Source organism: Solanum pennellii, chromosome 1 (assembly GCF_001406875.1).
Source record: "Solanum pennellii chromosome 1, SPENNV200".
Classification (NCBI taxonomy): Eukaryota; Viridiplantae; Streptophyta; class Magnoliopsida; order Solanales; family Solanaceae; genus Solanum; species Solanum pennellii.
This window is the reverse complement of record NC_028637.1, coordinates 101853851-101995133: the sequence shown is the minus strand read 5'-3', so window position 1 is coordinate 101995133 and position 141283 is coordinate 101853851. Positions and strand designations below refer to the sequence as shown.

The window sequence follows — 141283 nt, the reverse complement described above, 5'->3', positions numbered from 1 at the left end:
AAATTTTCACAATAAAGTGAAATATCAACTGTTAAATGTTGTCTCCTCAGACAACACCCATTTGCAAGGAAAAGTTTGACTTAGAGTCTTAACGATGACACTAAATAAAACGCACATTAAGTGAGTCGAAGCCCTCAACATGTTTGGAGCTTCTCTTTCAAGGCTTAAGCACAACTTTGACAACACTGTAAATGACATAAAATTCTAAGTAATGATCTCACTTTTACAATTCATATTCTGTTGTAAATGCAGAAGAATTGCTTTTTCAATTGAAGCGATAAACTACTTCACAAAAATACAATCTTTCCATTCCTTGCATAACACCCAAAGAAGAACATTGAATGACAAAATGATGCCAACAATCAGAAACCTCTAACCATAAGTTTTAGGCCACTCCCTGAAAGAACGAAATTGGAATTACAAAACCAACACAAAAACAGGATAAGAATTCTGAAATGTTAAAGGTCACAAAGTCTAATCAAGTGACTTATAATCATTTTAACCACATTTAACAATGAAATTCCAAGATACAGAAGGAACAGTCCCAGAAATTAAAAGCTTATAGCTTATAAGAAATATACTACATTTAGAAATACACCTCAAGCTCAATAAAACAGAACAACCAACTTCGCTAATATAGATGAACCACACAATCCAATGTAAAACCGAGCAACAGAAACTCACCAGGATCACACTGCTGATAAAACTTCTCAACATCTGCAATATTATTTTTATAAAAGAAACAAAAAAATTAGCAAAACCCAACAAAATTCAGCAACACCCAGAAAGTAATTAAGCTCAAAAACCCATAAAAGTTCATGAAAATTAAAAAACAAAACTACAAACCTGTGGTAAGTGCTTTAATTAAAGCAGCTCTACGACTTTTGAAATCGCTGAATACTTCTTCTACAGTCCTGGGTACCGAATTTTCCATACTAACCTTGTCTACACGCAATTTCTAACAAATCCACAAGAAAAAAAAATTGAGTCTTTGAAAAAAAAAACAAGAAGTGGGTTGAAATAAATTAGGGTTTCCCCCCAAGAACTAAACTTTCCACTTCATGTTGCCCAAAATTTGAAAATTAGTTTGCTATGTGCAGTGAAATGAAGATTTGATAAAGAAAAAGCTTAGAAATTGTAAGAAGTAAAGTGGCAGAGATTGTAGAGAGAGAAAGAGAACAAACAGCGGGAAGAGAAGGAAAGGGTTTTTGGTAAATAAATTACTTTCTTATCTGTCTTTATTTTATTTGTTTTTATTTATTTATTTATTTATTTGGTAAAAATAGATAACTATTGTGTAGCACTACTCTACTGGTTTAAAAAATAAAAATTGTTAGAAATCTGATGTATAAGTCTTTTTATTTCTAGTTAAAGTCATACCATACTCCTAACTTGAAAAAAAAAATTAATGAAAAGAATCACTTAAAGACACAACTTATATTATCATATTTTTAGAAAGAATTTATCATTTATAAATTTTATAAAGTCTCTATTATCTCCTATTTTTGGAAATATATTTTATAAATAGTGATATATCGATATGTTAAGTGATCTATTTAAAATTGAGATGTTGAGTGATGTATTAGAAATAGGAAAGTGTTGTATCGAGATATTGTGTGCTATAATCAGATTCTATCAAAATGAGACATAAGTGATATGTCGATACATTGAGTGATGTGTCTGAAATTGAGACGTAATATATCAAAATATTGAACAATATATTTAAAATCAGAACTCGATATATCGAAATGTTTTAGGATGTATCCGGTAATCCGGAAATATGAAAAAATTTAAGAGATTTTTGTACTTTGGTTAAAAAAAAAAGAATATGACCTGATTAGCTCTTAACATTATGAAATTTTGTATAAACTTTTCGTACTCTATTTTATTGATTAGGAGAAAAAATCTTATCTGTTTGTCCATTTATAATTTCAAACATTTTTAAAAAATAATAATTTATATGAATAATTTATTATAATATCTGTTCTAATCTATGTTTTGGTATTACATTTTTAAAAAATATTAAATAATTAATATTACAAATATAGATATTTTTTCGATTAATTTTTTAAAAACAAATAAATATATAAATAAAAGTAGACGATTAAAAAAACGTATGATTGCATTTGTAGGTTTTGATTTTGACATTTGTTGTTTTATAAAAGTTGTGGGGATATAAATAGCACGGATAACTACTTAGCTTTATTTATCGAAAGGTTTTCGTTTTTTTTCCCAAAGTCATAAGGTATATAAAGAGTTAAAAAAAAATAATTGTGCACTTTTGACTGCGTAAAATTATAAAATTTTAGCTTTAAATTATTATCAGAGACGAACTTCTGTAACATAACTTTTTTAATAAAAATTGTGGGGATATAAATAGCACGGATAACTACTTTGGCTTTAGTTATCGAAAGGTCTTCGCTTCTTTTTCTTTTTTCCCCAAAGTCATAAGGTATATAAAGGAATTAAAAAAATAATTGTAAACTTTCAAGCGCATAAAATTATTAAATTTTAGCTTTAAATTATTATCGGAGATGAATTTTTATAATATAATTTTTTGTGAATAAAGTTATTCGATATAGTAAATGATAAAGTAGATAGCATAAAATTAATGTAAATTTCACTAATATAGTTATATGTAATTGTAATTTCAAAGGCAAAATAAAATTATGGTACTTCACTAACTCACACAAAATCACAAATATCTTTCTACAAAATGGACTTGGAAAACGATTCCTCTATATCCATTCTGGCCCATTTGGATAATTTTTCTCTTTTATTTAGATTTGAGATAGAATAAAATTTACGATCTAATTTATTTTTGATAATAGTAATTTAGGTGTGAGTAAGTGAAAGTATAATAAGTTTATAGTTGAAATTATAGCTATATGACTATAGTGATTTTTTATTTTTATTTTTTAAAAGGAGTCAAAGTTATATACTCCCTCTCCCTCAATCTGTGCACTTTTCATGTTTCAAGAGTCAAACTGTTTAAGTCTGATCAGAAATTTGCGTATGAAATCTTAAAAAAAGTTAAATGAAATCTATATATTTTTAAATTACATAAAAGTACAATAAGTCACAACAATTGACATCAAACTATTTAAAAGCTATATGAAAAATTTACGGTCAAAGATAGACTTGTTTGAATCTCAAAACTCAAAAAGTGTCATATAAACTGGGACCAAGGGAGTAACTAAATGTGAAATTTATTTGTGCGATTACGTTATCTTGTCCTAATCTTAGGATAAATTTCACATTTAGTTACTCCCTTGGTAACAAAAAATAATGTTACAACTCACATTCATTATTTTGTTATTTCAAAACTTTTTCAACGGATGAATTTGTTTCAAAATTAATTGAAACACTAAACCTTACGTGAAGTACTACTACTACTGAGAATGAAAAATGCTCTCCAAAGTTGTGTTTTTTTCTCCAACTTATATGGCTTGTGGCATAATTGTTGATACCACTTATTAGGATTAAATGTTTATCATGATACCAAAAGTTATAGCTGATAGCAAAAACATAACTTTATTTTTAACAAAATATACCGAACAAGTATCATGCTCGATTGTAACTCCAAACCAAACTACTCTAACCCTTCGTGGGCCTTGCCCTAGACGGGATGTTGGCAATACCCAACACAATGTTAATGTAACTTTATCAGCAGGAGATTCCAATTTCATGTTCCAGAAACACATTTACTTTGTCATTTTTAGTGTAATACGACATTCTGCTTGATGTCTGTCTTGTAATTGTTGCTAACAATTGAGTTCAAAATTATTCTTAAAATGAGTTGTCATTTTTGTGTAATCACATGTCCCTGTAACTGATAATCATATCATGAATGAATATCTATAGTTTTTTTTTTATCAGCTCCAGTTCAACTCTAAATATAACTATTTCTGTATACATGTGTATACAAGTATATATTGTCAATTAATTTTAATCTATAGGACTTAAATATTGAAGATTAAAAGTATTTAATCCTTTTTAAAAAAGTTATAGCTTCTTATAACACTTCAAACATGCTTTCTTGATATGATATATATTTCTACTTTTTCTATTCTAAATGTATACATTCAAGTGCCTAATCTTCATTTTTTGGTCTAATAAGAAAAACTCTCAACAGCAGATTTTGCTTACAACTTTGAAGTGAGAGTTATAGCTACTGATTTGATAAAATTTAATAGTTTAAAAATTCAGTTGATTTGTACAAATAATTTTGTCATAGAGAAACTCTTCTTTAAACTTTAAAATTCTGAATCTGACTACTAAGACAACATTAAAATGATTGTATTTCTCGACTTGTCATAGAATGTCAAACGGTCATTGTTTCCAAATTTTAGTTGCAATGCCCCCCCCCCCCGACACTCCGGCAAATATCTGTATATATCGTTTCAATTTGTTTGTTATACTTATATTTTAAAGTCAGTTTATATTTACTTTTTTTATATAATTTTTTAATTTTAACTTTTCACACATTATGTTTAATATCAAGATTTAATTATTAAATTTCGTGTCAAATCAAAACGAGATAAATAATAATTGATTTTACAATGTTGACACCCAATTTTGGCCTAACATTTTAAAAATTCGTGATTTTGAAGCTTTATTTATTTAATAGCAAATTTTGGTCCGATGATTTTAAAATTCATACATTTTGAGTCAAATACAAAAAAAAATCTGCCTTTCCCACATTGTCTCTCAAACAATTTTCAATTTTGCAATAGTCCCACATCGGTATTTCATCCTTTTTGAGGATTTTTGGGTTTCTATATAAGCCTACTTCATTCACTATTTTTAGGGGAGGATTTGGAGGGGAAAATAAAAGAATATTCATAAAATTTTGAGAATTCTTGGTTCCCATAGTTCAAAAATTTTAAAGTGTTTTTGTGGTTTTCTCGAGTTGAGGAGGTGGAGTCGTCTTCTTCAAACTCGTAGTTCCGGTTCGTCGCCCAGTTTCAGGTAAATTTTTTTCTTAGTCTTGTTTTATTTATTTCCCAGCTCTTTTATGTTTCTGTTTATTATATGTAGCTTGTTTTGTTTTTTTTTAGTTTAATGTAGTTCTAAAAGTCAATTAATATTTGTGTTTATTGTAGTTTTAATATTAGCATTATTTTACGATTTGATATTTATTTATTTATTATTATTATTATTTTAAATTTGTTAGTCAGCTATTTGCTATCTTAACTTTTCAGGGTTTTGTTATTATTCTATTTTAATGTTATTTTTATTTTTATATATTACGTTATTGTTGTTTTCATTTCTAATTATGTTGTTTTAGTTTGGTTATTATTTTCCATATTCTCTTGGGATAAGTTTGTTATGTTTTGTTGATGTTCAAGTTATATTAAATATATTTGTTAAAAGGGCCGATGAAAAATCTATCCGTCGGGTTTAGAGGCCTTTCCATTTTGAAAGACGGAAATTTAATTAAAGTTAATATTTTTATTGTTAAATTTGGCCAATGAGAAAACTCTCCGTCGATTTTGGAGGCCTTTCCATTTTAAAAGACGGAAATCTAATTCAGTTTATATATAATTTTAGTTGTTGGAATTGGCCGATGAAGAAATTACCGTCGATTTCCAAGGCCTTCCATGTTAATAAGACAAATTTTTATTTTTAAGTCATTATTTGAGTTATTCATTTTTATTTATTTGACACTAATTCTTTTACTAAGTGTCTTTACAGGTACCCAAAACTTGCTTCCTTGAAGCCATTCGAATGAAGTTCGAATCATACGTTTAATTTCATTATCTTGTGAATATTGACGTTAGGCAAACTTTAGGCCGATCATTATTTTGTTTTATTTTGTATATTGCATGTTTATTATATCTGTATATTATTTTATATTCTTCCTCAATTTGAAAAAAAAAAAAAAATGAATTCAGTCGGGAACCACACTTGTGGATTCCGAAGGGTGCCTAACCCCTTCCCTTCGGAATAACTTGAACCCCTTACCTAGAATCAATTGGTTTCGTAGATTAATAATTGGTTTCCTAGTTTTCCTAAAAATTAGGTGGCGACTCTTTTTAAAACTCGTTTATTTTTAAAACTTTGTTAAAATTGAATCAATTAATTTATTTTCGAGTTGCCGCGACGTTTCGCCCTATTTTGACAGAGTAGGGATGTAAACATACAATATCATATAAAATATTTCTAAATAAACTTTAATCCCAGTACATGCATTATTGCTGCACAATCACGACGTATCTATCGTATAGTATATGAAAGTGTGATGGACCGCCAATTATTGGTGAATTTTGAAGATGCCTTAAAAATAAAATTTAACATTGCAAATATATTATATATATACACTCATATACAAATCATGTTTTTCCTTTTGGAACATGTGAAATTACAGTATATTTTTGCCGCCTAATCATTTTTTAATTATATTTCATTTTTGCAAACAAATATGAAGTCCTCCAACTAGGAATTTTTCTAATTTCTAATCTCTTTGACCCTTTTGTCAGGAAAAAATTGACAATCAAACAACAGTTTGTGAGAAACTATTCATGTTGAAAGTATTCCATCCGTCTATTTCTAATTTTAGTTGTCATAGTTTTTCTTTTTAGAATCAAATTATAAAAATTTTGATTAACTTTTCTGATATATTTTTTATCATATTCGTATATAAAAATTGTAATTTATTGTACTTTTCGTATAGTTTTGAATATCTAAATTTAACAATATCAAATTAATGTAATCTAATTTAATTTTAAAAATTAGTCAATTTAACTTTAAAAAACGCAACATGACAAATAAAAGTGAACCCTCTGGAGTTTGTTTTTAGTTGAGTTGGTCACACAATTCATTAAGAGTGACTTAGTGACCAAAGAATGATTTTCATCTAGGGGTTTACATTATGAAGAAGTAGGCACATAAAGAAGTTGACGGTGATTCAATATTTATTAACTATACATAAAATAATTTTATTCAAATATAAATAATATAAATTTCATCGAATTTTTTTTAAATAAATCCCTTAATCCTATCTAGCTCCGATGCATAAAGTAGCATTGGTAGAAACAAAGAAATGCACGAGCTATATTCACGCGGAATTGAATAGGGGCACAAAAAAATGACACAATATGCACGTTATGTTCTATGGACTTCTCTTTGAGATAATAAAATTAACCTATGAAAATGTAATTAATTGAAATTTGCCTAAAATGATCTGCCCAAAAGTTGGTTTAAATTTATAAGTGATAAATCTTGTAAAAATATTGAAATTAAAAAAAAAATCTTTTAGGTATGTTATATATAAGTATAACAAAAAATAAAAACATTAGTTTTGTTTATTAATTAAACAAATTATAAAAAAATAAAATAAAATTTGCTTAACCTAGTTTCACTTAGTTCATCTCAGCGTAAGCAATTTCACAAAATTAAAAGATTGGTCCCTAACTCATTTGTTATTTCAATTCATTCTGACAAGTTAAAATTCAGCTCGAAACGCTCATTTGTCTTTCGTACACATCTCAAATTAACATAGACAGCCTAAATTATATAATATGATTACTTTTTTCCTATCTCCTCCAGCTATTATATAGTAGGTGAAAGAGCATAGTTCATAAGGTATATAGTAGTAGTGTCAATACTAAATCTATATGTGAAGAACTTTTCAGGCTAACCAATAGGACAGATAATCCAAAGAATTAATGTAGCTATATATGGATACAACAAGGAAAATTAATTAATTAATTCTAGAACTAATTTTTTTTACTCAGCAATGAAATCTTTGTAATGGATTAGTTACTGCTAAAACTATATATTTAGGCAAATATGATACTAAGCATTTGTCTTCTATTTAGCTGTTGTCTTGTGAAAAATATATTTATGGATCCATAATTTCCAACATTTTGCATTCTAGCTTTGTCTCTTCATAAGTCTGTGAATCAATAATTGCTTAATCATTAATTCTTATGAATAACAGTGTGTATATTGAACCAGACTGACTGCATCAATTTTCATTCCTAAAGCTTCTATGTGCATGTAAGTCCAAAAGGTGTCAAATGAACGGGTTATGCTGAATTTGGGTGGATTAAATGAGATGTCCGTCTAAAAATTACTTGAATTGAAATTGACATGAGCATAAAGAGCTAAAATGTGGGTCAAAAACTTAATTTGCTATTTGTTCTTTTTTATATTTTCTTAATATGTATTAATAATCAACACGATCAGATGAATTATAATTTTATGGGCTAATTTTGTCACATGATTTAACTCTTTCCCAATTCATGTGCTATAAAATTTGATAAAATAATTAAAAAAAAGTACATCACATAAATAAATTAAGACTAGAGAAGAATCAGTAGTTTATCTATATATAGTCAACAACCTGAATAATCATCAAGCGACATCAAGACATGTATACTCCCCATAAAATTTAAAATCAAACCCTAAGAAGATGCATTGAACTGTAGAGCTAACTTAATTAGCACATATCTAATTTCATCAAGTACAGAAAAGTAATTAGAAAGATTACAATAGCTTAATAATAGTACCCTAACTAATTAGAACTAACCCTAAACCCTAACAATAAGATCCCACACACACATTATTTAATTTGATCATAGAGCTAGCTAGCTAGTAAAATTAAAAATATCAGTAGATATATATATTATATATTGATATGTATATGTGCAGTTTAGTGATGATGAAATTACTTGAAGGGATTATTGCCTTGATCATAGTGATCATCTTTGCAGCTTCCATCTGTTTGATTAATTGAATTCCACTCCCACAATCTGTCTGAAAAAGCCGCGGCCGCGGAAGATGGAAGTGATCCTTGATGAAGTAAAGATTGTGGTTGTTGCAGTAATAATGGAGGAGGATATTGTTGGGGCACAACACCAGGAGGAGGATGAAAATGGTGTTGATTATTATGAAAGGCGACGACTTGGTCTAAGTTTATTAGTCTATGGAGATCATCAGTGGTATTATTTGTTGTTGCTACTAATGATGTGAAAGGTGTTAAGGTTGATGTAGTGATATTAACCGCGCTCCCAATAGGGTCTAGCGCGATGTTAGTGTATGAATTTGAGAGGGAATTGAGCCCGAGTGATGTAGCAACATGATGCTGGTGTTGGTGTTGGTGATGGTGATCAGTACTAGTACTACTTGCACTTGTTTCAGTACTTAATTTTTCGTCGATTTGTTGTTGGGCTAGGTACAACGGAGAGATTAATGATGAATCTTGTTGTGCTACTTGTTGTTTTTTGATGGGAGTTGTTCCTCTAGAAGAAGAAGATGATGATGCTCTTGTTGTTAGTAGTGATCTTGGAAGAGATGGATGGTCTTCCACTCCAGCTCTTTTATAGACACGACAAAGTGAAATTTCTGCCTGAAAATACTACATATTATTAGTTGTAATCGGAATTTGACCTCATGTGCCTGTGAAACGAATACATTTGAATGAATAAATGAAAGTTAAGGTTGTGATATATATATATACACCTTTTGTAGGCGTTCAGTTTCATGATGTGGAAGACGATATTCATTCATAATCCAACTACTTCTTATGCCTTTAGGAGCCTTCCCTGAGTAGAAAACCAATGTCTTTTTCAGGCCAATGGACCGCGAATTCTCCGTTCTAATCATTCTATCAGCTCCAGTAGCCTTCCAATACCCTGATGTTGTAACCCTATTTGGCCTATCACCATTTCTATACTTCCTATCTCTTGGCACATAGAAATACCACTCCTTCTCTCCAATTGCTGCCAAAGCTATAAAAACAAACAAACTTATACATATAGAATCAACTTCAAAAAATAGAAACTCAATTGAATCCAAATTATGTGCTACCCAAAAGTAAAGCAGAGGCGGATCTAGGGTTCAAAATTAATATTTTTTATAACAATTATGATCTGCATCACAAGTATTGAGTACAGATGAATCCAGTGTTAACAATTTGTTCAACAAGTTCAATTAAAACCGACATTTTTAGTATAGAAATTGATATAGATTATAGTAATTATTGAATTATGAACTCACAATTACATAAATTCAATCTAAGAAAACCTTAAAAAATACNTGTTGGTACAAGACTTATGCATCTTGTAGATATGCAAGGATATTCTTTTCTATCTTTAAAGGCAACNACTGAAACTTTGTGTTAAAATTTAAATTCTGAATCTGCTTGTATTACGTAGAAAGGAAAGAAATTGAAAGAGAGTAAAAATGAATAGTAGTGTATACCAGGAAGCTCCCAAGGGTCATAACGATAAAGATCAAGAAAAGTGATGAGTTCAACATTAAAACGTTTTCCTTCAACCTTACGGCGAAGATAAAACTCTACAAGCTCTTCCTCAGTAGGATGAAATCGAAAACCAGGCATGACCATGTCATGTTCATGATCATCGTCATCATCATTATCACCTCCTTTAATAGTGTTGTTGATGTTGTTGTTATCATCATCATCTTGCTGTTGATGTTGTTGGGATTGACTCATGTTTGTAGTAATAAAAGGGACAATTGCCATAAAAAAAAAAAGATAGTATAACTTTAGTAATAGTAACTTGTCATGAAGGGAATTATATATATTTATTCAAATGATATATAGGCTAAAAGGGGTAGAGTTTCTTCCTCCATTTATATTAACTGGTGTTATTGTACTATAAATGAAAGTTGTGGACGAGAAAAGATTGTGTAAATTTGAGTAATAAACAAGCACACAATAAGTCAAAGTCTTTATTTTAATTAATTAAAATTATATATTATACTCTAGAGGGTACATATATAAAGTGGAGATTTTATTATTTATGAGATTAGGGGTGGAGTTAATAGAAAGATCTACATAGCTATCGATGAGACCCTACATGAGAAGATGTTGAGTTAAGATGAGAAAAGGACACTAGAAAATAATAGGACAGCTTGGCTAGCGGTGGGTTTGGAGCTTTCTTAATTCTCACATTAATTGATTAACTTTTTTTTTTACCAACAATTTTACTACTTTCACTTCATTTCTTTTTCATTTTTACACTAAACTAGTCATTTAAACAATTCCCATGATTATTTTGCATGTTTAGTTATTTGAGAGGAGTTAAATATTGAAGAAATTTTATTAGGCCATGATCATTATATATATATTTAAGCACTCATAAGAACGCGCATGCACATAGACTTTAAAATACTAGTATATTTTATTATAGAGAAGCAAAATTGACGCAAGATAAAAAGAGGTAGCTAGGCTGGGGATGGGTTGGAGTCCACTTATATATATGCATAGTTGTGTATGTGTATTGAGGGAGACTACTTCATATTGTCAAGAGAACCCCGTGACTCTCACTACAACTAATTACCATCTTTTGTCAATATTATTACACCACTTCAATCTAATTTAATTTCGTTCAGAAAGTCTTAGTAGCTCAGTTGGTTGGTTACTTGTACTTTTTACTCTGTTGTATGTTGGGTGAGGATTCAATTCCTTTAAAGTCGTTGGCTGCATATATATACATAAAAGATTTTTAATCAAACTCTAAGAAGGATGTTAGCTCTGTTGTCCTAAGTTGCATAACGAGGTAATTGTTAAAAAATGACAAAAATCTCACATTGATTGGATGGACTTCTTATAAGGGTAGGACAGTTCTTTTTTTTTTGAGCTAACTTATGGGGTGTAATTTAGATCTAGATGAATTTAGGAGTAAAACAGAAAACCATTACCTATTGCATATGCAAAATTGCTAGTGCCTCCTACAAGAACTATGCCTCTTCGAAGATATATATATTTTTATATATATATATAAAGTCAAGGTCAATAAAGCAATATACATTAGAAAAAAAGAAGAAATATTGTTGTATTGATATATAAGTGTATATCATAAAGATAGTAAAATTCAATATAACAATCTCTTGTATCATTACTTTATCTCAATTCCTTATGAGGTGTATCTGCACTTTTGAAGTGTAATTTAGATATCGAGAAATGTAGGTTTAAAAAGAAAACCATTACGTGCCACACATACATAATTTATCTTTAAGACAAAAGTTTAATTTTGTTGAATGTATATATACAATAAAACAAATTTTCTTTTTCATTTTATGAAGATATATAGATATCTCGACCCCTAAAAGAATACATACAAATTTGTTTTTTGGCAATATAGAAGTGTCAAAACGTGTCTTCTTTTATAGAAAAACAAGACATTTACACGGGTCTTTTGGAATTTTTATGAACAAAAAATTATAGTTTTATTAGTTTTTTCTAAAGTCACGAGTATGAGGTCACAATTCTCTCTTTTTTCGTTGAAAATAGAAGAAATGAAAAGCATATTAGAAAAATAAATTCCAGAATATTTATATAAAACTTGAATGTTCTAAACCTTTTTTTAATTATAATTTGGCATGCAAATTCAATATTATTTTATTAAAGTCTCTTTAATAGTTAAATCCATCCAATTAGAAAACAAATGGAGATTTGATTTGTTTTTTATTTCAATTAGGTATAAAACGTACGTGCTTTAGCAAATATGATGAAAGTTAAGCTAATTATTTTCACCAACTTCATATCATTTAAATTATTATAAAACTCTCTATATATCATATCCTCCGCCTCATAGTAATTTATCTTTTAATTTTACGCATATTAAGAAAATATGAATAAGAAGATAATTTTACTATTTTACCATTCAAAAAAAAAACTTTTCACAATTTTATAAATAAATGTAAACATTTAAAAAAAAAATAATTACTAAGGTAATACTAAAAAAAATTACTTCCTCATTCCCATATTAGATTATTTCTTTTCGTTTTTCACGGCAAATAAAAAATAACTAATAAATTAATTATTTTTTACTATTTTTCTCTTTGTTCAGATTAAATGGCCTCTTAAAAATGAAATTCTTAGACCTTTAAATTTGTTTAAACCTCCGAGTCCAAAGAACGAACTCTCTCCATTCCATATTTGAGGCATTTTCTATTTTTTAAGTTAACTTAATTATTAAGTTTTCGAGATCGAGTGTTATTTCTATTTTATTGATCATTAGTTAGTACTGAAATTAGTGATTAATTGATATTTAATTATTTTAATCATAAATTTTGACAATAATAATAAAGATAAAAATGAAAAATTAGTTTCAATCTATGTCTTATTCTAAAAAGAGTGTGAAATACCTCAAAAATTAAGTTAATATAGAATGAAGGGATTATTAGTTTGTTGGGGTAAAATTGAAAAAAAAAATTAATTCTATCAATAAAATATGGAATAACTATTTTTAGAGATGCCAGACTAGTATGAAACGGAGATAGTAATTAACGTTTGCTTGATTTAATAAAATAAATTATTAATAAAGTATAATTATTTTTAAGTAAGATAATCAACTAATATGGTATTCGGAGAGGGTGCACATAACTATTGAGTCTGTTAGTTTATTTTCTTGATTAGGAGAATTCAAGAAAACCCCATTGGAAAACAGAAATTTGCTACCCCCAATCATTTTCAATGGACCCCATTTATTGGACTGATCAGTTGGCCTCCTACTTAGAATTATTCAGATTTAATTTTTTTCTCTTTACATAAATATTCAGCCATGATATTTTATTTTGTCTTGTCTACTAGAAATTTAATTCTAGCCCCACACCAAAAATAAAAATAAAAATAGGTTTATACATGTTTTCTCTCTCGTGAAAGTAGCTTCCAATTTATATGGTTGACTTCATAGAGTACATTTTATTTCATTAAATATAATTTGTATTTATAAGTTTCCATATTATTATTTTGTTTTCTTCTTTAACCTTTCTGGTTTCTACTTATTCTATATATCTTGTCTTCATCTCATCTTTGATGTGTCATAAGTCAAAAGCTTAGGAGAAACAATATTTCATGCAACATATTTCGATAAACACGAATCACAATGTAGCTATCTATATTTTTAATTCTAAAATGAAAAAGTTTTAGCTTATTTGAAAATCAATTTATAAAATTTTAAATCTCGTGTTTTTAGATTTATAATTTTATTTTGATCGAACTTCTTAAATGTGGATTGGAAGGCAAAGTAAGACAACCGCTACCTCTAGCCTTTTTACGAAAAAGACTTTTAACATAAAAATCAATTATATTATAAGAAATGTCTTCTTTTCAATTAAATGAAAAATCAATATCGTTTAGAAAAAACTAGATAAATTATATTATAGAAATCAATCGTATTCAGATGAAACTTTAACAAATTAAATTAGACAATGTTGTATAGGTAACCATCTTACGCCATGCTTACCTAGCATGTTTAATTTGTTGATCAAATCTTAAACTAAATTTGTTTATTTCTTCCCTTTTCTAGCAAGGTAGTTGATTATAATTTATATCTATCACATAAAAATACTTTATCCGTCATAATTTATGTGGCATCGTACGACTTGATATATAAAGAAAAAAGTTATTTTTTTTTAATTTATGGTTTCAAACAAATCTTGAGTATTTGTATGATTGTAAATTATTAAATTTAGAATAAAAGAATTTTTTTAAAATTAAATTATTTTTAATCATAAAAAATGACTTATTTTCGAGACACATAAAAAATATATCACATGAATTAAACGGTCTGAAAAAAGTAATAAAATATAACATCCATATAGTATATATATGAATACGGAAAGAGTTTGGTTCCTATTTGGACTTGGGATTAATTTATTACTACTTTTATTTATTTTTGAGTGAATAACAATTGAATATACTTCTCCAATGTTCTTTTGGATGATCTCATTGCTCGTAAAATTGAGGCAAAACGATTCATAGTGTATAACTGTATATATAAATTTTATGCGAATGTGACCTATCAGGCTATCACAATGTAAATTATAAAATGCTTTTAAAAAGACATATTCACCCCAAAAAAATAAATAATACTTTTTTCATTTTAATTTATTTATCCTATTTTAATATAACACAAAATTTGAGAAAGCAAAAAAAAAAAAAAGATTGAAAAGTGAAACTAAGTTGTTATCAAACCAAGCACGAAATTCTTTTTTTTTCCAAATATATATATAAAACGATGTATAACAAAAAATCAAAACAGAGAAAATAATTATAAAATTTATTTAATTTATATTTAAGCACATCAACAGTATAGCGATATAAAATTATTGAAGTCCTCAAGATATTAACCAGTATGTACTAAGAAATTTTATCTAACTTGTGAATTTTAAAACTTCAGGACATTAATAATTACCTGATTTAAAAGTGTCGAATTTGTGAATTTTTCACTAGTAGAAAAAGGATCGTTTTGGTGGATTCCTAATTGTAGAACCCTTGTTCTTTTTAGACCTGAATTCATAATTTTAAAGTTCGAAAATGAAAAGTGTTTACTGCTCAAACAATCTATTCATAAAATAAAAAATATTTACCATCCAAATAATAACTTATAATTTTAAAATTTTAAAATGAAAATTGCTTATCAACCGAGCAATCACCTTGCCGGTTGGTTGTAATAGTGCGAAAAATGGGCCCATAAGGGAGATAGGGGCCCATCAATAATTTGTGTTATCCCACACGAAATTCCCGTGGCCTGGACCATTTTGGCGGTTGTCAACCCTTTTCTCTTGTATCATTTCAATATTAGCCATTTTACTATAGACAACAACTTTTATAATGTTTATTTTTACTGTTTAGGGATATAGTCACTAATTGCTACTCTAAAATATTTATTCCATTTCAAAAATCTTCATCTTTAATATTTAGTTTAAAAGACCCTTGGATAGATTTAAAATAAATTAAGTATTTATTTTTATCGTGATAATTTATAGTCTGAATACATTTTTTTCATTTTTTGTTTGTATAAAAAGTCTTTCTTAAAAGAATGATTTAGTTTATTAATCTACAATATAAGCTTGCAAACGCATAATTTATTTCGTAATTTGAAGTTAAGAAATCAAGATTGTTAAAAAGAAAATTTTAAATTTGAAAAAAGCAGACTTGAAAAGCATATATTATTTTTTACCTCTACATAGTCATATAACTATTTTTTACTATATTAGTGTTTATGCTAATGTACATAAATATCAGATAACACTGTTTATCAAAACTTTGCTAGATGAGAATATAGCTCTTAATATGTCTTGCATATACTGAAATTACAATTGAAATTTCTTGATCCTCCTCTCTCTAAATTGATAAAGCGAAATAAGGTCATTCTAGCCTTTTGAATGCTTTGTATAGGACCATCTTCTGAAATAGATTTCGCGAAAAAATAGATATATCCACTCTAGATTGTTCTCCGCCCCTAAGTCACAAGTCCTCCCTCATTTTGTTAAACTAGCTATACTAGACCATTTGACAATTAACATTAGCCTTTCTCTAAGAACAAAAAAATCCATAGGAATTGAAGTTTGTACATTCCTTATTAAATGCATGAGGTCCAAAATATAATATCTTTCGATTTAATCACCGACCTTTTTTTTGTTATAAGCCGTCCGACCAATCTTTTTATGTTTCTTTTAGGGCACACTTATTTGTCACTACGCATATGTCATTTTTAATCTCTTTCTACTTGGGGCATTACCAAACCACATATTTTTCTTTATTCACTTTTAACTTTTATTGCTTAGAATATGATTGATGTTTCATATTTTTTTCGTTTGCATTTACTTATTAGTAGGCCTAATTAATGTATTTTATCCTCACTTTTGTAAAAAGTCCTAATTTGTAGTTTTCTCTAGAGTGGCATGAATGGATCTTGATCTTGACAACTTTAGATCTTTTTTTTTTAGGCTCACATTTTCTCTTGTGAGATTTCAAGATTTTTGACAAAGTCTTAAGTGAAGTGTTTTAGATTTCATTAGTCTTGTGAGTGACACATAGTTGGTAGCTCGAGATATATTTTTAAAAAAAAAAACAAAATTTCAATTTCCAAGCTTTCGAGTGGATTAGGTTGACTTAACTAAATTAAAATTTTCCTCTAGATTACTACTGAAGAACAATATCTTCGAAGATTGTGGCAGGATGAATATATATATTCCTCTATCCTTAGTTGAAGGTCTTGAGTTTAAATCAATGATTTGAATAACAATATCATCAAGAATTGTGACGAGATGGATATATATGTTCCTTTACTGCTCTACCCTTAATCAAAGGTCTTGAGTTCAAACTTTTGATTAAAAAAAAATTCTAATAAAAAACACTTAATCTTTTATAACAGGTCTTACACGATACAAATTTAAGTTAATTTGGAGATTCAACGCAGGACTATTTAGTGGCATAGTGACAAAAACATAACATACATGCATCAAGAATTGAAACCAAATACCAAAAAAAAAAAATTGAAAAAAATTATTAGTTGCATGTAGGTAAATTAGTTGTTGTTGTACAATGAAGATACTAGAAAATTACAATGAGCAAATAGGGCAGCCAACTACCTGATTTACTAGATAATTCACTTATAACTAATTAATTAATATTAATTAGTTCCCATGTTTCCATGCCAAAATAAGATTTTGAATTTAATGAAATGATATCAAAGTCTTGGATCTAAATTGGCATTTTTCTTCAACTTGAAGCCTATCTCTTTCAATCAGTTAGATATAAATTAAAACCCCTTTATTAATTTATTCCAGTCAAATTTAATTTCAACAATATTGTTTATCGCATCGTCACACATTAATGTAAGGGTATTGTTAATATGCCTAGAGACAATGCAACCCTAATTTCCTTCTGTTTATTTTTTCTTCTCAAACTAGGGCTACCAAGGGTGACGTTTGAGAATAAATAAATAAATAAATAGGAGTATATCTTAAAAAATATGTATTTGCCAAATAATTTTTAATGCAACAAACTAAATAAATAGTAGTAGTAGTAAATAATACTTACGTTGCGGTTCATGTAATACTATTTGGAACATCCACCTTTATTTCATTTGGGGTAAATTACATCTACCCTTTCACGATGAAAAAAGTGATTAACTAACTCGAAAAAATTCATATCGTCCATCTGAATTGTCTCAATTACAACAGACTCCTCCTCTTCACTTCATTCAAGCTGAATTACATCCACCCTCTCACTTTATTTGAGCTGAATTACATTAACTCTTTCACTTTATTTAAACTGAATTACATCCAATCTCTCACTCCGTTCCACCATGAAGATATGAATCTGAATCTGAACTGTTCATATTTTAGGCCATTTAAGTGCATTTATTTAAATTAAAATTTTATGCACTTATTAGCTTGTATTGTTGAGATGTTCAAGATTTTCATATCATTAAAATATATATTTTTGTATGGATAACTTTTATCATCACGCTAGGCCACCAGCATAAGCAGTAAATTCACTTGGCTACAATAATTTGTTATGCTAATTATAAAGGGTGTTCAAAATATATTATTTAATCATTTCGTATATAATTTAACTTATATATACTTTTTTTTTTCTGATGAAGGATGTCAAATTGGACACCTTAACCACCATGTAGCTATGCGACTGAGCAAAAGCCACCACTAATAATCACCTGTGTTATTACGGCAACCATATCGCTGTCTCCAACAACCATCACCTATGTTATCACAAATGTCAGTAACAACTATCATCGTTGACAAGCTCTATTGTCAATCACTATCACACATACTATAATTATATTCATTATCATTATCTTCGTTGCCATCACCACTATGGCACCACCACCACTGTCAATCACTACAACACAACGGCTAATCCCTACTATGAACTACATCCATGACCGCATTAGCACTATCGTCAACCATCACATGACATTCTTTAGTCGCCACCACAAACCGGCACGGCCACCTAAGCAATCACAATCACCACCAGCACTCTACTAACTATCACCACCGTGACAATCACTATAATATTAACTTCCTCCACCATAATAACTATCACCGTCATCATTACTAGCCATTAGCCCCAACTATCTCCACTATCACTAGCAAACATAAATTTTATCCATTTAAAATTTAAAAATCAAATAGTATAAACCTAATTACTCAACGTTCAAATCTAAAAATAACATCTTAATCATTATATAATCATTTAGATTCAGATATCACAATCTTTATACAAACAACATTAAGCAAATAGACGTTAAACTTTTCGCTGTCACTTTTATAATTTCATTTCTTTGACAACCTCCAAATGATATAACATAAATTATAAAATTAATAACAATATATCTTCGTCGAAATACAAAGGCATGTTTTGCAATTTAATACAATACAATAGGCAAATATTATTATTATTATTTTTAAAAAAAATTAGATGATCCAAAAAGAAACTAGGCTATCAGAGTTACATGCATAATAAACCCAACTTGCAATAAAACTCACTATACGTATAACGGCACCAAGCGTGCAAAATAGGGCAAAAATATTATTGGCTGAAGAAAGAGAAATCAAATACATATTTGTACTTGTGAATTTAGTGCGTCCACAAATTGATACATAGTCGTGAATATTTTTCAACTATACGATTAAATATAATATTAGAGCAGACAAATAAATGTTATGTGTTTGAATCTCATCGTTATCCCTAATCGAAAAAGAACTTATCGTCCTTGACCCATAAAAAAGGGATTATCTAATCACCAATTGTTCCTCTCTCAATCATACATAGCCAAAAAAAAAAATTGTACAAGAGACCTAAGTAACAATTAAATAACGTGTTTTATATTGAACCACATGTACTTTTGTACGTGTTACTTCATATATAAATATAGAGAGAGGTTCTAAGATGTTAATTTTTTGTCCTAAATTGATATTTATTCCATATTATTTTCGAACGGGATAAGAAATATTTAGTCCTTGCGAGTGTAATTACTTTATATCTCCATTAACGTAACGAACTTATTAGTTATAGCTAAAATTGATTGATAACAATATTGAGATTTGAGAACAAAGTTATGGTTAAATATTTGCCAACCCCTTTAATGCCAAGTGGGCAATGCGGCTGCTATTATACACACAAATTGTTGATAATATATAGCGACTGCTCCAACACTTTATACTAATAATAATAATAACATATGACAAAAGATAACCCCCAAATAAAAAGAATTAATGTGACTTCATCGTCTGAGGTGATGTAGATTTTGAGTGTGGACCAAACTATTGCAGCTCAGAGGTGTGGTAGCTACGATCATCATTGTTCCTTAATTAAATATCTCAAGCTCGATAAAGAACATTTTTTAATATAAATTTTTTTTTACTTTTCTTGACAACACGAAATTAAATAATCTATTAGTAATCTTTGATATTATTAAAGCATTGGACACTGAATACAACTTAACTCCAAAAATTTGCTCAAAATGAGAGGATAGGTCAACACCATATAATGAAATCGTATATCCATTCCTTTTTCCATTCGATGTGTGACTTTAATATAGATGAATTACTTAAACCTAAAAAGAAAAATTCACATGATAATTGTACCAATGATCGAGATTCATTCGCCCTTAATTAATTAAATATCTTGAATTCAACCGTATTCTCCCCAATTGTCTCACCCTACACACATCTGCAAATCATCTCCGAGGACATGAAATATCTAAATGCATCCAGCAAAATATCTATAATATCGTCTCTATTAGAACTTCCGATCGAAATAAGTAAAAAGATCAATTTAACTTTTGATATTAAATGAAAATTTTCAAAATCTCCTTCAAATAAAATATCATTTCCGATATCTAAATTAATCAAACTTTAATATCAAATTAAAAAAAAAGAAAGAGGACTACTTAACCTAACCACCCTTAAATTAAACGTTTTTGGGGACCCAATAGACCCAAAACCACCGATGGGATTTAATTGCAGTGCGTGGCCCATTTGTTTCATTTATTGCATCACCGATGCTAATTAAAACTTAGGTCTTACATGTTTGTTTGACTCTCTGACTATACCATTTATTTCTCTTTTGACTGTCAGAATTTAATTCTTTATTTCTGCTCTGAATGTTCTTATCATATTATTAATATCCAATTCCCTCAACATTTCATTATCGATTCCTTATTTGTCTTGGATATATAAATATTATTTTCAGAACACCGTGTTAATACAAATTTAATATATGTTATTTATTTTTATATTAACATGATTTGAATAGTTTATTCGATTTTTAATAAGATTTTTAGGTATTTTTAGTTGCTACTTATTGTAATTGTTAGTACTATAGGCCATAGCTACCTATAATATTTTTATGCAACTTTCTAAATATTATATTTCCATTTTTATTTGTCATGGTTTCTTTTTTAGAATCAGACTATAAGAATTTTAACTAATTTTTTAGGATGTGTTCCTTTTAACATTTTGATATGAAAAAACCTGCAATTTATAGTAGCTTTCGATGTTTTTTGAATATCTTTTTTTTTTGTTTAAAATAATATGATTTGGCAAAAAAAAATTAGTCAAACTGACTATTGAAAAGCGAGTAACTAAAAGTGGAAGGAGTACGTAAAAGACTGAGAAGATAAGATAAACAATAAAAATGAAGAAACCACACAAAAATTACAAAACAAGTGCCAAAACAGGCATTTTGATTTGCTCCTGTAAGGCATGACGATGAAAAAGAAAGGTGAAGCATCTCAACTGGCTCTTCTTATATAAGAGAATTATGATAAATCGAGTTAATCTGAATTTAATATTTTTTATTAAAAATAATATTATATTTATTTTGAATTTAAAAATTTTAAAATTAAGTACGAAATTGATCTCCTTCGCAGACATAAGAAGGTAAAAAGTTAGTAGAATAGTGACGTGCAAAAAACGGGCTGGGGTAGGCAAGGAAGACACACATCTCGTGATTCCTTTTTTCTATCTCAGCTAAAAATTGACTCAACATTAATGTACAACTATACATCTTCTCTTATTTGTTTGCTTGTTTATTTATTTTGTCCATATTATAACCTGACTAATCAGAATTCGTATTATATAGAACTCATTTCATATCTAATGCTTAAGTTCGAAACATCTGATTAAAAAAAAAATAATCTCATTTACTGTATCACATTCTTTGGTGGTCTTTATCCCAGATGTATGTGTTATTTTAATTCCATGTGAGAATGTACAAAGTAGAAAACAACTTTACAAGTTATTTTGCTTGTCTTATATAATGTAGTATAGTAAGATTTTAATTTCTTTTGTCTAGATTGTCGATTTACTACCATATATTGAAATGGCGGTGAGGAAACTTATTTTGATTTCTTTTTGAATTAAAAAAGTTATTTTTTTTTGTGAGTTTAAGTTTTATATATTAATCGTAGTACAAAAAATATGTATATAATGATACTGTCTAGTAAAATATAATTACTGTTATTTTGTTTAATAACATTATCAATTGATGACCAAGAACAAAATTGCAAGTTAACCTACTAGCTATATCATCTCAAATTGCACTGCATAGTGTAAGAAAATCATTACATGAATATTAATTTTTAAAACTTAAATCCTACTATTAGTTTTTGAGAGAAACACCACTTTTTTAAAATCACATTTTATGAAATGCAACTTATTTGGACTTTCAGATGATAATAATAAATTAAATTAGTGAATATTCATAAATATTTGGTGATATATAATCCACATTTTAGAAGTGCAATTTATCATCTAAAACTGTGACTTAACCTTCAAATTTATATGTAGCCTCTAGAAATCAAATTTACAACTATGATTTATAATTTTCATCTCAATAACATGATTTATATGACGCGTCTCAAGCATATTTGTAAATTGCATCTCAGAAATAAGATGAAATATGATTATAATTGAATTTTACGAGTAAATTCAATTCAAAATCGAACTTAAATTTGTTTTTATTTAGATGGTTTGGGCTCTTTTTTTTTCAAGCCCAAAATACGGTTCATGCACAAGTGGGCTTTTCAGTTACATTTCTCTGTCTTTAGAAGAAAATAAAGAGACAATATGGAAAATGAAAGATATAGTGGTCAAGGCCAAGGCGGGAGTAGCCATAGGATACGAAAAATAAGGTTGAGATGATTTAGATTTATGGAAACAAGAAACACTTGTGCGCTCCAATGTGAAGGTGTGAGAGGTTGATAGCAATTGGGTTCGGGGGAGATCGAACAAAATTAAAGAGAGATGATAAGATAAGTAATGACTAGTCTTCAACTAACCGAAAATATGACTTTAGATGAGAGAGCACGAAGGCTTAGGACTATGCTAGCATTTTCTCATGCGTTGATTCTATTAATATTTGTATTATCGATATTTTCCTTTCTTTGAATCTTTTCACATAGCTACTACACTTGTATTTTCTAGAGCCAAGGGTCTACCGAAAAAATTATTTTATCCCACCAAGACAACGAAAAAATATGCGTTTACTCATGAAACACTATATGAAATATGTTATTGCAGTTGTTATGACTAACGGGCTAGCCCAAGTGCATACTCAAACGAAACGATCCATTGAATTTCGTAGCCCTCTCGGATCTCTTCTTCCAAACCTCAAACAACCAATCAGAAACGATTTCAATATTAATACATAGATGGGTTAATAATAATCTGTCCAAAAGTTATTTGAGCTAAAAATTGGTTAAAATGTGGATTATAACTCAATATGCTCAATTCTTATTAAATTTTAATTCTTTTTTTATAAAATTTTTAGTGTTTGTTAAAATTATTTTTGTCTTTGTTATCGTTATATTTAGCATATCAAATTTAAAAAAAATTAAAATATTTTGAAATTTTTTTAATGAGTAACTACATATCAATTTAGTAATTAATGAATTGAGCTGAAACAAATTGATATAATTAACGAATGAGTTATTTGAACGACTATTTTGCCATCCCTAAACTATGATTCTTTATCGTAGTTTTCAAATTTAAAAATTTAGTTTTGTCTGGTGATTTTATATTTATGTATTTGCATATTTACTTTGTTTACTTGACTATAGTTAATTAATGTTCATTATCACTTCATTAATTTTTTAATGATGATAAGTTAAATTTTAATTGCTACAAACACTAGTATGACTATATAGTTGTCATTGTGAAAATGATCACTTGTGCATATTACATTCCTTTTGCAATTAATATAAAATATCACTAAAATTATATTCTTTAATTTGCTTACAAAAATTTCCTTATCTATCAAATGAGTCAATTATAATCATGCTATCTAAATTTAAAAGATAAAAAGAGTATAAGTATTGTTATTTATCTAAATTATACTTTCTAAGTAAATATCGAAGCAAGGTATAATGAAAAATCATGACTCTAATAGATTATATCAAAGTGTAATTAAAAGATAAAATTTTATTTTATCTATAAGTATTGTTATTTATTTAAATCATACTTCCTAAGCAAATATCAAAGTACATACCTGAAAATTTAGGACTTTTGATGAATAATATCACAATGAAAATAAAGGATAAAATTAAAGTATTGTTATTTATCTAAATCATAACTGCTAAATAAATCACAACTCTAATGAATTATATCAAAGTGAGACTATTGGATAATTTTATATATATATATATATATATATATATATATTTCGCTAAATAATTTTAATTTTATTTAACCAAAAAAAAGCACATCACTATCATTATATCTTTTTGTGACGTTCAACAATTAATCGATTTGTTACGCAATTCCAGCAATGTCTACCGAAAAACCACCGATTTGCGTCACCGGAGCCAACGGATTCATTGGTTCATGGGTGGTTCAGACGCTCCTCAACCGCGGCTACACCACCATCCACGCCGCCATCTTCCCCGGTTCCGATCCTTCGCACCTCCACTCTCTCGCCGGTGCGTCTAACCCCGGCGTGCGAATATTGGTTCACGAAGTCAACATCCTTGACGCTGATGCGGTCTCTAGGGCAATTGAGGGATGCGGTGGCGGCGGCGTCTTCCACGTGGCGTCGCCGTGTACGCTAGAGGATCCGGTGGACCCGCAGAAGGAGCTGGTGGAGCCGGCCGTACAGGGTACAATCAATGTGCTCACGGCGGCGAAGAAGTATAATGTTCGGCGCGTGGTGCTCACTTCCTCTATTTCGGCCATGGTCCCCAATCCTGGTTGGCCGGAAAATAAGGTCTTCGATGAGTCGTCGTGGACTGATCTTGACTACTGCAAGTCTCGCCAGGTGTCATTCTCTCACCAATATACACGTGATATCTATATTAATTTATTTATCTTAAGCCCACCTAATTCATCTTATGATTACTTAGAAATTTAATAATTATCTCCGTTTCACACTTTATTTGTTACTTTTTGGATTTTAGGAGCAAAATAAGTTTATTTTTTATCGTAAATTCTTCATATATTTTATAATCATTTTCAATTGTCTGAATCATATTATTTTTAAAGTAGTTCATAAATATATAAATTTAATTTCAAAAAAATTGAAAATTTTATGCGTAAATTTTCGATCTAGAGGATATTGAGCCAAAGTAATTGACATTCCAATAGAGGAACATTACTATTTTCTTTTTGGTAGAAAAAGATAAGTTTCATTAATTAGATAAAATAGTAGAGGGAGTAGATGGCCCTATTCTAGAAGTACAAAAAGAGGTTAGTGGCATTGTAGGGTGAGATGCATTACATGCCTCACTAGTTAGACTATCAGTTGGTAAGTTACAAAAAGTTGTTTGTTGACAAAATGTGGTGCCTAGACTATCCGTTTCGACCATCGATTCTGTAAAAGGGGGTGGGCTATCAAAAAGTGTTATTGTAGCCAAAGCTCCAGTGTTTCATAGACTTGTCGAAGTGCGGACCTGCAATCAAGTAAAATATATTACTAGCATATTTTGCATTGGAAGATGATAGCAATGTGATTACCTCTTTTGCATCAATTTCCACTTGAACTGAAGATAGGTTCACAAGTATAGCTAAGCATAGGCCATGGAATAGACCCTTTAGTTCAGCTTCAGTGATAGTAGTATATGGAATATGCATACAGTAGCCTAGTATCCAATGACCATCTGTGTTCCTATAAAACTCCTCCTATGCCTCCCCAATCCAACATATTTATAAAGGCCCCATCAGTATTGAGTTTATAATAATTTGGTTTCGGGGGTATCCGCCTGAGTTGTAATTGGGTTCTAGGCACCTTGGCAGTGGATCCCCCAGCCAAAAAATGATATTATGTGGCTTGTTGAGTAGCCCGTGTACATGAAATAGAAAGTTTTTTATTATTAAAGAGATTATCGTTCCTTGTTAACCAAATATGCCACGCGTAGTAGGGAATTAAAGTTCCAGCTGGAGGTGAGGGATTAATTATAATAATTAAAAGAACACTACCTTAGCTTTAGGGGATTAGTACTCATTTGACTCGTACAATGAGAATTTGACTCCACGAGAGATTGAACAAAAAGTTTTTTAATTAGCCTATATCGTGCGTGTACCAATTGAACTATTTTGGGTAAGTGAGAATCAACATGTTAAAACTTCTTATTTCATAGCTTTAGGCTTATATTGAGATTACTGCTTGTATAGTCCACTACGCTAATAATGTTGTATAATCCAATATTGTTGAGTGATCTACTCAATTATTTACCTTGTATTTACCTTGTCTAAATATATGGACACTTTCTATTTGATTTCCTTGACTTCTAAATTTACTTTTATTTTAAACGAAGTTGCAAGGATTCAAAACTTACCGTTCCTGATTCCCCCATTGACATATAGTATGATATAATTACCTCTCCATGCATGACAAAGAGCTCTTAAACATTATAAATCATAATTGAGTTCAATGACAGAAATGGTACCCAGTCTCAAAGACACTTGCTGAGAAGGCTGCATGGGAATTTGTGGAGAAGAATGGATTGGATGTGGTAGCAATTAATCCAGCTACATGTCTTGGTGAACTTCTGCAACCTGGACTGAATGCAAGCTGCGCTGTTTTGCAACAACTGCTTCAGGGATCAACAGATACCCAAGAGTATCATTGGTTAGGGGCTGTGCACGTCAAAGATGTGGCAGTGGCACAGATTTTGTTATTTGAGAGCCCTCGTGCTTCTGGAAGATACTTATGTACCAATGGCATTTACCAGTTTGGTGATTTTGCTGACAGAGTCTCAAAACTTTCCCCTGAATTCTCTGTCCACAGGTTTGCTTCTCTCTCTATTGTAACTATCCTCAAGTTTAATCTTCTGTTATATGCAAAAATAGGAAATACATTGAAAAGGGATGTTTTTACATCTGTTAAACCAGTCCTGTCTTCGTCTCAGCGAATTGCATTTAATCTTTATCAACAATGGATTTGACATAGCCAACTAGTTATTTGTTCTCCTCTGTTACTCAAAGTCGTAGAATTCAGCTATGCTTTCTTTAACTGAATGATGATAAACTTAAATTTCGACGTTGTTTTACGATTCAACAGTAAGAAATGAGCAGGTCGAGTAATTAAGAACTGATCTCCACGTGAAGAACTTGGTAACGAAGTTTTGTTAACTAGATTTTCTTCAGGCATAAACATATAGACAGTCACTTCTTTTTCTTTTTTCTTTTTTATTTTCTTTTACCCTCCTCTAGGAGCTCCCACCCCTTTTGCACCTCGCAACCTTCGAGTTGGAAGTGAGGGGTGCTTACTATCCGAGAACTCCCTCTCGTCACTTCTATTACAACCTTATTAGTTGAATACTCCTCCCGTCTTGTTGGAGAACTCTTAATTTTGTTTGGCCTTCCCCAAATAAATGTTAACTAACTTTTTCTGCACACCAACTCCTCAACTGAAAAATTAGTTTATGTTATTTAAAAAAATGAAACAGCTTTTCTACTAATTGCTCCCTTTTTTGTCCTTTAAAGCTACCTCCAACATCCCCTCAATCAACCACCAAATATCAGTGAACTGTTTGATTGGGATTTTTATACTGAATATGGTTAAAATTGCTTACAGCATTAAGCTGAATCGTGAACATATGACGTTTAACTTGAATAGCTTAAAAGAAATATTAGTTTGTATTCACATAAAAATTGTTTGGGTACACTGGAAGTAGGTCAATAAGAAAAGGAGGGAGATTAATATACTATACTCTCATAGAAAAATCTTGTGCAGAATGAAGTGATTACTAAATACTGGCAATAGTATTTCATTTGATGTAAAATCAACTACTTCTATAGTAGTGGTGGTAGGGGCTTCCATTCTATTCTTCAGTATGAAGGGCAGCCCGGTGCAGTGAGCACAAAGCATCCCACGTTTGGAGGGTCGAGGGAAGGGCCGGATCCCAAGGGGTGTGATGTAGACAGCCTTCCACTTCTTCGGTATGAAAACTAACATGTGCAGTAGATACCTAACTTGCAGGAGTATAGATACAAATTGCTCTTACCTGACCCCACCTCAAGTATTAGCTTCAAAGGAATTTTAATTGCACAACACACATTCAGAAGTCACAACTGTCAAGAATCAAGATCACCTTTATATTATCCAGGCCTTTAACAACCCCACTTTAAAACTGTAAGGCTACCCAAAAGAAACCCCACTATGAAGTGCTAGCTACATCTATAGCATTCCAAGTCCCACTGGTCACCTTCCATGTTACCTATTCAGCTTATCCTTTCTTTTAGTGATTCTATTCTCGTTATCCTGAATAGTTTTACGACTGAGACTTATTGCTGAAGTTCGGCCTCAGCCTCAGCTTAATTTAGTCATGTAAATCTCGTTAATATGTTGTTATAAGTAATTTGTAATTCATGGTTGACGTTTCATAATTTTCAGCAGTGTCTCTGCATAATCAGCTTAACTTTATTTGATAACTGAATTTCAAATGTATACTGAGGTTGGTACAATTCAAATTTTATTTCAGTACACTCCACTTTGTCTGGTTGTGTGGAGTTATCAACCTTCCAATTTCTCCTAACTACCATGTGCCTCTATTGAAATGTTTCCTCAGTGCATTTATTTAGCTATGACTTATAACCAGGTTGACTCTAGGCTTCATTTTTTTAGCATTCAATGTGCTTTAATCAATTTGAAAGTTCCTCACTTCTGTTATTGCTTTGATAAACTTGTCCTTGAGCCGAGACTATCAGAAAAAACCTCTCAACCTCCCAAGGTAGGAAAGTCTACGTACACACTACCTCCCCAGACTCCACTTGTGAGATTACATTGGATATGTTTGATAAGTTTAATAATTGCCCCTTTGATAATTTCTTTCTTGTCTTAGTTCCCACTGTATAATATACAATTTTTTTTAGAAAAAAAAGGTTTCTTTTCTTGCATGATTGGTCTAGTCTTGTCTCCAATAATAGTGGATAAAATTGAATACAGGTTCACAGGGGAGACCCAGCCAGGCTTGGTGGCTTGCAAAGATGCTGCTAAAAAATTGATTGATTTGGGACTAATTTTCACCCCAGTTGAAGATGCAGTTAAGGATACAGTGAATAGCCTTAAAGCCAAAGGCTTACTCAATTAATTATCTTGATCCCACTTGCTTTTAGAAAATTCACATGATTTCTCTTCTTTTTTTTTTTTTGCTTATAGATGGATTCATAATAACACCATTAAATGAAATGAATTATTAATACCTGTCTTTTTGGGTAATTTAATTCATTTATTAGAAACCCTGTGATGATAATTATTATACCTGCTTTACATTTCCAATGAGATTAAATGGATCATGACCCTTTTTTGTTTTCAAATTCACAGTAATGATTAAAACAATAGATTACCCTTGTTAACGGACACTTATTTAAAAAAATATGATTATTAAAATCTATCTATTTATTAGGGATCCAGAGCTGATTATTACTATGAGATATTCAACTTTATGATAAAGACTTCACATATTATGAATCATTGTTAATTTTTTTTTCATCAATCAATCGTTCTTATTAGTCTCCTATATTACAATACTCGAGGATTAGTCAGAAACAACTCATTTATCTTTACATAGATAACAAAAAGACTACGTACATGATATTCTCTTCAGATCTAACTTGTGGGATTATATCGAGTATGTTGTTATCAATCAAATCCAAAATGGTGCATATTATTTCTTTCAAAAAGATTGATTGTTGATGCTTTCTTGAATTCCTTCCCACTCCATGCTCTGTCAATGTGTGAGAATCAGAACTCAGAAGAATAGTTCCAAAACTGATTATCTTTTTTTTCGATCACCGAAAGATAAGTTATAAAAATAGCACATAAAAGTAATAAGTAAAATTGTCTTACTAAATAAGTACAGAGAACTGATTTGGCTATGATACTGCTAAATTATTCTACTACTTTGAATGGATTCAAATTTATAATAACAAATTCCAACACTAGTAGAAAAAAAAAAGTAATTTAATTTTTGTCTTAGGTTATTTCTTTTTTTTGTTTGTTTGTTTTACATTTTTTTGTGAGTTAGCTAAGTGGCACGTGATTGAGGGGACCAAAGTTAAAAGATGGAACCTTTGGGGTATGTTGTTGTCACCCATAGCCAAAGCAAGTTTAGGTAGAAAAATAGATGAATTCTCAACAATATTAGTCTGGCTTTAGTTGTTAGTCCTTTTCTTCATTTCATTTCTTTTCTTTTCTTTTCTATACTTCTAACCAAAAAAAAAAAAAAGATTCTTTAATTTTATTCGGAAAAAAAGAGGTACAAAGGGCTAAGAGAGTGGGGAAGACGATGCACATGGTATGTTTGGTAGCCTCTTTTATATTACAACATCATAACAACAAACGTATCTAGATAAAGTATATTCAGACCTTACCATTATTAATTATCTCGTAAAGATAGAAAAACTAAAAAATCTTCGATTTCAAATATGTAAAAAAATAATAATAATGTCAAATATAATAACTAATAAAAGAAAAAATACAAACTAATATTAGAAAGTAGTGAACTTTTTTAATATTAGAAGAGAAAAATTGAAAGAAGAGTGGAGATAATGACTAGCAATTTTAATCATGGAGTTTTCTCTGGCATTCCATGTGCAACAATCAACTCTTCCCACTTATTATTTAAACGTTACTTACACATAAAATATTAACCAATTCCCATTATTTTCTTTCAAAAACAATCTAACATTGTACTTTGATCTAACAACCCCCACCCCCTTCTCAACCATATATATCCTTAAATTCATCCATCTTTTCCCTCATTTTGAGGAACAAAACTAAAAATAAAAGCTCTCCTATATCTTTTTTTTTGTGGCTCAAGATGAGTAATCTTACTTCTAGTCCTGTACCTTGTAGTAGATCATGGTAAGTTATACTTTTTTACATGCGTTATAAGTTCATACTATTTTTCAGATTGTCATATCAGAATCGTTAATTACAGGTCAATTAGTGAGGACTCATTGAGAAGATATGTGTTCTATGCAAGTGAAAATTGCATCCAGGAGTTGTTATCAGCTTCAGATTCAAAAAGCTGTAACGATGGCTGGAAAATACTCGGCGTAGATAACGGCGTTGAGATATCTAAACGCCGTTCAGGTTCACTTCACACTTTCCGTAGCCGTTGGTTACTCAAATCTGTTTCTCCTCAACAATTCATCACTGTAGCTAACGCCATTGATGCAGCAAGGGTAAGTTTGAATAAATTATTTCTAAAATAATTATATAGAGCTGAATTGATGAAATTAAAATGACAGCAATGGGACGGGGACTTAGTAGAAGCAAGATATATAAAGGATTTGGAAGATAATTTGAGTATTATACGTCTTAGATTTGGGGAAAATTCGAAGCCTTTATTCAGAAACAGAGAATTTATTGTCTATGAACGTCGTGAAACTATGGATGATGGAACACTGGTACGTATTATTTTAAAATTGCGAGTTGATAATAAACGCACATTTGATTTTTGATTTTTTTTTTTTTAAAAAAATGTTAATTAATGTTATAGGTAGTAGCAGTAGCTTCACTTCCAAAAGAGATAGCAGCAGGTTTGCACCCAAAGCAAAACAATGCAATAAGAGGTTTATTGTTGCAATCTGGATGGGTTGTTGAGAAAATTGATCATGATTCTTGCATGGTCACTTACGTTGTCCAGGTAATGTTATTCACATGTATCTCGATTATTTCAAGTTTTGAATATTATATATTACTTCTTAAAAAAGAAAAAATATGCACGGTATGACTCTGTCCATCAAAATTTGGATAGATAAAGAGAAATTAATTATCTGATGGAGTATTTCTTTTTCTTTTTTGTCGTTGAAACGTGAATAATAGTTTTCATTCACTTAATTGACCATAGTTTAAGCGTTTTTTGTAATTTTATTAAATAAAAATGGAAATTAAATTATATTTTTTGGGATGAAAATTTGCAGTTGGATCCAGCAGGATGGTTACCAAAATGCTTCGTGAATCGGTTGAACACAAAGTTGGTTATGATCATTGACAATCTTAAAAAGCAAGTGCTTTCTAGCCCTACCAATAGTGATGATAGTACTTGATTTAATTACTACTTTTGTACAAAAAAAAAAAAAAGAAGCATAAAAATGAGAAGAGAAGTGAGTAATTTTTATATTATATAGTTTTTGAATATATAAATATGAACTTCTTTGATCAATAGTGAAATCTACTAGTAAAAAGTCATTATTTTCTCCTTTTAAATTTTTCCCTGAAAAATATTCAGTGGCTATTAGTGTAGATGATCTAATTGAATTAGTGAGAAAAGAAAAAACTGTTCAAGTCATTATTCTCAATATTTTGATAAAAAAATCTATTTCTCACTGTGCGTTTTCATAATAAACTGGTTCGAAGGAATTAAGATGAAAATTTTTCCACTAACTCGCAATAAAAAAACTTTATTTCTAGCCGTGATTCTTCGTTATCTACCAAAAAATGTACCAAAAAATGAAAAGAAAAAGGAAAAGGAAAAGGAAATTATTAACATTTTGAATTAAATGGGAGGGGAGGACCATGGCATATTTTTTAGTAATAAGAAAAGTTTTGAAAATTTGAATCATTACCTTAGTAAATAACCATCGATAGCTATATAGCATGAATTGGAGTTTCCAATATCATGATGTGGATATTTTTAAAAAGTTGGAGAGACAATATGATAACAGGAGCATCTTTATAATATGGATCCACTAATTAATTAATTTCATAAGTGGTTGCTATGATTATAAAGTTCTAGTTTCCAACTAACATGATTAAATGAGAATTGACATTTTTTTGGAAAACATCATGGGTTCATATGTACTGTATTTTGCATAGTAAATAAATTTCTACCTTTTCGAAAATTAATAATATAAATTTTAATCAATATTTAATAATGTATTTTTTTCATCAATTTGAACTTTGAAAAGCCATAACATGTCCTATAATATTTTAAATTTTACGAACTTAAAAAATAAGTCGAATTGACTTACAATAATAATGATACGTTTTAGACGATATATGTCCCATCATAATCTGTATCATAATTAAGGTTTTTATGAGATGGGGTCAGTTAATTACCTTGTTTTATTTTAGCAAGTCAACTAATCGATTAAATTTGTATTGACCTATTCTAATTATAATTTCAAATGAAAAAGAAATGTATAATGAATGACCAAAAGTCCATAAATAATAATTGAAGTATAACAGACTTTGATTAATTAGTGTTGTTGACCTCCTATAAATTCAATTACACCATTTTTTAGACAAACACAAATTGGTTAAATTTGTACGGATGATAGCACGCAGTAGAGTTTTAAAGATTAACAAGTTTAAACACAACCTAATTTTTTCCTGATCTGGGGTGGTTCTGTGTAGGTTCAATTGAAGCATTACTTTTCGATCCGTACTATGTATACATTGGTAAAAAATATCAAAAGTAAAATGTATACGTACAATGAAATCACTCATTTTGAATCCACGGAGTCTAGCTCCTCGATTATCAGAAGCAAACAGTTGAAACATACAAGGCTGTTTATGAAGATCCTTAGATGGATTTTTGAATCATTTCTAGTATAAGGCTATTTACGCCGCACACATATGACAGAGGTGCACAGAATGTACACAGCTAACACAAAAGCACAACAGTTGCTTAAATGACTTTCCATTTCTATGACAATGCACCTGGTTGATGTTTATCGCGAATTGGTGACCCCATTGTAACGATTTAGGCTTTCCTCACTGTAAGGATGATCAAAGGTTGCGCTGGTTCCTTCGTGGCTCACAGAAGTTGATCTGGATTCAGCACAACTGTTCAATCCATCTATTTCCATGATATTCTCAATCTCTTTCACTACCTCACCCATTGTTGGCCTGTTAGCTCCTGCATCTTCGAGGCACGTGAAAGCTAGATCAACAAACTTCCTGAAGCTTATAGGTGTCATGTTTGAGGGGATAGCAGGATCCACAAACTCATCAATGTTGTACATGTCTTTAGACTTGTCTATTGCTTGCCTCAATTCCTTCACAATGTATTTTCCTCTCACAATAGGACTCCGTGCTGTTATAAGCTCCAGCAGCAGAACTCCGAAGCTATATACATCACTCTTCTCAGTCAACTGTTGTGTTGTGTAGTACTCTGGATCCATGTAGCCCTAAGCCAATAAATGTACAAAGCAGCTCGTATTAATTAAATTTTCAGCTGCAAATTATGCAACAATGTTGATATCAAGTGTTCAGGTTTCAAGTTTCCTAAGTTTTTACTCTGTGAAAAACACAAATCAACTGATGTTTGAATCTTTTTAAGCAGTTTAACCGGTGTACTCCTTTCATTGTATATAAACTCACTCATACAAGTTCAGCACAATGTGTAATTTGATCAGGACGCGACTTCAATGTTAAACCTTTAAGGAATTGAACCTAAACGATCACTAGTCTATAACGATTAAAGGACAATTGTTTCCAGTTACTTCAGAAATATAGAAACTGAGAAATGCTACCATATGACAACATTTGTAAAGTCTGGACTTACCATTGTTCCTTTAACCTGAGTGCTGACATAGCCCTTGTCTGGCTCAGACATCGTCTTGGAAAGACCAAAATCAGCAACTTTTGCGTTCAAACGCTCATCCAGCAAGATGTTATTCGATTTGATATCTCTGTGGATGATAGGGGGGTCAACATGATCATGAAGATATTGCAAACCTCTGGCTGCTCCAAGGGCTATCCGAAGTCTCCTCTTCCAATCTAACTTAATCCCGGACTTCCCTGCAGAAGTTAACACTAACTTATCAATGCCCAGGCATTCCAACCTACAGCTGATTTTCAAAACAAACAGTCGATGAGAATGCAAAATACCTGAAAGACTCTCTTTCAAGGATCCATTTGGTATAAACTCATAGACCAGCATCTGTTCACCTTGCCTGAAACAAAACCCTACAAGGCTGACAACATTTTTGTGATGAAACCTTGAAAGAATCTCAATCTCAGTTTTAAACTCGAGGGCGCCTTGCTTAGATGCTTGTCCTGCTCTTTTAATTGCAATAAGTTGTCCATCTGGAAGTGTGCCTTTGTATACCTGTACAGTTTGCGAGAAGTTTTAAGTGATCAACTGGCTTTAGCTGCCGAAACATGGTGCAGATAGTATGGATAGAACTAAAGCAACAGCTTTTAAATCAGTCATCATGATATAACATTGTATTATCAAAAGTCAATTGATACTAACCTTCCCATAACCACCAGATCCAACAAAATTGCTTTCTGAAAAATTATTGGTGTATTTTTTCAGCTCTTCAAATGTGAAACATTTTACACCTTTTAACTGTGGAACATCGCCGCTGTCTTTAATAGAATCCCATGTAGCTGGACAGATAAAAAAAGACGGTAACCATCAGCGAAATAAAAAGTTAGAAGCAACACTAAAGAACAGTAACAGAACTCACCGAAAGGATTACTCTTTCTAACAGCTTCTTGAGCTCTTTTCTTTTGGCAAACTAAAACTCCTATTATTACTGATAAAATTAGAAGGACAGCACCACCAACAGCTGCTCCAGTTATAATTCCTTTAGTAATTGACTTGTGAGTTCCTCTTGATCCAACTGTAAAAAAGATAAAACAATAATCGAAGTATAAAAAATTTAGATAATTAACTCAAAGGACAAGAAGCTACAAGAATAATACCACGACTAATAGTACGGCTAACAGATGAAAACTTGTGCATAAGAAATACATTTACATTTCAATGAAATGATCAATCACCTTCAAAGTAATTGTAGCTTGTACCATTGAAAAAGAATGGTCCAAAATTTGGTGGGGGTTTGTAAGTCTGGTTGCTAAGTGCAAATCCAATTGTGGCAATCCCTGTACGGTTGAAATGATCTTGGCCAAATGGAAAAACTTGCAGGTGTAACACAAGGTAGTACTCTGAATTCTTTTTTGGATTACTCAAGGAAACTGAATCTACAGGTACCTGATTTTGGCTAAAAGAAGATAGCATAGACTTCTGAAGTGACTCATAAATGCTTGTGTTTGTCAAGTCAGAAAAGGAAGGTGCTCTGAAGAATAAGTCGCCTGTGTACGGATAAGCACATTTACAGGTAGGGCTAAGAATTTGATCAAAGCTGCATTGTGTTTTAAGGCAATTATCTTGTGGAGTTGAATATCCAAAGTTCGTTTGGGAATTGCCACAGTAGTCTTCTGATCCTTCTTCATAACAAACTGGATTATGCATAAGTCTGCCAAGTGAACAAGTAGAAAACTGAGATTGTTAAACGACTAAATTGTATTCAAAAGAATCAAATGTCCTAACATGAATGATCCAGCATTTCTTTCTCATTGCTAGAGTGGAGAAAAAGTGACTCGAGGACTTACATTATTTGAAAAGAAAATCCAGGTCTTACTGTATATGAATCGATGGAATTGTTCTGCAAATCAATCAGTTTTAGTTGACCGCTATAGTTGGATGCAATATTCAGGGTTCCATTGATCTTGTTTCCCCTCAAGTTGCTGTCATAATAACCACCTCATTGTCGTAAAATTGAAATACAAAACATAGAATCATATACTAGGTCACTTTGTACTACCTCAAACTTCGTTACAAGTCTAGCACGCAGCAAAAAATGAGAATAGTTGCATGACATGCACTGTGGCCTAAAAGTAAAAGTACACTCACACAGTCTGCAACTGAAAAAGACTGAAGAGGGTTGGCGGAATTTCTCCTTGAAGTTGAGCGTTCTCCATTACCCTATGAGCAGAACAAATACAAATGAGGTGCATAACAAACTCTATGAAACACTTCATTAGATAACATGTACGCTCAGATGCATGTAAGTTCTGCTGAGTCACTTGAACTCAGGGACAGATACACACATGCATGTGTTAAGAGATAAAGCGAAAGCAAGAGAGAGATGGATACAAAGTCGTCAATGACTGCAAAGATGAAAACCACTGTGGAAAATCAGCTGAGCTGAATGTATTATTGCTCATATCTCTGCAAAACATGACCATTGGACACAATCAAATTAAAGTAATCTAAAGACATAATCTGTGATATCACAACATCAAGATTGATGCATTTTCTTAGCAGAATAGAGTTCCAATCAGAACATCAGTATGTCAAGGAACTTACAAGTAGTTGAGGGCATTCATGCCAGCGAGATTAGGCAAAGGGCCAGTGAATTTATTGTTTGATAAGAAGCTGCAAGTGATATAGAAAATTTATAGATGGTCTGATAAACTCATAAAAAGAAAGAGATCATATCAAGGTAATATTAATGCTTGTCTACTCACAGTTCACTCATAAGTGTGAGACTTTTGAGGGTTGATGGAATTGTTCCATCTAATGAATTCCTGTCAAGACGACTACAGTATACATGGGTATCTAGTTAGTAAAAACAGGTAATCAAAAGCAAGAAAAATGGCACATTTATTAAATTCCTTAAGAACATGATGGATTTTGGAAATACTTACACCACCTCCAGAGTCTGCACAAGTCCTAATGAAGAGGGTATTTTTCCAGTAAGCTGGTTTTGCTCAAGCAGCCTGTGCAATTACAAGACCCAAACGGAAGAAACCATTAGCCAAACGGGAGTAGTTTGCTACGAGTGTCAGAGCGCCCACCATAATGAAGTTAATCCATCAAATAATTCTAAAAATATATACCACTTCCAGTTCAGTGGAACTTACAAATGTTTGAGAGTCATATTTGAGCTGAATAGCTGATCTGGAATCTCACCTGAGAACTGATTTCTCCCCAGGTGACTGCGAGGTAAGTGGTATATCAGATGAAAATGAGAGACGAAGATGTTACTTAATGAACAGACAGTAATCAGTATTACTCACAAATGCTTTGTGTGAACAAGCATGTCTAGACCAGGTGTGCTTCCATGGGAAATTGGAAGAGGTCCACTGAGCTTATTATCAGCTAAGTCCAGCCAACGTAGCTTTGATAAATTACCAACAGAAGCTGGTATCGGTCCAATAAAGTTGTTTAAATTCAAAGATCTGCATGATTCATATAGTGTTTTAGAAATGTAGCCAAATAGAGACCTGAAGCTCTAAGACTTCACAGTTTGACAATGTAAAGGGGTACAACAATTACTACAACAACAAAAAGAACTAAGTGTCAGTCCTAAACAAGTTGAGGTCGGCTATGTAAATACTCACTGACCAAGTTACTCCATCCAACTCATCTCATGCTAAATGGCCAATATTATACAAAACATAAAGTACTAAAGCTCTTCCAATACTCCATAGCCTCAATATCTTGAATTCGTTAAGCATAAAAAGTTGCAAATAGAAGAAATTGATATCCTTACAGAAATTCCAGCTGGCTAAGGGATCCGATTGTGTTTGGTATCAGTCCAGAAAACCCACAGCCAACAAGGATCCTACGAATTCGGAGAAATTACTCTAAATAAATCAGCTTGTGAATTAACAGCATTTAACCATTATCATGTAATAATACCCTTACAGAATTGATAAACTCTTCAAATTTCCAATTGATTGAGGGAGTGAACCTGTCAAGCCTTTGTTATATGATAGATCCCTATTAAGGAAACAAATAATCAGAACAGAATTTTAAAACTTTCAACAGTCAAGAATATTTGTGCATGCAATGCATGATCACAGGCAAAATGGTGCTTCAAGATCATGATTAATTTTAACATATGATCACTCAACTTTCATTTTATCGCACCAAATCAAACCATTAAACTATGTTTTTTTGTAATGAATCCTTTCGGAACACTTTGGCAAGCACAAAGACAAAAATGACCGTGTTATCACGCGAGATTCAAAAGTATTTATTTATTTTTATTAATTTGTGTCAAATTCATATCAGACAAATAAATTAAAACAGCGCAAACACAACTAAGACAATTTTTTCAACTTCAAATTTATTTTTATACTTTCAATTATGATGAGAGAAGACATACAGTATCTGCAATTCAGACAAGCCTTCGATATCTCCAGATAGCTCTCCTTTCAGATTAATGCTTGATAATTTTCTGAAATTCACAATCATTAATAGTACCTCAAAATTACAAAGACAATTAGCAATGCCATTTAAATATTTAATAATTAAAATTAATAAGGTTTGATATTAACCTAGTTTCATTAGATAATAAATTTTTTTGGGTTTCCTATCCCGTCAGCTCGTATCTGAAGCCTCCCCTAAATCCTCAAATCCGAAACTTTTAAGTTAAGTGTAAAATACTCACGTATTGAAGCCTCAAATAAAATTTTAAATTCAAAATCTTTAGTTAAAAATGAAACATTTTAAGAGCGAAACATTCAATTCATGAGCTACAAATAACAAATCTTTTTTTTTTTAGATATATACACGTGATCAACTGACCAAAATGGAAGAGCAAATACAGTGACATTTACCTATTTTGTATTTTTCTTACGATGTAGTTTTTAAAATAAATAAATTATTTTGCTGATTTTTGAAAATAATTCCGTTATTTATCCTAGACTCCACTGTATTAAAAATTTGAAGTTTTTTCTAAAAAAAAAAAAAAAATTGTGCAAGAAATATTATTAGCTGGCACAAATGATGTGGGTGGACATTGAATTAAACATGTGAAGTTGTCGTGCTAAGGGAAAATGGGATTTCTTGACGAGTGCACTTGTATTTTCAACATTTTAATCATAAATTTAGGAATAATAATTTAAAGTAGTAATAATTTAATTTTTTTAAAAAAATAATATTTAAATTAATATGATTCTCATTTAAATAATTTTCATTTAATCACAAAGAAAAAACTTACATAGAAATAACACGTGAATTGTTGCAGTCGATTCCTTCCCATGGATCGTTACAAGGATCAGACCCATCCCAATTTGGAGGTACGTTTTCCCATTCTTCCTTCAGTGACTCTAACACAACATCTATTTTTCAACAAAAAAAATACCATACCCTAATTATTTTTAAAAAAAAATTGGAATATTCGAAATGAAATTGATTAAGAAAATCATATTTAACTTTTCTAACACAAAACAACGAAAAGTATTACTGTATCCAATAATTGAATGACCTTTTAAGTAATGAACTCAAAAAGGGAATTAAAACAAATTGCAGTGAAAATTAATATATTCCGTAGTAAAAAAAAATGAAAACAATTTGCTTTCATAACTCAGATCATCTAAAACAGAATTATTTTGCAATAAGTGATTGGATCAAAAGAAAACTTACGACATAACATGTTAAATTATGCTAGGTACTAGTATAACGTTATTTTTTATTCGCGATATGATATTTACAAGTTAAATCGATGATTATAGAGTAAGAGATGTGATATTTATGACTTACAGTCACCAGAATTTGTTGAAGCTTCCAGCTGAATCAAAACTTGCATAGAAATAATAAGCAGACAAAAGATAATCAGTTGGACTGTTCTTGTTTGGACCATTGTTTAAATCCACCATGCAAATTAAACTAAATTTCTTCTTAGAAGCCAACAAATATAATAAAATGAAGAGAGAAAAAAAAGACTAATGGGAAGAAAGAGAAACCACAAAATATTTGGTTTGTTTTGAGGATTAAACTGTTCTATAAACAGCAAGAGGATAATATCTCTATCCGTATACTAAGTCTTCTCTCTATGTAAACTCGAGCATTCGTTTGGTGTGAGATATAAAAATAATTTTAAAAATAAATTATAAGACTATTTTATCACGTGTTTGATTAAAAATATTAGATAATTTTAAAACTATTTATCTAACTATTTATACCTAAATAATGAAATAAATTATTCCGTACAGGTAGTAATTAAGCAAGCCTAAGTCCACGATAACAGAGACGCCCTTTTAGGGGCTAAAAATCAGAGTTCCCTTTATGTAAGGTTATATATTTCAACTTACAACATGCAGTAATTGGACCCCATTATATACTCTTAGAATGTTTTTGTCTCTTCTAAGACGAAAAAAATAGTCCATCCTTTTATATATACTAGTTTCAGCACACGTGCGTTGCACGTGTATCCTATGTTAATTTTTTTTTTATATTTCATTATAACAATTAGAATTCTACGTGTACATGCATGTAACGAATAACAAAATCCAACAATTACAAATAAAATTATAAAATTGTGACAAAAACATCAGATGAAGAATCTTATTTTAATGTATAAAATTTATCAACAAACTGTAAATTTAGAACTTTAGATAGTAACAAAAGATTAACTTTAGCCTAAATAAAAATACAATTAAAACAATCAAAAATTTATGGAAAATCAAATTAAAGAATTTTAATCACAATAACATCAAACGAGGAATCTTATTTTAATGTATAAAATTTATCAACAACTGTAAATATAGAACTTTAGATACTAATAGCCAATTTGCATTATATATAGTCACAAAAGATTAACTTTAGCCTAAATAAAAATACAATTAAAATAATCAGAAATTTATGGAAAATCAAATTAAAGAAGTTTATAGAGAGAAAACACATACAAAATAAACAAAGAAAAAAACATGCGACAACATACACATTCTTTTGAAGACTTTAATCATATAACAATGCAAATCTTTAGTGGGCAACTGGGCATTGATTATGGTCTTTATATATTGATTTAACTCAATGATCTCATAATAACCAAAAATTTTAATATTTAGTGTGGCATGTAGAATGATTACTATTTATAAATAAATATTTTATAATATTTTAATTTAACACAGAATAAAATGATAATCTAATTTTATACTTTATTATTTAAATCTTTTTTTACCCTTCAACCAAAAACAACCTCCATAGGGAAAAAAATAGACAAATACAATGAGAACTTATCAAACAATGTAATATAACACCAAAAGATTGAAGAGAAGGCACCATATCAGAAAGAAAATTGATGCATTTGGATTGTATTATATATAGCCAAAAAGAACATATACAATGAAATTAATTTTATACAGTGACTATTAATTAAAGAAATATAATTTTTTTTATGAACAACATATCTCAAAATTGTAGTCCACCTTACTTTTTTTTTCCTATTAATATATCAACATATCATCTAAATATAACAAAAAATCATTTAATATAGAAGGAAGAATCATAATTAACAAAACTAAAACGGGAAGAACAAGGAAAAAATTGTAATCTAAATCGTGACTTACTCTTTCAATAGATTTATTGTACGTTCATCTAAATGTTAACATAGCATTTTCAAATGTATTAGAACCATACTGTGCCATCATATAGTTTCATGCAATAGAGAAGACCAAGAAAATTTTTGAAAAAAAGGTTAGAATATGAATTCTTGTGCTTTTGAGTGTTCTTGATTTGTGTTGTTATTTTCTTTCTCTATGTCTTAAATATCTATACATTTCAATAATATGTGGAAGATGAAAATAATTCAAGTTAATTAAAAAGAGTGAAGTAACATATGAAAGTTCAAAAAAGTGATCTTTTCATTTACAATATTCATTGTAATTAATGTAAGTTAATTAAAAAGAGTGAAGTAACATATGAAAGTTCAAAAAAGTGATCTTTCATTTACAATATTCATTGTAATTAATGTAAGTTAAGTAGTGCCATCAAAATTTAAAACTGAAAAAACCTTTCAACTTCAGTAATTAAGTGATGCATGAATAAATAGGAGTAATAGAAAGACTTTAGGAATCTTATCATTGTTTTTCTAAATATATCATTGTGTAATTAAAATATTTATATTTAATTAAATAATAAATTAAATCTTAATTTAGTAAAAGGGCAAAATGATAATTCAACTTTTCACTATAGAGCTTCCCACTTATAATAATATATGATATATATATATATATATATAAAATAAAATCTTTTACGCTATGGAGTATAAAAGTTGACTAAATTTTTAAGGTTATCTTAAATAATATGTCAAGTTAAACATGAAGAAATAAACGGAGAGAAAATAAATATAAGATATTTTTATATGAGGATTTTTATTTTTGGGTGAGCAGCTAAATATGTAAGTTGCCTATCATTTATTGTGACTTTAATATTGGGTTATTTTATGATCATGCAAAGCGAGGGCCTGGGTCCAGTGTGTTGAGTAAGGTAGATAGGTTGCTCTTAATAAGGTGGGTTCACTCACTACTCATTATTGGTTGTCCAAAGAAAGGGAATTTGGCAAGTAGCCTTATCTAAGAGTAAATTTTTTTATATTCATATTTTGGAAAGAATTTATTGAGAAAAAGATATTAATACAATTTTTCTTTCTTTTCTTTTTCATTAATGTTTATTGGTTAAAATTTTTGGAGTTTTTTTTTCCTAAAAATATAAGGTGTTGAAAATGACTTCCTTATTTCATATTGATTATGATTTCGAATGTAGATTCAAACCTATTTAAAATCAATACAAAATGTATTCCAAGTTAACATAGCTAATATTTCAAAATGCTTTTTAAAATAAATTATATGACTCTCCAAAGGCAAAGAGTAACACCGTCACACATAATGAGACAGATGCATGAAGTAGTAAGTAATCTGTTATAACATGTTAAATTAAATATCAGGTTATGGCAACCACGCGTTAGGGAACAATTGAACCCCTATCCTTTAAAGCCATCAGACTTTTTGGATTCTTTTTGCATACAAAATATTGTAGGGATTTCAAAAACTTTCAGCTGGTCAACTTATTTCTTCGCTGAAGGTGTGATCCCCTGTTTCATTAATGCTACTTTCCTTCCTAAAATTTTGATCTAGGACTATCTCTATTTAAATTTAAAAAAAGAAATTTTCATCTTTTGGATAGAGTTTATGCGCAATATGCGACAACTTCTTCTCATAGAAATACAAAAATGTATCGCCCCACTTCGTATGATCTGGCTTGAACCTTTGGGTAGACTCTGCAGGATCCAAAATTTCATGAAGGTTATACAAATCTTTTGTCATGTCCATTGCATCCTTCACTTCCTTGACAATGTATCTTCCTTTATCAATAGGAACTTCTCCTGTGACTATCTCAAGCAGCACCACTCCAAAGCTAAAATGAAACAAGTTCAGGCAGGCGTTTATAGAATCTTTACTCACCATTGTTCCTTTGACTTGAGTGGTAATGTGATAGATCCCTATAAGACAGTCAATTATTAGAATTGAAAAAATATCCCAAAGTATTTCTCAGTCACAAGAGAAAAGGGTGTGCAGGAGAAACATGAAATGTTAAAGGAAAACCTACAAAGTCTCCAGTTCAGATAATCCTTGGATGTCTCCAGATCAAACGTATACTTGACAATGTTCTGAAATTGAGAAAGATGGCATCAGCCATATGATTTCTGTAATTTTAAGCAGTGGATACATGTTGAATTCTTACATAGAAATCACTCGTGAATTTCTGCATCCAACTACTCCCACAGGGATCTGCTCCATTCCAATCGGAAGGACCATACCAATAATTTGTGAGAGACTTTAAAGCATCAGCTGTATAAAATATTGAATCAGTTCTTCTATACTAGAACACTTAATTGACCATATCTAGAAGAGAGCAGGAAATATTTAATGTTCCCTCAAGATTATTAAATATTTTCCATAATCTCTGGATTATTTATTACTTTTTTTAATAGACAAGTTCTTCATATGATTACAAAAAGGAAAACTAAGATAGTACTCACAGACAATCAAATATTAGTGTACACTGGTTAATTAAGAAGCATTTGATAGAGAAGATGAAGAACAAAAGCAACTTACCATCAACAGGATTAGTCCATGCTGCTATTGACAGAACATGGATCAGAACAACCAGAAAATAGACTAGAATTTGCGGCGTCATTGCCAGAGAAACTACCATGTGATCAACTCCACAAATTAAAATCAAGAAGACAACTTCAACTTCAAATCCCTTTTCAAGTTCTGCCTAGCAATGATAGCTATCTGATGCATTTACAGTTGAATGAGGGATTGTTCCATTTTAGCTAACTCACTCTCTAAATTTTCAAAATAGAGACTTTTCAACAGGCAATTAGGGCGGGGCAGGGCAAACTCTTAACGCGGTAGGATAAGGCAGGGCGGGTCAAAGTACTTCTTCAGAGAACAATAAATGGGTTGTTCAGCTTCTTTTTCTATTACCTCGCCTTGTATTTTCTTTTTCTTTACAATATTTCAACTTTTTTTTGTCCTTTAGATCATAAATTGTGACACAATAGTATATATTTCTCCTAGCATAGTAGCATGCATATTATAGTGTTTTTTTTTCTAATTTTTTCACTGTCATGTTCGCATCTACCTTTAACCTTCTTTTTCCCTGATAACCGAGCATATCAACCTGCTAAATTTTTGTATACTTAAACATAATACATTTCCTTCTCAATGTCCAGATGAACATGTATTCTTTTCTCTATAGTATGTATGGTAGACTTATAACCAATCCAATTCGAGAGATCAAACTAGAAAGGATGATATCGTGAAGTTGGAGAAGAAGAAGAATGTCATCATTTAAACATTACTCTTTCAGCTTGAAATCTTATAACCCTATTCTCTGGTTGGCTTCTTAAACTTTCACCGGTGAGGTACGATTCCCACCTTGTAATCTCCTTTCTTTACATCAATCAAATATTGAATATTTCGCGATATTGGGTGTTAATCCTAAATAGAATGAACACTAACAATCTCATGATTTTTTTTAATGAAAATTATAAGGTAAACTTTCTTGTTTTACGAAAATTAGATTTAAGGGTCATTGTCAACTAGTTAATGCCAAGAGGGGACAGTTGAATAATCTTTTCCACATGCTTTATGGAAGTTGAACACCATGAGAGTTACATTGAATGCACAATTTATATTAGGATGAAAATATGTGAATTCCCATATACAAATGATCATCCTAATTGATATCAGAAAAAAAGTTTACACAGTTTTTACAGAAGGTAAAAATAAATGTTCCCAAAAATAAATAAACTCAATATCTTCACTGTTGTACAATAATTTACTCCAAAGACAAAATTAGTTGAATCATTCTGCATGCTCTCAAATTTGTACACACATAACAGGCCAAAGCATGTTATGTGTCAATCTTAATTCCACAAGCTAAGAAAAACCATAAAAACACTGATCTTACTTCGGCTCTACCTTTGAATTAGGATATGCTCCACTATACACAAAGAGACTTTCATCAGTATATGGATGGTTCATGCCTTTGTTTGGTCCTTCATAAGTTGCTGAAGAAGATGCAGAGTCTGCATTCGGGTTCAGTCCCGCCATCTCCATGATATTTTCGATCTCTTTCACCACTTCACTCATTGAAGGTCTGTTGGCTCCTTCTTCTTCAACACATTTGAGTGCTAAATCCACAAACTTCTCTAAACTTCTAGGAGTTGCACCTGCGCGAACTGCAGGATCCAAAATGTCTTGAAGGTTATACATGTCTTTTGATCTGTCCATTGCAGTCTTCACTTCCCTGACAATATATCTACCTTTTTCAATAGGAACTTTTCCTGTAACTATCTCAAGCAGCACCACTCCGAAACTATAAACATCACTCTTCTCAGTCAGCTGGTTTGTCATGTAATATTCAGGATCCATGTATCCCTGATAAATCCATCAAAAGGACATAATTATGAGGTAAATAATGTACCTGTTTATTTATTAGACAATGAGATAGTGTTTGTAATGGTTGTTAAACAATTGACAAATGATTAAATTTCTGAACTTTATGGACATCAAAAATTTGAGGGATACAGGTCTATAATATTCTAACACGAAACAAGTTCAGGAAGGCGTTCATAGAATCTTTACTCACCATTGTTCCTTTGACTTGAGTGGTAATGTGACCCCTATCAGAGTCACCTAGAAGTTTGGACAGGCCAAAATCAGCAACTCTTGCGTTTAGGCGATCATCCAGCAAAATATTGTTGGATTTGATGTCCCTGTGTATGATGGGAGGATTGACAAGGTCATGCAAATACTGCAAACCTCTGGCTGCTCCAACGGCTATCCTCAGTCTCCTCATCCAATCTAACCTGATGCCAGTCTTGCCTACAAGTGCAAATTTCATTACATTTTCGACATGTACAATTGTACATTTTCTGTTTTGATCTAGTTAAAAGGAGCTACCTTCAGTGAATAAATAAGAAGGGACCAACATATACCTGAAAGACCGTCTTTTAAGGTGCCATTAGGAATGTACTCGTACACAAGCATCTGTTCAGCTTGATCGAAACAAAATCCAGCAAGGCCAACGACATTCTTGTGATGAACCCTTGAGAGAAGCTCTATCTCAGTTTTGAACTCATGTGCACCCTGCATAGACCCTTGTAGAGCTCTTTTGATTGCGACCAATTCTCCATTTGGAAGAGTTCCTCTGTAAACCTGTAGACACACTTCTACAGTTTAAAAATTTATTACAGTTCCAATAGTAGTCCGAGAAATTCTTTCATTGGAGAGAGAAGCTGGTTCAAACAATCTTCTTGATATACTGATAGTTTCAGTTATGATGACGGCAGAGGGGAGGGGGTCGCGCATGTTCAATAAAAGCTAACCTTTCCATAACCACCAGAACCAATATCATTGGTTTCTGAAAAATTATTGGTCCATTTTTTGAGCTCCTCAAATGAGAAAAATCTAGCTCCTGTCAGCTGTGGAACAGCACCACTATGTTTGTTCGAGTCCCAGGATGCTGCATTAAGAACAAAGATAGCAAACAACCACCATAAGATGAAGTAATAAGTAAATGATCTAATTAGATAGTTCCAAATCTTACCAAAAGGATCGCTCCTTTTTGCAGCATCTTCAGCTCTTTTCTTTTGCCGGAAAGCATAAACTCCAATGATTAGTGCTATAATTGCAATGACAGAACCACCAACTGCTGCTCCAATAATAATGCCTGTACTACTTGATTTTTTTGATTCGGAGGATGCCCCTGGAGAACAGCATATACATAGACTCAGACTTCTTAACTATCAACTTCACTAAGATGCTGCTCCAACGGCTCACTTACAATTTATATTATTTATAGATTAGGCTGCACATATATGTCGTAGATGAGAAATGAGTGATAAATAGGCAAAGGAACTAGTTTTATTACCGTCAAAGTATTTATAGGCTTCACCAATGAAGAAGAAAGGTCCAAATGATGATGGGGGCTTGAAAGTCTGATTACTAAGCACAAAACCTATTCCAGAAACTCCAGTTCGATTGAAAAAATCTTGGGTAGATGGAAAAACTTGCAGGTGTATTACAAGGTAGTCATCCAAATTTTTTGTTGGGTTACTGAGGGAAACTGATTCCACGGGCAGTTGACGGTTTTGAAAGGTTTGCATCAAGGACTTTTGGAGAGTCTCATAAGTAGTTCTATTTCCCAAGTTTGAAAAGGAAGGAGCTCTGAAGACTATGTTTCCTGTATATGGAAAAGCACATTTACAGGTAGGACTAGAAACTCGATTAGAGCTGCAGTCAGTTGGCAAGCAATTCTCTGGTGGGGTTGAATATGTCTCAGTTTGTTGAGTTTTGACACAGTAATCTTGTGTCCCATCTCCTCCTTCGTTGCAAAAAGGATTACCTGCAAGCCTGCAGAGGGAAAACGTAAAGAAATGAGCTAATGAAAATGATATAAATCATATCTCACAATAAGCTAGGCAACAGAACTGTCCAACATATGTGTTTCTCAACACTTAGTGGTTTATGGCTCGAAGAATCAAGGAATAGAACTTACATTATCTGAAAGGGGTACCCTGGTCTTTGAGTAAATGATTCAATAAGATTTCTTTGCACATCAATGAGCTGCAACTGGTTGCTATATGTTGTATCAATTGTAAGTGAGCCGTTGAGTTTGTTATTCCTCAAGATGCTGCAAGCAATGAGCACTTTGTCATCAAATCTCAACATAATACAGAGTTAGGCCATTTCAGTTAAGACAAATTTAACTTCAGATTCTCAATCTATAGTCTGTACAATAACGACACAAAGTAAAAGGGACACTTACACTGTCTGCAGCTGGTAAAGGCTGAAAAGGCTCGCTGGAACTGTTCCCTGAAGTCCTGTGTTTTCCATTACCCTGCCAATATAAGGTCATTCATTAGGCTTAAAAGAATTTTTAGGAATTGAATCCATAAGAATGAGAAGAAAAAACAGGAAACCTGTCCATATTCAAATGGATGTAGGCATACAATAGAACAGAATAAACATGCACTTGTGCACCTGCTCATAGCTGTGCATACCCAAACACGCATACACACAAAAAAAAAAGGTAAGAGAGAGAGAGAGCATACAATGATGTTAAAGATATCAGGTTCGGGATCCATGATGGAAAATCTGAAGCATTAAATGAATTATTGCTCATGTCCCTGCAAAAATAAGTTCCCGTGATGGTGATATGGAAATGGTGATATTTACAGAACAAATAAATTGAGGTGAGATATTTACAGTACAACGTTGAGCAATAATGGATAAACAACTCAAAGGGATAAAGGCAAAAAACTTAAGATAAGCAACTTACAAGTAGTTGAGGACATTCATGCCAGTAAGATTCGGCAAAAGACCATTAAAATTATTGTTCGACATGTGTCTGTAATATATAGTCAATATATACTACATCAGGAAATCATAAGGAGATGCAGTAAGTTCAGAAAATTATTTCAGTTTCTACTTACAGTTCATTGACATGTGTGAGATTGTTGAGATTTTGTGGCACAGATCCACTAAGTGAATTCCTGTCAAGACGACTATTGACAGGACCAGTAGCTTAGTTCACAAACAATTCATAAGGTATATAGAGTCAAGCAACTTTACTAGAGTACAAAGGGAAAGCACAAGATAACAATACTTACAGCACTTCCATCGTCTGGACAAGTCCTAATGTATCCGGGATGTTTCCAGTAAACTTGTTGTTCTCAACTAGCCTAGAAGTTAGAATATACCACCGTGAGGAAACCGGAAAGCATGGTCGAAAGGAAAGTTTTTTATGATATAATTATCAAGATCTTCCGCATGACTACTTTCAGAAACAAGATTGGAACTTACAGATGTATAAGGGACAGATTAGAATGGAAAAGACCAGCTGGAATTTCACCGGATAGCTGATTCTTCCCAAAGTGACTGAAGAAATGTAGAATCTTAGAAAATGCAGTTGAGAGACAAAAACAATATCAAGAAAAAGGAGAAGCGTACAAGTGTTTAGTGTGAACAAGCAAATCAAGACCAGGACTGCTCCCATTAGAGACTGGAATTGTTCCTGTAAGCTTATTGTCAGCTAAATCCAGCCAATAAAGCTCTGTCAGATAGCCAATGGTAGCAGGTATTCCTCCAATAAAGTTGTTAGAGTTCAAAGATCTGCAGAGTACAGAATGGCGCTGTTTTAGAGCGTATACGAGAAGAAGGATTGGAAGAAATCATATGCAGATAGATATGGTAAAAACACAACTATTCAGATTTGATAAGCTAGTAAACACAAGAATAGCAGTATGAATTAAACTCCTCATGAACTGATTTCACTGTTTCGAATTGTATTGCCTTTCTTAGAGATGAACCAAAGTTTTGAGTACAGCTAGCATCAAAGCACACATTACATTAGTCATTTTAAGCAGCTCATCTATGACCATTTCCTTTTTCTGTCATGAAATCGTTCATTCGAGATGCTTATCACTTCATTTGTTCAAACAAAAAATGAAAAATGATCAGGTCTTATGTACACAATACAAAAAAGCTAAGAAATCATAGTTTAAGCTGATATAATTATAAAATCCCTGAGCCGTCATCTTATGTATCTGTTCAGTCAAACACCTTAAACCAAATAAATGAGTAAACTTCGTTACATTCTTGCAAGATATGTCACATACCGGTTACGCATTCAAACTACAAAGAGTACCACAGAATGCTTACAGAAAAACCAGCCGGGTCAGAGATCCTATGGTGTCTGGTATTGGTCCAGAAAATCCACAACCAACAAGGATCCTGTCATGAAATTAAGAAAAGATCATTAGCATATCATCACGAGATTAGCTGGTAAACGAATGCATGATGTTAATTCACATTCACTTACAAATTTGATAGCTTTGTCAATTTTCCAATAGACTGAGGAAGAGATCCTTTCAACTCCTTGTTGTATGATAGATCCCTATATGATGCAGTCAATAATTAGAATTTGACAAACTATCCCAAAGTATTGCTCGGCGTGAACGAGAAACATGACAAATGAAAGGAAAACCTACAAAGTCTCCAATTCAGCTAATCCTTGGATATCCCCAGATAGCTGACCTTCCAAACTCATACTTGACAATGTACTGAAATTGAGAAAAATGACATCAACCTTATGAATTATGTAACTTTAAGCAGTTGAGAAAGGAATACACATCGAATTCTTACATAGAAACCACTCGTGAATTTCTGCATCCAATTCCGTCCCAACTACTCCCACAGGGATCTGCTCCAACCCAATTGGGAGGAACATTCTGCCAACTATCCTTGAGAGACTGTAAAGCAGCAGCTGAATAATAAGATCACTCAACTATTAGTCGACTGACCATATGAGAAATGAACTTTTCCGAAGAAAAGCTAAGATTAAATCAAATATATTGTACTGTACATAACAGCAAAATCAACTTACAATCATCAGGATTAGTCCGTGCTGCTATTGACAGAACATGGATCAAAACAAACAGAAAACAGAGAAGAATTCGCGGTATCATTGCCCGAGAAACTACCATATATGTGATCAACTTCACAAATTAAAATCACAACTCCTCAACAAATCAAAAATAGAACTTTAACTTTAAATCCTTTTTTTCAAGTTCTGCTCCTCACGACAAAATAATATCTAACAATGACAGGCACAGCTATCTGTTGCATTTACTAGTTGAATAATGAATTGTTCCATTTAGCCAACTGACTCTATAAATTTTCGAAATATAGACTTTTACCTCCTCATCCAAAAAAAAAAAAAAAAAATCTTCTACGTGAAAATGTTATTTTATTTTGTTTACATTATTTAGACACAAATGATTGACCTCCAACTTCAATATTTTCTCCTATAGAAAAATATATGAATTATAAAAATCACACACCACGTTGAGTTTACTAGGTCATTACTTGCCATAAAAGTCAACAAATTACATGAATTAGGCAAAGTTAACCCTTCATTAGAGGCATCAATCAAATATTGAATATTTGTCTTGATAACAATTGACCATATATCGGGTGTTGATTCTAATTAAAATATTAACAACTTGATTAGGTTGCAGATTATTAGATTAAGTCTAGTTGTTCTGGAAATTAAAAGGTATGAATAATTAATGTTTTAATGGTCATTGTCAACTAAGTCATTCAAAAGAAGTTGCCTAGAGGGGCAGTTGAACAATCCTTCCACACGCTTTAGGGAAATTAAACCAAGAAGCAAAAGTGAGGCGATAATATAATATGCGTCTGACAAAATACACTAGATAATTTCTTCTCATCTAACTAAAGTCTTTTATCTCGGTATATTTAAGACATACATTTCAAAATCATTAATTTTTGTCAAGTCAAAGTGTCAAACTACGAAAAATAAAAAGCGAAATAATTTGTTAACTAAGTAGATTCAATTGAATGCCTCCCCTACCATAGAGATCGAATAGCTCTAGGTCCAATTGTTAGTGAAAGTTGTTATAATTAAGAAGATATTTAAATGGAGTCACCAATAGGTACTTACTAATGTGTTTTAGCCCTAATTTATCGTGTCAATGTCAACGCATTATTTTAGTATATAAAGAAACAAATAGTAATATATAGTATATACTTTCTCCGCTCTAATTATGTCCGAATCTCTACAGTTTTAATATTAAAAATTTGTGTAAAATCAAAATCAAATAAATAAATAGAACCGCTCGAATAAAATTGGTATAAGAGTTAGTGATTTTGTAAAGCACGTAAAAAGGTGTTGTTTACGTACATCTGAGACCCACCATTAATGACCGTGTAGCTTCACGAGTTGACCTAGTCTTGTTTGGCATTGAATTTCTTCTGAACCCAATTCATCATTTCATAAGTGATGATTGTCTTTTTCGAAATTAATTTAGTGTTTTTCCCAAACTGAGAGAATGGGCTGTGACTATAAGTTTGCTTGTTTATAATTATTATTACGAGTTCAGCAGTATTCAATTAGTTTTACTGAATGAACCGATATAATTCGTGTATTGAGTCAGACATTATCTAAATACATACATTATATTACTCTATTCATTAAGCTTTAGAATTTCACTTTTAAATACCGACGTTATCACGGATAAAAGCATTTTTTTACATTATTTTTGGTATTTTTAGATTATTGTATCGGACTTAATAATTAAAAATGTAAAAAAAATAATAATTAAACAATCAGTGTACACATCATGGCCCTGCCCTGCCTGACGGGAGGAGAAAGCCAAAAGGAAGATTTTATGGTTTGACCTAAAAGGTGACCTTTTTGTCTTCAATGGATTCTATATCCATTCCAATTTAAATACATAAATCCTGCTTTATTTTGTGCGGAATTTAAAAGTGTTTTGTTTAAATTTTTAAATGAAATAATCACACATAATTTAATATGATATTAAAATAAACTAAAGTTTTGTATTTCAATTTCACGATTACTTTTTATCGAATTTTTTTTTATATGATCACCGACGTATCAGAAATAAAAATAAAAATAAAAGACAAGACAAGAAGATGAGAAATACCTGATATAGCGATTATGGTCAACAAAATTATTATTAGTATTCCTAGGTGTTGAATCATGTACGTGTACTAGTATTATTAGCTTGTGGAAGTCAACTACGTGAAAATAGCTATCGAATACATTAATTTTTATCAGTGAAATTTGGTCTCTATTTTCCTAAATTTTGTCAAATATCTTACGAGCATTAATATCTATGTAATTTAATTCATTGTGTTCATATCCAAATCATCAATATCCATGCGAATAATTAATAGGGAGATTTTAGTCATTTTAATTTAAATACATCTAATACGTATTTCATGCTTCAATCTATTAAAAAATGCAATTGTTCATTCAATAAAATCAGTCTACCACTTGAAAGTACTTTTAATCGCCATATATATATATATATATATATATATATATATATACCTTCATTCAACGAGCTCCGTCTTATATGACATATTATTAATTTTTTTATTGGAATAAAAATACTCAGTTTAATTAAAATATATATGATAAACTTTATTGAAAATAATAATTGATGAAATTATATTATCATATACCGCGAAAAATGTAAGAATCATGGCATGAAATTTATTTTAAAACAAAATAAAAAAGAAGAAATATTTTTAAAGTAACATAAGGTTTTGAAATTCATCACAAACGACATGAGAAAGACGAAAAATTATATATATACATATATAATTTCAATAGTGACTTGAATGTATTTGATGGGATAAGATGAAATTAGTCAATGACAATTGACAACCTAGCTGGCTGATCTAGTTGTTGTGACGTGGCCGAGTAAAGATTTGAAGCTTCTAAATTTAAGATTTTAGTTCTTTTAATTTAGTAGGTCTAATTTAATAATTTATACATAGTTATAAATAAATTTTTCAAGATAAATATAAAATTTTGATCGAACTTACTAAAAAAAAATACCGTATATGGATATTTTTATTGGAAATGAAATGAATGATCAGTAATACCAGAACGTGCATTGCTTATAGTATTTCCATGAAAAGCAAAAAAGAGCAATAAATAACTTTTAAGGAGACGGCATTAAATGGGGGGCAATTTTATAAAAATGAACATAACAACTTCACCTACCATGAATTAATTTATAACCTAAGGCCTGCAACTTGTTTGGTTATTGCACCTCATAAGTTTTTTCTTCGCACTAAATTTACTATATTAATTATTATTTTTTAATAATTTATATTTTTTTTTTGTCAAAGTCAAAATTTGATTAGTAAATTCAAAATAGAGTATAAGCAATGTGCAAATTAATCATGGAGCAGTCTTTTGCACGATTACTGGATACTCCTAAATTATTAATCACAATCATTTTTATCATCACTAAACGACAAGAATTTATTGAATTGAAAGTTGCTCCCAAGTCCTAAATAATTGGATTTCTAATTTTGAATTGTTGGAGAATTATGTCAATTTGCTTATTTAGAGAAAATTATTTCGTCTGCATATTTAGAGAAAAAAACGCAATATTGTCACACACGCACGAAAAAAAAAATGGTTACAAAGAGAAAATGCAATTAAAATTAGAGAATGAATTCGAATTTGTAATATACTAGTAAAAGATAGCCCGTGCACAATAATATATGTGGAATATTTAAGATATGTTTTTTATTACAAAAACTTTTACAAATCAGTTGGTCTAAACTTTTCTCTAAAAATTCAAAAGAGAACTTGTGCTATTCTCCAGTAGCGTTTATGAGCATGAGTTAAAATTTCCTTTATTATTTTGGTAAGCAATTAGTAAGTTTTATTAGAAAGTATAGTGGGAGAACATAATAAAATAAGTAAAAAAATTTAAAATAATTTTATTAAGAAATTATAATAAGTCATTAGTAAGTTTTATTAAAAAGTATTGAAGTAAGAAAAACGAAATATTATCATTTCATAATTGACAATTTTCTATAAATATTTGCAACGGAAATGATAGAAATTGACATTATTATAAGTTAAAATTACAAGAATAGCCTCCCGTCAACAAGCAAGCACGTTGACTGAGAAGTGAGAACCAAATGTCGGAGCTAAAAATGATTCTATAATTTCAAAAAAAATTATACACAATTAAATTAAAGTAGAACAGAAGGAATAAATTTTTGAATTTTTTTGAAACGCACTGAAGCAAGTACATCAATTTTAAAAGTTTTAGCTAAAAAGGATATCATAATTTCAAAAAAAATTACACAATAATGAACTTAAATAGAACCAAAGGAAATAATTTTAATTTTTTTTTTCATAAAGAAAAGATGAAATAACTAAAATATAGATAAGTAATATAGAAATAATTAAATTTTGATAATTAATATTTACATAAAATTGAAAGTGGAAGGAATTAAAAAGGGAAATTAAAGAAAATGTTGTCACCTAGGTTTAAAAAATCTTAACTTAATTAAAATCCCACAGACAATACAATAATCATTATAGTCCAATCCCAAAGTTGGCCCATATACAATCGCTACGCACACAAGCTGGCCCAAAAACAACTAGAAATACAGCCAACAGAACAAAATTTCAAACAAAGGATGTTCTGTACAGTATGATCTAACTTCCTTTCCATCAAATATTGATACAAAGATCACTCAATCTTAAGAAGCCATATGTAATTCTGACTTTATATATAGCTAGTACTACAACAGAAGAATCATAAGTACCAAAGATCACTTGTACTCAATACAACAAACTAATGTGAATCACAGACAGATATACTCCTTAGTAACTTAAGTAAGTAGTCTTCATGCCACAAGGAAGAAATTTACTACTATAATCAAAAGCTTTGTCATCATAAAAATCGTCAAGACTGACTTGAGTTGTACCTAGTTGAAGTGAGCTCTTCTTCAGTATACTTGTTCATGCTTCCGGTCAGTTCAAGGATACTCTCAATTTCTTTCACAGCCTCACCCATGGAAGGCCTCTCGGCCCCGGATTCATTAACACATCTCATTGCAAATGTAAATAGTTAATCAACACCTTTAAATTTCGAACCTGGGCCTATTCTTGGATCAATTAATTGGTACAGTCCGGTGCTATCTTTTAAATCATGTATAGTCTCTGCAACCAGTCTCACAATGTACTTTCCTCGCTCTGTTGGAGATCCTGCAGTTATCCGCTCTAGCAATGCCACTTCATAACTATATACATCACTTCAGCTCTAGCAATGCCACTCCATAACTATATACATCACTTTTCTCGGTCAACTGTTGGTTCATGTAATATTCAGGATCCAAGTACCCATACATAGAAAGATTCTTAGAAATGGTATTTTGAAGCAGTATGGATGGTGCACTGTGGAATTACAAATGTTTATGATATCAAAATTTGCATATATCATCACATAATAAATAAATAACATGTAGCGACAAACATTTAATTGGATCAAAATGATCTTCCTTCCTGTTGTTCAGTCATTCATGGTCAAAAATATTACCCTTGTTGTTATCCAACCAGCTTCAAGCTTAATGATTTCTTTTACGATTTCCTTTTCTCCATATGACCTACCATATGCTAGCTGGGAATGTGTTGCACCCACTAAACTTCTTGCTGCTTCATTGTTTTCCCGGATTTTGTAGGGTTCTTTTGTTGTTTCAGGCATGCACCATTTCAGCTCTTTAAGATGTAACATCAGATTTTGCCTTGTAATTAACCTTGCAGTGAATGAACAGGAGGTTGTCATCTTTCATACCCCTACTCAAAAAATGCATATATATTGCAAATGATTAGCACTTCTGGTTGGGTCTGAGATCATGTATAGCATTAAGCGTATAAGATTAAAATGGATTAAGACTCGATAATCCAATCCAAAAACCAGAAAGCTGCATGCTGTGAACTCTTCAGTACATAATCTAGTCCATCTTACTAACTCAAAGCACACAGTATTACATTCACAACTTCACTCTCCACAGCCCATGGCAATCACATGAATTGACGGGAATCAGATTAGCATCTGATTGCTAATTATCCACCATCACCAGTAATCCCCACAAGAACATGCCCCACCCTTGAAGCAATGAAACCTGTGGCAATCCCTTACTGTAATCTCTCTTCCTGTCATACCAGATAGAATCTTAATTGCATTATGACAGTCGCCACATATTCTCAAATTCTTTATGATAAGAATAGGTTCACCATCTTTGGTCGATAAAATCCCAAAAGCAACTGCCAGCTTTTCGCTGTGATGCCATAAGCTTCTCTCTTTCTCCTCCTGCCTTGTTCCATCATCTCTCATCAGAGCCCACCTCAAATCCGGAGTATACCCTTCTTGCTTCAACTTCTTTGACATCTCTTCCCAGAATTTATACACCAACTTTATCATCGGATGAGAACTATCTTCTGCCACAAAGACGTGAACCCTGTTGGCCACCTCAATCCAACTACAACCCACTTGCTTTCTCACTCCCTTGTCTCGCATTTCTTTTCTAATCGATGCTACCTCTTCCCATCTGCCAAGACAAGCATTCATGTGCGCAAGCATGACATATGGTGCCGCATTTGATGGATCCAGCTGAACACAGTGGTTAGCTGCCTTTGTTGCTAGCTCTATATTACCATGTGTTCGACATGCTCTAAGTAATGAGCCCCAGCCAATTGTACCAGGATTATATGGCATTGTTTCGATTAGTGTCTCTGCTTCCTCAAGCTTTCCTGCTCGACCCAAAAGGTCAATCATGCATAAATAGTGCTCAGCCTCTGGGTTTATCCCAAATTTATCAGTCATTAAACCAAAATATTTCTTCCCTTCCACAACTTTTCCAGTGTGTGCACATGACGATAGGACAGAGATGAATGTTATGTTTGTAGGTGTAATATTGCTTTCAAGCATCCATGCAAATAGTAACAGCGACTCTGTTCCATGCCCATGCTGAGCATATCCTGCTATCATAGAATTTAAAGTGACAGCATTATGCTCAGGCATTCTATCAAAAAGTAATCTTGCGTCTTGCAGACTTCCACATTTAGAATACATTGCAATGAGAGTATTGTTCACTGATATACGATTGGATGGAATACTAGATTTGATTGCCAAAGAGTGAATCTGTTTCCCTTGCGATGGTGATGACAAGTTAGAAGATGCACTAATCACACAAACAAAGCTGCAATCATCAGGTTGATGGCCAGCAAGCTGCATTTGTCTAAAACAAGCAACAGCTTCTTCACACAATTCAGACTGCGAATATCCAGAAATCATTGTGTTCCAGAGCACCAAGTCAGGATAAGGTATTTCCTGAAATACTTTTTTGCACTCTGATATACTAGCACTACATTTTGAGTACAAATCAATCAGCCCACTTCCAACATGTGGATTTTCATGAAAACCCATTCTGATTAACCGACCATGAAATTGAAGCCCACCACGCAAGTCTTCCATGGACGTAAGTGCTGTCAATACACTTGCCAAAGTAAACATGTCTAAATATAAGTCCCTAAGTTCCATTTCTTTATACAAAGCCAACGCCTTTATCCCTTCCCTATGCTGCCCATAAGCAACAATCATCGAATTCCAAGAAACCTCATCTTTTATCTCACCCATTGACGCAAAAACCTCTCGTGCATAATCAAGATGCCCATTTTTGCTATAATACGTGATGAGAGTATTATTAACAGAAGCATAAGAGTCAAGCCCAGCAGATATAGACAATGAGTGAAGCTGAGTAATGAAATCAACATTGTCATTAGCAGCCGTGATAGCAGCTGAAAGAGTAAATCCATCCATAACAAGACCCGTGTCCTTCAAATCAAGAAAGAGCCGAAGAGCAGGCAGGGTGTAACCAAGATCAGCATAAGCAGATATAAGGGTGTTGTAAGAAACAATATCCGGTTGGGGTATTTTATCAAACAGCTGGTGGGCAAGATGAGGCTGAGCTTCTTTAGCATATGCATTGAGGATAGCATTGAAAGAGAAAACATTGGGTTCAGGGGTAGCTTCAAAAGCCCTGCGAGCAGCGGTAAGAAGGCCACACTTAGAATAGAGAAGGATGAAATGGTTGGAGAAGTAAGTAGACGGTGGAATGAGTGCTTTGATGTAAAGGGTATGCAGAGATTTGCCGGTTAAGAGGTCTCTCTGGGCTATGCATGTTTTCAAAATGTGGCGGAGTTGTTGGAGGCTCTCCACCAATCTTTGTTGGTTCATCTAAGGGACAGTCACTGCACTTTTTGCTCTCAAAATAACTTGCCACCAAATTGGAAGGAGAAGGCATTACATCAATTTATATCCTCATTTTAAAATTTTCTATCGTATCATCGTAAGTTGGAGTGTTCAATCAATACAACGAAGACAGATAGTATATGAAGTTGTAATGGACCAATAAGTATCTAGTATTTAACTCCGAAAAACAGTAGGTGGTTTCTTTAAATTATGTCAGTTCTGTTCAAAATTTTGATGGGCATGGTACAACGCATTAAAAATACAGTTTGTTGTGCATTACTTGCAACTAATCATGCAATTGTCTAAACTGATCTTCATAGTCCAAGGCCAAAAAGGTCCTAAATTTGTTGTGCTTGTTAACATAGCTGCAAAGGGCAGTGTAACAAGAAAATTCTTTATTTGTTACAGTTTAACAGTTTTGAGCTATAAAATTCATCTGTAGTCCTGTACAGTATGATCTTAGTTTATTTTCGATCATATATCAATATGAAGATCACTTAATCTGAAGAAGCCATCTGTAATTCTGAATTCTGACATAGCTAGTATTAGAACAGAAGCATCACTAGTAATAAACAATCAAACAAAATGTAATTCATAGTAATATGGTCAATAATAACAAACTTATGTAACTCACAGTTATAGTCCTTGGTAGTTTCAATAAGTGGTGTTCATGCCACCAGAAGGAAATTTACCACTATAATCAAAAGCCTTATCATTATAAAAATCGTCAAGTCTGAGTTGAGTTGTGTCCTCATAGCTAGACGAAGTGAGGTCGCCTTCAGTATACTTGCTCAAGCTAGCCAGTTCAAGAATACTCTCAATTTCTTTCACAGCCTCTCCCATGGAAGGCCTCTCAGCCCCGGATTCATTTACACATCTCATTCCCAATGTGAATAATCTATCAACACCTTCGAGTTTTGAACCTGGACCTATTCTTGGATCAATTAACTGGTATAGTTTGCTGTTATCTTTTGAATCATATATGGTCTCTGCAACCAATCTCACGATGTGTTTTCCTCGTTCTATTGGAGCTCTTGCAGTAATCAGCTCGAGCAGCACCACCCCAAAGCTATATACATCACTTTTCTCAGTCAACTGTTGGCTCATGTAATATTCAGGATCCAAATATCCCTATACATAAGAACATTCTTAGAAAATGGGATTTCGAAGCAGTATATGGATGGTGCATTATGGAATTACAAATGTTCTTTGAAATCAAAATTTGCATTTATCAGTATATCACCACGTTAAACAATGAATAACATGTGGTGACTAATTCTTTAATTGGATTCCAAATGATCCTTCTTCATGTTGTTCAGTCATTTCACGATCAAGAATATTAGCCTTGGTGATATACCAATCGCCTTCAAGTTGTAGAGTTTGATATACGCATATCCATAAGAATTATAAGACAGCTCAAATTGATCCATCAAGGTTTGAGGTAGTAATACTCACCAATGTACCTTTGACTTGAGTGGTGACATGGCCCTTGTCTTCGTCTCTCAAAAGTTTTGATAGGCCAAAATCAGCAACTTTTGCAGTTAAATGGTCATCCAGCAAGATGTTATTTGACTTTACATCCCTGTGTATTATGGGAGGATCTGCAAGCTCATGCAAGTATGCTAAACCTCTAGCAGCATCAAGGGCTATCTTAAGTCTCCTTGTCCACTCCAACTGGAATTTTGGCTTGACTGCAAGAGCCATATGCAGATTTAGAATAACCAAATTAAATTTTTATATACGCCCAAACACTGTGATATTAATTCTCGTATCATACTAGAGAAAATCCATGATGGTGATGGAGAGAGTTTCAGTTGGGAATGTTATTCCTTGGAGGACAATGGCTGAATAAACATATAAATTAGCAGGTCTGATAAAGGAGATGAAGCAATATAATGAATTCAATTTTACACAAAGGTAAATAAAACACTTTCCACTGTATGAACAAGACAGTTCAGTGGACAGATCGATATTGTTTTAGTGAAGAAATACCAATCTTTCTTATTTGCCAGATTGGACTGGACTTAGCATCTGCTTCCTCAGAAGCAAACATATGAAATGATGGATGCAGAAAAATATTTTTACCTGAGAGACTTTCCCTTAGAGTACCCTTTGAAATGTACTCATAAACCAGCATTTGTTCGCCTTGCTCATAACAAAATCCAACCAGGCTTACAACATTCTTGTGATGTATCCTTGACAATAGCTCAATCTCTGTTTTGAACTCAAAAGCCCCCTGCATTGATCCATGTTGTGCTCTTTTAATTGCAACTACCTCCCCAGTAGTAAGAGTTCCTTTGAAGACCTGTTGATGCAACATGTATCAGTCTGGAAAATTTGACATGCTACAAATAAATTAGCAAAAAGTGTGAAAGATGCAGTATTTAAGTACCATGCAATGCATGTGTCAGTCATGCAGAAAAATCAAGACATAGTCCTAGATGACAGAACAACAGCTATTAGTGGATAATAACAATTTAGTTCAATTAGAAATGCCTCAGCAATTTCGCCTAGCTCCTATGTTGCTGGTAAATAACACAAATAAGGCAGGGGGTAAAACATATAGGTGGGTGAAACGACTATTTCAGCAGCTGAACCTAACAGAAGAAGCAAATTAATGCCTTTGGCTTTTCACACCAAGAAATATTACCTCGCAGTGATATTTCATTTTGAGTTTGCAGCATCTCAGCAACTGAATAAATCCTACACTACTTTAGTTCATAATCGTTCCTAAAGGTGGAAAGTGGGGGGAAAAAATTTAAATTGATAAGATACAAAGAGTTAGTGTAGATTGTGGCATTCACTTAAACACTATTCCACCATATAGGCAACGCGTACTTTTCTTTAGAATATGTGAATCTATAGAGGAAGTTTGTGATCCCATGTGCAAGATGCTAATGCCATATTGACATATAACTACTTCATTCAAAAAATTTCCTCGTCATCTGCTCATTGATGTGTACCAGATGTTTAAATGTACTTACTGTCTAAAAAATCTACAGGTTTATTTAGTATGATAGTTGGAGCTAGGGGTGGGGCATGGTACAATATCGGAAACTTCGGTTCGGTAATTTTGGTTTTTAAAAATATATACTATACCATTACCATACCAAACTAATTCGGTATGGTTTGGTATTTTTAAGTTGGATTTCGGTATTTTTGAGTACAGTAAATCCGCAACCATAGTTTGTTTGACTCAACTTACGTATACTCATAATTATGACTCGGCTTTTCAAAACAATCTCAATTATACCATACTAACACCTTATACATGTAGAAATATTGAAAGAAAGTAAAAACATGCAATTCCCTTCGTTAATCAATTATGCAAAAAGGACATTTCAATAAAGATAGTCGAAGTTCCAACGTCTGAATAATTAGTTTTGTACTAATACTATATTATATATTTGCTAGTACTATATAAGATATATAAATTGTATGTGTAACTATGTACTTCGATATGGTATCCGGTATTTCGATATTCTTCATATAAATACCTATTACCAAACATTTTAAAAACACATACCATGCCCACCCCTAGTTGGAGCAAAGATCAAACAAGTCAAGAGCTTGTGACCATCGTTGCATTTTAAAATGGTAGTTAGAGCGAATTTATGCCACTGTGTCATAACATGGGCAATATGTTGTTCATCCGTTGGTATGGGGAAAAGGAACAGATCAAAGAAAGAGAGAAATTGTAAACCTTCCCATAGCCCCCAGATCCAATGCAGTTAGATTCTGAAAAATTGTTTGTGCACTTCCTAATCTCATCAAATGAGAACCATCTTGCTCCTTTAAGTTGTGGCACAGCACCACTTGTATCACGGTCCCAAGATTCTGTATTCACATGATGACATCATTGGGAGGGAAAAATAACACCACTAAATTGCTAAAACATAGTAATGTCAAAATGGTGCAGATCTAAGAAAAAAAGATCTTACCAAAAGGGTTACTGCTATGACCAGCTCTTTTTGCCATTTTTCTCTGGCGAAAGGCATAAAGGCCAGCACAAAATGTCAAGAGCACAAGCACTGCACAGCCAACCGATACTCCAATGATGATACCAGTATGTGATGATGACTTCTTATTTCCGTCTAAATCATAAAAATAAGTAAACATGTTAAGCTAGATAAGAATCGCATATCTATCCAGAAAAGAATTTGAGAAGAAGAAGAGTAAAGATTGTTTTTTTTGGCTAAAACCATGTTAGGTTACCTGCAAAGCAACAATAACTTTCAGAAGTAAAGAAAAAGGGTCCAAAATATTGGAGTTGGAAAGGATTCCGGTTGAGCAGGTAACCAATGGAAGGAATTGATGTATGATTGAAACTGTCCTGTGTTGAGGGAAAGATTTGTGCTTCAATTTGAAGATATGAATAAACATCAACTGTTGGATCACTTAGAGAAACTGAATCCACTGGAAGCCCATTGGATAGAAATGCAGACATCATAGAGCCAGCAAGGGTTGTAAAGTAGCTTGAGTTGTCTAAATTTGAGAAGGACAGGGAAAAGAAATGCAGTGTCCCAGTGTATGGATATAAACATTTGCATGTAGGACTTAATATTTTGTCAGAATTGCAAGACATTGCTGGACACTGCAGAGGTGATGAGAAGGAATCATTGGAAATCTGAATTGCACAGTATTTGGCTGTTGCTCCTGTTCCATCACAAATCGGGTTGCCAGCGAGCCTGCATAATATAATATAACATTATTCTCCAAAACAGAAGAATGTGCATAATAAGAAGGTTAATTACAGAGAAGTAATTTGCTCACGATATATTCATGTTGTATCCTGTTTTCTGAGTGAAGTCCTTGATAGAATTATTTCTCAAATCAAGAGTTAAATTGTTCCCATATCTGGTCCCAATATCCAATGTCCCGTTGAGCTTGTTGTTGGCTAATCCTCTGCAAATATATAACCAATTGGTGATCAAATAAAATGTCTCCTGTAAGAGTGATGCTGTAGATCCCAAATCCAAGTCATTATTTTAATGAGTAAACATCCCCTGCCTAAATCCGGTTTTATGAGAGAAAAAGTGTGAACTTACATAGTTTCCAAGTTAGGACGGCTGAATAAGTCAACAGGGATTTGTCCTTGCAGTGTTGTGTTCTCCATATATCTGTTACAGTGCCCATCAAAGATTACTAAAGGAGCAAATAACCCCAGGATTAAGGCAATTCAAGTAGTCATCTTCCTTGAACTATTTTTAAATTTTGATATATGCCGCTTAAAAGCAAACTCCTCCTCTACAGGATTTGCAGACCAGTTCTTTAGGCTCACATTTATTAAATAGATTTTCAATAGATGCAAAGTGTGCTACCAAAATAATCTAAAACAGTAGCATATATAATCGGAAAAAATCATTTTCTCCTTAAGATTTTATTCCCCGAGTCCAATAAATGGCTTGTAGAAGAAAAGTAGTATCTGGAATAGCATATCCCATTGCTTAAATGTTGTTTTCTTTCACCAACAAAGATAAGGAACAAAGAGATGGGTTCCATGGGCCCTATGACTTCCAGCTATGTGTTGTGTGGCTCCCATGAAGAGAATAAAAAGCTTACGCTTTCTCTAAACCTCTTTGACTGGTAAGCTGTAGTGCTAAGACCCCTACTTAAGATTCAATTCATCAGGCTAAATTTATGTTGTCTGCCTTGGTTAGGCCAACCATATAGGCTATCACTTCAACTTCTATACTGGCCCTTCCACTAAGACTTGACTTAAGACCAGGAAATCTTCCTATAATTTAGCAACAAGTCAACTGTATTCAACTGAAGCACAGCGGAGTAAGACCTGAACACAATATTCCATTGATTTCCAAAGTACTCTATGCCAAACTAATGGAAGTCAAGCATGTTTGTGGTAGTCAAGAAGACAGGAGTGGGTTCTATGGAACGCGCATTGGAGAATTTGAATGTTATTCCACCTAAGGGTTTTATACTTGATACAACTAATTTTGTGTGTGCGCACATGAGAGACAGGTGAGAGAGAAGTACATTGTTTTCAATAAAGGGAGCTTTGTAAACCAATCTGGAACATCTGATGCATTGAAACTGTTATTGCTCATGCCCCTGCAAACAATAGGAATAAAATAAGTAAGTAAATACATCAACCAGGTAAATCACATTCTTCACATCCTTGCTGAAAGGAGTGTCTAATAAATAGAATGAAGCAATTCTTCAACGAGAATTTAGAAATCTATCATAAGAGAAGTCTACAAGCATTAGTACATATTTCATAGTTATAAAACCTAAACACCGACTTACACATAGGTTAGCAAGTTCATACTTGCAAGGTCCGGAATTGATCCATTGAGATTATTATTGGACAAGTACCTAAAACAAAAAAGAAATACTTATTTTCGAAATAAAATACCAATATCATGCTACTTTTACGTCTCTACTGACTGCATACAGCTCACTGAGACTTGTAACATTGCTGAGCTCGGAAGGTACAGATCCATTGAGAGAGTTCCAGTCCAGTCGCCTGTAGACATGACAAGAAATGTAATGAAGATGAACACAACTTCAGGGTAGAAAGTACTTGAGCGAATATTTCTGACAACACTGGGAACTCACAAAATTTCCAAATTCTGCAGACTTCCCAGAGACTCTGGAATTTCTCCTGTCAGTTGGTTGTGATCTAAAATCCTGATCAATAGGAAGCCAAGTATCATCAAAATCAAGAGAAAATGACTTGCAGCATGGCACTGTTTCTTATGAATCAACGTCATGTCTTCAGCATCAGTCTCCATTTTTAAGGTCTTTTAGTTGAAAAATCACTTCTTGAATATTCCATCAACAATGAACATACGTTAAAGATATTGTTCTCTCCTAAGGATATTATAGTATTACAACCTGACAGCATACTTTGAAAGTGATGCATATAGTTGTGCTTGCATAGAGCCCAATGCAGAAGAGCACATATTCTACCAAAGCAAAAATGTTAGTTAATCCATTTTGTGTTAAGGAAGTCAAACACATGCGGGGTGCCATGATAAATATAATATATATCAGAAGTTATTGCAAATGACAATTGCTAACTAAACAAGGTTAGACAAATAAAAGATGCTACACAAAGAAAATATAAAATACTTGCATAGCTCCCTGCAACAAAGCACACAGTAAAAGAAGCAAAAACATACATTCTTAAAACTTTCTATTCAGCTTGGGAAGTAATAGAAGGTCATTATGTATTTATTCCTCAAAAGGTTAAAGTAAATTAAGTTAACCAGATATATGGGTTTTAAAATGAAAACATACACTTAACTTGCCTACATACTCACACGTGTATCAGCTTCATACTTGCGTTGAAGAGTTGAGGTTGGATTAGGCCAGAGAGCTGATTTTTTGACAAGTGACTGCAAGAAACGGATAAAACTTTAAACTACTAAGGAAGAGAAGAAGACTAGAATGAAAGTTAACACTTTATAGAGAGGCAACATACAGGTGTCTGGTATTGACTAGTGAATCCAAACCAAGTGCTGAACCTTGTGAGATTGGGATAGTCCCATTAATTTTATTGTCACTCAGATCAAGCCATGACAATTTAGATAAATTGCCAATTGATGGAGGAATTGGCCCAGTGAAGCTGTTTGAAGTTAGAGATCTGACGAAATGTTGTCAAAAAGATAAGAAATTAAGTCAAGAATAAGCTGACTGCTAAAGAGAACATATATTTTAGACCCTTAAACAAAGATGAAGAATGTAATGAAACATAATAAGAAATAGAGAAGACCTCTCTGTCGTCTGCTTCTGTTTATACGACCATAAGATGATCCTCAACAAAAAACAAAGATGCTTGCATCTTTTCATTAAAAACTACAAAATAAATCCGTGCCACACCTCGTCTAATTTACTTCACATGTTAGGGATGAATTTCAGTAACTGGACCACTAAGTTCCAATACTCAATTTTCAAATTACTGAATCCTACTCCAGCACAATTCCATAATCTAGGCAGGTCAAGTTGCAAGTTATTGGTTAGAGAATCCCTGAATTACATACCCATCATTTGCGGCCAACTTATTGTTTTCAAATAAAATCCAATCTTAATAATGTAGAATACACCTTTCCCATGAATTGAACCTAATTTGATTGGAGCGTTGATAAGAAAAGCAAAAAAAAAAAAGGTAACCAAACTTGTTTTTAACTGCAAGAATAATTACTCAGTTGCCAGAGTCTGACATAGCAGAAATGCATAATTTCACTCCAGGTAAACAAAAAGGAAGCAATTACTGATTAATCTTCAGATAAAAAAAATGGAAGCAATTAATGATTGAACTTCAGGTAAGCAAATCCTTACATAAAAACCAGCTGCTGCAGAGAACCAATTGATTCTGGAATTGGACCAAAGAAGCTGCAACCAACTAAGATTCTGCATAAAATGACCAGTTTCTGAAATCAGGATCTAGACTGTACAGTTATATAAAGCATACTGGAGTGGGCATTTGGATTTCTTACAAGGTTGTCAAATTCTTCAAATTTCCAATTGATGGTGGGAGAGTCCCTTTCAAACCAACATTATTCGAGAGGTCCCTACAACAACGAAGTTCATTATGCGTGCCTCAAAAACCAAATTTGGTATAATACACGAAGCAAAGTGATAAATCATTTGAATAGGTTAATTTGGGGGTAGAAACAGGTTAGAATTAGTTATAGCAGTGGATATCCTCTTATCCGAATGGCAGAATTATTCCTTTCAGTTGAGAAAGAAAGATTTATCTTTTGACTGAATGTATACAACTTACAAATACTTGCAGGAATTAGTTTGGGATGAAGAAGAGATGAGGCCAGACTAATATATGTTGCAAAGAAGACATGGATATTGCATTAATTTACTTTGAGAACTAGCTGCAGCATTCTTGATGATTTTACATGAAACTACAGTTGTTCTTCAGATAAGAGTTGGAGAAATACATATAGGTAAACTGAAAATGATTATGGAATCTTATCATCGATATCTTAACATTCAAGACAGAAAAACAAACTAAAAAACATACAAAATTTGCAATGCAGTTAATGATGAAAGATCTCCAAACTGACTGCCTTCCAAGCCCATGCCTGATAACTTTCTGCAAAAGGAAACTTAAAGAAAACATGAGGAAGCGAAGGTAGGCAAGCTACAGAACAATCAGAAATTTCAAATACCGAGGATATACATTGAGGTTACACGTGAGTTGTCACAGATAAGTCCTGCCCAGCTGCTACCACAAGGATCTGACCCCTCCCAATTTGGTGGCAAGTTATTCCAACTAGACTTAAGAGCAAATAGAGCAGTGGCTGCATAAAAAAAGGAATGATAAATGGCCTCTGTATTGTACTATCAAAAAGGTAGATGTTTCACTAACTACTAATGCACTCTTAAAGCTCAAGTTTACAAAAAGCACAAAACTAAATAAGCATTCCAATTTGACAAGTACTCCAATAACTTTTTTCAACAGAAAATCCATGAAGATAAATTTAGATAGTATAGCAGCTTCCTCAAAGTTTGTTGCTAATCTATACTCTATATCTGCATTGCTAACTTTGGACGTCTTTTCGGTTGATCAGTAATTTGGTTAACTAACTACAAGAAGAGAATAGTTCAAAAAAAATCCTATGTTCTAAATAGGGAGATTAGGCAGAAAAAGACCCCAACAAAGAAAACACGACTCTGAGTACCTCTCGAATCCACTAACAATCAGCAAGATATATAGGCTGAGACCGTAGGCACCTCAAACTTTTCAGATGAATTAGTCGCTCTAACTCAAAGTTCAACGAAAAACTAGTCAAATCAAAATTCAGCCCACACAAATGTGACATCGAAGAAAGAAAAACAACATGCTTTATTTAAACTCCAAAAATAGAATAAACCAGGAGGCAGGATGGAATACGATAGTTATTAGTTTCTATTTCACGAATGCCGAAAACAATTTAACTGTTTGTACTTTTGAACAGTTAGGAATCTGGAATACATTCAAAGTCTGCTATCAAAGTCCTAGGTTATAGACTCAGCCGCAATCAAATCTGAAACAGTTTCATGTAGGAATTTAACCAAGAAAAACAAGAAAGTGCATATCAAGTAATCTTAAATGGATAATCAGAAAAATAAAAAAAAACAGTACCATCATTGCTGTTTGTTTGTCCCAGTATAGCCAGAATTTGGGATACAAAAATCAGGAGGAAGACATGACTTCTTGAACCCATTTCCAGCATAGCAAAACCTTTTTCTTGAACATCCAAAACCCCAACCTTTTGTTTGAAAAGAAACACTACTATATTCCAGTGCAAGTCTTGTAAATAACGCCTTCCTAATATCCAGCAAGTTATCCTTGACCTTCACGCTGCATGGACAAAAGAATGAGTCCAAGAAAACCTGTTGACAACAAAGTCAAGACAAATAAAATAATGTGCATACAGTATATTACATACCCTGATTCCTCAAGCCAACAATAAGAACAAGCCAACAAGAAGAAGGTTTCTTGATAAAAATCAAGAACTTTGACCAAATATCCGAACCCCATGTCACTTTCTGATTTCATCATCCTAATAAACTAATCGTAAAGGGGGAAGAATTTAAAGGGTGCAGGTAAGAAATATTGTTGTTTAACATAAATAAGAAAGCAAATCTTTTCTTTACAACATATGAAAAATCAAGAAGAGGACATATTCGTGTATGTACAAATCAAGAAGAGTTCTTCTTAGATAAAGATTGTTACTTTAAAACTCCATTTAAATATTCAAATACTCCATTTAAACTCTAAAAGCGACCGCCTTACGCCTTAAAATAATGAAGTGCGAAGAACAAGAATGGGCGCCATGGCGAAAGTTGAACATTCCAAAAAGTCAAAAATTTATGTTTGTTCATGAATGACATAAGGGTTGCGTCTAATATATAGACCGGGAATTGTTTAACGGTCGCAAAAATAATTCGCGTGAAATTTAAGCACTAAATAATTTTTAATGCGTGAATTATAAGTACTACATATAGTAAGTCATTTTTTAAATCAACAATATTACACCTGAATTATTTTGTAGAGATCGTTATACCAAAGTAAAAAATTAGCTCTAGCATCCCTTCTACTTTTTTTTCTTAATATTTTTTTTTATATGTGTATTCAACCTAAAATAAAATAGAAAAAATTATCTGGTTGAGCAAACTTATACTATTTAATTACTCATTATAGCTATAGTTTGTTATAACTATCACTCACGACTAATATTATACATTAATTATGCGGAGCTAACTTCGAGTTTGTATAATTAGCTACATTTGTATATGCATAATTCAACATAACATACAAATACGTATGTATAATATACAATTATTTAATCAATATACATATACAGTTTACCTCTCTCTCACTCTCTAACCTTTCTCGCTCGCCTCTCTCTTCTCTCTCTCCCAATCTCGTTTGCTTTTTATACAAATGCATATGTATAATATACAATTATATTACCAATTGCATATAAAATTCACCTCTCTCATACTCTCTGCGCTCTCTTACTCGCCTCTATCCTCCCTCTTCCAATCTCACTCGCCTCTCTCCTTTGTCTCCCAATCTCGCTTGGCATATATACAAATGCATATGCATAATATACAACTATATAACCAATATACATATACAAATCACCTCTTTCCCACTCTCTCGCCTCCCTCTCCCAATCTCGCTCGCCTCTCTCCTCTCTCTCTCCCAATCTCGCCGGCCATATATACAAATACATATGTATAATATACAATTATCTAATTAATATACATATACAATTCACCTCTCTCCCACTTTTTGCCCTCTCTCTCGCCTCTCGCCTCCCTATAAGATGTAGCTACGAATTGTAATAAAAACTATAGCTATGACGAGTAATTAGATATTTTTTAGTGGCTATATGTGAAAGTTTCGCAATAAAATAACACACAATTGCTATTTTTTATTGTGTCTAAAGTAAAATAACATATAAGTAATTAATTGCATCTGTATCTAGGTTATATCTTTAAAATTATAATTTTAAAAAGTAGGAATGTGAGGTAAAATATTTTACTTAACGCAGCTAGAGATATGAAATTTAAGCTTTATAAATTTTTATTTTACTTGAGACATAAAATGTGAGCTTCATAAATTTTTATTTTATTTAATACAAAATTTTAATAAAATAGCATAAAACACAAAACAGAAATTAAATAAACTCATAAATTTATAATATCTAGCATTATTTTATATGAGATATAAATCAATAATATGTAGTAACTTTCAAGCATTAAAAATATTTCAAACTACACATATTACTTTTCTTAAAGTAAGTAACCAAAACATTATCAATACTATAATTTAAATAAATACAAGTTCGTTAGAAAATGACTAAAATTTTAATGATTCAAAAGACAAAAAAATAAGATGTAAAGGCCGATAGAAATTGAAGACATCAATTTTAGTTAATTAGTTATCTCTATAAGTATGTTTAAATGATAATCGTTTTTCACGATATGTGTAAATCACATAAATATGCTATATTATAAAAATATTTACCATTTATGTCAACATAATTTTTCTAATTAAATATAACATTTTTTTGAAATTAAAATAATTGGACGGTCTTCGCCTGTTTCTCAACCCTTTTTCCTATTCTTCTGCTTCTTTGACTCTTTTTTTTTCTTTTTACTTTTCTGCTTCTTTGCCTCTTTCTTTTTCTTTTTTTTTTACTTTTTTAATTTTTTGTCTCTTTCACTGATGTTATTTATCTTCCTCCTCTTCTTTTTTTTAAATTCTTGTTCTTTTCTTTGAACTTTTTATCTAAATAATTATATTCCTCAAATCAATTTTTTTCATGTCACTATTTTTATTCAAAAACAAGATGAAAAGAGGAACAAAAAGACTGCAAATTTGTATAAAGTTACGTTTTTAAGCAGAAATTTTAAATCTTTAAAATTACAGAAGTAAGAGTTCACCATTGATGGTCATTGTAAAGCTTCAAATTTTGAATTCATTATTTGAATTTTATAAATTTGTGATAAGTTTGAATAGGTAGTTCCTACAAATGATTAAAAATGTCGTTTGGAGTTTATATCTCAATTTTAAGATGGTTTGGTTAAGTTTAAAATTGATTTTAGGAGAAATATTAGATTGAAATGAATTAAATATAACATTGAAATGGTCTTGTAACCGCTACGCAACTCATTTCCTGGGCAAGCGGGGGAATCGAATCAACCCGAAATGGGCTTTCATTTCTTTCTCATCATCTTAAACCAGCCGAAAGGCTTACGCCCTTGGGTACTTTACATAATCTGAAATGAGGGAACTCCTAATGCGAAGGTAGACTCCGGTCTTCTTATTCAAGTAGTTAACATTTCCCTTCGGTAAGCATTCCTTGGGCGAAGAGGGGATTTGCGCCTTCTAGTACCGATATGAGTAGCGCGCGTGTCCGAATATGTTCTCGCAGGGCCGGAAGGAGCCTGAAAGACTTTCTCAAATTAATCAAAGAATTCTAAATGTTGAAAATGAAAGGCGCGAACGTCAGCAAACGCTTCATGCTTTTTTAGAGCATGTGCCTGCTGTTTTTCCGGAGCTGGTGGAACGGATTGATTTAAAGAAGAGTTTTCTGGCAAATGGCAGTTCTTGTTGATTCTCTATTTATACTGTGGATAGTCTATTTTTTAGAGCGAGCGCGCAACTGTATTAAAGTTGAATTAGATAATACAATTTTAATGCAAATTTAATTCATTTTGAAGTTTTTTGATTGATTTGTCACTATTGAATACTTGTTTAATCCATATTAATATAACTTATCAATTTATTGATCATTGTCATATCTTTTGTTAATTACGTTTTCCATTCATTCTTAATTCTCTTTTCTAATTCAATTTTAAATACTGTGTAATACTATTTTAATGCAAATTTAATTCATTTCACGGCCTTTTGATTTATTTGTTACTATTGGATACTTGTTTAATTCATTATTGATACAAGTTTAATTCACTCTACAAATCATTGTCTTGTCAGTCATAGTTACGTTTTCCATTCATTCTTTATTATCTGTTCTTATTCAAATTTAATATTGTTTAATACAATTTTAATACAAATTTAATTCATTTTGCAGTTTTTTATTCATTTATTTGTTCCTATTGGATACCTGTTTAATTCATTATAAATATAAGTTTAATTCACTCTATAAATCATTGTCTAATATTTTATTTATTACATTTTTGTATTCATGTTTAATTCTCTCTTCTACCTTAACTTTAATACTTGTGTAATACACTTTTGTATTTTAATTTCACTTTGCGATTAATCAATTGATTTGTTACGATTATTGATACAAATTTTATTCAGTTTACATGCAGATCAAAAAATGCTCTTTGTTTTCTACATTCGGCATTCATATTTAATTCTCTTCTAATAATTCAACTTTAATTTGTCTGTAATACATTTTTAATTCAAGTTTAATTCATTTTGCAGTTTCTTATGCCTCTTCATTTGTTACGATTATATTACTTCTCTTCTAATAATTCAACTTTAATATGTTTGTAATACATTTTAATTAAAGTTTAATTCATTTTACAGCTTTTATACCTCTTCATTTGTTACGATTATATTACTTGTCTAATTATCTATTGATACAAGTTTTATTCAATCTAGAATTATTGACTATTCTACAAAAAAAAAAGGAAAAAAAATAATAGCAATAGAGGGAGAAAGAGCAAAGAAAAAGCAAGAAAGAAAGTACAAAAGAAAGAAAAAAAGAAATAAGGGGAGAAAGAAAGAAAGAAACAAGAAAGAAAAAAGAAAGAAAGTGAGACACAGTAAGGGAGAAAGAAAGAAAAAGTGAGACAGAGAAAGAAAGAAAGAAAGAGCTATACAGAGAAAAGGAAAAAATTAAAAAAGTTACTATAAATGGTAATAATTAAAGAATATATTTAAAATAAATAATTATTTTTTAAAAGGAATTCATTCACGTAATTAATCCTAGTAAATAGTACTAAGGTTTGACCATACTTAAAAAAAAAAAAAAGGGCGAAAATGAACATTTACCAAACGTAAGGGGCTATAATGCTGCTCTGCAGATTTATTATTTGTTTCTTCTTTCTCTTCTCTCATTCCAACGGTCTAACCAGTAAAATGCAGCACCGGCAAGAGATCGATCGCCACCTCAGCGTGGTGGTGGAGCTACCACTCGAAGACGGAAACGGAGACTGCGCCTCATTCGATTTGGAAAAAGCAGTATGTAGCCACGGCCTATTCATGATGGCCCCAAACCGATGGGACACTCTCTCCAAAACCCTAGAACGCCCACTACGCCTCTCCGAAAACATTAACGATGATGATCACGAACAATCAGTTCTCGTCCAAATTACTCAACCGTCGGATTATCCTCATTCCCTCCTTCTCCGTGTTCTCGGTATTGATTCCCTTTCTACTATACACCAACGCTCTCTGCTGGTACTCCTTTTTCCGAAAGTATTGGTGTAAATTTTGTACCTTATGCATTTCCTTGTGTGGCTTTTTTATTGGCTGGGTTTTACTTTTACTGTTATATAGGGTCAAGTGAGGCGAATGGTGAGATTATCAGTGGAAGAGAATAAAAGAGTGAAACAATTTCAGGAGATTTGTGGAGAAGCAAAGGAGAGAGGATTTGGGAGAGTGTTTAGATCGCCGACATTGTTTGAGGACATGCTGAAGTGTATGCTGCTCTGCAATTGCCAGTGAGTAGTTGAATTGAGTAGCTGTATTAACGGACAATATAGTATAAACCTATGCTAAGAATTTTTCTAGTCGACCCAGTGATGCTATGCAAGCTGAGTAGGGAAGTCAAGATTTTGAAGAAACCAAGAGAATGATCCAATTGTTTAATGAGAAGTGAAATTGTGGACATGTAGCCCGGGTAGCAGCTTGGTATGGTGTTTGGATAATATATATGTGCCTTTTTCTTATAATCTTCGCTTCCTCTGTGTAGGTGGTCAAGGACGTTGAGCATGGCTGAAGCATTATGTGAGCTTCAGTTGGAGCTGAACTGTCCCTCGTCAGCTGCATCTTTTCCTGATCCTGATAATCAAAATCAGTTGAAGGGCGTAACTTCCAAGTCAGAGCATTTCACTCCAAGAACACCAGCAGGAAAAGAATTACGGAAAAGAGCTGGAGCCTATGGATGTTCCAGAAACTTGTTGGAGAGGCTTACCGAAGTCGAAGAAATTGTAGATATAGGTAAACCGGGTGTAACTGTGACACCTGCATTTTCAGTTGGTGAAGAGGTTCTCCAAAAAAGTAATCTTTGTCAGGATACTACTGAGGTTTGGGAAGTTAGTATAAGTGCACCACTCAATCCTGATCCTTCAGAAGATAGAAAGCTGAGCTCTTTTAATCAGCTTGGGAATTTCCCTAGCCCTAAACAATTAGCAAGCCTTGATGAAAGTTTTCTAGCTAAGCGTTGCGGTCTTGGTTATAGAGCGGGCCGCATTATAAAGCTTGCTAAGGGCATAGTTGAAGGCAGTATTCAGTTGAATGAACTTGAAGAAGCTTGTAGCAACCCAAGCTTGTCCAATTATGATAAAATGGCTGAGAAGCTGAGAGAAATAGATGGATTTGGCCCATTTACATGTGCTAATGTACTGATGTGCTTGGGTTATTATCATGTGATTCCCACTGATTCCGAAACAATTAGGCATCTAAAACAGGTATTAACCTTCACTTCAAACTTGACTTAAAGGCAGGTCTATTACTTGTACCAATGTACACCTGTGCACTTGATATTCCCCTGAAATTATTATGGATTCATCTGTTATTAGGAATCTCAAGACAGATCATTCACTTTCCCAAAAAATTCCAGGTTCATGCGAGAACTTCCACCATACAGAATGTTCAGAGAGATGTTGAAAATATATATGGGAAGTATGCACCGTTTCAGTTCTTAGCTTATTGGTAGGCTGCTGTACGAATTTCCCTATTCAGACTTGTCCTCTATGTGAACTTCCTTGCTAAAGTTCTGTTGTTGGTTTTTCTCTTGAGCAGGTCGGAGGTGTGGCACTTTTATGAGGAACGGTTTGGTAAGCTTAGCGAGATGCCCCACTCGGAATATAAACTTATTACTGCCGCAAATATGAGACGGAAAAGAAATGGCAAATGCAAGAAGTTGAAGATAGCCTCGACAGAAAAGCTTGGCGTGTAACTTAGAAGGATAATGTTGAGGCCTAACTTAAAATTAGGCATGAACGATCTATCAACGGTCCAATGCCTTCGAATATACGTAATTAGTGTATTGGTTTAGTATATTTCGGCCATACATACTGGTATGTTTCCTGATGATGATTAATGTTAAATTTGCATTTTCTTTTGTTTGTTGATGTAACTTCCTTTCTCTTCCATGACGGTGCATGCAACATATTTTCATGTAGAAATTTTTTTCCCACCGGAACAAGCTACCAAGTTGTTGATTAGTGATATGTCTACTACGTACTCAGTTCAACCAAACAAAAAATAATAATCGAAACATCTGCTCTTTTCAACATGCAGACAACTTTATAATATCTCACAAATCACAACATAGACGGAGGAATGTTCATCCTAGGCTCCTTAACATAGGTAGTACAACACCATTTTCACTATCTGTACTTCAGTAACTCATGACTGTGCCATAACTGAAGTATTACACGGCTCTACATTATTCACTGTAAAGAAGTTTGCAAGTGTTACACAGCTCTACATGTATTCATCGTAAAGAAGGGTGCCACTGTTACACAGCTCTACATTTATTCATCGTATAGAACTTTACTAAAAGCAAATGCATTCAGAAATAGAATGTGCAGCAAACAGCTAACAATTCTGCCAAAATGCAAGTCCAGTTATGCCAAGGGTTTGAGAAGGGAACTTCAAAGATGATGGATGGCCTGTTCATTGAATACTAACAAATTAGTGTATGATGTGGTTGTTGGTGCATAGATATGACTATTCAAGGCAATATAATATATGAATATAGCCAATATTATTTATCTCCAAAGTAATTAACTACCTTCAGCATGTGGCATCAGGCTGTTTTTCTGGCATAGCATCCTGGAAAGCAGGCAGCTCTTGGTAAGCCTCAAATACTCTCAACAGAGTAGGGTATTGATTCTGCACATTGCATTGACAACTTTTAGGAAGAAGATATTCGTTTGAGAGAAAGAAATGTATGCATATAACTTCACCTATGAAACATGAAAGTACCACCATTGATATGGTAAATCAAGTGAAGTGGGTATATACCATCCAGTTTATTTGAGAGGAAAAAGAGTAAGAAAGCAATGGATTGAAGACGTCAATTCACAGAAAGGTAAACTGTCAGGGCATGATCAAATGCTGCTACCAAGACAAATTAAAAGAAGCAGCAATAAATACCCCTTTATTTGATCAAGAAAGGTAGCAGTGCACTGCCTTGTCTTTACTCCGAGATGAGAACACAGAAGTAACTTTCAGGTACACATTATGTATGTCATTAAGAAAAGAATTCACAAGATCAGATACTAATTACCTGAGGCTTGAAAGACACTGAACTACATAGATCTACAAATACCATAATTTCCCTTCTTTAGGTTTACAAAATCTTTATTGCACCATGTTCTTTTTATACCAGAAAGCAAGTAGAAATGAAAATGACTCTCATGTATGCGGTGGGATGTCTATTTATAAAGGCATTACCATGTCAACTTCAAAACGCTTGATTGCTGCATGGATCTGAGGTGCCAGAAACAAGTCGGCCTGCGAGTTGCAAAACAAGTTAAGCATCTGAATTGGATTCTATATGGCATAATAGAAGTGTCAATCGTTTTGCTCTGTTAGAGGTAATACTGAGTGAACTGAATCAGGTCATCACTATTTCATCATGCAGGTATAATTGTTTTTTTTACAATCAAGTTCTAGTGAGCTTACTTATTACGGGAGAATTGAATGGTCTTTACCTTCTTTGACCAAATTAAGAAAGCATATGAGACCTAACAAATGATAAGTGGTCAGGGTTCCTGATTATATAGCGTTGTACTTGACAAAAAATGGTAGAATAGCTGATTATCAGGATGGAAGCTCATGAACATTTCAATTTAGAAGGAATTTTAATGTCCGAGAGATAGAAAAGGTGGAGATTTTACTTAATATTGCTAAGAGCATATCCCCGACTGTTACTAATATAATTTCCCTTTACTTATCAAAGAAAAAAGAAAGCATATGAGACCTATGGGTAAAAGACTTGGAAGTGCACACAGAGTTGCTAAGGTCAACACATGTATGAAACATATCAAGACACCTGATAGCATTGTGTGCTGTCAGTGCATATGAGGCAGCAATATATGAACTGAAAAGAAACAAACCATGTAAACTTCATCTCCTGTTGCATACTTCCCAGCATAATCTTTAAGTAGCTTTTCAAGTGCTGCAAAAGCAAATCTCTGTTAAGATAACCTCTACATCAACTGAGATAAATTCTTCTTCTAACAACTCCTACTGTTAAGATTAAAATCAGTTTATTCTGATGAACTGCAATCAACTGCAGTACATCAAACAATCAATCCTAGCAAGTCGTGGCCACAGGAACCTTCTTCTGAGAAGTGTCTTCTGGAACTGTAATTACAAATGCCAAGGACCGAAGCATCTAAAACACATACTACAGATCTACAAAGGAAACAACTTTTTGGAAATTTTGGTTTATTTCCTAAAAGCATCAGCTATCCAAAATTCAAGAAGAGCAAAAGCATATGGCTGTTACAAAGAAATGTTGATCTTAAAACAAGATCCAGAGGACGGAAAAAAAAAAAGCAGGCAGGACCAGTGAAAGAAAAGGAGATGCAATTTCAACAACCAGAAGCAAAAGTTATCATTTTGCAAGAACAAGCCAACAAATCAATAGCTAATGCAAATTTGGCTGGGATATTGATAATGGCAAATAGTTGCCCCTGCTTGATAGGCTGGTTTACTAGTAACAGAAAAGAAAATCTCTATTATAAGCATATGAATAGAAGTTCTATCAAATACCCAGTGCCTAAGAGCGAAACAGTAATTTAGCCTGAAGTTACTACAACAACCTTTACTGAGTCTAAGATTAACTTATACCAGCGAGTGCTAAGTAATGTATTCGACAACTGCAAAAATACGTACAAAATGACAATTATAGTGTCTTCATCCAAGAATCTTGGGCTCTTCTTAGGAAACATTTGTAAAATTCCAAAAATTACATTGAACTTCTGCAACGTGAAGCACACAGAGAAACTGTCCAAATCTAGTCCTATGAGCGGTATATGGAACCAAAATACTTATAAAAAACAAACTTATGGGACAGGAAGTAAGTTAGCATTGATTCATGCTATGTCTGCAAAGGCACTAAGAGCAATGTTACCTTCAAAGCCTTTTGTTATATGACCTTGAACCCAAGGGGTTGTCTCATTAGGGCCAACTTTTTCGTGGATGTACTTCTGTGAATTGGAAGGACAAAAAAAAAAGTAAATAGTATGAATCTTTAAACATAAAATGACCTTATATGACCAGTGAACAGAAGAATAAATATAAACTCACGAGTACAGCAAGATTCTGTAGAGGCTGAATGTTTGCCGAAACAATGTTTGCAGCCTGCAGGAATGGAAAACACGGGAGATATGCTAAATCAATTCCAATAACAAGAACTTGGTAAAATAATATTTCAGAAAGAAAAAAGAGGCAAACAGAAAGACATAGGAGACCAGGGATAAAGGTTGAAAAGAGCTACGGAATGCACTAGAATTAAAATTTCTTTCTTTCTGGCAGCTTATTTCATGCGAGTATGAGTACTTTAGTGAAGTGGAAGCAAAGAAGCCCATATTCCAGATAGATGACAGCAGAGTCCCAAAGTTTTCGACTTCATGGTATTTTCATCTGCTTAAGTGGATTGTCCTACTTTGCTTATGGACTCAACAACAGATGGACATGGAAATACTAGACATCTGAGGCGAGGAAACCATGTAATTTTAGTCACACAAGGCACATCTGAGTGATGAAACAATATAATACTAAGTCATCAGAAGATAATACTGAAAATATACACCGTTCTTCGAATTCCTCAACAGGAAATAGATTGAAAACAACTGAATGATGTGCTAAATCATTCAACATTATACTATCTATTTTTTTATAAGTATATATCAGGGTATCTTAAGTTCTTTTTATAAATAAGCAACACTCGGTTTAAAAGCAATTGATTCATTCTCAATATGAAGGGAAGTGTTTCAGCAGAGATTCCAGGTAATAACCTAGTCATTTTCATTCCACTGCATGAAATCGCTAAAATTCAGAGCTTCAGTCCATCTGCTTAAGCTACATACGTAGTTACGTACACTCTTTCAGTGATATCAAATGATCAGACCACAGAGCACGGTACTAAAAAACTATAGTTCCTATTTTTTTTAATCAATACTAAAGAACTTTAGCTCTTGATGGTCATAAAATACCATCATCCACCTTTCCTTTGTACCTGATAGTTGATTGCTCTTTTCTGACAATCCTGAGGCAACAATGCTCGCTGGGGATACTTCTCTTCCAGATACTGCCCGAAAAATCTTCTCATCAGCAACATAGTAATGATAAAAAGTTACACACTCAAATGGCACAGCACAAGAAAAACGCACCATTAAGATAGCAAAAGAGTCGGCTATTACTGCATCTCCATCCACCAATGTGGGCACATATCCAAGGGGATTCAGCTTCAAGTATTCTATTCCACACATTACAAATACGAAAAAGAATGAAATAAGTTCAAAAGAATTCTACAGTAATTTGTTTAACACCCCCGAAACCCAATTTTACCATCTTTAATCCTATTTAATAACAACCAGCGCCTCCATGTAACACTCTAACTAACAAATACCACAAGCTCTCTATTGATCAACAAGGGTGTACTTGGTATGGTTTTTCCATTTCTCCTATGTTTGGTGGGTCAAACTCTTTGGAGAACATTTTCAGTAGGAAAACAAACTGCTTAAAAATGAGGAGAATGATTTCCCTAGTGGAAGTAGGAAAAGAAGCTCCACAAGTATTTGATTATCTCCTTCCACCCTCCAATACACCCCACCATCATACAGCCCCATACACACTTGTAGATTTTACACATATAGTTGATATAATATTTTACAGTTACATACCAACCACAAGAAAATAAGTAAAAAATCACTTATTTTCCAAGAGAACACTTCCCATTCATACCAAACACACAGTATAAACATTCACTAACTATCCTAAAACTACCAATTTTTAATCAAACACCCAAAATAAGTTACAGACTTACCAGGGTCCCTTTGTTCTCCTTTAAGCAAGTTAACAGCTTTATACTCATAATCCAATCCTAACAAGAAAAAAACAAAAAAGGGTTAACAAAGAGTACACTCTTCTTCTTTTTTTTTTCGGAAAGAGAAAGTAATCAGAAAAATAACCTTTCAAATTGAGAGCTATTCGAACACGAAATGCACATGAACTCCTCCAATATGAGTAGAGCTGCAACTTCTTTGATTCCTCCCCACTCCCTGCCTGAAAATTCATGAAATAAACAAATAAAAACTACCGATAAAAACCCCATTCAGTTGTTTATGCCATTCATAATTAGTATAGTACTCACCATATCAATATCAAATCTTCGTACTGTCAGAAATGATCAACAAAGACGGAATATCTGGTACTTATATACTGATACAGTTGGTACCAAAGTTGAATTTTCCCTCTTGTCGGCCGGCCCGACCCGAATACGTCTACGCCACTCTGACTACTTTGTAGTTCCCTAACTTTTTGTTTTTTGTTCCATTTTTCTTTATTAGTTTCTCGTTGGCATCGATGCGGACAATAAGAATTAGGGACGAGTGATAAGTATATTTTTATTTTTAATTAGAAAATATTGGGTTCAAACTTTCTTGGTACGAAATTTTATTTATTAGAAAGCTTTTATTAAACACCGAGTAAGAAATAAAAAAGACATTGATATAAATATTTGATCAATTTGAATTCATATAAAGTCATTCCTGTTCAGGATTTTTCATATTAGAAATTGAATTCGAGACAGATTTTTTTTTTCTTTTAAGAAAAACTTCTCTCTTTGTATTTTAAATTTATTATTTGATTGCCAAAAAAAACAATCGATTTGAGCAATTAACAATATTTGATTAATATGATATTAATCAAAAAAAAAGTTGAACGGGCTATGTATATAAAAAATATTACATATTTGAGTTAATGGTTAATAAACTGATCTGGCTTCTTTCCATTTCTTTTCTCTCTATTTTGTTTAAGTTGTTATTTCCTTTGTTCGTGTTTATTTTATTTATTGATGTGCCTATTAAAAAAAAAAAAATTGATTTAGTCAATTTATTAATTTATTTCTGTTAATTGATAAAATTTCAAAATCAATTTACGCATTAAAAAGTTTTATCATTTTCAAAAACATTAACTCTCTATATAAATTGAGGGTATAAAAGAATAAAATTATATTTTCATAATTTATCAAAAATGATAAGTAAAAAATGACACATAAATTAAAATTTGACAAGTAAAAAAAAAAAGCGAAAAAGTATATGTATTAGTGACATATGACATAGGTTAAATTAAATAACTAAATTTTTTTAAAATTAATCTCAAACGATGATTTAAATGATAAATGTGTTATATATCTGATATTAAAAATTATTATATTTACCACTATTTTAACAATATATTATATTATTATTTTATCTTGTCCATAAATATTTGGGGAGAAGTTTTCTCTCTAATTTTTTTACCCAGGATCTTTCTTCTCTAAAAATAATCTTTTATCCTAGGTTTTCTTCAAAACTTTCTCTAGAATTAAATTTAAAATTAAAAACAAAGTAACATCCTTGGTAAAAAAAAATCAGGCTTATGAATAAAATAATATAATATGTTGTTAAAATAATAGTAAATATAAATATAGTCATTTAATTTAGTGTACGTGATGTGTCACTAATTTAAACAGAAACTTAGGTAAAATGAAAAGGAACTGAATCCTATATGTAATTCTCATTTTTACCGATTTATTACTCTATTTATCCACTTTAATTATCTATCTATTTATATTAAAATAAATTCAATCAAACGACCTGGTATTTCAGTAGGCGTAATTTAAATAAAATAATCATCTCCCCATGATTTTAACCAAAAATGCCCTAACTATTGCTTTATAACCTTTTTTAAAAAAAGACTGTAGCACTTTATTGTTCTCCTTGTTTTCTCCTTTGTCCACATCTTTTTCTATCATCGAGATTGTTTGTTTGTTTGTTTGTGTGGATCAAATTGTTTTTGAGTTGGCTAGACGAAGTTTTGAGCTGATGTGTATTGAAATATTACACCAAACAGTTTTAAAAGTCAAATTTTAAAATTTCACATGTCACTAACGTGATTCCTTTCAAGTAAATAATAGGGATAATGCACAAGTACCCTCAATCTATACCCGAAATCTCAGATACACACTTATACTATATTAAGTTCCTATTACCCCTGAACTTATTTTACTAATAATTTTCTACCTTTTTTTGCTTACGTGACACAAACTTGTGCGTTCAACGCTGGTTGATTTTTTTTTTCAACCCAATGTCACGTAAGTCAAAAAGGGATAGAAAATTATTTATGAAATAAATTTAAGGGAATAATAAAACATTAGTATAATATAAGTGTGTCTCTAGAATTTCGAGCGTTGAGGGGTACTAGTGTATTTTCCCTAAATAATATATCAAAATACTTAAAATATTGAGTACCATAAATCTCAAAATTGGGAATGCATAGAGGAAATTGGAGTTGGTCAGTTGAAGAAAATACCTTGAGGAAGAGTAAACTGCTTCAATATATAATTTTTGTATAACAATATATACGTATATACATTTTAAATGCATAAGTATACATCATATATATACATGGTTATACACTCTTTACATTGATATAAATACACTACATATATACATGCATTCCTGAATATTCGAACTTATCCCATCCAACTTAATACTCCTTCAGTTCACTGTTACTTACTCAATATTTCAAAAATAAATTTCATTTTTTAATCTAAAGACAATGGCCAGCACCTAGACGCAATTACTTGACGAAAGCATCAATAATTACAACAAAATAAAGGTAATAAATGAATCTTTCTTTTCAAAGGTACATAACATTTAGGACCCGTTTGGTAGGAGGTATTAATCAAAAGAATCCATGGATTAAAATTTAATTCAACAAAAACATTATTTGGTTACTTTATTTAACCTAATCCATGGATCAGTTATATCTCATACAAGGTCTTATTTTATCCCTAAGAAAGGGAGGGATAGGTAATCCAAAGTTTGTTAAATCTTGGATAAGATCCCTAAATGACTAAACTAACCCTTTATTCTTTTTTTAAAAAAATTCTTTTGTAATTTAATTTCCTTTTTATTTATATTAGAGTGGTTATAAATGTTCTTTCTCAATTCTCCAAATTTATTTGGTGTAATTTAATGATTTTACTAATATTTTTTTCTCCATTTTTTCTTGATTTTTTTATATTCAAGATAATTTGTCAATTAACCACTTGAACTATTGTTTTAAATATAAAAATAAAAATAAAAATAAGCTTTAGGTATTAACAATTTAAGTAGTCTTAAATCTATGTTAAGTTTAAGATATATACTTAACCCACAAAAAATTAGAAATACATTGTGCCATCACTAATCTTCTTAGTGGTACATCATACCTTAAAATTAATAAACAATTTTATATGTATGTATTTGATTTAACTAATTAAATGGAATAAATAATTCTTTAAAAAAATTATCCGGTCCGGTAATTATCTACCTTGACTTAGTTACATGAAATAAACACTCATAATAACACAAGGGTATAATAGGAAAGAATTTTTTTGTAGAATTATAAATTAAACACAAAAATTAAGTGAAAAGTAGTGAACCACACCCTTGACAAAAAATAATCCCTGCACTATTAATCTCTGCATTACTAATCCATGCATTACTAATCCATGCAATATCAATGTTTGTACCAAACGACCCCTTATAGCAATAGTAACAAGGCATACCAAAACATCATGCAACTTGTAGAGTATGATACTTGGTTTGGGACCAACGAACACATCCAAGAGCAACATTAATTATGCGTAGTTATTCAGAAATGGGAACTTACTTACAGGTAGACAAGAAATTCCATACTGGATGGATGTTGCCAATTTCGGGTACTCGAAAGAAGTTTTGATTGAAAATTGTGTTTCAGCAGGAGGCATAATTGGTGATGGATTCACTTCAATGATTCTCGGAAAAGCAGGAGGCATAATTGGTGATGGATTCACTTCAATGATTCTCGGAAAAGCAGGAGGCATAATTGGTGATGTATTTTCTTCCATGATTATCGGAAAGTAAGACCTGCAAATATGTTAAAGTACAGCTGGTGCATAAGAAGAGAGTACAAATAAATGATCACAGAGGCAAGAAAAAGGAGAAAGAAGAAGAATAAAACGATCAGATTAAAACGGGACTGTAGAGTAATAACTTAGTTAGGGAAAATAAAAAGAATGTCAGAGAAGTCTAGAAGTCAAAATTAATAACACAAGTAGTAAGTAAAATAATAAATGGTTAAGTTTGATACCCACTGTTGGTCACTGATACTTGGCTGGCCTACTCCTTTGTCCAATTTCTGAGCAACTAGTTTCTTCTTAAAAAACAGGTGCTGGGAGAATTAGCTACATGGATTACAATCCCACATACTATCAACCTCAAAAGAGCAAGGCAAACTGCACTACGTACCTGTTGATGGGTGAGAAGCATTGATTGTTGGAAGTCATTTCTGGCTGCAGAGGACCAAAGAACAAAGGCTGCAAGAGTAGCATACCATAACAGAAGTGCTACGCCGATTTTATAGACCGTAAGGTGCCCTTTATATTATTTATGACAGAAAGCAAATGGCAGAGAGGTATAAATGAGATCCAATTGCATATATGTTCAGAAACACTTCAAAAGTATCTTAACTGGCAGCAAGTGGAGTGCTCGAAACATTACAAAGTCCTGGTGAAGTAGATTGTTACTGCTTTAAGCAATTCATGCATAATGTGGATCGTGGAGGGCCTCAACAGGAATGGGAGAAAAAGAGTTCTTTTGATCAAAACAGTAGTTTAACTAAATATACGTGGAAGGTGACACTGAACATGGAGACAGTTACTTGAATCACTCAAGGAGTATACATCCTAGACTTGTTTTCTTCTCTATAGCAAACTTTTCTGAATTCTGGGGGACTACAAGAAAACAACATACACTAATAGAATTGTGTGCAAGTGAAAAAGCTTAATCAAATATGGAAAGATAAAAGTAAATAAAAGAAAGGGAACAGCAGAAGGGAGCTATATATCTTACATCACTATGTGAATGGTTCACAACTTCTAGCAATGGTTTCCACACTTTGAGCACCTGTCTTAACATAGCATTTTGTACATACTAAATTTGCCATCGTTCTGATAGCAAATTTTGTTGAACTCTGTAGCACAGGTGTTTTAGGATAGCAACATAGAAAAATAGATACATGCATGAGTGAACTCAATCAACCATGGAAAGTGAAAAAGAAGATGAAATAATAGGAAAATAAAGAGAGAAGGCTAAGGTAACTTACTTTGATATAGCTATATCAAAACTTCAAAAGGTATTTTCTGGGACTTGTATTATCCAGTAAAGATCAATGTGCATAGCTACCTTCACAAGGAAGATTTAGCTTTTTGACCAATTCGTTTCGCTGCTCTATTAAAGTAAATATGATATCTCTCCTCTCATGAAATTGGCAGTATAAAATGTAGCATCTACATATGCCATTCCTCACCTGGATCACAGGTGAGAAAAAAAGCTGTACTTAATCCGTCTGGCAGAGATATCATGGGGATAACATATTCAGAAGAGTGTTTGTAGATCACTCTCATACAAAAGCTTAAGTGGTCTTTCTTCTGAGTGTATTTGGATACAGACCAAAGAATTTGTTTAAAATTAACTTATATATGAACATATAAAGGTAGCAATAACATATTTGAAGAAGCTTAATCTGAATCAAAAGAGAACAAGTTAAGTATACCTTTATCACCTAACTGGTAGTCCTCAAACCTCAACTCCTCCTGGCTTTTATCTTTATAAGTCGGCATTCCACAAATGGATTGAACTTCTCCACCACCGGGTCCTGTGATACCGTTCCCTGGAGTTGCAGTATATGATGCTATCTACTTCCTTTTTTTTTTAATGCCAAACACTGACTTTTCAAAACCAGAGCTCTTGAAAAAAGGTGGTGTACTTTTCCTGCTTTGCAAATTTGATCAAGATTGAACACTTAAGATATCCAAAAATATGACGTAGAAATAAATAGTACTTAGTAGTATTTAATAAAAGCTCAACAGGGATTCCAAATCAATATATAGAGCATATAGATTACAGAACAAAGTTCTCCCTTAAAATGTTTATTAAGCTGCTCCAGTACATGAAAAAATGGACAATAAAGTTAACCTTTGTTCCCTGACATGGATACTGCTGGTTGGCCAAAGGAGTATGAAGCAAGTCTTTGGGTGCCAAAGTGTGAGGTGCTTGAAACACCAAATGCATGAACTCTTGGATATCCAAGTATGGAGGAGTCTGAGACATTGACATCCCTGGACCACACCATAGATTCATTGGCCACACAATGTCGGTAAAGTGGACGAGCCCATAGATACGTTGTGTTTGACCAGATCTAGCATTCGTTGTTGCATTAAAGTCTAATGGTTCTGCAGTTAGGAAAGCATATTGAATTTAAATTACTAATTAAAGACAACTATAAGTATCAATAGATGGCACAAGATCGGTTCCAGACATTGTAAGCAATAACACTACCCACCATAAGAAATCTCACTGAGCTATTGAAGTTATTACTAACATTTTTTAGAAGAGTACAACTCAATAAGCATAGCTACTCCACATGGAACAGATTTAGCTTTTAGACCAATTCCAATGCCATCTTGCTTCTCTAGAAAAGTAAATATGATGTATCTCTTTTCATGAAACTAGTTGTATTAGTGTAGCATTTATACATGTCAATCCACTCACCAGGACCAAATGCGAGAAAGAAAGCTGTACTAAATCCATTTGGCAGAAAAATCATTGGGAAAAACATATTCAAAAAGTGTTTAGGTCATTCCCAATTTCCCATGGAATAGCGTATGTGGTCTTTCTTCTGAGACAATAGTAATGTAACAAAATCAAGCTAGAAACAAAATTAAGTTTTGAAGAATATGCAAAAAAGTTGAAAAATATGTCGTCAAACTGTATATGAAAACAAATTCTTGTTATCAAGAATCGTTATCTCTTTTCTTGGATCTGCATTACATGGATTGTTGAACCTGATTTCAACTACATTGATTCATATGCTTATGTAGTAATGCATCAATCTGGTAGTCTATGTTGACTAATTAATACCAAGAACATACTTGTCAATATATAGAAACAGATATATCATGGATCTGGAGAAGGGGAAATAAAATGGCATAAATTAAATAACTAACAAGAACAAATATGCAAACATCACAAAGAAAAACATAAACAGGGAACCAAGAAAAGGAAGAAGAAGAGAAGCAACATTCCCAGATTAAGTTATCAGGTTTCAAGAATGCAAGAAAGTGGAGAACTTCTGTTGTCAATATAGTTGTCGAGAATCAGCATACAAACTATTTATCAACTAACACGGAAGGAAGAAGAAGAGAGTAACATTTCCAGATTCAAGAATGTAAGGAAGTGGAAAATCGAAAAGAGTGTTGTCAATATATATGAGAACAAATTCTTGTTCTAAAGAATAATGTATATGGAGATTGGATCGACCACATAAACTATCAAGTAACTGGAACAAACAAACAAGTAATCAAAGAAAATTTACGAAAACTCAAACACTGGACACAATGCATCAAAAGGCCTAAAGAAAGAAATTTTTCTCACTTGTAGCAGTGTTTTCCAAAGAAAATATCGACAGACAAAACAAAGAAGAAGAGCCCTTTTGAATTTCGATTGTCAATGTTTTGGAACGGTGGTATATAGAGAGAGAAGAAAAATAAAGGTTTCATAATCTCTAAGCGGATTTAAAGAGTGTTGACTGCTGTTTAAGCTAATATCCTTCTCATATACGATTAATTAAAAAACATATTTTTTTCTTCAATTATTAATAATAAATTAAATACAAAAATCTTGTCAAGTCTGAACGTAACATATATTGTTTTTTATTTATTTTAATTAATGTGACATAAATATAATTAGGAGAGTCAACTAAATTTGTGAATATTCCTTTTCAGCTGCTAACTGTTTAAGCTAATATCCTTATCATATACGAATGATTAAAACACATCTTTTTCTCAATCATTAATAAACTACAAAAAGAGCAAGACATGCTGCACTAAGTACCTGCTGATGGGTGAGAAGGGTTGGTTGGTGGAAGTGTTGCTCCAACTTTAGGAGTCATTTGTAGCTGCAGAGGACCAAAAAACAGAGGCTGTAAGAGTGCAACAACTTAGATGTACAACACAACAATAGAAGTGCTTCACCGATTTTATAGACCACGAGGTGCCTTCTATATTATTTATGATAGAAAGCAAATGCAAGAGAGATCTAATTGCATATAAATGACACTTACAGTATTTTGACTGGCAGCAAGTGGAGTGCTTGAAACATTACAGAGTCCTGGTGGTGTAGGCTGTATGCCGTGACTGCTTAATCAAACATAACGTGGATGGCGAAGCGCCTCCCGTAGTTAAAACAGGAATGGGAGAAAAAAGAGTTTTTTTAATCAAAATCATGGCCTGATGGCTTTGCTAACAAAGGTTATGTGGAAGGTATTAGGGTTTAGGGTTTAGGGTTTAGGTGGAGGTAGTGGAAGAACTGGATGCTGGTTTTAAAGGTGCAAACAGCCTTGAATGGATCCACGGAAAAAAGGAAACATCTGGGGCAGTAGATTCCACTCTACTTCCAGTGCCACAAGAGTTCATCAATGATGTGTTAGGGGGAAATAAATGCAAAATGGACTGCTGTGACTTTGGAAATGAGGTAATTGCCGTTTCTGTAAATTTTTCATTTGACAGAGGGTCAACCCCTGCTCATTCCAGTGCAAATGTACTTGAACAATGGTGATATGGAAGGCCTCGTGTTGTCGATGACACCAAATCCATGTGGCGGAAACACCAAATGAAGAACCACATTTCTGACCTGCAAACTCACCCATGAAGTATTAAAAAGATAATGAAATACAAAGTAGATTTCCTTGTTATCTGTAGATAAGGGAAACAAGTTATAGATAACTTTATCACCTAACTGGTAGTCCTCAAACCTCAAAACTCCTCCTAGCTTTTGTCTTTACAAGTCTCCAATCTACAAATGGATAGAATGTTTACGGCACCAGCTTGTATGTAATCTTCCTCTGGAGTTGCAATGTGTGATGCTGTTCAACTTCCTTCCTGGGTGATACCAAATGCATATTTTCCGAAACCAAAGCTCTTGAGTAAATGTGCAGGACTTCCTTTTCCTGGTTTGCAGATTTGATCTAAGATTGAACATTAGGATATCCAAAAATATAAAGTAGGAACTAAGTAGTACTTGGTAAAAATATAACAAAAGCTCAACAAGGATTTCAGCTCAATATAGAGCATATAGTAATGCACAATGAATGGTGTATAATCTTATATCAATCGGATTATCTTAGATAGAACAAAATGTTCCCTCAAAATTTTGAATAATCTGCTCCAATACATGAGAAAATGGCCAAAAAAGTAAACTTTTTTGCTCCATGACATGGCTACCGCTGGTTGTCCAAAGGAATAGGAAGCAAATCTTGGAGTGCCAAAGTGTGTTTCTTGAAACACCAAATGAAGGAGGAGTCTGAGACATTGTCATCCCTGGACCACAACTAAGGTTCATTGGCCACGCTATTAACATCATATTTCTTTCCTAATGTTGCTAAATGGATAAGCCTGGAGATATGTTTTGTGTTTGACCAGATGTAGCATTCATTGCTTCATTAAAGGCTTATGGTCCTGCAGTTATGAAAGCAGATTGAATTGATTTTCTAATCACTAATTAAAGAAAAATACAAGCATCAATAGCTGGCACAAGATTGGTTCCAGAGATAGTAAGCAATAACATTACCCATAATAAGAAATCCCACAGAAATATTGCGGATAGTTAACATTTTTGGAGAAGAGTACAGCTCAATGTGCATAGCTACTTCCACAAGGAGAAGATTTTAGCATTTTGACCAATTCCAAATCCGCTTCGGTGCTCTAGAAAAGTAAATCAGATATCTCCCCTTCCATGAACATGGCAATATTAAGTGAAGCATCTATATATTCTACTACTCAACAGGACCACAGGTGAGAAAGGAAAAGCTGTACTGGCAGAGAAATCATGGGAATAACATTATTCCAATGCAATAGCTTATGTGGTCTTTCTTCCGAGTGTATTTGGACAGAGAACAAAGAATGCACATAAAAAGAAAAAATACCTTGACAATAAGTTTTCAAGTTTTCAATGAAGTCACTAGGACTTTGAAAGATTGCACTAAAGAATATGTGATGTGAAGATAAGCACTAAAGAAGTAAATCAATGTAAGGACATATACAAATGAAATGGTTGACCACAGTTATAATTCCTCAATCAATGCATGCCACAAAATGATGGACTATATATGCACTTATGCAGCATCAAGGCAAGTAAACAGTCCTGATAATTGAACGAGAATATTTAGTTGGGACCTCAATGCATTCACTAACATGAGAATTCATTATAACTAATCACCCACCAACCAAGTGCAATAAGAAAATATTAATTGGAGATATAACTTACCACAACCAAGAGCTCAAACATTGCAAGAGATCCACAAATTAATGCATGAACTTTGAAAGAAATCTAGTGATTAACAACTTGGATCAACAAGAACAAAAGTAAGTAAAATAGTGGGACAAAAATCAAAGTGAGCTATTGTAAAAACTTGGATCAACGGGAACCAAAGTGCGTAAAAGAGTGAAAGTTCTAGTGGGACAAAATTAAAGAGACCAAATTGCAAAAACATTTCAGTTGGAGGACATCTTAACAATTCAAATATTTGGTTATGTCACAATCAACCAAGAAAATTTGAACTCACAATCAGAAGTGTGATACCAAAATTTCCACTGCCCTTACTCTGTACTTGTTGACCATTGGTCCATCTATGTACTCCTTCCCATTCGAATTGTTCATGCATCTGACATTAAGAAGAGTTATCTCAGCTGTCTTGTTGAGGCCTTGTCCAACTGGAGGTTTCTTGCTCTCATCCATATAGATAATCACCTCATGGCAAGTTAAAATGGATAGCAGAATCAAGATCAAGCGCCCAGACATCTGTTTCTCCCAAGAACTTGATGCGTCCATACCCCCATGTCTTCCTACCACCAAATCCTTCACATGGCAAAAAAAGACTAGCTTCTTCCTTCTCCATTAATGTCAATTTTTCCATAGGAGTAACTGTGTATTAATCAGCACATCAAAGCTTCGGCATTATGCCATCCACATCCTAATCATCACCACAATTATCATAGTGCATTTCTTCAGGCTCTAACTTGGGCTTATCACCAACTTTATTTCAGTCATGCATCCCTACAATTTGAACAGAAAAGGAGTATTATGCAATTACACAGCAAGTCAACTTTTATGTTCTTAGATATGCTTAAATAGACAACAAACGATAATCTTTCTAGTGTTCAAAGTCTTTTAAGGAATCACCAATCCGTGAAGTTAATTGGTTATAATTTGAACTATTAGAGGTTCCAAGCTTTGAGCTAATGTAAATGGGACCTTAAATGCAGCAGCCATAAAATGGTAGATACTAAGTAATCCACTAATCATTGCAAGTGATGTTCCCATTCCCTAACTATGATAATTGATTTTTGCATCTATTAGAATTCAGCTGAACCAATAAGACAAGAGGAAGGCATGCATGCATAAGCTCATTAATTATAATTAGTTGTTCAGAAGTGTGAACTTAAGGGTAAACAAGAGAAATTTCGTACTGGATGGATGTCGCCAAATTGGGGTGTTTAACTGAGATTTAGACTGAAGGTTGTGTTTCAGCAGGAGGCATAATTGATGATGGCTTCAGTTCCATGATTCTCAGAAAGTAAGACCTGAAAATAAGTCGAGGTATAGCTGGTGCATGAGAAAGTACAAGTAGAAGGATCAGGGGCAAGAAAAAGAACAGACAGAAGAAGAATAAGACGATTTTAGGTTAAAACGGAACTGTGGACTAACAACTGAGGCAGCAGAGATAAAAAAAATGACAGGAAAGTAAAGAAGTCAAAATTAGGCATTGAATAATACACAAAGTACAGTAAAACAATAGATAGTAAAGTTTGATACTCACTCATGGCCATTGATACTTGGCTGCTGACCAACCCATTGTCCAATTTCTGAGCAACTAGTACCTTCTTATGGGAAACAGACGTCGGGAGAACAAGTTACATGGATTATGATACAACATAATATCAACCCCAACTCTTTCCAATGCAAATGAACTTGGAAAGTGGGAATAAGAAGGCTGAATGGCTGATCAACAATTGTTAGGTTAAATACTGGTGGCATGAAAGGTCTTGTATTGTCGATGACACCAAATCCCTGTGGTACAGAAACACCAATAAAGAAGCACATCTGACCTGCAAAATTCACCCATGAAGTATTAAAAAGTTAATGAAATACAGGGTAGATATTTTCTTGCTACCTAAAGATTTGGGGAACAAGTTAAGGATACCTTTATCACCTAACTGGTAGTCTTCAAACCTCAACTTCTCCTTTTATCTTTATAAAGTCTGCATTCCACAAATGTATTGAATGTTTTCACCACCATGTCTTGTGTTATGTCTATATGGATCGAGTTGCAATATATGATGCTGTTGTACTTCCTTACTGGTTAATACCAAATGCTTTTCCAAAACTAGAGCTTTTGAGAAAAGGTCTTTTACATTCTTTTTCCTGGTTTGAAAATTTGATGTCTGATTGAACACTTGGCATGATTAATACCAAGACATTAAAGGGCATTGTGGTACATACTACAAATCTTTAGTTCAAGACCACAAGAATCAAAAATCTTACTTCCATAAACTTCTTTACAAGTCAAAACCAGGCAAACACAAATTTAGAGAGAGCAGAATACAATAACTCTTCCCGATAATAAACAAGGGAAATTACTGAAAGTAAAAAGTGTTATCAATGTATAGAAATAGATCTTCGTATTCTCAAGTATATATCACGGATATGTAAAAGGAGAAATAAAACCTCAACCTATATTAACTAAACTAAAACCAACATATGAGATCCAGAAAGAAGCATAAAGACAGAACTAAAAAAGAAAAAGAAGAGGAACATACCCAATTCAGTTCTCAAGAATGCACAGAAGTGGAGAAATTAAAAGGTACGCCGCTGTTAATTTATGAGAACAAGTCAAGGATGCCTCTATTACCTAATTGGTAGTCCTCAAACCTCAACGCTTCGTGGCTTTTATCTTTGTAAGTCTGCATTCCTCAAACGGATTGAACTTTTGCACCACCGGGTGCTGTGATATCTTTCTCTGTAGTGACAATATATGATGCCATTCTACTTCCTTTCTGAATAATGCCAAATGCGGATTTCCCAAAACCAGAGCTCTTGAGAAAAGGTGTACTTTCTTTTCTTGGTTTGCAAATTTGATCAAGATTGAACACTTAAGATATCCAGAAATATGAAGTAGAAATAAGTAGTACTTAGTAGTATTTAATAAAAGCTCAACAAGGATTTCAGATAAAAACAGAACATATAAATTATAAAACAAAATTCTCCCACAAAATGTTGATTAATCTGACTCCATAAAAATGGACAATAAAGTAAAACCTTTGCTCCCTGACATATATACTGCTGGTTGGCCAAAGGAGTAGCAATCAAATCTTGGGGTGCCAAAGTGTGAGTTGCTTGAAACACCAAATGAAGGAGCTTTTAGAGATCCAAATATGGAGGAGTCTTAAGACATTGGCATCCCTGGACCACAACAGAGGTTCATTGGACACGCTATGAACGTCATATTTCTTTCCAAAGGTTTGTAAACTGGATGAGCCCGGAGATATATTTAGTGTTTGACAAGATGTTGCATTCTTGCTGCATTAAAGGCTAATGTTCCTACAGCTAGGAAAGCAGATTGAATTGATTTGCTAATCACTAATTAAACACAACTACAAGCATCAATAGCTGGCACAAAATTGGGCTTATCATAATGCATCTCTTCAGGCTCTAACTTGGGCTTATTACCAACTCCGTCTTCGTCGTGCATCCTTACATCTTAAACAGAACAGGGAATTATGCAATTAAATAGCAAAATTGGTTCGTTTGGTTCTTATTTCTGGAACTTGTAAAATAGCAAGTCAACTTGTATATCCGTACACACACTCAAATAGATAACAAATCCGTGACGTTACTTGGTTTAAACTTTACTATTAGAGATTCCAGGTTTTGAGCTTAAGGAAATAGGATCTTAATAGAGCAGACATAAAATAGTACTAGACATTAAGCAATCCACTAAAACATTACATGTGCCATTCCCACTCCCTAAGTAAGATAATTGACTTATGCATCTATTAGAATCCAGCTGAACCAAACAACGAAAGGAAGGCACGTTTATAGAAAAAGAAAGCTTACTATCCATAGATGAAGCCCCCAGTGGAAATTCTCTAGCGGTAGGATTAAACCCAGTCCCTTGGAATGATGATGACTTCTATCCTTAGTACGCCAGAAGAATTCTTTTCATCAATGAAAAGGGGGAACTACATAAACAATTATTATAGTCCTGTTAAATATTGATTATTTTACTTGGATTAGAGGAAAATATGGACTTAAATCTGCATTATTCTACCAGTACTTGCAATCTTGACATATGATCTGTTTTTATCTTAAACTTTTGGTCCATCAACCAAAGCATGCCACGAACTACTAAACAGATCATATGCAAAGATTGCATATACGTTCAGAAACACTTACAGATATGGAGAAGGAGAAATTGTGTAGTCTGTGTAGCAGTTAATATAATCTAACCACCTGGTAATCTGTGTAGAGATTAATACAATAATACATGTGAAATTGCTAAGAGTAGAAAGTGTTGCCAATATATAGAAACAAATATGGAGAAAGAGAAATTATCTAAAAGATATCCAAAATCAGCAAACAAAGTAAATAAAGCCAGCAGAAGAGAATTTTAACAAAGATAAAATATGCATTGCAACATTAAAATGGAAGGTACTTTTTACTGTTGTTGTTCAGACTATCATTATTTCTAGAAGTAAAGGTCTTGGCTTGCAATTTCAGTACACAACAATGATAAGAACTGATTTTAATTAATTCCACTCAACAAAAGGACAACACACAATAACTAAAATATGGAACACCAAAGATGCCAGATGAAACTCTATTACAGGAGAATCCATTAACATAAATACACCCATGCAGAATCATAAATTACAGTCAGATTATTCAGCAAACACTTTTTTTCCTAAAATCCAACAATAACAACTCCATGACAGACATGACATCTCATCGGAACCGTCAAGAAAATGATGCTGAGCCTTTTTATGTCATGTTTGAGTTAAAGTTATGCCTTGCTATCTACGCTCATCAGTTCTGGTTCCTTGAAAGCAGATATCTGCATTAAACAAACTAATGAATCAATAACAGAACAAGAGGTAAAGTTGGAAGTCAAGGGGCTTATGGCTGAGTTTGCTACATCCTGCTTATTCAACTTTGCCAACGTGTTTCCAGAGAACATGATTTTAAGAAGCAAGAATGTTAAGAATCATGATATGGAGAGAGCACTAGAACCAATATGCAAGACCCACAAAGAAACCATTAACACGGAACTCCAAAAAAGAAGAAAACAACACTCCCAGATATTCAATAATGCAATAAAGCGGAGAAATTAAAACTTGTGTTGTCATCAATATAGCTGTCAAGAATCATGATGTAGAGGTGGGCACATAAACTATTTATCAACTAACTAGAACCAACATGCAAAACCCACAAAAAAAACATAAACACGGAACCAAAAAAAAAGGAAGAAGAACAAGAACAAGAAAGCAACATTCTCAGATTATGATATCAATATTCAAGAATGTAAAAAAAAGGAAAAATTAAAACTTGTTTTTTATCAATATAACTGTCAAGAATCATGATAGATAGGAGAACACATAAACTATTTATCAACTAACTGGAAACAACACGCAAAATTCACAAAGAACACATAAACACGGAACCAAGAAACAAGAAGAAGAAAGCAACATTCTCAGATTAAGTTATTAAAATTCAAGAATGCAACAAAGCGAAGAATCAAAATAATAAATATGGAGAGAGCAGATAAACTCTTATTCTCGAAAATCGGACAGACACATAAACTTAATATCAAACAACCGAAACCCTTACAGCAAGCAAGGAGAAGAAGAAGGGAAAGAAAACAGCTGAATGGTGGTATTATAAATAGAGCCGGTAGCTTACTGTTTAAGCTAATGGCTTTCCAAATTCTATAATAGAGCCGCTTAAACTAATGTTGCTTACTGTTTAAGCTAAGCTAAAGACACGCGGATTTTTTTTCATAAAATACTTTTTGGAAACCCCGTATAAATATATGTAGTCATATATTTTTTTATTATTATTATAAATTAATAATTATTTAACATTAAAAAATATCTAAGAGAATATAGTAAAATACGATTTCAGTCATTTGCTTTTATTAAATTTAAATATAGTTAAAGTTCAACTTAATTTTTCTTTTAAATCCAAATAAATATTTCCTTATCTGAATTGGCTTCAAATTTTATTCAACTATATCATCGATATTGTTTTTTGTGATAATAACCACAATCACTTATAAATATGAAATTTGGACATGTATCATTTTTAATTGAATAATTCAATAAGTTATTACTATTTACTCCCTCTGTTTTGTGTTTTTATTTATATGTCTTCATTTTAGATTTTACATCTGTAAATAAATAATGTAAATTTACCATTATAAAAATAACTTATACGCTAAGGCACTTCAACCGTGACCCATGTCAAATGAGATTATCCATTGAGTTTAAGCATATCAATAAGCGAAAGAAAAGGTTGTTCACCTTGGAGACCTAATGCGGTCGTGAGTATGATTGGGTGTGGATGACATTCAATCTTTCAGATTTTTAGGGTCATCAGGAGCACGTTGGACAAAACACGGCATGCGGTGCTCTTCCAGCCCATTGACCCTACCTCTTATTGAGCCGATTCCAGTGTGGCCAAACTGTTAAAAGAAAAGATAATTCTTCTCAAGGCTCCCGCCAACGTCTTCGGACTTCCTAATGTTGTCGTTAACCGCCACGTTCGAGTTCATGTTTTTTAACTTGATTCCCTTTCACCCCTTCTCTCTCATTTCGCAGCTAGTGTTTCATAGTTTTCTTCGTCGCTGGGTTTCAAAGTGGATATTCTTGTTTGTAGGTTAGTAAAACTTTTTTCTTATTTTATTATGTTTACAATCACGAAAATCTACTTTGAAACTTATCTCTGAAGAAAGTTATGAAACCTTGGCCGCGAAATGACGAAAAAGTTGTAAAATTCTAGCTATCATACTTTGAAATCGTAAACATAATAAAATAATAAAAATATTTACTCACCTACAAGCATGAATATCCACTTTGAAACTCAACTCTGAAGAAAACTACGAAGCCTTAGCTGCGAAATTAGGGGAAAGTTGTGAAATCCTAACTATTATGCTTTTTGAAATCGTAAACATAATACAATAAGAAAAAAATATTTACTAACTTACAGCATGAATATCCACTTTGAAATCCAGCTACGAAGAAAAGTATGAAACACTAGCCGCAAGATGAGGGAGAACAGGTGAATATGCCGTTTCTGGAAATAATGAATGGGGGTGGGGGAGTAATTAGTATTTAGGAATTTAGTCTATGTGGCAGTGGGACCTTATTGTTATGCAATGTGGCATCCACGTGGCATTTAACATTTTCTGCTAATAAGAAGGGTATTTTTGACACAATAGTTTGACGGGAAGGGTAGTTTTGAGCCGAAATATAGTTTAAGGGTATATATGAGCTATTTCAGATAGTTTAAGGGTATTTTTGACCCTTTCTATTTAGTCTACGTGACAGTGAAATTCTATTGGCATGCAATGTGGCATCCATATGACATCCTCGTGGCATTTAACAACTTCTGTTAATAAAAAGGGTACTTTTGACCCAATAGTATGACGGGAATGGTAGTTTTGAGCTGAAATAAAGTTTAAGGGTATATATGAGCTATTTCAAATAGTTTAGGGGTATTTTTGAACCTTTTTCGATAATTTTATAAAAAAAAATTACGATAGTAGAAAAAAACGTACTAAAAAAAATTAGCTGTTACACAATAATCGTTTGATAATTGCTAATTCATTATCAAATTAATCGATATTTTAACGATTAATTAGTGAATTACTACATTTAAAAATTAATAATTGTCAGATCAAATCGTTAAACATAATTATTCACCCGCAACTTAATTAATAATGTAAATTCCTTGTAATTTACCATCTCAAACTTGTATAAATAGCGAAATGCATAACTACAAATCCATGTTCATAATGCAAGTAAAATAGAACTGAAACCCCCACATCCATAAGAATAATAGTAATATTTTAGTTGAAAATAGAACACAATAGTGCACCCCCCCCCCAAAAAAAAGGGACTCAATAGTACATTAAAAAAATAGGTGGTTCTAATGACTATATTGAAACTTTGAGGACCAAAGTGACATTAAACTGCACACGCGGGAATTTTCAAGTCTATAAATATGGTCCTCATTCAACTGTAAAGAGTCATTTTCCCAATATTGTCTTTCTCTTTAAGCTTTCTCTCTTCTTTTTTCTTCTTTTTTTATGATGGATTTTACTACTGTGATTTCAAAATTTGATTATGATGCCTTGCTTCTTAGATTCTTTAGGGATTTATGTTGGAGAATTTAATTTCTTGATGTTTCTTGATTGGAATTTAACAGTGTTATTGATATTGTTCTACAATGTCTGTATGATTTTTTCACCAACATTCTACAATGTCTTTTCTGTAGTGAAGAATGTATGGTACCTATAGTTGTCTGAGGGATGTTTTGGTAACTACTTTTAGGGTTTTCTCTAGGGTTGTAATTGTTTGGGAAATCTGTAATGGTGAAGTACTTGATTAAGATCAAATATGTTTCTGGGTTCTTCAAGCAACCTTTCTCTTCTTCTTTTTTCGATGGATTTTCGTACTGCTATTTCAAGAATTTGACTTGTTGATATTTCTTGATTGGGATCCAACCGTGCAATTGCTATTGTTTTGCTTTAGTGGTTGATTATTGTCAGAATTTACAATGTCTGTGTGAATTTTTATCAAGATTCTACAAAGTCTCTTTAGTGAAGAATGTACGGTACCTATAGTTGTCTGATGGATGTTTTGATTACTACTTTTAGACTTTTCTCTAGGGTTGTAATTGTTTGTAAAACCTGTAATGGTGAAGTACTCGGATCAAATAGATTTCTGGTTCTACCAACAGTTGAATGCCTGCTATAAGATTGGATGATACTATTTGGTTTTAATAATCAGTGTGCGTGTTGCCGTCGTCACAGTGAGCTTCCTCTCTTCTCCTTCTTCTTCTTTTTTTGATGGATTTTCATACTGCTATTTCAAGATTTCGTATGATGCCTACTGTATTTTAATTGTCTTAGGTTCTTTAGGGCTTTATGTTAAAGAAGAATCTGACTTCTTGATGTTTCTTGATTGGCATTCAACAATGTAATGTTTTGCTTTAGTGGTTTATTATGTTCAAGTTATAGTGCCTATGTGAATTTTCCACTTTGATGGTTGTTTTCTTCTTTGGCAGTGCCTATGCCTAATTCTAGTGCTAATATGCAAGAGGAGTTTCAGTGGTACTATTTCCAGTGCTTTTACAACCAACCAGTTTGAAGAAAGCAAATGTGTTCCTGGTACTTCTTGTTTTCCTTAAACCCAAACAAGTAAAACATTTGATTTACATACTAAATTTCTTAAGCCTTACTTTGCCCTGATTGATCTTCTTGTTTGAATGTATAATCTGGAAAGCCCAAAGGGGGTCTTGCATTCTGTGAAAGAATCTGCTGAGGATCACCCTTGTGCATCCCACAGTGTCTCCTTCAAGATTGTTGTTATTGAAAGGTCCATCTTTGATAAACCAGTTAACTCAAGGATATTTTCTATCTGGTTTCTTAGATTTTTTTTTATTTGCATGCAGTGAGGATGACCTGCTTTGCACACGTGATTCTCCTTCTCTGTTGCCACTATTGTTAAGTGGGTTAGGGATTCATCTGGGTTTCCTTAACAAATTGAATGCAAGTGATGGTTCATTCAATCTCTTTGGATACATCTCAGGTCCTGACAGTGAAGGTATGCAGGTCCATATTGAGGGATAAGAGATGTGAAGAGAGTCTCAAGAATTATTTGATACCGTGAGCTATGCTCTCCTCTAGGGTAGATAGGGACTCACATAAATTTATTGATGCTGGAAATCGAGGTAAAACGGATGAGCTTATAAGGAAGAAGAAGAGTAGAAGAAATCATTCAGCTCCTCCATGTTACCAAGGCAAGAATAAGTTCTTTGCCATGAGTGAGTCTACAAGAACGGCAGCAGGAAATCACAGTATTAAGACTATTCATGATGTGCCCATTCATGCCCTCGTAATTTGTCCTCGAGTGCTTGTTTTTATTATTAATCATTGATGACAGAAAACGTGTGCAACTAATTAATGTTCTTTTCCATCATGCAGAAACTAGAGAAACTAGAGCAGTAAGTAGACTGCATCATTCTGCTGGGAGCTTCCACAGCAGTCATCCCATTAATGAAAGGTAATGTTATTTAATTTCTTGGGAGGTTTGTTAGGTTTTTTTCTGATATTATCTCAATAAATATGTCAGTAATGAACATGGCCTGATGTTCCTCTCTTCAGGCCAAGTGTGAAAGGGAACTTGTTAACATTTGGAATAGCAATTTGCAAGCTCAAGGGGAGTGTACATGTACACACGATGGGGAGTTAAAAGAAGGTAAACCATCCTGCCACTTGTCCCTGTCCTGAATAAGAGCTGAATTTTCCTAGTGCTTTTTTCAGTTAATTAGCTTCATTTCTTTCACCTACTTTTCAACATTATCTTAGGCTGCAGTCTTGTTAATCATAGAAGCATTAGAGATTACAATGTATCTTTCTAAGACTCCTAGGCCACATAGTCTCTTTCAAATTCCATCTTGCTTATGTTCTGATCTTGTAACAATATTGTCCTGACCTTTTCTTTAATCGATTTTTCAGAATTTGTACCAACAAGAAGTTTTTAGATTCTGGGATGAAATGGAGGGACTTCCAGGGATTACAGTTGAGTACCTTTGCTATATGTTGGATGTTTTTGCTTCTTCTCTATTTCGTTAAGATGATGAACTTTACCTTTTCCTATTGAGATGCAGAACAGTGCTGGAACAGAGAATCTTAATAATCAGTATACTGTACTCAGTGTCACTTTTGGCGTCTTGCATTTTGTTAGCGATTCATTGATTCCTGATACCATTGATAAAAACTGCCTGGCAGGTGCCAAAGTTCTCAAACAGGTTGATAAGAAGTTTATTCCGATTGTGGGAGCATAACACCTGATATAACTGATCAGGTCTATTTTTTCCTTTGCATAATCGGCCAATTTTGGTTTCTTATGAAATTTCTTATAATGCATTTACTTTAAACGATTGTTTCTCTTAGGGATCATTTGGTTGGACTCATTAGCAAATATAAATCTCAGCATAAACTTCCGCATAAATAGTATAACATGTGCTGGCCGCATAAGAAAAGTAATATCCGCATAACTATTAAGCACTCAATTATCCACATAAGATAAATTAAGCTCGACATAACTAATTTATTGGTCATTATTAATATCCTCATGACTTAAGATTTATGATTTTATTATGTATTTAATGGAGAGATGTGGAGTTGTTTCTGAAGGCCCCACTCGCGTAACTTTAAAAAAATAGTTTAATTATAAGAAGTTGTGATTTGTAGTATTTTGAAGAAGAAACTCAAGTGGACAGGCTTTCGTCCTCAATGGCTATTTTCCTTTACAATGGTCTAGATTTTTTATTTTTATTGTTTCTTAAAAGTTGAAATTATGCCATGTAAGAGAATGGGAAATTATATGTTTTTTGATTTTGTTAATGTTTTGAGGATCAATAGAGGTGGGCTGCTGAGAATATGGAAAGTGAGCAGCGAGGCTCTTCGATGAATTCTTATGTTCCTTCATATGCTACTTCTGAGGGTGTATGCTTTACATGAAAATTAATTTACCTTTTTTCCTCTTAGTATGATGTTCCATTCTAGTATCATAATTATTTTTTTCCAAACGAATGTTCTTTCATCACTACTCTATTTCTTTTTTCCATGAGATCTACTTCCTTATAGGACTGGTCTTTTTACGTTTATCATTCTTATTAGTAGTGTACACCTAGTTTGAACTTAACCCAATTTCCACCAGGTATCTGTTGCTATGGCATTGTTACCTGCTATGTTAAGGTGGATGACAATGGTTAGTATTGGTTTCTTTGACATTTATCTAATGCATTTTGATGTGCAGAAAGTTCTGCTCAATTTTTTTTTTACTTCATCGTCTTAAGTGGTACTTTCTTTTGAAGGATCTGGTGTTTCACGAGATGGATTGGTGCTGATGGGATAAAGATATGGTAATCTTTCTGCAAAATGTTGGACCACCATCATCTGTTCTATTGTATTGATGTTGCTGTACGTAATTTCTTTTGCCTGACAACTATGATGTTCATAACTTGGAATGGTTGTTGTAGTCTATAGGATTGCATGCATTACTCAACTGATAGGGTGTTTGACTGTTGGTGTTCATTAATATCTTTTTACAGATGTTCTTTTATTTATTACTCTTTTACTTTTGTAGTTGGGAAATCTGGTATGGTTACACAAAAAATATCGATGCTGAAATTTCATTTGTGCTTTTACAGTTAGATGTTGATGCACATCGCATTTCTGGTGCTTCATTTGCAATGAAATACTTCCATTACCTGTACCACGTCCCAAACTTGTATGGCTGTACACAACACAAAATATTGATGCTTACATTTTGGTTTTGCTTTTATTTTAAGATGTTCATGTACATCTCTTTCCTGGTGCTTCATTTGCAATAAAATACTTACTTTACCTGTACAGGCTGTACTGCCTTCCCAGAAGAAAATGGGTGGCTTGGGGGAAGGGGGGGAGATGAAATATATTTTTGTTGATCACTACTATATGTAGAGCTGTTTTGATTATTTAATCTAGCTGAAGTTGAGCTGGAACATACATACATATTGGTGCTTAGGTACTTCTAGCCAGCTTATGGAGGCAGTATATGTGCCTGTTATGCTTCCTTTTTGTCTGGCCATTTTAACTATGGTTTCTTATGTTTTGTTTACACCAGCAACATCAAAATACAGCCATTCAGATGATATTCAAGCTTTGGTTTTAAAAGAGAGGCTTTGAGCTCCATTCTCTTCATCAAAATCCTTGTCTCTTCATCTTCTATGAGTCTGCGAGTCACAACTTTGAGAATTCTTTCCCATGGTTGAGATTCCATTCAGGTAAGTTCAAGCATAAATCTCTTCTGCTACAACTCTGTCTAACCCTAATTCTCTGTTACAGCACAACAATTTCTCCATGAAACGCTAAATCAAGCAATGACCAAACTTAGCCGAATTTCAGAACCATTGAACTGGTGCATACCCCTTGTTGGATTCTCGAGGTAAGTAGATCAAAACTGAAATGACCTGCTGTGAATACTTCTTATTAGAAATAATCAATTTCTGCTTTTTACAGTCAGACATTATGATAATTAATCAAAATTGAAGCTCGATCAACCTAGCTAAGATTAGTAAGTGTTTTTTTTGTGTGTGAGAATTGGTTTCTGTTAAAAACAATTTCAAAACACCTAATCATTTTTTGAAACTTCAATATGGGTGAAATTAATATGTCAGAAGTGGCTAAACATCATTATTTATTACTAATCATATAGGATTTCAAAATATTAAAAAAGACCCCCTGACCAACAAGGTCCTTGCATTACAGTTGTTCCCGCAGAACAAAAAAATCTCCCTTTTGTTATGGGAAAACAATGCATAACCATGTTTCTAGCTTCTTTTGGTTGCAAAAACAGGCCAATGTTAACAAGGACATGTCATACATATTTGTTTTACTGATTGGAGTACTGTATTTCGTATTACAATGTGTCTGCTGTTTTCCAAGACTGATAATTCTTCTAGTTTGAACATTCAAACTATTATCAAGGTATATTTGCTGATGGGTCACCATTCATTTCTCTTACCTTTACTGCTGTTTTGTTCACTTATAGATCTAGCGACTTCTATGGGTGATTTATTAAGCGGATTTTCTGAAAAAGGTTTTTTATGAGACAATGCTTCCCACTTTCAAGTGTTGGGTAAAATAAATGTATGTGCAGATAGTCTTCAATAACTCGTTACAAATAATGTACTAATCTGTTTTTCTCCTGGTAAAGAGAGTGCTTACTTTAATCCTGAAAAAAAGTGTGTTTACTTTGGTGAGTATGCAAATGAAGTACTATTAGTTGGAGTTGATAAATCACATTCTTTTGGTCTTGTTTATTATGTGGCAGTTTATAGTGTTTCAGTGGACGAGTCCACTTGAGCTTTGTATTGCTTCTCGGCGGTGGAGACTCCTTAGCAAGGAAGCTGGAGCTGCTTATTCTTTTTTGATCTCTTCCATTGTTAAAGGTGAAGGTAAGAGCTGAATTATCAGAGGTAATACAGCCAATATGATGTGACTATGATTGACAGAATTAATACTGGAGAAATAATCTTTTCTCTTGCTATTTGGTGAAGTACAAAGGTATATGTCATTTTATATGTCAGACTTTTCTTACACTTGGGATCAGTTTTTGTTTACTGTTCACGGAATCACCTTTTAGCAGTAATTTATTTTATTGAAACTGGTCAACTCAATTTAATCGATACAATAATTGTGTGTCTAAAAGAAGTTATATAGGGAATTTATATGAATCAGCGAGCCTTTCCCCTTTTTACGAAACTAGGTTGTTTCCTTTCTATTACAGACAGATTTTTACCTGTCAATTGTATGCTATGTATCTTTGAGAAAATTGTATCTTATTCACAATAATAAGTTTTCTTGAAGCCAATGTGAAATCGAAACACTGACGAGAAGCTAAGTTTCCATGGCAGTCTGGCTTGTCCTATCAATTGCATTTCCAGTTTGATTTTATGCTCTCATTTTTTCTGCCGGAGTTCAATATGTTTCTGTATTTTTTTCATATCACCTCTTCCGATGGATTTATTAGCATTGTGAATTTCCAGGGTGACTGTCTTTTGCAACGTAAAGGCGCGGACATGATTTTCTTGTAAAATCGTTTTAATATCAACGTTGTAAGTGGGCTAATATCTCCTGACATGCATTCGTATGTGAAATACTTGTGCAATCTACAGGTATATGTCATGCTTGGAGTTTGTCTTTTAGATACTTTGATAGAACCACAGTACATGTGAACTTTCCTTTTGTTGATATCTGTTTATATATTTGAATGAAAGATGCTTTAGTATATTTTCTCTACTTCTTTTACCCCAATTTAGATGACCTAGTCAATGGTGTTTTAAATTTGGTCACATTGTGATGGTAGATTGTCAGATCTCAGGTTAGGTAGTGGTGACATTATCAATAGGTATCGATTGCTCATTGGTTGTATTAGGTGGTTGATTTGACCGGGGGGGGGGGGTATCTGGTGGAGATTGGTGCTGACCTTGGAGGTTGTACAAAAGATCTACCATTAGCATAGTAGAACTTAGCGGGAAGGCAGGGAAAAATAGGTAGAAAGATATAGACGTTAAATCAAAATGTTGATTTCCTGATTCCTCGCCTAAAATCAATTCATGGGAGCTTTTTAGCCCAATTCCTGCTTTGAATATTTCTAGTGTTTGACATCTTTGAAATTGCAGCTATGAAAGGGCTGAGATCCAAACTTTGTAATGTTGACACCGACCAAGGAGCACTTGGCAGAAGGAATAAACTGGAGAGTTGGGAAGAGACCACCGACTTGTCACTTCCAATCATGGTAATACCGTTATGAGGGAATAACTAAAGAATGTAAATCGCATTACACCTCTTCATGATTTTGCAGCCATGCTGAGAAGTAGCTAGTTTAATACTTTGTTCATTTCGAATTAGGTACCACTTTAAACTAATAACCTTATGAGTCTAGATTCAGTAAGTTTCACTGTCCTTTGTTTTATGGTGGTTTCATGTACAATCTGCTAACATCCTTTGAATCTAATGTTATCATCATCTGCAGGTACAAAAATTATATTTACTATGTGTGCGGAGATCACATAGAGGTAAATGTAGCTTTTGGTATTATAATATGTTTTACATTCTTATTCTGTCCTCGTATGGTAATATCATGGCCTTTTGGTCGTCTTGCAGTTGAACATTCTCATCTATAACTAATATTGGAGCATCCTCCTTATTGTTTGACAATAGCATCTTTGTGTATGACATCACTGCTTGATTATAAGATGTTCTGCCAACTTCCGTTGCAAGCCATCAACACTTATCTCAAATCTACATTTTGCTTCCTCACAATACTTGCAAGTACATACTAGATCCACCCAATCTGTTGGTATTCTGTCATGGCCTCACCAATTTTATTGTGCTAGACAGTTTAACAGATCATTATTGTAATAGTACAAGTGATGGTTTGTTCTGTCTGGATAATTACAAGTCAGACCTGTAGCACATGGCTTATGATATCACCGCCTGCTTATGGGAAGTTCTGTCTCTTCAATTGTGAGCCATTAACACTTGCCATGTATATTCTTACTCCTTGCCCTTATATATTTTACTCGTCTCTTCACTCACACATGTTTCTGCTTTTCTGTATTGTTCTCCTAGAACACCTATGCTATCGAGTTCTGCAAAATTTGTTTTCAAGATAGGTGCTCCAAGGATGAAAACTTTTGCTGAAAGTTATGAACAAGTTATTGGCATAACAATGAAGATACCCCTTTCAAATATTTGCTTCGTGACGAAAAGTTATGCTAGCCCTTTCCTTAGCATTCCCTTCTTAATTTATTTACTTTAATTCTCTTTCCATGTTTGATTAAGCTTTTTCACTCACTTTTAAAATTGTATTGGTATGTGTTGTTTTCTTAGGAATAATGGTGCCAGAATTCAGCAAAAAATTGCTGTCAAGGAAAGAAAAGAAAAGAAAACTTCAGCGTACAAACTGCAATTTTAAGAACAGATCGCTGCAAGTAGTACAATCATGGCGAAGTTAGATAGATTGCCGTTTCAGGTGTTGACTTTCCCGGAGAAAGTTACCTATCCTTCTCCCTTCAATTTCCGTGCTTTTATTTACCTTTTGTCTCATTGTTTCCTTTTTGTCTTTCCGTGGTCAATTAAGCTTCACTAACAGGCGATTTTACTGGTGTCTGTTATTCCCCTGGAATTCCTGTGCTAGTTTGTATGTTCTAGTAGTAGTACGGACATTGAGAAAAGCTTAAGAAAGGCATTTGATGGGCTTTGGCCGAGCAGATGGTGTTTGGAGGAAGCTCTTCAAACTGTGAAGAGCGAGGAGGCTGGCGACAAGCCCATGGATGTGGCTTGAACCCGATGTGAAATGTGAAAACATGTACAATAAAGTAGGTTTTCCATGTCAGTCAGGCATGTCATATTACAGTTTTTCAGGTGGAGTTCAATTTCTTTCTATCTTTTGTCACATTTCCTCTTCAGCTGGATTCAGTTGCAGCATAAATTTTCCAGATTTGTAAATCATTCCTTGCCTTAGACAAGAAGCTGAATTTCCTTGGTAGTCAGGTGTGTCCTACTGTCCTATCATGCTTTTTCTGGTGGAATTCAATATCTTTCTTTTTTTCTTATTTCCTCTTCTGCTGGATGATTGTTACTCGTTGTATTACAATGTTAGTTTAAGAGCGACTTTTGTTTTGATTTTCACTTAAATTTTTATTTTATCATAATCTTTAAAATTTCCTACCATTTAAAGAAAAATAAAAAATCTCCTTCAGAATCACTTATGCCTGAGGTATAAGCAAGTCAGTGATCTATTTGGATTTCCTATTCCCTCTATGATATATCTCTCCCCTCTCGGATACATCTTTTGCCCGTGTATCCGGAAGTCTAGTGATACATCCGAAATCCATAGGAAATAATGTAATTAGCTCTTAACACTATGAGATTTATGTAAATCATACTAAATTTTATTGTATCGTTTAAATTCATTATCAAGTAACAACAAAAAGACTAATTTTGTGTAACGACCGATTTCATGTGATTGCATCGTTATTTTAATATTTTCTTCTCATTTTGTCTTTATTTTACCATTTACCCTATCTTTTCATAGTAACATTACTCTATACCTTAATGCGTTTTTTTTTAGGTTTATCATTTAAATTAAAGATGATGACATTATATAACGATAGACAACAATACAATATATCCGAATATTGTATTCATTAAAACAATACGTTACGATATAACATATTATGAGGTAATTTATATCTTGAGTTTGAAAATTGATAAATAATATTAATTTGAGACATTTTTAATAAGATAAACAAGTAATATGAGACGAAGACGATATGAAACGGACAATGAAACCAAAAATACACCATAAGATTCCTCGAATAGATGTTTGATGTCCCTACAAATGGACGGATTCTGTTGCTGATGTTGAATTTGGGTGAGGAATGAGTGACTCTAGTTTATTCTTTAAGAAAATGTCATAATCAATTTGCTCACATCACATTAATTTGAGTAGTTTTACGTTCATAAATACACCATCATTTTCTGTATGGTTATTTGCACACTTCCAAGAAATTACGGATCATAAAAAAAATTGTGTCTTTTAGCAACTAATTGTAGGATATCTTTAGGTCATGGAAGAGCCACGCCATTGTTTGGTTTTATTTGGTTATTATTGAATTTGTCCGTGCTTCACGCGGTTATGAAATACGGTAAGATGTCATTATATATATGAATAAAAGGATCAAAAATACTCTTGTACTATTCGTCTATTCGAAAAGGCTAAAAATACCTCTCATCCACCTATTGGGCTAAAAATACTCTCAGACAACCTTTTTTGGTCTTATATTGCCCTATAAACTAATAGTCTTATATTTTTTAATTATTATTAATATTAATTATTACGCAACATCTTTCTATTGAATAAAGTTGAGCAACTTTCACATATAGCAAACATATTTGTATGCTATAACTATAGTTTGCATAATTGCTCTCCATAGCAAACATAGATTTGTATATTTCGCTATATATATATACAAAAGAAAGCAATTGTATAATCTGTTTTGATATATATATAAAAAAAAAACAATTATATAATATGTATTTATATAAAGCAAAAAAGAGAAATTCAGTTCTCGCATAATAGAAATTAAATTAATAAACATCGTACCAAATCTTTACATAAATGGACAGTTAAGAAAATTTTAAAACACATCAACATACACACACATTTATACCAGTAAAGGAGTAAATTAATAATCATAAATTCAGTTCTCACATATTTTTTTTTGTGTGTAGAATTTCAGAAACTTAAATTGGAACATTGAAACAAAACGATGAACCAGTAATTTTTCCGAAGGTTAATTGTAGTTATACCAATTATAATTTATATTAGAATTAATATATATTTGATTTTTTTATTTAAAAAAATCATATATAGAAAAATTATTTTTCTAAAAAAGCTAACTTTTATATCTAAAATTAACATTATAAAAATGTTACGTAAAAATAATTAAATATACAAGAGATTTTAATTAAAACATACCATTTATATAATGTTTAATTAAAATTTTTTATATTATTAAAATATTCAATAATATGAATTGGTCTGACGAATAGTATTATATCGAATTTGGTTTAATACTATTCACACACTAAAATAATATAAAATTTAATGTTAGATTGAAGCTTTAAAAAATTAAATTTCGCATGAAATAAATTTTTTATGTAAAATTTGGTGTTAGATTGTCGACAGTCTCAATTATACTACAGTAAAATTAAATTTGTGGGTTTGGTAGGGGACTAGTTGTTGAAGAATATATTTTAACCAAAGAAAAAACAAAAAAGAGTCAAGTCATTAACAAGTACCTACAAATAGCCATACTTAACAATATGATTTTATAACGAGAGTACTTATATTTTATTTCAATCTTGATATTATTAAGAAACTATTTTCATTATATTATTGATTTAAAAATGAAAATATATACTCACTGTTATAAAATAGTATTTGTGGATGTCCGCATATTATGAAGTTACTCCTATCAATTATTTTTCTCCATAATCATAACCTTCACTATTATTCTTGTAATATTTTACTTTCATAACCTTCACTATTATATTCATGTCAATGACTAATCTTTTGTACGTTTCTATGATGCAGGTAGGGGTGTACAAACCGAATCATTAAGTCAAACCGAACCGTTGAATTAAATCAAACCGGAAAAAAATTCGACTTGTAATTTGGCGATTGAAAAAAAAACGACTACTCTTGGTTTGATTTGGTATTAGTAAAAAAAAGAATCAAATCGAACTCAAACCAAACCGACACATACATATATACATACTTTATTTTATTTATAGATAAAAAATATTATTTACATATAATCTACTTTGGTAATATATTTTTAGTTAGTTTATGATTTTTCAATTTTATATATTTTATTTCAAATTTGAATTTGTAAAATTTTGTATATATACATATATATAATTTATTTTATTTATAGCTAAAAAATATTATTTAAGGATAATGCCCAAATACCCCCTCAACCTATGCCCGAAATCTCAGAGACACACTTATACTATACTAAGGTTCCTATTACCCCCTGAACTTATTTTATTAATAATTTTTTATCCCTTTTTAGCCTACGTGACACTATCTTGTGGGCCCAACGATGATTGACTTTTTTTCAAACTAGTGCCACGTATGCTAAAAATTGGTAGAAAATTACTTATAAAATAAGTTCAGGGGGGTAATAGGACCTTAGTATAATACAAGTGTGTTTTTGGGATTTCGGGCATAGGTTGAGGGGGGTACTTGTGCATTTTCCCTATTATTTATAATGTACTTTGCTAATGTAATTTTCTTTTGTTTATAGTTCTCAATGTGTGTGTATATATATATATATGTATAATTTATTTTATTTATAGATAAAATTGTTTACATATAATCTACTTTGTTAATAAATTTTTTGATAGTTTATAATTTTCAATTTTGTACGGCTTATTTCAAATTTGGGCTTGTAAAATTTTGTAAATATTATATATATATTATTTTATTTTATTTATAACCAAAAAATATCATTTATAATATACTTTGTTAATATATTTTAAGTTAATTTATAGTTTTCAATGTTTATCTACTTTATTTCAAATTTGGACTTGTAAAAATTGTAAATGCTTTATTTTGTGTTAAGATCCGAAGTTATAATTATATTGTTATAGTTTTTCAAATTCGAAGTTAACAATTTACTTTGTAAATATCTTTTGTATTCACTTTGCATCTAGCTTTCAATCTTATTAGTTTAGCATAATGAACATTGATATTTCAAAAAAACTATTTTGTACTCATATGAATTTGATAGTTTTTTCGAAAATTTCCATTCACTTAACACTTTTAAGTTTATTTTATCACACACGTAAGTGAAAAAATGTTTATCGTTTTTTCAAATGAGGTATAGTTATAAAAAACCAAAAAACAAAACAAAATCGAAAGAATCGACTAATACCGAAACCGAACCGACCTATGTACACCCTAGTTGCAGGTGTAAGCGTTACTTAAAGATTTGATTAATACTTTAAAGAATAAGAAAACACTCTTATATCTTATCTCTATATTTCTATTATTTTCACCATCTATTTTTCATGTCTTATTTTGTTGTTCTTCTTTTAACTTTAGATTCTATGTCGAAATTATTAACTTTACCCTTTCATCTTTTATTTCAACGATATATTTCTACTAGTGAAAAAGACAGAATTTCAAACAAATGAATGAATAATTCAAGCTCATCATCACCATTCACTGTTGATAATAGTCTATGTCTTCATGTTTTAATGTTAATAGTACCTCGTATTTCTATAGGAATACTAAGTATTTATCTTTTCCCATGCTAATTTTTTGAGTGGTCCAATTTTCTGTGGCCTAATTTGTGCCAGATTTCAGCTTAAATTCTGTACTAAATGTTGATGGCTTTTGGTTTCTTCTAAAACTTTTTTTTTTTGTATATATTGGTAACTACTTTAGGTGTGTTTTGACATAGGCTAAAAAAGATTCTAAAATGGGTGAACTCTCAAGCCAAGAACCTCTTCTTTTGAAAAAAGATGATGAATTTGATTATCTCAGAAAGACACCATTTTTGGTCTCATCAACAAAGTTCATTCTCAAACTAGTAATGTGGGTGATTTTTATTACATGGGCTGCTTTTATTTTCTTGTTGCCTACAAAGTTCACTAATGAAATTTTTGGGACAATTGTTGGAGCCACCAAAGGATCTATTTTTCGGACAGCAGGTTTTTTAACAATTTCAAAGTTTATTGCTTTTGTTGTTTACGATTTGTTAGTAGTTAGTGAGTAATTTTAGTTTCTATTGGATTGCAGGTAGCACATCGTTGTTATTCAGTTTCCCAATTATCATGATTGCATTTCTTGCAATTATTCTTCTCGTTGTCTCGGGGGAAGATCAACCTCAAATGTATGTGTGTGTGTGTGTGTGTGTTTGCTAGCTTGATTATAAGAACATGATGTTATATTTGAACTGTGAACTCATATGGAATTTTTAATTGTTGTAGTAAGAAGGCTGGTAAAGGACCAACTTTTAGATTATGGACATTCCCTGTGCTGGTGGATGGACCATTTGGGGTTGTTACAGCTGCGGAAATGATTGGCGTTATAATCTTCTCGGTCTACATCGTCTGGGCTGTAGTTATGTACAGTATACAGAATGTTGACATCTTATCTTTGTATCATTTACCAGACATGAAAGAGAGAAGGTAATTCTGTCATTATGATCATATATGTTACCTGCTTGTGTGTTTTTTCTGTGTAATCGAAGAGAAAACTTGATTAAGGCCTATAGCTGTCTATAACTTAGACCATGTTATTCCTTCTGGCTTGGAAAAATGATCATCTTTTCAGAGAACTAGTTACCTTAATCCTATCAAATATACATGTATGTCTGAGTTATATAAGTCGTAATTCGTATTCCAAAGGAACCATAGTTATTTCACATAATTTTGCATCTTTTTGGACTTCAACTGCTCTACATTCAGAAATGTTTCAATCCAATACACCCTTAGTTCTAATTTTGGTCTTTCTTTCAACTTCTGTTCTTATATTATCTTCTTATACAGTAGCTCTTAGTTCTCCAGAATTCTGGAAGTACTGAAACTCTTTTCTCAAATTATTGACAATTCCAATTTACTGAAACAGGAACTAGACATGGCGTCGCTTAAAGATTTGTTCTATTCTTCAACCAGAATTTATACTCACCTACTGAAATAATGAAATATATCATAGCTTTTGATGTTTATATATGTCCCCCATAATGAAAACAAACTGATTTAGATCAGTTGAGCACCGTCAAATTTCTGCATCACTAGCTAATTTCAGGCTATTTTGTGTATTCGCTGATTTTAGTCACTTCACTGATTTAAATGATCTTATAAATTCATTTGCTGCACGTTACCTAGTCCGACTGGTGTTAAATCGGGAATAACAGATGGATTTTCTCTTTGTTTTCTATGTCCTCTCTTCTTTATCATCCCAATTTGTAAATTGTGCATCTGTTGAATCTAAAAATAATTCCATGTGAAAATGTTTCGAAGTGACTGGATATTAACAGTTACAGCCACATAGTGCTTATCTCAGACTTAGAACCAGTTCATAGTTGTTGGATTGAAGGTTTCCTTTAGCAGCAAGGTTTTCTTTTTCCACAGCTTCTGCTTCATTGACTAATATATATGTTGTGGTAATATTTTCAGTGCTAAGTTGCTGGAGCTGACAGGTCTCCGTTTTGGATTCATTGGATTAATCTGCTTAGCGTTTTTGTTTCTTCCTGTTGCACGTGGTTCAGTTCTTCTTCGAGCCATAGATATCCCTTTTGAACATGCCACTAGATATCATGTTTGGCTGGGACATCTTACTATGGCTATTTTTAGCCTTCATGGTCTATTCTATATTATTGGCTGGGCAATTCAAGGGAGACTTTTGGAAGAAGTGAGTTCTAAAACTGAAAGTTTCATTTATCTTGCCCGTAGAGATTCCTTTTATTTGTGTACCGTATACTAAGACCTTCACCAATTTTATTAATGTTAATGGAGAGTAATCAATGAAGGGAGACTTAGACTTTGTCAATTTTGTTTGCTGCAGCTAGTCGGCTGGAAAAACATAGGAATAGCCAATCTTCCAGGAGTTATCAGCCTTTTAGCTGGTTTATTGATGTGGGTGACTTCACTTCCTGGAGTAAGGAGAAAAAACTTTGAGCTGTTCTTCTATACACACCAATTGTATGTGGTGTTTGTGGTGTTCCTGGCTTTGCATGTCGGTGATTTCGTCTTCATGATGGCTGGAGCTGGGATCTTCCTGTTCATGCTTGATCGGTTCCTTAGATTCTTCCAGTCACGAAAGACAGTTGACATACTTTCGGCCACATGCTTTCCTTGTGGAACCGTTGAACTCGTTATTTCAAAACCTGCAAGTAAGAATAAATCTTTGACTCAACTGATTTACTCACTGCTGCATTTTTCAGTGATTCTAACACTTCTTCCCTCACGATGTAGATTTACATTACAACGCTCTTGGCTGGATATTCTTACAAATACGCGAGTTGTCCTGTCTGCAGTGGCACCCTTTCAGTGTCTCTTCTAGTCCCCTTGATGGCAAACATCATCTTGCGATTCTCATAAAGGTTCTTGGAGATTGGACTGAAAAACTGAAGGGAAACATCTTGAATCTTTCTGTAGAAGAATCTGAGACGGAGCCTCTTTTGCTGCATAACAGGAAAATTACAGCTTCTGTTGAAGGTCCTTATGGACATGAATCACCATACCACTTAACGTATGTAAATGCGCAGCAATATCTGCTGAATATTCAATTAATTTATTTTTCAGTTATGAAGCCATTGACTAATTAATTGCCTTGAACATGTTTCTCCTCTCAGGTATGAAAATCTCATTTTGGTAGCAGGTGGAATTGGAATTTCTCCCTTCCTAGCTATCCTGAGTGATATCCTCCACCGTATCAACGATAGCTCGCCTTGCCTGCCAAGAAATATACTAATAGTATGGGCTATCAAAAACTCAGATGAGCTTCCACTTCTTGAAACAGTTGACATGGAGGCAATCTGTCCACTTTTCTCTGATAAACTGAATCTTGAGATTCAAACATATGTGACACGGGAATCACAGCCTTCATTGGTAATAGGTTTCTGCCTATTTTCATTTTGTTTATGTATCATCACCCTATTTATATGTGTTACTAATTATTACTTCGTTTATCTCTCAGGAGGAGGGTAAAACACCCAAAGCAATGCACCACTCCTCAATCTCCCCTGGCTTCAAAGGATGTCGAATGTCTGGTTTGGTTGGTACTGGACATGTTGTATGGTCTGGATTATATGTCATAGTATCCACCATAGGGTTTGTGATCACTGTAGCATTGCTGGACATTTTCTACATAAATCCATTCAATATAACTTACTGGTGGTACAAGGGGCTTTTGTTGATTGGATGCATGACTGCAAGTATTCTTATATTTGGGGGTTTCGTTATCGCTTTATGGCATCTTTGGGAAAGGAAAACCTCATCGAAGGAGGAACCACAGGACGCCACAAAGAAAGCTGACATCTTGCAGCAGAAAGAAGCCTCTTTACACAGTAACTTTGGAGAGGCTCGATATGTTAATAATATTCGATATGGTCAAAGACCTGATTTCCAAGGTATGAACAGCATTTGAACTTTACAAGGTCCTTATGCTTCTCCTTTTTTTTCTTGAAAATGTGTTTGAAGTTTTTTTATTCTGCAGAGATATTTGGATCACATGCAAAGAGCTGGGGAAGTGTAGATATTGGTGTAATTGTGTGTGGTCCTCCTACTCTTCAGTCCAGTGTTGCTAAAGAATGCAGAAGCCAGAACTTGAAGAGAAGAGGTCATCAGGCTATTTTCCATTTCAACAGCCACAGTTTTGACCTCTAGATGACACTAGTAAACATGGGTGGAGCTAGCTAGGGTACAGGAAGGGGTTCATCTGAAGCCCTTTCGTCAATGTTCATATGTTTATTCCTTCATATTCTGGCTCCGTTATTGCCAGTAAGCATCTGATAACTCATATAAGGAGTACTTTTTACTGCTCTAATGAGAAAAAAAAAGGATCATATCAGCTATAATATTATATCTCTGATCCTTGTAGCATGTATCTGCAGTAAGCATCTTGTAAATTTTCAATTGTTGTAAATGCAGAATATACATATATAACAATATCAATGAAATTTTATGAATTTCATATAAATAACTGTCTACCAACTGTTTAAACTACAAATAGTCCATATAGTAGCATAATTCACGTATGATATCGTAGAACCTCTACTTCGTTGGACCAATGAGAATGTTTTATCTATGCATACTACAACGGAAAAGACCTCCAACATGAATACAAATAGTGAAATTGTAAAGATCTTGTAAAATGGACTTATTTGCTTTGGGCAATTCAATGTTTTCTTTTGTTTTCCGAACCGGTGTCGGGGATAACACTCTCAACATGATTTTATCTATACTGAATCTGGTTAAGGTCGAAGCACTTTCACCCGTGCACCACAATCGGTGTTCGTGGACAATGTTGATAATGAATGGCAAAGGATTGAGTGACTCCGGTAAGTCTTTGGGTTAGACACATCAAATTTTTAATACCACACAAATTTCAGTTTTTTTGTAGTCTCAATTAATTTATCACCCATTTCTCATTTTGTCTTCGCTTTTCAGACAGTTATCATTGATAACAACATTTGGAAACACAGACCAAAATAAATAGGTCCATGTTCGACCGAAAAAATTTAAAAGAATAGAAAGAAGTGTGCTATAGATTAAAGAAAATAAAAAGGGATGTCAAAGACACATCTATATTATTTTCATTTTTTAAATTTTATACTTAAACTATTAAAAGTGATTTTTAGAGCGAAAAGTAAAATATCTTTCAATTTTGAGTAATTGTTTCTGCAGATTATTTGTGCCTTTTTTAGTTATAAATTCAATAGGTAAATAAAAGTGAATCTTGCAAAAAAAAATTCTCGACAATCAAGATATATAAACCATTAATTTGTATAAATTGATGTGGAACTCTATAATAATCTAATATACACTTCTTTAGATTGAATTTACATGTCATTGATACTATGCATACAGCCAATATGCGCAATATACTAGTGTATACTAATAATTGCAATTATCGTATACATCAACTAAATTTACACATAATTTATTATAGATAAAATTTATGTACACATGTAATCTTACAGATATAAGAAAAATATAATATATGTTTCATACTAGAATTACTATACATATCAACTAAATTTACACGTTAATTTGTAAATAAAATGTAAATATGTAGTATGTTATTTAGGTTATGTTTACATTATGTACTTACAATTGCTATTGTTGTTAATATTCTTTTATTATTTGGCTAATTATTGCCATACTATTAGACCTAGAATTTCCTAATAAATTTAAGGTATGGGAAAATTATGCGGTTTAATATATTTATATTATTTATTACTCATCATAGTTATAGTTTGCTATAATTATCACTCACGACTAACATGATACATTAATTACATAGACGGACTTTGAGTTTGTATAACACATTTGTATATGTATAATTCACCATAATATACAAATACATATGTATAATATACAATTATCTAATCGATATACATATACAATTTACCTCTCTTCCACTGTCTTCCCTCTCTCGGTCGCCTCTCTCCTTCCTCTCCAAACCTCGCTCGCCTCTCTCCTCTCTCTCCAATCTCGCTTGCCATTTACACAAATGCATATGTATAATATACAATTATCTAACCAAAATACATATACAATTCGCCTCTCTCCCAATCTGCCCTTTCTCGCTCACCTCTCTCCCAATGTCGCTCGCCTGTTTCCTCCTTTTCCGAATCTCGCTCGCCTATCTCCTCCCTCTACCAATCTCGCTTGCCGTATATACAAATATATTGTATAATATACAATTATCTAACCAATATACATATACAATTCACATCTCTCTCGCTTTTTGCCCCGTCTCTCGCCTCTCTCTCTTAGTATCGCTTGCCTCTCTCCTCCCAATAACAAATAGCTACGAATTATAATTATCAAACTATACCTATGAAAAATAATTATGCTATTTTTTAGTGGCTATACGTTAAAGTTACCTATAATATAAAGTTACCAAATTAAGACTTGTAGTAGTCCTCTATTAATTGACCCAAAGACGAATCGGCCCAAACCCTTATCATCTTCTAGGGTTCTTACTGGAAAATTTCATCCGTCCTACTCCACAACCTTACTGTAAACCACAGTTGCAACTTACAGGTTCGATCTCTTCTCCTTCAACATTTTGTTGTTTGTATAAAACAAAATTACTTGATAATTTATACTCAATTTTTAATTTTTTTTTTGTGTAATTGCAGCTTATTTTCTCTGTTTCTTTAAGAACTTGTTGAAGATATGGCGTCCCGTTTTTGGACTCAGGTAACTTATTTTTCAATTAGTTCTATTTTCATTTTATTTTTTGTATTTTCACTGGATAAGGATTTAGTTTTTTTGTTTGGTGTTTGGATGAGTAACAAAATCTGTAGACGAAACGGAGGTGCTGTGAATGAGTAATTTGTTTTTGAAATGTGGTAGTCTGTTTTGGATAGTCCTTATTGCCTAGAACCCTAAATATGGTTCGGTTAGGGAATGTGTAGTCTGATTTGTCCATACATGATATTTGCAGGGTGATAGTGATACCGAAGAGGAGGAGGAGAGTGATTACGAGCTGGAAGATGATGCGCCAGCTGAAAATCCAGATGCACCGTCTGGGCCTGGGTCAAGATATCTTGCAGCTGATGATAGCGATAGTGATGAATCGGATGGACAGAAGCGAGTTGTCCGGTCAGCCAAGGACAAGCGTTTTGAGGAGTTGTCAGCTACAGTTGATCAGATGAAGAATGCTATGAAGATTAATGACTGGGTTAGCTTGCAGGAGAGCTTTGACAAGATTAATAAGCAGCTGGAGAAGGTCATGCGCATTACAGAATCTATTAAACCACCAAATCTCTATATCAAAGCTCTAGTGATGCTGGAGGATTTCTTGAATCAGGCCTTGGCCAATAAGGAGACTAGGAAGAAGATGAGTAGTAGTAATGCTAAAGCCTTGAATTCAATGAAACAGAAACTGAAAAAGAATAATAAGCAGTACGAGGAGTTGATTAATAAGTATAGGGAAAATCCTCCTGTGAGCGAGGAGGAGGGTGGTGATGATGAAGAGTCGGAAGAGGAAGAAGAAGAGGACGAAGAGGAGTTTGAGGAGGACCCAACAAAGATTGCATCTGCATCTGCATCTGATGATGATGATCCGGACACGATAGGTGATGGGTGGGAGAAGAAGGTGAACAAGAAAGACAAACTTCTGGATAAACAGTTTAAAGATCCGAGTCAAATCACGTGGGAGATAGTCAACAAGAAGTTCAAGGAAATCGTTGCTGCTAGGGGTAGAAAGGGGACTGGAAAGATGGAATTGGTCGAACAGCTCACCTTCTTGACCAAGGTGGCCAAGACTCCAGCACAGAAGCTTGAAATTCTGTTTGGTGTTGTGTCTGCCCAGTTTGATATCAATCCAGGTCTCAGTGGACACATGCCTATAAATGTGTGGAAAAAGTGTGTGCAAAATATGCTTACAATCCTTGATGTTTTGACCCAATACCCAAACATTGTGGTTGATGACATGGTGGAGCCTGATGAGAATGAGACTCAGAAAGGAGCAGACCACTCAGGAACTATAAGGATCTGGGGAAACTTGGTTGCCTTTGTTGAAAGGATTGATGTAGAGTTTTTCAAGAGCTTGCAGGTAATTGATCCACATACCAGCCAGTATGTTGAGAGGCTGAGAGATGAGCCATTGTTTTTGGTTCTAGCTCAAAATGTCCAGTGTTATTTAGAACAGGTGGGTGACTATAAGGGTGCTGCCAAAGTGGCTCTTAAACAGGTTGAATTTATCTATTATAAACCGCAAGGAGTGTATGATGCTATGAGGAAATTGGCTGAGCTCACAGAAGGTGGAGAAGCAGAGTCTGTAGAAGAAAACAAAGTGGTTGAGGAGAGTAGAGGTCCAACTGCATTTATTGCAACTCCTGAACTTGTGCCCAGGAAACCTGCTTTTGAAGAGAACAGCAGGACATTGATGGACAGTCTCGTTTCTCTCATATATAAATATGGAGATGAACGAACCAAGGCCCGTGCAATGCTCTGTGATATATATCACCATGCTATCTTGGATGAGTTTTCAACATCCCGTGACTTGTTATTGATGAGTCACTTGCAGGAAAATATCCAGCACATGGACATTTCAACTCAGATACTTTTTAATAGAGCCATGGCTCAACTTGGGCTCTGTGCGTTCCGGATGGCACTTGTTGCAGAAGCGCATGGTTGCCTTGCTGAACTCTATTCTGCTGGCAGGGTGAAGGAGTTACTTGCGCAAGGTGTCTCCCAAAGCCGATATCACGAGAAGACCCCAGAACAGGTATGTTATTGAAAATGTTCTTTGTTCTATGTAAGACGTTTATTCTTATTTCATGCCATTATGTGTTGCTAAAACATTATGTTTTGAGATTAATTTCTTTATTGAACTCCATAGTTGTATTAGGCTAGTAGGTAGTGTCTATTTTAGAGTGTTCGTTTGGCCAGTGTAATGCCACAATTTGTATAATCACATAGTAGGGAAGAAGGACAGTTAAAGATCTTGACAGTGCTTCAGTCACATAGTAGGGGAGGAGGGGAGAAAAAATAGTCTAGAGAAAGATGTAGGGAGAGTCAAAAGATCTTTTTTGTGTAATGTGTACTGCTGTAATGAAGAGATACCCTTTTTTGACAGCTAGACAGATCGGATAGAGGAAAAGTCATTGCATAAAATCTATCATCTAGTAATCTTTGTTTTTTAAAATCTGGTAACATTTGTATTAAAGTTACTTAGTTAGTTCTGGAAAATCCATAATTACGAATAGAGAAAAGAAAATAAATTCAAAATGGAGGCTACAATCCTAAACAGTCTCATCTGAATAAACCTTTGTACACCAAAAGCAGATTAACAATATATTTTAATCTTCTGCACATCATTACGCCCATCTTCAAAATATCTGGCATTTCTTTCTATCCATAGTCCATCAATAGATGCTGGGATAATCCTCCTTCTGTCTCTGTTTCTGGCCCCAACTGAACATATTGTCAACTATCTTACAAGGCAGTGCCCATGAGATGCCTGTGAGATTGATAAAAATCTTCCACAGTTGATCAGTGATGTTGCAATGTAAAAAAGATGTCTTAACTGTCTCAGCTTGCTTTCCTCATAAAAAATACGGAAAAGGGTCAAAACTGCCCTTCAACTATTTGAAATAGAGCAAATATACCCTTCAACTATATTTTAACTCAAAATTGCCCTTCCCGTCTAACTTTTGGTTTCACTTCTACCCTTTCATTTAACGGTATATGATGTGGCATTAACAGAATAAGATGTCCATGTGTAAATTGTAATGCCACATAAACATCCACCTAAGCATACCCGCCCCATCCCACTAAATGATCCAACCTGCCCCTTCATTCCCTGCCAATCTGCCAAGATTTGCTCATCCTTACCAGGCCCTCCTCTCTTCTCCTCCTTTAAAACGCTCTCAAAACCCTTCTTACTAGGGTCAACCTTTTATCCAATCTCAATAGCACAAAGATTCCCCATATTTGTTTGATAACAATTGCTCTTCTTCTTCAAAAGCTCTACTGGACAACTGTGGGTTTCTTCGACAAATAATTCAATTTGATTTGTTAAAATCAGCAACCTGACCTTAGTGAACAATCTTTCACCTTTCATGGAATCGACGGTGTATTGGACCATCAATCTCTTCTTGATTACATAATTAGAACATTAAGGAGAAGACGATTCACTGTTGTTGCTAATGCGTTAACCATCAAACGGCCGTAGTTGTTAAGTTTGACTTCCGTTTTAGTTTCCATTTCTGTGGCTTCTAACGATATAACTTTGTTCTCACAACTTGACGGATCCTGTTACAATTACCGTCACCATGTTGTTCTGCAATTGTACAGTTTTGAGATCTTGCAAGAAATGCAAAGGCTACTATGATTTTTCAAACTATTTGCGTGATTCTGGCAGCTTTGTGCCTTCTCTATCGCCGGCAACAATGGACATCCATTATCCGGAAGAATGAAATAACGATTTTACCACCAATATTCTGTCAACATTAGAGAGATCCATTATTCGGATGAGATAATTAATGGTTATAACTTATAACTCCAGCGTTCAGTCTTCAGTCTCGTTCGCCGGAGAGAATGGAGTTTCGCTATGATAATGAACATTTGGAGACGGGTGTTCAATCTCCTTACCTTTTAATCGGTGGGGATGGATTAGGTTAGGTGGACGTTTATGTGGCATTATAATATACACATTGAATGCCACATCTTATTCTGTTAAAAGGAAGGGTAGAAGTGATCCAATAGTAAGACGGAAAGGGTAGTTTTGAACCAAAACATAGTTGAAGGGTATATTTGCTCTATTTCAAATAGTTGAAGGGTAGTTTTGATCCTTTTCAGTTAAAAAAACCATTTGAACATTGGGAAATTCTCCTCTTTGATAGATTATCATGAGTTAGAACAGCCTCATTAGGTATAAGCCATGTGAAACAGGCCACTTTGTGAGGCACTTTGATTTTCCAGATGTGTTTCCAAGGCCAGTTAGTGATCTGTGGTTTAGCTTGATTTCAATTCTTGTATCCCACCTTCACCTTCATTATATACTTTTGCTATCTCCATTCCACCATAAACAATCCACTCCAATTTGTATTCCATGAAAAGTTTCCAAATACTTTTATATACGTCAGTCTATCTTGGAATTTCGCAGCCATTCAAGAGTCTTGTGTTGATGTTGGGCGAAAGCATAGATGTCAGGGAATAGAACTTCTAACTGACAAGACCCATCTACTTGTCTGCCCAAAAAAAGTGTCTTGTTGCCATTGTCGACCTTGATATTAGACTGACATCTGAGGAACGGCCAATAGGACCTAATGCATCTCCAGAGGCTAACACCACAAGGTGTAGTAACTTCTTTAGAAACCCAGTTGTCCAGCTCCTCATATTTTGTTTTGATTACACAACATTTAAGAGTTTGAGATTCCTGGGAATATCTCCATTGCAATTTCACTTTAGGAGCTTTGCTCTGGTTCTTAAGGTTCTCGATGCCTAATTCACCTTGACTTTTCTTCTGATAATGTTCTTCCATTTACTTGATTCACAAGTCCTCTGCATCCTCTCTAAGCGCTTCTAAAGCACTATGATAAGGTGGGCAGAGTTGTTACCTCTTTATGCTGACTATGTTCTTTATTGAAACTTTGAGATATATCTCAAAAAAGGGGAAGAGATCAAACAAACTCTAAAGCCTTCAGTCTGTCCGGTGATTCCGTCTTGCTGTATCAGTGCACTATAACCACAGCAGAGAAGTCAAATATTACACTTGTGGAGTTGTGAAGTTTTGCTGACTGTTTTTTTGTTATCGAATGTGTGACTTGAACATATTTGAATTGGTCATTTGTTATTGTTTTGTGTTTCCCATTTGATTGAAGGAACTCATGAAAAATGGGTTTATTAATGATAACTATCCATTAAGGGTAATGATCAATTATTTTCTGTGTCAATGATAGAGCTATCAAATATTACTGTTATGGAGTTATAAACAGATTTGGATGTGTGTTTTAGCAATCAAAATGTGTCACCTATACTCGAATAGCTTAGGATTAAATCATTTGTTATTTATTTTGCTTTCTCCACATGTGGTGAGAGGACCATGCCGGATATAATTCCGGACATATGTGGGAGTTTAGAGGTTATTCAAATAATCATGTAGTATTTTATATCAAATTGTACTTTCAACTCTCTCATTTATCACAATAGGATTTTGGCTGGAATTCTTCATTATGTTTCTTGCCAAAGCTTCTAAACTGTACATATTGAACACTGTTAGGAGCGGATGGAGAGGAGGCGTCAGATGCCCTACCATATGCATATAAATCTTGAACTTCTTGAGGCTGTCCATCTGACATGTGCAATGCTTCTTGAAGTGCCAAACATGGCAGCTAATAGCCATGACATGAAGCGCAGGGTCATAAGCAAAACATTCCGGAGATTGCTTGAAATCAGTGAGAGGCAAACTTTCACTGGTCCACCTGAAAATGTGAGGGACCATGTCATGGCAGCGACAAGGTCCCTGAGGCAAGGAGACTTTCAGAAGGCTTTTGATGTTATAAACTCCCTTGATGTGTGGAGGCTGCTTCGCAACAAGGACAGTGTTCTTGAGATGCTTAGAGGCAAAATCAAGGAAGAGGCACTGAGGACCTACCTTTTCACATATTCTGCTTCTTATAATTCTCTGAGTTTGGATCAGGTTGCTGGGATGTTTGACCTTTCAGTTTCTCAGATCCATAGCATTGTGAGCAAAATGATGATTTCTGAGGAGCTTCATGCAAGCTGGGATCAACCATCCCGATGCATGGTCTTTCATGATGTTGAGCATACAAGATTGCAGGCTTTGGCATTCCAGTTGACAGAAAAGCTGTCAGTTTTAGCAGAAAGTAATGAAAGAGCAACAGAATCGAGGATTGGTGGTGGTGCATTGGAGGGCCTTCCACCAAGGCGCAGGGATGGCCAGGATTATGCTGCTGCAGCTGGTGGTGGTGGTAGATGGCAGGACTTCTCCTTCTCACAAGGCAGGCAAGGTAGTAGTGGTGGCCGAACAGGGTATGCCGGTGGTAGATCAACTTCTGGTCAAACGTCGAGGGACCGTACTAATCAGGCACGAGGGACTCTTGGGGGTCAAGGCTCAAGATATCAGAGTGGTACAACTTCCAGGGGAAGCCAGATGGATGGATCAGGTCGCATGGTTAATCTTAACAGAGGGGGTCGTTCTTAGAGAGAGACGTGCACAATTTTTTGCATAGGAAGAATCACATATCTTGAGGGTTCCTTGTTGTAGTAGAGTTTACAGCTTTCTTTGTTTCATAGACCAAGTTCTATTGTCCTACATCGTTTTGTGACTTTGTAGAGCATCTTTTGGATGTTGCACCGCTTTTCTCATTTAATGACACAACAGTTCCTTTTAAATTTAATTTGCATGAAATATTAGCTCGTAATAGATACACACTACAGTGTTGTCTTTGGTAGATGCTGCTGGACACATCTGGTTAAGTGGACTGCTTCTCCCAATATGCTCACTCATCAGCATTTTGATGGGAAGGAAGAAGTAATAATAGTTAGAAGTTGCTAAATTTTCTTTTCAAAGTTCATTGAATCATCAAATGCACATTTCACATAAGTGGGTGGGCTCTCTTGATGACCAGGTTGAGCACTGGGCTGTTATATTGGCATAAGGCCCACCATGTTCACTGACCAAAAGAGGAACCCACCTAACGTTTATGGGGACAATAATACGACAAAAAGGGAAGAATTGAGAAAGAAGATAAAAGAATATTATATTTAATGAATAATGAAGATTGGGGATTAATTTTGAAATATACAACATAAAAGAAAAGTCAGTTGTACCGACACAGCACATGATGATGACTTTGTAGCTCTCTTTCACATGCAGCCGCGTCATTATCCTTTAATTAACAAAAAACCATTATATTTATTCTTGAATGAGAAATAAATTGTGGAGTAGAATTGAGTTGTCAACATTTGCAAACTATACATGATCTCTATGATATGCATTGGCCTAACAGATTTATAGACACGGATCTCTTCTTTTGGTTTACTATTTTTATAAAAATAAAATGTTAATATAACTTGTTATAAACCTTACAAGCAAAAAATTAGGTTGTCAAAAGTAATTTTAACACTTCTATTACTGATGAATCATAAAATTATATTTTTTTGTTGTTGAGTGAAGTAAGTGGATTTGAGTTGCCTTGAAAACAACAAACTTCTACTGTGGAGATTCTATTTTAGAGACAGAAAAACCAGACTCCATAAATCATTAAAATTAGTGGGGAATGGGAATGTAAATGTAGGAGTAGGATTTTTGTGTTACTGTCTTTTCTCAGACCAAAACTTATTTATTAAGAGAATCATTTTTTATAAAAAAATATTTGGACAATTTTATTTATCATCTTTCATATTCTGTCTCTTTGAATATGGTGTGGCTAAAAATACTACAATCCAATATGTCAGCTGGTTCCCTCTTTAAAATTACAATTTTGCCCCTGCTATTTTTTAGTTGTTAGGTATGAAAATAATAGCAAATAAGCCTTGAAGTGAAAGTCAACTAAATTAAGCAATCCCACTGAATAAAATGAGTTTATTAAAAAGAACCACCTAACTTTTAATACTATGTTATTGAGCCATAATTTTCTCTTGTACCATGCATCTTTTTATTATTATTATTTTTTATCAAATTTTCGACAACTATTTTTGAATTTATAATAGCTAATAAATCACACAAATAAGCGAGCAATAACATATATATTTATCAACAAGTATTGACTTACATGTTAATTTAAACATTTGTAAGTTCGAAATTTTTTATATTTACCAAGATTTTTTGTCCTAACAGCTAAAATACGAAATTAGAAAGTAAAACACCCCATTAAAGGAGGAGGATTGGCATTGGACAGGTTGTCATTGTCCATTAGCTGTTTTGTCAGTGTCATCAACTACTACTACTTTCTTTTTTTTCTGTATATATTTTTCTTCTGTATTACTTCACTCTTTGTTTTCTTTTTCTGAAGTTAGGTATTATTACTAGTATTAAATATATTGTGTTATAATCAAAAAAGCCAAAAAAACAGCACCATCACAGCTTCATATATCCATTATTTTCCACTAGATTTTCTAGTCCCACTTTCCTCCTTCCTCCATAATACCCCATCCTTTCTGCCATGTTCTTTCATTCCACAACTTTCTTGAAAAAAAGAAAATAAAAACCAGTAGATCAAGACTTGCCCAGTTCAGCATTTCTTGAATCTTGGAAAAAAGATTCAACCTTTGCATGTTTTGAGCTTGTGGGGGTGTTTTTTCAGCTCTAATTTGAGTACCCAAAATCAATATGTACGGTAGGGATCCATGGGGTGGACCTTTAGAGATCCACACAGCTGATTCAGCTACAGACGATGACAGGAGCAGGAACTTGCAGGATTTTGATAGGGCAGCGATGTCTAGGTCACTGGATGAGACTCAGCAGAGCTGGCTGTTGGGTCCGACTGAGCAGAAGAAGAAGAAGTATGTGGATCTTGGTTGTATTATTGTGAGTAGGAAGATTTTTAAGTGGACTGTGGGGTGTATTATTGCGGCTGCGCTTTTAGCTGGGTTCATTACTATGATTGTTAAGCTTGTACCTAGACACAAACACCACAATCCTCCACCGGATAATTATACTCTGGCTCTCCGTAAAGCTCTTATGTTCTTCAATGCCCAGAAATGTAAGTTATCTGTTTATTATTTGCTTGAACTCTTCAATCTGTGGGGTTAAAAATCTGATTTTTTTCTTCTACTATCTCATTGCATATTAGATCTGTTATTGATTATGTTTTTTGTCTGGATTTTAGTTTGTGATAGATTGATAGTTGGAAACTGTATGATCTTAGTGAAGCATGATTCAGTCCTCTGTATTGATCTTCTTGTTTTGTTTGCTTTGATTTGGAAATATTTCTTATTTTCCCCAAATTTTTGGTTACTTTGGTTGATCAAGGTAATGAACAACAACATACCCACTGTAATCCCAAGAGTATAAGTGGGGTCTGAGGAGGGTAGAGTACAGCCTTACCCCCTTATCTTATGTGAAGTTAGTATTTAAGTTGATCAAGGTCACTTGATATAGAATATGATATTTTTTCATTTATTTATATATATGATATGTGGAATGGCTCTACGTGACAAGTGCCTTTGACTTAGGATTGGAAGATTACTGCATCAGCAGCTACATGATTTGAGCTGCAAAAATATTTATTTTTAAAATTTAGTGCTTGCATGTGATGTTTTGGTCTTCTTTGGTTATAGCTCAGTTTTTTGCTAATTCTCTATTGGAATTTACAGCTGGAAAATTGCCCAAGCATAATAACGTGTCATGGAGGGGGAATTCATGTTTGCAAGATGGCAAGTCGGATGATTCAACTATGTTCAAAAATTTGGTTGGGGGTTATTATGATGCAGGAGATGCAATCAAGTTTAATTTCCCTCAGTCATTTGCTCTCACCATGTTGAGTTGGAGTGTGATCGAGTACAGTGCTAAATATGAAGCTGCTGGGGAGCTCGCTCATGTTAAAGATACTATTAAGTGGGGTACTGATTATCTCCTGAAGACTTTCAATTCCTCTGCTGATACCATAGACCGGATTGCTGCACAGGTGATTATCATTTAAATTTTCCTTATAAATGTGTAGATCACAAATTTTCTCAACTAGAATGTCATAGTTTGTTCTATCGTCAGTAATTAGTATTCAGCTCTAACCAGTTATCATCGCCTTACCCGTCTGAGTTTCCATTATACTTCTTAAACATTTAAAATTACTACAATCTCTTGGCTGGCTTTTTGACTTTCACTAAGATAAGTCTCCTTGTTAATCAGATCAGCATCAATGACTGCATGAAATTGTATTTTAACAGTGTTTGAGTCAAAATTGAACTTATTCTGAATTAATTAATCTCATTGGACAAATTATGTTTTGTTTAGGTTGGAAAAGGGGATACTACCGGAGGGGCTACTGAGCCCAATGATCACTATTGCTGGGTGCGTCCTGAAGACATTGATTACGCTCGGCCTGTGACTGAATGTCACGGCTGCTCGGACCTTGCTGCAGAGATGGCTGCTGCGCTGGCTTCTGCCTCCATTGTTTTTAAGGACAACAAAGCTTACTCGCAAAAGCTTGTACATGGTGCTAGAACTCTCTTCAAATTCTCTAGAGACCAGCGTGGAAGATACAGTGTCGGCAATGAAGCTGAAACTTTCTACAATTCCACCGGTTATTGGGATGAGTTTATATGGGGTGCGGCTTGGCTGTATTATGCTACTGGAAATTCTTCATATCTTCAGCTTGCTACAACTCCTGGTATTGCCAAACATGCTGGTGCTTTCTGGGGAGGTCCTGATTACGGTGTGCTCAGCTGGGATAACAAGCTCACTGGAGCTCAGGTCAGTCAATATCACCTCTTCTTTCCTTTTACCCTCTTCTAGTATTTCTGTGCAGCTTTTGTGCTTGAGACTTGTAAGCTAGGATATCTCATTTCTTCGAGGGACTTATTTTTTGCTATAACACTGGTTTTTGTTATCTCTTCAGGTGCTACTGAGCCGTATGAGGCTGTTTCTGAGCCCTGGATATCCTTATGAAGAAATTTTAAGGACATTTCATAACCAGACTAGCATAATCATGTGCTCCTACCTGCCAATCTTCACTTCTTTTAATCGCACAAAAGGTAACCTTCCTTACCCAGTTCGCATCAACGTAATTTGAAATCCTTAGTTTGAAATCTAAACCAATTCTTTTGACCTTTCCAGGAGGGCTAATCCAATTAAACCATGGAAGGCCTCAGCCTCTCCAGTATGTAGTCAATGCAGCCTTCCTGGCTACCTTGTTTAGTGACTATCTCGCGGCTGCCGACACTCCTGGATGGTACTGTGGACCAAATTTCTACTCTACTGATGTCCTGCGTAAATTCGCAGAAACCCAGGTAAATGAATCTCCCCTACTTCTAAGTTAGTAAGAGTCTCTTTTCTTATTCTTGGGTTTCTCGTCTCCTCTATCTTGTCAATGGTTGTTGTTTATGCTATTCCACAACCAACTTCCCTTCTCTCTGCTTCATGTTTTGGGGATGAATTAAATTGGCCTCATATGGGTGTTGGAATTATTATTTTTTTCAAACAATAGGGACAAGAGCCGCTAGGGTGTGTAGAATATTAGAGACACGATATACTCAAGTTTTCTTTTGCCTATTCTGTTGTAAGGTGAAAATCATTTCTTGGTTTTAACTTGGACGTTTCTTTGACCTTGTAGATTGACTACATCCTTGGGAAGAACCCCAGGAAAATGAGTTATGTTGTTGGCTTTGGCAATCACTATCCTAAGCATGTCCACCACAGAGGGGCATCGATTCCTAAAAACAAGGTCAAATATAACTGTAAAGGTGGATGGAAATATAGGGATTCATCTAAGGCTAATCCAAATACTATTGTTGGAGCCATGGTTGCTGGACCAGACAAGCATGATGGTTTCCGTGATGTCCGTTCTAATTACAATTATACGGAGCCTACTCTTGCTGGAAATGCTGGTTTAGTTGCAGCTCTCGTGGCTCTATCTGGAGATAGAGATGTCGGAATTGATAAGAACACTTTATTCTCTGCAGTACCACCGATGTTTCCCACTCCACCACCTCCGCCAGCTCCTTGGAAACCATGATCTTTAATACGTCGTTTGTGCCTCCCTCATCTGAGTGTAGGTTCTATATTTTTGATATTAAGATTCTGAGACAAAGAAGCTAGATGAAAGACAAGAAACTTGGATGTGCACCCTTGAACATAGATAGTAGTTTGGGCATTATTAGGACACTAGCAAGTGAAATTCTTCAAGAAATGCCCATTGCATGTCTGTTTTACTTTGATGTATCATCTACACAGTATGAATGTAACGTAACCAATCATGTATTCTTTGAACAGTGTAACCTCAATTTCCTCGGAACAAGTTTTCACATAATGTTCGTGTTTTGTGTTGTTAAAAATTGTTAAGGGCAGGATAGTGCTGGACAAAAACTTCTATTTCTGGTGAAGTCTAAGCATATTATACCCTCAATTAATTATTTTGAAAAAGATAAAAAATTTTGAAAATACCAAGTTTTTAATTCAATTAATAGGGATAAAATAATAAACTTACTACGTCAATTATTAATTTCTTAGTATGTGTGTTTATTCAAAAATTGACAAATAATTAGGACAGATAGAGTAAGATAGGAAAAGCAAGATTGAAAACAATTGAATAAGGAGAATATAGATGTGTACTCTCTCCTTTCCATATTAATTTAATTTTGAGACATTCCATATTAATTTAATTTTGAGACATTTTTTAAATGAACTTAATTATTCGGTTTTCAGAACCACTATTGGAGTGATCTTTCAATTTTACTCTTTATTAATTAGTATTGAAGTTAGTGATTAATTAATATTTAGTTAATTTAATCATAAATTTGATAATAATTAATAAGGGTAAAAATAAAAAATTAGATTTAATTTATGTCTTAATTTATTTTTCTTAAAGAGGTGAAATAGATAAAATTTACTCGCACTGAATATAAAACAACTCAAAAAGAGTAGTATATTAGTTACGTATCCAAAATTTAAAATCACATCACAGGTGTATTAAATTAACCCTAAAATTTTATTTATTTATAGAAGATCAAAAATACTGTCTTCGTTATTTCCTAAAATACTCATGTATACTAATAATGTATACAAATAAAATATAACATTTATATACATATTGCAATTATCATATGCATCAACTAAATTTACACATTAAGTTATTATGGATAAAATTTTATGTACACATGTAACATTAAATTAGGGATAAAATTTTATGTACACATGTAACATTTTTTTATGTGTACATTATGTAATTGGAACTATAATTATTATTACTGATATTCTTATCGATATAAAAAAAATATAATATATTACATATTAAAATTACTATACAAATCAATTAAGTTTATACGTCAGTTTATTAATAAAATGTAAATATTTAGTATATTAATTTGGTTATGTTTACATTATGTACTTACAATTACCATTGTTGTTAATGTTCTTTTATTATTTGGCTAATTATTACCATACAATTAGACCTAGAGTTTCCTAATATATTTAGGATTATAATATAAAGTTACCAAATTAAGACTTGTAATAGTCCTTTTATAATTGGACCAAAGACGAGTCGGCCCAAACCCTGATCATCTTTTAGGGTTCTTACTGAAAAATCTCATTCTCTCTTCATTTCTCCTCTACAACCTTACTGTAAACCACAGTTGCAACTTCCAGGTTCGATCTCTTCTCCTTCAACATTTAGTCGTTTGTACAAAACAAATTTATTTGATAATTTATCCTCAATTTTGATTTTTTTTTTGTGTTATTGCAGCTTATTCTATATCTGATTCTTTAAGAACTTGTTGAAGATATGGCGTCCCGTTTTTGGACTCAGGTAACTTATTTTTCAATTAGTTCTATTTTCATTTTATTTTTTGTATTTTCACTGGATAAGGATTTAGTTTTTTTGTTTGGTGTTTGGATGAGTAACAAAATCTGTAGACGAAACGGAGGTGCTGTGAATGAGTAATTTGTTTTTGAAATGTGGTAGTCTGTTTTGGATAGTCCTTATTGCCTAGAACCCTAAATATGGTTCGGTTAGGGAATGTGTAGTCTGATTTGTCCATACATGATATTTGCAGGGTGATAGTGATACCGAAGAGGAGGAGGAGAGTGATTACGAGCTGGAAGATGATGCGCCAGCTGAAAATCCAGATGCACCGTCTGGGCCTGGGTCAAGATATCTTGCAGCTGATGATAGCGATAGTGATGAATCGGATGGACAGAAGCGAGTTGTCCGGTCAGCCAAGGACAAGCGTTTTGAGGAGTTGTCAGCTACAGTTGATCAGATGAAGAATGCTATGAAGATTAATGACTGGGTTAGCTTGCAGGAGAGCTTTGACAAGATTAATAAGCAGCTGGAGAAGGTCATGCGCATTACAGAATCTATTAAACCACCAAATCTCTATATCAAAGCTCTAGTGATGCTGGAGGATTTCTTGAATCAGGCCTTGGCCAATAAGGAGACTAGGAAGAAGATGAGTAGTAGTAATGCTAAAGCCTTGAATTCAATGAAACAGAAACTGAAAAAGAATAATAAGCAGTACGAGGAGTTGATTAATAAGTATAGGGAAAATCCTCCTGTGAGCGAGGAGGAGGGTGGTGATGATGAAGAGTCGGAAGAGGAAGAAGAAGAGGACGAAGAGGAGTTTGAGGAGGACCCAACAAAGATTGCATCTGCATCTGCATCTGATGATGATGATCCGGACACGATAGGTGATGGGTGGGAGAAGAAGGTGAACAAGAAAGACAAACTTCTGGATAAACAGTTTAAAGATCCGAGTCAAATCACGTGGGAGATAGTCAACAAGAAGTTCAAGGAAATCGTTGCTGCTAGGGGTAGAAAGGGGACTGGAAAGATGGAATTGGTCGAACAGCTCACCTTCTTGACCAAGGTGGCCAAGACTCCAGCACAGAAGCTTGAAATTCTGTTTGGTGTTGTGTCTGCCCAGTTTGATATCAATCCAGGTCTCAGTGGACACATGCCTATAAATGTGTGGAAAAGGTGTGTGCAAAATATGCTTACAATCCTTGATGTTTTGACCCAATACCCAAACATTGTGGTTGATGATATGGTGGAGCCTGATGAGAATGAGACCCAGAAAGGAGCAGACCACTCAGGGACTATAAGGATCTGGGGAAATTTGGTTGCCTTTGTTGAAAGGATTGATGTAGAGTTTTTCAAGAGCTTGCAGGTAATTGATCCACATACCAGCCAGTATGTTGAGAGGCTGAGAGATGAGCCATTGTTTTTGGTTCTTGCTCAAAATGTCCAGCGTTATTTAGAACAGATGGGCGACTATAAGGGCGCTGCCAAAGTGGCTCTTAAACAGGTTGAATTCATCTATTATAAGCCGCAAGGAGTGTATGATGCTATGAGGAAGTTGGCTGAGCTCACAGAAGGTGGAGAGGCAGAGTCTGTAGATGAAAACAAAGTGGTTGAGGAGAGTAAAGGTCCAACTGCATTTATTGCAACTCCTGAGCTTGTGCCTAGGAAACCTGCTTTTGAAGAGAACAGCAGGACATTGATGGACAGTCTCGTTTCTCTCATATATAAATATGGAGATGAACGAACCAAGGCCCGTGCAATGCTCTGTGATATATATCACCATGCTATCTTGGATGAGTTTTCAACATCCCGTGACTTGTTATTGATGAGTCACTTGCAGGAAAATATCCAGCACATGGACATTTCAACTCAGATACTTTTTAACAGAGCCATGGCTCAACTTGGGCTCTGTGCGTTCAGGATGTCATTTGTTGCAGAAGCGCATGGTTGCCTTGCTGAACTCTATTCTGCTGGCAGGGTGAAAGAGTTACTGGCGCAAGGTGTCTCCCAAAGCCGATATCATGAGAAGACTCCAGAACAGGTATCTTCCTGAAAATGTTCTTTGTTTGGTCTTTTATGCAAGACATTTATTCTTATTTCATGCCATTTTGTGTCACTAAAATATTATGTTTTGAGATTAGTTTCTTCATTAATCTTCATAATAATTGTATTTGGCTAGTAGCTTGTATCTATTTTAGAGTGTTTGTTTGGCCAGTGTATTGCCACAATTTGTATAGTCACATAGTAGGGGAGAAGGACAGTTAAAGTCTTAAAGATCTTGACAGTTCTTCAGTCACACAGTATGGGAGGACAGAAGAAATAGTCTATAGAAAAATGTAGAAAGAGTTAAAGATCTTTTTTGTTTAATGTGTACTGTTGTAATGAAGAGATACCTCATTTTGATAGCTAGACAGATCAGATAGAGGAAAAGTCACTGCATAAAATCTGTCATCTTGTAATCTCTGTTTTTTAAAATCTGGTAACTTTTGTATTAGAGTTACTTGGTTAGTACTGGAAAATCCATAATTTTTTGCATATAGAGGAAAGAAAATAAATTCTAAGTAGAGGCTACAATCCTAAACTGACTCTTAAGACATCTTGGAGTATTTCAGTCTCATTTGAATAAACATTTGTACACCAGAAGTAGAATAACAGTATATGGGTTATGTCATGGATCATGCCTGCCGAGATCACAGAAGCAATCCTGAGTTGGGAGTAAGCAGGAAAAATCCAAGATGGAGACAGATGGAGAATTGTCCCAGCTAGTATATGGTGGGCAACATGGAAGGAAAGGAACTCTAGAGCTTTTGATGGTGTTGAGAATAGTATGCAAAACGTCAAACTCAATTGTCTTATGCTACTATGATTTTGGTGTAATCAATTATACTCAAATGATATTATCTCCATAATTGATGTACTAGACACAATTTAGTAAAAGATAGTAGGATTTGGAGTACATGTTGTAAATACTGAATACAGTTTTTACTGTACTGACTTTTGTGGAATAGACAAAGTTACCAATTTAAAAAAAAAGAATAACAATATATAATTGTGTTTGATCTTCTGCACATTATTACTCCCATCTTCAAAATATCTAGCATATCTTTCTCTCCATAGTCCATTAATACATGCTGGGATAATCCTCCATCTATCTCTGTTTCTGACCCCCACTGAACATAGTGTCAACAATCTTACAAGGCAGTGCCCATGAGATGCCTTTGAGATTGATAAAAATCTTCCAAAGTTGATCAGTGATGTTACAATGTAAAAAGTTGTCTTAACGGTCTCAGCATCCATTCCTCATTAAAAAAAACCACTTAGAACATTGGGCAATTCCCCTCTTTGATAGGATCATCATGAGTTAGAACAGCCCATTAGGTATAAGCCAAGTGAAACAGGCCACTTTGTGAGTAACTTTGATTTTCCAGATGTGTTTCCAAGGCCAGTTAGTGATCTGTGGTTTAGCTTGGTTTCAATTCTTGTATCCCACCTTCACCTTCAATATATACCTTTGCTATCTCCATTCCACCATAAACAATCCACTCCAGTTTGTATTCCATGAAAAGTTTCCAAATGCTTTTATATACTTCAGTCTATCTTGGAATTTCCCAGCCTTTCGAGAGTCTTGTGTTGATGTTGGGCGAGAGCATAGATGTCAGGGAATAAAACTTGTATCCTGACAAGACCCATCCACTTATCTGCCCAAAAAAGTGTCTTGTTGCCATTGTCAACCTTGATAGTCAACTGACTCCTGAGGAATGGCCAATAAGACCTAATGGATCTCCAGAGGCTAACACCATAAGGTGTAGTAACTTCTTTAGAAACCCACCTGCCTAACTCCTCATCTTTTGTTTTGATTACACTACATTTAAGAGTTTGAGATTCCTGAGAATATTTCCATTGCAATTTCACTTTAGGAGCTTTGCCCTGGTTCTCAAGGTTCTTGATGCCTAATTCAGCTTGACTTTTGCTTCTGATAATGTTCTTCCATTTACTTGATTCACAAGTCCTCAGCATCCTCTCTACACGCTTTTAAAGCACTATGATAAGGTGGGCAGAAGTTGTTACCTCCTTGTGCTATTTATGTTCTTTATTGAAACTTTGAGATAGATCTCTAAAAAGGGGAAGAGATCAAAACAAACTTTAAAGCCTTCAGTCTGTCCAGTGAATTCATCTTGCTGTATCAGGTGTGCTTACACAGTAGCGAAGTCAAATATGACACTTATGGAGTTGTGAAGTTTTACTTGGTGTTTTTTGTTATTAAATGTGTGACTTGAACATCTTCGAATAGGGACATTTGTAATTGTTTGTGTTACCCATTTGATACAACGAACTCATGAAAAATGGGTTATTAGTGAGAACTATCCCAAAAAGGGTAATAATCAATTATTTTCTTTGTCAATGATAGAGCAATCAAATATTACAGTTGTGGAGTTACAAACAGATTTGGATGTGTGTTTTAACAATCATAATGTGTGACCTATACTTGAATAACTAAGGATTAAATCATTTATTATTTATTTTTCTTTCTCCACATTTGGTGAGCGGAAATTGCCTTCTAAACAATACATGTTGAACACTGTTAGGAGCGGATGGAGAGGAGGCGTCAGATGCCCTACCATATGCATATAAATCTTGAGCTTCTTGAGGCTGTCCATCTGACATGTGCAATGCTTCTTGAAGTGCCAAACATGGCAGCTAATAGCCATGACATGAAGCGCAGGGTCATAAGCAAAACATTCCGGAGATTGCTTGAAATCAGTGAGAGGCAAACTTTCACTGGTCCACCTGAAAATGTGAGGGACCATGTCATGGCAGCGACAAGGTCCCTGAGGCAAGGAGACTTTCAGAAGGCTTTTGATGTCATCAACTCCCTTGATGTGTGGAGGCTGCTTCGCAACAAGGACAGTGTTCTGGAGATGCTTAGAGGCAAAATCAAGGAAGAGGCACTGAGGACCTACCTTTTCACATATTCTGCTTCTTATAATTCTCTGAGTTTGGATCAGGTTGCTGGGATGTTTGACCTTTCAGTTTCTCAGATCCATAGCATTGTGAGCAAAATGATGATTTCTGAGGAGCTTCATGCAAGCTGGGATCAACCATCCCGATGCATGGTCTTTCATGATGTTGAGCATACAAGATTGCAGGCTTTGGCATTCCAGTTGACAGAAAAGCTGTCAGTTTTAGCAGAAAGTAATGAAAGAGCAACAGAATCGAGGATTGGTGGTGGTGCATTGGAGGGCCTTCCACCAAGGCGCAGGGATGGCCAGGATTATGCTGCTGCAGCTGGTGGTGGTGGTAGATGGCAGGACTTCTCCTTCTCACAAGGCAGGCAAGGTAGTAGTGGTGGCCGAACAGGGTATGCCGGTGGTAGATCAACTTCTGGTCAAACGTCGAGGGACCGTACTAATCAGGCACGAGGGACTCTTGGGGGTCAAGGCTCAAGATATCAGAGTGGTACAATTTCCAGGGGAAGCCAGATGGATGGATCAGGTCGCATGGTTAATCTTAACAGAGGGGGTCGTTCTTAGAGAGAGACGTGCACAATTTTTTGCATAGAAAGAATCACATATCTTGAGGGTTCCTTATTGTAGTAGAGTTTACAGCTTTCTTTGTTTCATAAACCAAGTTCCATTGTGCTACATTGTTTTGTGACTTTGTAAAGCATCTTTTGGATGTTGCACTGCTTTTCTCATTTAATGACACAACAATTCCTTCTAAATTTAATTTGTATCAGATATTAGCTCGTAGTAGATACACACTACAGTGTTGTCTTTGCTAGATGCTTCTGCACAAATCTGGTTAATTGCCTTATTACAGTCTGCTTATCCCAATATGCTCACTGAATTGATTTTTTACACCCCAGCAGTAGCTATGAATAGATTGAATTGATTAAGTATACTGTATTTATAGAGATCGTTGAATAAACAACAAAAATTTAGCAACTGCTAACTATTACTTCTTTCCTCCTACCAAATATTATATAGTACTGTATAAACCCGAAGAAATTGGAAGTTGAAAAACCCGAGTGTTGTTGGTTTTGTTTGACTTTTAAATTCAAAAATTCGACACAAGTAATTTAGTTTGATATTTGAAAAATCCGAACCAACCTTGTCATGTACATCCTTAATTATTATCATTTCCACAACTACACCTATCACCATCACCCTCAACCACTATTACCTCCTGTGATATTATAATTATTTTTCTAAAAATATTTAAACCTCCTAATACGGAATATAAATCGATACAAACTGAACTTCATTTAACTAAGTATATTTAAGATAATTTTGGAATGAAAAAAATAGCTAAAAACTAAGATAAAAAGGAATCCTTTTATATGTAATAAAATGTTATCATTAAAATAAAAATATAAATAACAGACGTATTTAAACTAGATGGAAATTATACTAATAGTTAATATGTTTTACTCTGTTATGTGTTACAAAAACAAGTGGACATTAAAAAAAATAATCAATTTTGAATACTTATAGACCTATACATTAAATAAAATATATGAGTATACAAATTACTCATGAATATTAATTTATATCAAGTAATTGTAAATTTTATAGTGAATCAATAAAAATTAAATGTCAATTAATTGTGTATTTTGAAATTTATGCTTACAATATATACTTTTCTTTGAAAAAAAAATAGAAAGTGAATACTACTATCATTATTTTTTGTCCAAAAAATA

At 33.3% G+C, this 141283-nt stretch overlaps 15 protein-coding genes, 1 long non-coding RNA gene and 1 pseudogene across 23 annotated transcripts in view; 8 read left to right on the top strand and 9 right to left on the bottom strand.

Moving 5' to 3' along the window:
- The window catches only part of LOC107008303 (PHD finger protein Alfin1-like), a 5387-nt gene extending 4162 nt beyond the window's left edge, over positions 1–1225 (bottom strand). The window contains exons 1-2 of the mRNA XM_015207319.2: positions 847–1225; positions 685–717 (exon numbers count right to left, since the gene is read on the bottom strand). Coding sequence (XP_015062805.1) covers positions 685–717; positions 847–934 — 121 coding nt within the window. The 5' untranslated portion in view covers positions 935–1225. The remainder of the gene's footprint in view (positions 1–684; positions 718–846) is intronic.
- A 7172-nt stretch (positions 1226–8397) lies between these two features.
- On the bottom strand, positions 8398–10685 carry LOC107008872 (NAC domain-containing protein 35). Of its 2 annotated transcripts, none has more exons than XM_015208079.2 (3): positions 10210–10685; positions 9469–9737; positions 8398–9364 (listed from the first exon to the last, which is right to left on the bottom strand). In XM_015208079.2, exons 1-3 carry the CDS (start codon positions 10490–10492, stop codon positions 8675–8677), a joined length of 1242 nt encoding a protein of 413 aa, XP_015063565.1. In that variant the 5' UTR covers positions 10493–10685; the 3' UTR covers positions 8398–8674. The 2 variants fall into 2 exon arrangements, with proteins under 2 accessions (XP_015063565.1, XP_015063573.1); XM_015208087.2 differs by having other exon boundaries at positions 8398–9355; positions 10210–10680.
- A 13785-nt stretch (positions 10686–24470) lies between these two features.
- Positions 24471–29429, top strand: LOC107008485 (cinnamoyl-CoA reductase 1). The gene is made up of 3 exons (XM_015207544.2): positions 24471–25045; positions 26664–27013; positions 29174–29429. Exons 1-3 carry the CDS (start codon positions 24560–24562, stop codon positions 29316–29318), a joined length of 981 nt encoding a protein of 326 aa, XP_015063030.1. The 5' UTR covers positions 24471–24559; the 3' UTR covers positions 29319–29429.
- A 1382-nt stretch (positions 29430–30811) lies between these two features.
- On the top strand, positions 30812–32399 carry LOC107013270 (START domain-containing protein 10). Its single transcript, XM_015213225.2, has 5 exons — positions 30812–31093; positions 31170–31416; positions 31483–31641; positions 31734–31880; positions 32158–32399. Exons 1-5 carry the CDS (start codon positions 31050–31052, stop codon positions 32281–32283), a joined length of 723 nt encoding a protein of 240 aa, XP_015068711.1. The 5' UTR covers positions 30812–31049; the 3' UTR covers positions 32284–32399.
- Positions 32400–33647: 1248 nt separating this feature from the next.
- Positions 33648–40841, bottom strand: LOC107004112 (probable leucine-rich repeat receptor-like protein kinase At5g49770). The gene is made up of 19 exons (XM_015202349.2): positions 40527–40841; positions 39985–40105; positions 39148–39219; positions 38685–38759; positions 38530–38601; positions 38054–38215; positions 37898–37972; positions 37682–37753; positions 37502–37573; positions 37341–37409; positions 37128–37202; positions 36885–36956; positions 36584–36718; positions 35972–36447; positions 35656–35811; positions 35439–35575; positions 35072–35291; positions 34746–34981; positions 33648–34368 (listed from the first exon to the last, which is right to left on the bottom strand). Exons 1-19 carry the CDS (start codon positions 40624–40626, stop codon positions 33910–33912), a joined length of 2856 nt encoding a protein of 951 aa, XP_015057835.1. The 5' UTR covers positions 40627–40841; the 3' UTR covers positions 33648–33909.
- Positions 40842–43667: 2826 nt separating this feature from the next.
- LOC114077592 lies at positions 43668–45781 on the bottom strand. The gene is made up of 4 exons (XM_027917858.1): positions 44882–45781; positions 44508–44614; positions 44373–44433; positions 43668–44265 (listed from the first exon to the last, which is right to left on the bottom strand). Exons 1-4 carry the CDS (start codon positions 44979–44981, stop codon positions 43919–43921), a joined length of 615 nt encoding a protein of 204 aa, XP_027773659.1. The 5' UTR covers positions 44982–45781; the 3' UTR covers positions 43668–43918.
- Positions 45782–45991: 210 nt separating this feature from the next.
- On the bottom strand, positions 45992–52396 carry LOC107004097 (probable leucine-rich repeat receptor-like protein kinase At5g49770). The gene is made up of 19 exons (XM_015202331.2): positions 51729–52396; positions 51488–51608; positions 51334–51405; positions 51165–51239; positions 51005–51076; positions 50294–50455; positions 50147–50221; positions 49954–50025; positions 49777–49848; positions 49623–49691; positions 49396–49470; positions 49110–49181; positions 48840–48974; positions 48213–48694; positions 47889–48047; positions 47668–47804; positions 47278–47497; positions 46929–47164; positions 45992–46717 (listed from the first exon to the last, which is right to left on the bottom strand). The coding sequence occupies exons 1-19, from the start codon at positions 51826–51828 to the stop codon at positions 46244–46246; spliced, it is 2880 nt and encodes a 959-aa protein (XP_015057817.1). The 5' UTR covers positions 51829–52396; the 3' UTR covers positions 45992–46243.
- A 3919-nt stretch (positions 52397–56315) lies between these two features.
- On the bottom strand, positions 56316–60427 carry LOC107014154 (pentatricopeptide repeat-containing protein At3g49710). Its single transcript, XM_027917854.1, has 2 exons — positions 57250–60427; positions 56316–57107 (listed from the first exon to the last, which is right to left on the bottom strand). Exon 1 carries the CDS (start codon positions 59947–59949, stop codon positions 57787–57789), a length of 2163 nt encoding a protein of 720 aa, XP_027773655.1. The 5' UTR covers positions 59950–60427; the 3' UTR covers positions 56316–57107; positions 57250–57786.
- A 77-nt stretch (positions 60428–60504) lies between these two features.
- LOC107007162 (probable leucine-rich repeat receptor-like protein kinase At5g49770) lies at positions 60505–70795 on the bottom strand. The gene is made up of 20 exons (XM_015205658.2): positions 70374–70795; positions 70067–70285; positions 69122–69242; positions 68963–69034; positions 68424–68498; positions 68266–68337; positions 67409–67570; positions 67248–67322; positions 66541–66612; positions 66377–66448; positions 66229–66297; positions 65959–66033; positions 65013–65084; positions 64738–64869; positions 64180–64652; positions 63906–64058; positions 63668–63801; positions 62050–62269; positions 61420–61655; positions 60505–61095 (listed from the first exon to the last, which is right to left on the bottom strand). The coding sequence occupies exons 2-20, from the start codon at positions 70155–70157 to the stop codon at positions 60619–60621; spliced, it is 2853 nt and encodes a 950-aa protein (XP_015061144.1). The 5' UTR covers positions 70158–70285; positions 70374–70795; the 3' UTR covers positions 60505–60618.
- A 4161-nt stretch (positions 70796–74956) lies between these two features.
- On the top strand, positions 74957–77273 carry LOC107007170. 2 transcript variants are annotated; one of them, XM_015205671.2, is made up of 5 exons: positions 74957–75370; positions 75470–75633; positions 75885–76602; positions 76755–76846; positions 76937–77273. In XM_015205671.2, the coding sequence occupies exons 1-5, from the start codon at positions 74981–74983 to the stop codon at positions 77091–77093; spliced, it is 1521 nt and encodes a 506-aa protein (XP_015061157.1). In that variant the 5' UTR covers positions 74957–74980; the 3' UTR covers positions 77094–77273. The 2 variants fall into 2 exon arrangements, with proteins under 2 accessions (XP_015061157.1, XP_015061164.1); XM_015205678.2 differs by having other exon boundaries at positions 76714–76846.
- Positions 77274–77421: 148 nt separating this feature from the next.
- On the bottom strand, positions 77422–82686 carry LOC107007184 (glutathione S-transferase zeta class-like). The gene is made up of 11 exons (XM_015205692.2): positions 82530–82686; positions 82348–82441; positions 82203–82259; positions 81547–81632; positions 81393–81464; positions 80462–80515; positions 80286–80361; positions 79264–79325; positions 78599–78658; positions 77934–78034; positions 77422–77811 (listed from the first exon to the last, which is right to left on the bottom strand). Exons 1-10 carry the CDS (start codon positions 82530–82532, stop codon positions 77936–77938), a joined length of 663 nt encoding a protein of 220 aa, XP_015061178.1. The 5' UTR covers positions 82533–82686; the 3' UTR covers positions 77422–77811; positions 77934–77935.
- Positions 82687–86045: 3359 nt separating this feature from the next.
- On the bottom strand, positions 86046–91153 carry LOC107008056 (annotated as a pseudogene).
- A 9677-nt stretch (positions 91154–100830) lies between these two features.
- LOC114074225 lies at positions 100831–110309 on the top strand. 5 transcript variants are annotated; one of them, XR_003574663.1, is made up of 19 exons: positions 100831–101592; positions 101693–101759; positions 101848–101950; positions 102066–102158; positions 102235–102677; positions 102767–102845; positions 102947–103040; positions 103301–103363; positions 103453–103649; positions 104508–104558; positions 104665–104770; positions 105456–105615; positions 105677–105776; positions 106665–106788; positions 107380–107508; positions 108016–108283; positions 108369–108411; positions 108500–108862; positions 108968–110309. It is a non-coding gene; the product is annotated as an uncharacterized LOC114074225 (long non-coding RNA). The 5 variants fall into 5 exon arrangements; XR_003574662.1 differs by having other exon boundaries at positions 103574–103649; positions 108016–108411; XR_003574661.1 differs by having other exon boundaries at positions 104665–104712; positions 108016–108411.
- Positions 110310–114323: 4014 nt separating this feature from the next.
- LOC107008236 (ferric reduction oxidase 6-like) lies at positions 114324–118615 on the top strand. Its single transcript, XM_015207178.2, has 9 exons — positions 114324–114625; positions 114714–114807; positions 114905–115105; positions 116096–116330; positions 116484–116811; positions 116894–117170; positions 117274–117529; positions 117618–118050; positions 118137–118615. The coding sequence occupies exons 1-9, from the start codon at positions 114394–114396 to the stop codon at positions 118304–118306; spliced, it is 2226 nt and encodes a 741-aa protein (XP_015062664.1). The 5' UTR covers positions 114324–114393; the 3' UTR covers positions 118307–118615.
- A 1958-nt stretch (positions 118616–120573) lies between these two features.
- On the top strand, positions 120574–127530 carry LOC107003004 (eukaryotic translation initiation factor 3 subunit C-like). Its single transcript, XM_015201237.2, has 4 exons — positions 120574–120691; positions 120790–120850; positions 121098–122885; positions 126384–127530. The coding sequence occupies exons 2-4, from the start codon at positions 120827–120829 to the stop codon at positions 127326–127328; spliced, it is 2757 nt and encodes a 918-aa protein (XP_015056723.1). The 5' UTR covers positions 120574–120691; positions 120790–120826; the 3' UTR covers positions 127329–127530.
- On the top strand, positions 120618–140319 carry LOC107027057 (eukaryotic translation initiation factor 3 subunit C-like). 2 transcript variants are annotated; one of them, XM_027917849.1, is made up of 4 exons: positions 120618–120691; positions 134527–134589; positions 134837–136624; positions 139170–140319. In XM_027917849.1, exons 2-4 carry the CDS (start codon positions 134566–134568, stop codon positions 140112–140114), a joined length of 2757 nt encoding a protein of 918 aa, XP_027773650.1. In that variant the 5' UTR covers positions 120618–120691; positions 134527–134565; the 3' UTR covers positions 140115–140319. The 2 variants fall into 2 exon arrangements, with proteins under 2 accessions (XP_027773650.1, XP_015083710.1); XM_015228224.2 differs by lacking the exon at positions 120618–120691 and adding an exon at positions 134289–134429.
- LOC107027065 (endoglucanase 25) lies at positions 129141–133099 on the top strand. The gene is made up of 6 exons (XM_015228235.2): positions 129141–129831; positions 130445–130755; positions 131082–131540; positions 131686–131821; positions 131904–132076; positions 132400–133099. Exons 1-6 carry the CDS (start codon positions 129459–129461, stop codon positions 132799–132801), a joined length of 1854 nt encoding a protein of 617 aa, XP_015083721.1. The 5' UTR covers positions 129141–129458; the 3' UTR covers positions 132802–133099.
- Positions 140320–141283: the final 964 nt, after the last annotated feature.

Bases quoted from the DNA above. Each gene is read 5' to 3' on its own strand.
- LOC107008872 (XM_015208079.2), bottom strand. From the start codon at position 10,492: ATGGCAATTGTCCCTTTTATTACTACAAACATGAGTCAATCCCAACAA. The intron at 9,738-10,209 runs GTATACACTACT...TTGTTTTTATAG, and splicing joins TGACCCTTGGGAGCTTCCTG to CTTTGGCAGCAATTGGAGAG. The intron at 9,365-9,468 runs GTGTATATATAT...AATAATATGTAG, and splicing joins AAACTGAACGCCTACAAAAG to TATTTTCAGGCAGAAATTTC.
- LOC107008485 (XM_015207544.2), top strand. From the start codon at position 24,560: ATGTCTACCGAAAAACCACCGATTTGCGTCACCGGAGCCAACGGATTC. The intron at 25,046-26,663 runs GTGTCATTCTCT...GTTCAATGACAG, and splicing joins ACTACTGCAAGTCTCGCCAG to AAATGGTACCCAGTCTCAAA. The intron at 27,014-29,173 runs GTTTGCTTCTCT...AATTGAATACAG, and splicing joins CCTGAATTCTCTGTCCACAG to GTTCACAGGGGAGACCCAGC.
- LOC107013270 (XM_015213225.2), top strand. From the start codon at position 31,050: ATGAGTAATCTTACTTCTAGTCCTGTACCTTGTAGTAGATCATG. The intron at 31,417-31,482 runs GTAAGTTTGAAT...TTAAAATGACAG, and splicing joins ACGCCATTGATGCAGCAAGG to CAATGGGACGGGGACTTAGT. The intron at 31,642-31,733 runs GTACGTATTATT...TTAATGTTATAG, and splicing joins CTATGGATGATGGAACACTG to GTAGTAGCAGTAGCTTCACT.
- LOC107004112 (XM_015202349.2), bottom strand. From the start codon at position 40,626: ATGGTCCAAACAAGAACAGTCCAACTGATTATCTTTTGTCTGCTTATT. The intron at 38,760-39,147 runs GTATGTCTTCTC...TTTCCTTAATAG, and splicing joins TTGTCTGAATTGCAGATACT to GGATCTATCATATAACAAAG. The intron at 36,957-37,127 runs GTATCCATCTCT...TTCTGCTCATAG, and splicing joins TTGCAGTCATTGACGACTTT to GGTAATGGAGAACGCTCAAC.
- LOC114077592 (XM_027917858.1), bottom strand. From the start codon at position 44,981: ATGGTAGTTTCTCTGGCAATGACGCCGCAAATTCTAGTCTATTTTCTG. The intron at 44,434-44,507 runs GTAAGAATTCAA...TCTCAATTTCAG, and splicing joins AATTCACGAGTGATTTCTAT to AACATTGTCAAGTATACGTT. The intron at 44,266-44,372 runs GTAGGTTTTCCT...ACTGTCTTATAG, and splicing joins TTATCTGAACTGGAGACTTT to GGATCTATCACATTACCACT.
- LOC107004097 (XM_015202331.2), bottom strand. From the start codon at position 51,828: ATGGTAGTTTCTCGGGCAATGATACCGCGAATTCTTCTCTGTTTTCTG. The intron at 50,026-50,146 runs GTAAGTTCCAAT...TCTAACTTCTAG, and splicing joins AATCTGTCCCTTATACATCT to GCTAGTTGAGAACAACAAGT. The intron at 49,692-49,776 runs GTAAGTAGAAAC...TATATATTACAG, and splicing joins CTCACACATGTCAATGAACT to ACACATGTCGAACAATAATT.
- LOC107014154 (XM_027917854.1), bottom strand. From the start codon at position 59,949: ATGAACCAACAAAGATTGGTGGAGAGCCTCCAACAACTCCGCCACATT.
- LOC107007162 (XM_015205658.2), bottom strand. From the start codon at position 70,157: ATGCTGGAAATGGGTTCAAGAAGTCATGTCTTCCTCCTGATTTTTGTA. The intron at 68,499-68,962 runs GTATGTTTTTTA...TCGTTGTTGTAG, and splicing joins TTAACTGCATTGCAAATTTT to GGACCTCTCGAATAATGTTG. The intron at 62,270-63,667 runs GTTTACAATTTC...TTGCATCAACAG, and splicing joins GATCTGGGGGCTATGGGAAG to GTCTTCAAAGGAACTCTTAC.
- LOC107007170 (XM_015205671.2), top strand. From the start codon at position 74,981: ATGCTGCTCTGCAGATTTATTATTTGTTTCTTCTTTCTCTTCTCTCAT. The intron at 75,634-75,884 runs GTGAGTAGTTGA...TCCTCTGTGTAG, and splicing joins ATGCTGCTCTGCAATTGCCA to GTGGTCAAGGACGTTGAGCA. The intron at 76,847-76,936 runs GTAGGCTGCTGT...TCTCTTGAGCAG, and splicing joins TTTCAGTTCTTAGCTTATTG to GTCGGAGGTGTGGCACTTTT.
- LOC107007184 (XM_015205692.2), bottom strand. The intron at 81,465-81,546 runs GTGCGTTTTTCT...TTTTTCGGGCAG, and splicing joins ACTCTTTTGCTATCTTAATG to TATCTGGAAGAGAAGTATCC. The intron at 78,035-78,598 runs GTAATGCCTTTA...TGCAATGTGCAG, and splicing joins AGCGTTTTGAAGTTGACATG to AATCAATACCCTACTCTGTT.
- LOC107008236 (XM_015207178.2), top strand. From the start codon at position 114,394: ATGGGTGAACTCTCAAGCCAAGAACCTCTTCTTTTGAAAAAAGATGAT. The intron at 114,808-114,904 runs GTATGTGTGTGT...TAATTGTTGTAG, and splicing joins GGGGAAGATCAACCTCAAAT to TAAGAAGGCTGGTAAAGGAC. The intron at 116,812-116,893 runs GTAAGAATAAAT...CTCACGATGTAG, and splicing joins CGTTATTTCAAAACCTGCAA to ATTTACATTACAACGCTCTT.
- LOC107003004 (XM_015201237.2), top strand. From the start codon at position 120,827: ATGGCGTCCCGTTTTTGGACTCAG. The intron at 120,851-121,097 runs GTAACTTATTTT...TGATATTTGCAG, and splicing joins CGTCCCGTTTTTGGACTCAG to GGTGATAGTGATACCGAAGA. The intron at 122,886-126,383 runs GTATGTTATTGA...GAACACTGTTAG, and splicing joins ACGAGAAGACCCCAGAACAG to GAGCGGATGGAGAGGAGGCG.
- LOC107027065 (XM_015228235.2), top strand. From the start codon at position 129,459: ATGTACGGTAGGGATCCATGGGGTGGACCTTTAGAGATCCACACAGCT. The intron at 130,756-131,081 runs GTGATTATCATT...TGTTTTGTTTAG, and splicing joins TAGACCGGATTGCTGCACAG to GTTGGAAAAGGGGATACTAC. The intron at 131,822-131,903 runs GTAACCTTCCTT...TGACCTTTCCAG, and splicing joins TTCTTTTAATCGCACAAAAG to GAGGGCTAATCCAATTAAAC.
- LOC107027057 (XM_027917849.1), top strand. From the start codon at position 134,566: ATGGCGTCCCGTTTTTGGACTCAG. The intron at 134,590-134,836 runs GTAACTTATTTT...TGATATTTGCAG, and splicing joins CGTCCCGTTTTTGGACTCAG to GGTGATAGTGATACCGAAGA. The intron at 136,625-139,169 runs GTATCTTCCTGA...GAACACTGTTAG, and splicing joins ATGAGAAGACTCCAGAACAG to GAGCGGATGGAGAGGAGGCG.